Source organism: Bubalus bubalis, chromosome 7 (assembly GCF_019923935.1).
Source record: "Bubalus bubalis isolate 160015118507 breed Murrah chromosome 7, NDDB_SH_1, whole genome shotgun sequence".
Classification (NCBI taxonomy): Eukaryota; Metazoa; Chordata; class Mammalia; order Artiodactyla; family Bovidae; genus Bubalus; species Bubalus bubalis.
In genome coordinates this window covers 47,570,094-47,714,272 of record NC_059163.1, presented here as the reverse complement: position 1 = coordinate 47,714,272, position 144,179 = coordinate 47,570,094, and the positions used below count along the sequence as shown (strand labels likewise).

Genomic DNA, 144,179 nt, shown 5'->3' with positions numbered 1-144,179 from the left:
CAAACCCACTCAATATAGCTGGTTTCTTGGGTAAAAGAAGGAAAATCCTATCGTTGCCTCTAAGGAAAATAGTAAGCTTGAAAATCAGCCCCCTCTGGGACACCATCCCAGTGCATTAATGCTGTGCCTCCTGAAAGTCCTCACCTGTAAGTTCAATTAAATATGAGTCTGTTCATTTCTCCATCCACCCAGCAATCACTGTTGGAAGCCTATGTGAGGGGCTCTGGATAAACCACACAAAGGTGTTTACCTTTATGGTGCTAACAGTCCAGTGGAGGACACAGACAAAAGGAAATCACAAACAAAAAGACATTAGAAACTGTGATAAGTCCTACAAAAAAAGCACAGATGTCAGTGCTTTAAAAAAAGAAAATTTTTTTAAAAAGGACCCTCTGAGTTTGTTCAAAGAAGGGCCTTCCAAGGAGGTGACATTTAAGTTGCTAGAAAGACAAAACATTTAAGTTGATGGAGAGACTGAAGTTGATAGAAGATGGGAATCTTCCTTCAAGTAGAGGGAAGACTGTCCCAAGGAAGACAGAGCAGTGTGTGTGAGGGTCATCACAGAAGGAAGAGAACTCTATTTTCATCTGGAAAAAAAAAGATAGTGGGAAATATTTTTCAAATGTCTCAATACCCTAAATCCCTCAATAATTGATAAATATATTTTCCTTTGACAACTGTTTGCCTGTGAAGTGTTTTCATGTTTCAAATTTACTTGGGTTGTTCAGCTTATGCAATCCGGTTGGTTTAGTCACTAAGTCATGTCCGACTCTTTGTGATCCCAGAAGAGGATCACCACTACTAGATCACTGTAGCCGGCCGGGCTCCTCTGTCCATGGTGTTTCCCAGGCAAGAATACTGGAGCGGGTTGTCATTTCCTTCTCCAGAGGATCTTCCTGACCCAGGGATTGAACCCAGGTCTCCTGCATTGCAGGCGGAGTGTTTACCAACTGAGCTATGAGGGAATCCCTTTATGCAATCTACTGAAGAAGAAATTAACTTAGAAAATTCTTGTTAGGGTTAGATCTGTCAATAATCCATTAATCTAGGCCTCTTTAAGATGAGACTATTTCTTGCAATAAATGTTAATTCCTGTGAAAGTGAAGTCGCTCAGTCGTGTCCGACTTTTTGCGACCCCGTGGACTGTGTAGCCCGCCAGGCTCCTCCATCCATGGGATTCTCCAAGCAAGAATACTGGAGTGGGTTGCCATTTCCTTCTCCAGGGGAATCTTCCCGACCCAGGGATCGAACCCAGGTCTCCCAAATTGCGGGCAGACACTTTAACCTCTGAGCCACCAGGGAAGCCCCCTTAATTCCTGTAATGCTTGTCATATGAGGTCCTTGAGTTACCAGCAAATACGAGTGGTTTTACTCTCCCATGGACAAATGCAATAGTAATATGTTCTACCGTAGGCAGAGCTTCTTCTGGAAGGTCCAGTCAAGTTCAGTGTCAGCACTATGTAAGGCAGGGAGGGAAGTACACACATAGACCAAGAGACTTTCTATTTTGCTAGGGAAGAAATAAACACCAAGGGGAAATTCCCTGGTGGTTCAGTGGGTAGGACTTTGCACTTTCACTGCCAAGGGCCCAGATTTGATCGCTGGTCCGGGAACTAACACCCTGCAAGCCGCAGGGTGTGGTCAAAAGAAAAAGAACACCAAGAAGTAAGGTGATCTGAGATTTTTTAGAGGAACAAATGAAGCCACAGAGAACTCTGGAAAACCCCAGGTGTCCCTTCTGGAGATCATTAACTCTGTGGAATTAATGAAAGTGAAAGCTTGGTTTGCCCCATATTGCCAAGTTTTTTAACCCTTTACCTTACTTAGAATACTGACTACTCTCAAATAATAATACTAATACTGACTACTCTCAGTTTTATACTACTAGGGCAAATGTTTAGAGCAGTTTTCTTGGCATTTTCTGTCAAAATACGGAGAAATCAACATAGCAGAAGCAGTAGTCAGATAAGTTCGCTTGAGTCTGGCTCTGCGAACAACTAGCTGTGTGCCCTTGGGCATGATATTCACTGCTCCAGCCTCAGCTCCTAACCAGTGAGAAGAGGTAGAACAAATGGTCATGAAGCCATTGCTTAATTGTAATAGTCAACATCATGATTCTTCTCCTTTATTTCCTTAATGATGGGTTTACAAGAGACACCTCAAAAGAGAAGATGTGAACTCACGGTTGATACACATGGCTTCCTCCTTTCTGGTTTTGTTGGGCATCTAATGATTCTTTGGTTCTAAGAAAAATTTCTCTGCTTTTTATGTTTCCTCACAAAAATAAATAAATTTTTTAAAAAGCAGTTAACAAGCAGGCTGGGTCTCAATATTGTCCACCTTCCTCAGCAGAGGAAATCCTTTTGTGCAGCAGGGACAAAATTGCTGGCTGACAGGTAAAGGCACTGCAGGGGGTGCCTGGACATCACTGCCCATAGGACCAACTGCCTGGATGAGTGTATACCAGTGGGTAGCAAATAACCATTTGCTCTGCTTTGCTGTTAAATCATATGTACATGTAACAAGCAAGTTTGACCTTGGAGTACAAAATGAAGCAGGGCAAAGGTAAGCAGAGTTTTTGTCAAGAGAACACACTGGTCATAGCAAATACCCTTTTCCAACAACACAAGAGACTCTACACATGGACATCACCAAATGGTCAACAAAGAAATCAGATTGATTATATTCTTTGTAACCCAAGATGGAGAAGCTCTATACAATCAGAAAACACAAGACCTGGAGCTGACTGTTGCTCAGATCATCAGCTCCTTACTGCAAACTTCAGGCTTAAATTGAAGAAAATGGGGAAAACCATTAGGCCATTCAGGTATGACCTAAATCAAATACCTTACGCTTATACGTGGAGGTGATGAATAGATTCAAGGGATTAGATCTGGTAGACAGAGTGCCTGAAGAACTATGGACAGAGGTTCATAACATTATACAGGAGGCAGTGATCAAAACCATCCCCAGAAAAGGAAATTCAAGAAGGCAAAGTGCTTGTCTGAGGAGGCATTACAAATAGCTGAGGAAAGAAGTGAAAAGCAAGGAGAAAAGGGAAAGATATACCCAACTGAATGCAGAGTTCCAGAGAATAACAAGGAGAGATAAGAAGGCCTTATCAATGAATAATGCAAAGAAGTAGAAGAAAACAATAGACTGGGAAAGACTAGAGATCTCTTCGAGAAAATCCGAGGTATCAAAGGAACATTTCATGCAAGGATGGGCACAATAAAGGACAGAAACAGAAGAAATTAAGAAGAGGTGGCAAGAATACGCAGAAGAAGTATACGAAAACGTCTTAATGACCAGGATAATCATGATGGTGTGGTCCTTCACCTAGAGTCAGACATCCTGGAGTGTGAAGTCAAATGGGCCATAGGAAACATCACTACGAACAAAGCTAATGGAAGTGATGAAATTTCAACTGAGTTATTTCAAATCCTAAAAGATGATGCTGTGTAAGTGCTACACTCAGTATGTCAGCAAATTTGGAAAACTCAGCAGTGGCCTCAGGACTGGAAAAGGTCAATTTTCTTTCCAATCTAAAAGAAGGTCAATGTTAAAGAATCTTCAAACTACCACACAATGGCGCTTATTTTGCATGCTAATAATTTTTACCTGCGTGCTCAGTCATGTCCGATTCTTTGCAATACTATGGACTGTAGCCCACCAGGCTACACTGTTCATAGAATTTTTCAGGCAAGAATACTGGGATGGGTTGCCATTTCCTTCTCCAGGGAATCTTCCTGACCCAGGGATTGAGCCTGTGTCTCTTACATTGGAGGCAGATTCTTTACCACTGAGCCACCAGGGAAACCCATGCTAATAAGGTTATGCTCAAAATCCTTCAAGCTAGTCTTCAGCAGCATGTGAACCAAGAACTTCCAGATATACAAGTTGGGTTTAGAAAAGACAGAGGAACCAGAAATCAAAGTGCCAACATTTGTTGTATCATAGAGAAATTTCAAAGGAAATTCCAGAAAAACATATACTTCTGCCTCATTGACTGCAGTAATGCCTTTGATTGTGTGGATCACAACAAACTATGGAAAATTCTTAGCAGTGGGAATACTAGACCATATTATCTGCCTCCTGAGAAAGCAGTATGCGAGTCAAGAAGCAACAATTAGAACAGGACATGGAACAACAGACTGGTTCAAAATTGGGAAAGGAATATGACAAGGCTGTATATTGTCATCCTGTTTATTTAATTTCTATGCAGAGCACATCATGTGAAATGCCTGGCTGGATGAATCCCATGCTGGAATCAAGACTGCTGGGAGAAATATCAACAACCTCAGATAGGCAGATAATACCATTCTAATGGCAGAAAGTGAAGAGGAACTAAAGAGCCTCTTGATGAAGGTGAAACAGGAGAGTAAAAAAGCTGGCTTAAAACTCAACATTTCAAAAGCTAAGATCATGGCATCCAGTCCCGTCACTTCACGACAAATGGAAGAAGAAAAAGTAGAAGCAGTGACGGATCTGGGGCCCCCAAATCACCGTGGACAGTGACTACAGCATTGAAATTAAAACACTGGCTCATTGGAGGGGAAGCTATGACAAACCAAGACATATTAAAAAGCAGAGACATCACTTTGCTGACAAAGGTCCATATAGTCAAAGCTATGGTTTTTCCAGTAGTCATATACAGATGTGAGAGTTGGATCATAAAGAAAGCTGAGCACCCAAAAATTGATGCTTTCAAATTGTGGTACTGGAGAAGACTCTCGATAGTCCCTTAGACTGCAAGATCAAGCCAGTCAATCCTAAAGGAAATCAACCCTGACTATTCTTTGGGAGGACTGATGCTGAAGCTGAAGCTCCAATACTTTGGCCACCTGATGCGAAGAACCAACTCATTGGAAAAGACCCTGATGCTGGGCAAGATTGAGGACAAAAGGAGAAGAAGGTGGCAGAGGATAAGATGGTGGGATGGCATCATCTACTCAAAGAACATGAATTTGAGCAAATCCTGGGAGATACTGAGGGACAGTACAGGGGAGCCTGGTGTGCTGCAGTCCATGGGGTTGCAAAGACCTATACACAACTTAGCGACTGAAAAACAACAGCAACATATGTATGTGTTTGTGTACCAAACTTCTAGATAAAAATTTGTACTATATGGGGAATGTAGTGACGTCAAAGGCACTGTCCCTACCTTAACGAGATTTGGATAGCATAGAAAAATGTGCTCTTTCTCTTTGGGGTGTGCAGCCTGTCTTTCTCTCTCCCACTTTTTTTTTTTTTTCATTTGGACTCCCAGAAAACTCTAACTAAAATTGCCCTTAGCAAAATGAGGAACTCCATTGGTTTTTAACAATGACGGTTTCAGGCATAGCTGGGTTTCAGCTCCCAAATGCTATCACCAGAGCCAGTCCATCCCTTAGCTGGACTTTTCCCTACATTGACCTTGTTGTCAAACAGGATCTTGTTGGAAAGGTGAAGGTCAGCAGAGGGGCCAGCCTATCCTTCACAGCTTGCATTTAGCAGCCCAGAGTACCCATGGCCTAATCCCTTCAGCAGAAGTTGTGAGATTGGCTCAGAGTCAGGCTGATTCCTGAAGCAGTCACAGTGGTTGGGGAGCAAGGTTCCTTTGGGTGGCCAGGTCTTGGTTAAAGGTTAACTCCACCCATCTCAGTTACAGGGACCGAGAGTACGGCGGGGGGTAGGGGGGATGGCAGTATGTCCAGAGAGAAAGGAGGCACACTGTTATTCCAAGAAGAAGAAGTTAATGCTGGACAGGTTAAGAGAACCAATAGTCACATTATCCCATGATATAAGCCTCTTCATTCAGAATAATAGTGAAGGAGAACTATGCAAACAGAGAAGACCAGGAGATCAGTGGGATATGGGATGGATACCTGACTAATATAGGATTGTCCTGTTCTGAGGATTGACTGGACAAAGTACTAAATCTACTAAGTCTACTTCTCTCCTTATTGTTGTCATACCACAAGCTAGACTTCTTACAAATCCTTTGGAAAGCTGCTCCTTACAATGAGTATACAGAGTTTTAATACATTATTGTTTAAATGTTGAAAAGGGATTCTTGTTTTCTTCTTTCATTGCATTTTGGCTTTTCATAGTGTGCAATTTTGCTGCATTTATAATCATTATGTACTTTGTTTTGGAAGAATGCATTTTGTCATAAAAGCTTTTCATACAACTAGAGGAATGATCAGCTTCACTATCAGTATTCCAGCACAACCTGTTTTTTTTTTCTTCCCTGAGAATATTTAAAATAAGTTGAAAAACTCAGATGTATAGCAATTGAAAAAGAAAACTAAAACCAATTTGATTCTCTTAATTGAGAAATAATTAATTTGTGCATGACAATATTAGAAAAAAGACTCCATGGATTCCTCTCTCTTTTTCTTTCACAAAGTTATCATTTAAATCTAGCTTTGTTTGTGATATAATAATGTAGAGCTTGTGCACAAAGTGAGACTAAACTAGTGCAAAGCCTTCTCTTATGAATAGGAAAAAATGAATGTTGTTTTTTTTTAATTTAAAGCAAACTGTATTTAAAATGCAATTTTGGGGAAATATAATAAAGTCAAATATAAATATTGTGAACAGATGTTTCTTGAGAAGCTTCTGAAATGAATAGTCACCATCTGGAATCATTTACAATGACAAGAAGGTGAGCATGCACCTGTTCCTTTCTTTAAAAAGACATAATCTCTGTCCCAAATTATAAACAAGTATGGCAGTTTCCATAAAAATGCAATACTCAATTTGCCAAACTGTTTAGAAAAATATTGATAAGAATGTAGATGGTTTAGAAAAGTTTGCATCTAAAAAGCTTAGTCTGTTTTCAGATTTATTTGCTCACTCCTAATTCTTGAAAGAGAAAACTCGTGAGTGGACCCATGCTCTACGTTTTTAAAGACACGCCAAAAACCGGAGTGGACACCACAGCTGCCGCCCCCACCACCACTCAAGATATCCATTTGCCCCAGACAACGATGTAGATACTCCACAACATGAATTGAACCTATAATTCTTGCGGCCTTGAGGTACTGATTGCCTACGTGGTTTCCTTAATGGTTTCTGGTATCCACATCCTTTGCAACTGGCACCAAGAGGTGGGGTCTTTTTCCATATCCTTTGAAGTAGGGCTGAACTTGTGACTTGCTTTGGCCAACAAAAGGCAGAAGTGACAGCATACTAGCTCCTAGTATAGACTTCTCGAGCCTTTGGATACTTTGATCTTCCCCAGTGCCCTACCATAGACTGTGAATAAACCTGAGCTAGCCTGCTGCAGGACGAGAGACCACACAGAGGAGAGACCAGTTATCCCTGTGAAGGCCATCTTAGAACAGCTTATAGCCAACCAACATGTGAGAAAGCCAGCCAAGGTCAGCAAATTGCCTATGTCAAGGTCCCTACCCTTTTGTCTACACCAGGGTTTTGATTTTTCCATGACTAAAGAATGACCTGGGTGTGATGCAAGTTGCTAAAGGATGTTGAAACTCCTGGCTGCTAGTCTTTTATCTCCTTGAACTACAGAAAGGTAGGTACAGTTGCAGGGATCTAGTTCAAAAGAGAAGATGCCGAAACGTATAGGTAGATATTGATAAGCAGGTTGACGGCTGTAAACAAATGAAATAGGAAAAACACACTGAGTGAATCCAGGAATATGGTTAGCTTACTGAAGAGAATAATCTACTTAATAATTGCAGCACATTTTAAAATATAATTATAAATGAGTCTAATCTCTGTTGAAATGCATTCTTCCTACAAGTGAATTCTTGTTTCAGCAGATGGTTCCACACGCTGTACGTTCTTTTAAAATATTTAGTTAATTCACTTATAAATTAACTCTACTGATTTCCTAGCTAATTAATCTTAATTAGAGTAGTTTTACTGTAATTAACTGATGCTGGGAAAGCTTGAAGGTAAAAGGAGAAGGGGGCAGCAGAGATGAGATGGGTAGATAGCATAACTGACTCAAAGGACATGAGTTTGAGCAAACTCAGGGAGAGAGTGGAGGACAGAGGAGCCTGGTGTGCTGCAGTCGATGGGGTCGAAAAGAGTTGGACAAGACTTAGAAACTGAATAACAACAAACTCCATTATTGCACTGACCTGATAGCTACTGAAGATGACTTTCAAAGAATAAAGCAATACTTTTTGTATTTGTGATGATCATTTATTTGTTACTTCCCTGGTATTCATCTTCCACTTTCCCTCTATCCTTACTCCAAAATTTCTTTCCCTTAGTCATGTGATTTGGGTGGGAATAATCTTACTACAAATTCCAGAGACAGGCCTATGTCACATGGCTACTTGTGTTGGTTCTGGAATGTAGAACACAGTCTAAGCCAGTAAGAGGCAAGGAGATGCTTGTTAGATTTCTGATGTGGAGAAGCTTGCCTGGCTCCCTGCTTGGTGTGTGACCTGGAATTATGGAAGTTATTTGTCTGTAGGGAGAAAAATTCTAGAGATGCAGAGGGCCACAAAATGGAGCCTAAGAATGAAGTGACATCACAGAAGGGAGATAAGAGAGAGAGAAAAAAAAAAGGTCTTTAGAAACACTGTTTGAGGGTCTCAGTCAATTCAGTTCAGTTCGGTTCAGTTCAGTTCAGTTGCTCAGTCGTGTCCGACTCTTTGAGACCCCATGAATCACAGCATGCCAGGCCTCCCTGTCCATCACCAACTCCCAGAGTTTACTCAAACTCATGTCCATCGAGTCGGCGATGCCATCCAGCCATCTCATCCTCTGTCGTCCCCTTCTCCTCCTGCCCCCAATCCCTCCCAGCATCAGGGTCTTTTCCAATGAATCAACTCTTCTCATGAGGTGGCCAAAGTATTGGAGTTTCAGCTTTAGCATCATTCCTTCCAATGAATACCCAGGGCTGATCTCCTTAAGAATGGACTGGTTGGATCTCCTTGCAGTCCAAGGGACTCTCAAGAGTCTTCTCCAACACCACAGTTCAAAAGCATCAATTCTTCGGTGCTCAACTTTCTTCACAGTCCAACTCTCACATTCATACATGACCACTGGAAAAACTATAGCCTTGACTAGATGGACCTTTGCTGGCAAAGTAATGTCTCTGCTTTTTAATATGCTACCTAGGTTGGTCATAACTTTCCTTCCAAGGAGTAAGCGTCTTTTAATTTCATGGCTGCAGTCACCATCTGCAGTGATTTTGGAGCCCACAAAAATAAAGTCAGCCACTGTTTCCACTGTTTCCCCATCTATTTCCCATTAAGTGATGGGACAAGATGCCATGATCTTAGTTTTCTGAATGTTGAGCTTTAAGCCAACTTTTTCACTCTCCTCTTTCACTTTCATCAAGAGGCTTTTTAGTTCCTCTTCACTTTCTGCCTTAAGGGTGGTGTCATCTGCATATCTGAGGTTATTGATATTTCTCCCAGCAATCTTGATTCCAGCTTGTGCTTCATCCAGCCCAGAGTGTCTCATGATGTACTCTGCATATAAGTTAAATAAGCAGGGTGACAATATACAGCCTTGACGTACTCATTTTCCTATTTGGAAGCAGTCCGTTGTTCCATGTCCAGTTCTAACTGTTGCTTCCTGACCTGCATGCAGGTTTCTTAAAAGGCAGGTCAGGTGGTCTGGTATGCCCATCTCTTAAAGAATTTTCCAGAGTTTATTGTGATCCACACACTCAAAGGCTTTGGCATAGTCAATAAAGCAGAAATAGATGTTTTTCGGGAACTCTCTTGCTTTTTCAATGATCCAGCGGATGTTGGCAATTTGATCTCTGGTTCCTCTGCCTTTTCTAAAACCAGCTTGAACATTTGGAAGTTCACAGTTCACGTATTGTTGAAGCCTGGCTTGGAGAATTTTGAGCATTACTTCACTAGCGTGTGAGATGAGTGCAATTGTGCAGTAGTTTGAGCATTCTTTGGCATTGCCTTTCTTTGGGATTGGAATGAAAACTGACTTTTCCAGTCCTGTGGCCACTGCTGAGTTTTCCAAATTTGCTGGCATATTGAGTGCAGCACTTTCACAGCATCATCTTTCAGGATTTGAAATAGCTGAACTGGAATTCCATCACCTCCACTAGCTTTGTTTGTGGTGATGCTTTCTAAGGCCCACTTGACTTCACATTCCAGGATGTCTGGCTCTAGGTGAGTGATCACACCATCGTGATTATCTGGGTCGTGAAGATACAACTTTAGCCTGAAGTTAACGTTGCATCTGGACTTTTGTCCTTGGCAAAGCCCATTAATAATTTCCAGGGAATAAAAATGAAATGAAAATAGAATCTAGGTAATAAAATCTAGCCTTTTTTCCCCTTTGTACTTCTTCTAGTTTCACTTGCTGATAAAGGGGTGCACGCAGAGGCCTTGAACTCTGCACTTCAGACCAGAGTTCTTAGTGTGAAACAGCTGGGCCAGATACTTAGCTTGGGGTCCAAGTACAGAAGCATTGCAGGACATCTCAGTTCAAGATGGTGACTGGGGGCCCTGTGGAGGGATGCTGAACCCACACAGCAGTCTGGAGCCTAAGCAGCACAGCTGAGCCTGCTGTGAGAGAACTCTGCTCCCTTCCTTCCCTGCGGATGAGATCTTTTGGCTTCCCTGGTGGCTCAGATGGTAAAGAATGTGCCTGCCGTGTGGGAGACCTGGGTTTGATCCTTGGGTTGGGAAGACCCCCTGGAGGAGGGTATGGCAGCCCACTTGAGTATTCCTGCCTGGAGAATCCCCATGGACAGAGGAGCCTGGCTGGCTGCAGTCCATGGGGTCTCAAAGAGTCGGACACGACTGAGTGACTAACACACACATACCTAAGAGGTTGGTTCCATCTAATTACCCCCAGTCAATACAGAGGAAGAATTTGACAAAGCCCAGAAATGGGGCTTCAGTAGAGATATAGGAGGCCATGATGGCTAGCTACTGAACACAAGCAATACTTCTTTCTCCAAACCACAGCTTGTCAAGCCACCAGGGAGGCTGGCTCGGCAAGGAACTCACTGTGGTAGAGAAGCCCTCTATGATTGATTAGCTGAAGTCATGGTAACTCCTACCATGAAAAGTGTAATCAATTGGATAGTTAAAGCCTGTCCCATCTTCAATGAACAACCTCCAGAGGGGAATGCAGACCCCCCAGAGGCCCCCAGATAAGGCCCGTTCAGACCAGAGGGACATATCTTAAGGAAGATTCGCAAATTGATCTCACTGTCATGCTGAGCATACTGGGCAATTTCAGGTACGTTTTGGTGCTAGTGGAAACATTTTCAGGGTGGGTAGAAGCGTTCCCTGCTAGAGCTGAAATGGCATCTCTCCCCAGTTTTAGGCTGCCAGGATCCCTACAAAATCATAATACCCAGCACTTGTGTCTCAAGTGAACAAAAGGGATAACAATGCCCTAGGCATAGAACGGACCTTGCTTTCAGTCTGGATACTCCAATCCTTGAACAAAGTAGGGAGATCCAATCAGACCTTACTCAGGCTATGCCAGGAAACTCAAGAAAATTGGATTAGGTTACTCCCAATTGCCCTGCTTAACATGTGGTTAGCCCCAAGGCATAAGTTAAAGTTAAATGCCTTTGAACTTCTGTATGGTAGACCCATCATCCCCCAAGCCCAAAGGATACCTCATACACCTTGAAATGGAACAACTCAAGTATGCCCTCCAGACAGGAGAAACTATGAAACCTCTTACGGAGTTTGTAACCAGTACTGCCACTCTTTCTGGCCAGGAGATGGAACAAACCTAAAAACCTGGAAAGCCAGCAGCTGGCATGATCAGCCCACTCCTAAGTGGAACGAAGCTCATTTGGTGACTCTAACCACCCATTCTGCCCTGGAGTTGCCGGGGATCACTCCGTGGGCACATCATATTCAAGTGAGGAGGGACCATAAGCCCTAAACTCTGGAAGTACAACCTGGAGCAAAAGACCCCTTTGACTACTCCTGCAAACCCTTCTCCCACCTAAAGCTTCTCTTCTGAAACACAGCAAAACTTGGTCCCCAAAGAGCAGACTACTAACTGAAGGAATCATTGCAGTCATAGGGGTGCTAGTAACCTTGGCTGGAGGAACTCTGTCACCATAATAAAAAGGTAACAGGGCTTCCCTGGTGGCTCAGTGGTGAAGAATCTGCCTGCCAATGAAAGAGACACAGGTTTGATCCCTGATCCAGGAATATCTCACATGCTATGGAGCAACTAAGCCCCTGGGCCACAACTACTGAGGCTGTGCTCTAGAGCCTGGGAAGTACAACTGCTGAGCCCCTGAACCCAGCTACTGAAGGCCCCATGCCCCATGCCTGGGCTCCACAATAAGAGAAGCCACCACAATGAGAAGCCAACATATTGCAACCAGCAGCCAGTGCAGCAACAAAGCCCCAGGACAACCAAAACTAAATAAATAAAATTTTTTAAAAAATTAACAACGACCAGGGCAACAGTGGCCAATATGACAAGTCTTGACCTCAAGCTATAACGAAAGTCTGTTGATTCACTGACCAGTGTAGTCCTAGATAACTGAATTGCTCTAGATTATCTGTTAGCTGATCTGGGAGGAACCTGTGCACTGGTCAAAACTTTGTGTTGGCTTTATGTTGTGGAAGTGGCCTGATTGATGAAAGTGCAGACAGACTACTGGAAAAACCAACTTGGCTGCAGAAACCAGGCAGACTAATCTGGCTGAACAAATGTGGAGGGATAAAACAGGCCCTCCCCAGCATCATTCTGTTTCTACCTTTCTTGGGCCCCTTATGACCATTATTCTCTTGCTAGTATGTGGGCCATGCATCCTAAATTGTATAGTGTCTTTGTCTCCAAAGGTTAGACATATGGTGGCTCAGGGATACAGAAAACTCAGGGCTGAGCCCTGGTGACAACCAAACAATTCTAAAGGCAACTGCAGAGAAGTTCTGTTCCTCCTCTAGCCGGCATTATGGCATCACCTCAAATTAGCCAGGAAGACAGACCTGGCCCCTCAAGAATGAAGAGTGGGACAAGAGACAGAGGAAAGATTTCTCATTAGCAAAACCCATTAACAATTCCTAGGAAATAAAAACAGAATCATTATCATAAAATAAAGTCTAATTTTTTTTATCCTTTCTTATTCTTAGTCTAGATTCATTTTATCACAGAGTGCCATGTACAGAAGCCCAGCACCTGGTGCTTTAAACCAGAGTTCCTAGTGCTAAAGGGCAGCACCCACACTGCAGCTCTGTAGGCAACATACAGCCGCCCAGGACATCTCGATTCAAGATGGAGTGAGGTTGTGTGTAGAGACACTGCACCCGCCCCTCGAGAGTTCTGCCCCTCCCCTCCTGCTCATATGTGTGTGTGCTAAGTTGTCTCACTCGTGTCAGACTCTTTGCAGCCCTATGGACTGTAGCCCACCAGGCTCCTCAGTCTGTGGCAATCTCCAGGCAAGAATAGTGGAATGTTTGCCGTGACCTCCTTCAGGGGATCTTCCTGACCCAGGGATTGAACCTGCATCTCTTATGTCTCCTGCATTGGCAAGAGGGTTCTTTATCCCTAGCGCCACCTGGGAAGCCTACTGATGATGAGATCCCTATAAAGCAGCCCCACCCTCTACCTGTTGGAGGAGAGTGTGGACTGCTTGCATCTCTCCATTCTTTGATCCAAGAATAAAAGTTTCCATTGTTTCTGAACCAAACTTGGTCTCATTCTATTGGCACCAGTGAGACTAGATAGGAGGACACTTCTTGGGGATCAACTCCAGAGGGTCGATAACATTTTCACATTTATTTTTTTTCTGATTCTTTTTGGCGGGGGTCTGTTCTGGGTCTTTGTTGCTGCACTCAAGCTTCCTCTAGTTGCAGTGAGCAGAGGCTATTCTCTGGTTGTGGTTCGAGGGCTTCCCACTGTGTGGCTCCTCCAGTTGTGGAGCCTGGGCTCTAGAGCACATGAGCTCAGTGGTTGCAGCTCAGGGACTCTAAAGTGCAGGATCAGTAGTTGTGGCACATGGGCTTAGTTGCTATGCCGCATCTGGAATCTTCTCAGACCAGGGATTGAACCTGTGTCCCCTGTATTGACAGGCAGATTCCTAACCACCGGACCACTAGGGAAGTCCTCGTTTTTATTATTGAAGCCAACATAAGTTATTCTCTTCACTTGCAACTGAAAGATCTTGATTGATACAACCTTTAACTCTTATTTTCTAGGTTTACTTCAAGCTCCCTAATTCAGTTTTTCTTCTTGCTTAGACTATTGCAGTAGCCTCTTAACTCCCTCCCTACTTCCTGTCTGTGTCCTATGTATTTGTTACTGAATTAATACCTTTTAGGCATAGCTATTGGAGAAGGCAATGGCACCCCACTCCAGTACTCTTGCCTGGAGAATCCCATGGACGGAGGAGCCTGGTAGGCTGCAGTCCATGGGGTTGCGAAGAGTCAGACATGACTGAGCAACTTCACTTTCACTTTTCACTTTCATGAATTGGAGAAGGAAATGGCAACCCACTCCAGTGTTCTTGCCTGGAGAATCCCAGGGATGGGGGAGCCTGGTGGGCTGCCGTCTATGGGGTCTCACAGAGTTGGACATGACTGAGGTGACTTAGCAGCAGCAGCAGCAGCTGGCAGAGCTATAATCATACCCTCTTGCCCCAAAATTGATGTGGTTCCCCAGCGTCTACTGCATGAAAAACAAGCACCTTTTAAAATTCTAGGCCTACTCAGTGCGTGCAAACTTAAGGCTTCCTTAAGGCTTCCTGTGACCTTCATTCCATGTTGGTAAGTACAGAAGATATTTCTTATTTGACAGCTCAGTTGAGCTCAGCAAATTGTTGATTTGTCTCTACTTAGACATCTCTCTTCCCCTGTTTCTGTGATATAGCACTCCTTCTTCAGTCTTCTCTACCCACTCAGTCATTCAGTGTTAAAGTTTTTCCAGGTTGTATTGTAAGCCTGTTGCTCTTCTCAGTTCACATGCATTGGCTGGCCATCTCATCAACTACCATGACTTAAAATTCCTTTTAAAAACAATGACTCCTAAATTTAAGACTTCAACAAGACTGTACTATTTCAGATCCCAGCATCCACTTGCCCACTGGATATCTTCATTTCAGACTTGTCACCTTCTCTCCAAACCTGTACTTCCTCCAAGGTTCCTAACCTGCATGAATAGTCATCACCATCTATCTGGGGGCTCAAGTCAGAAATTTGGCAATTATAGTTGGCTCTTCATCTCCCTAATCCTTCAAATGTAATCAAACATGAGATCCTGTCCATTCTACCTGCTAACCATCTCTCTCTGTTCCCTACTGCCATCCTAGTACAAGCCAAAATCATCTGTTCACTGGACTGCTAAACCTTGCTTCTACTCTGGCTCCTTTCTTCTGTTTCTCCGTGTGAGTTTTCTTTTAAAACTGCAAAAAATGATCATGCCATTTCCTTGCATACAGCTTCTCAGTTGACTGCCCAGTGCTCTGAGAATCAAGTCCAAATTCACACCATGGTCCATAAGGCTCTGATGAGTCAGCCCCTGTCTACCTCTCCAACCTCCTCTTGGGGCCATTCTTCTTTTCTTTCCCTCTGCTCACCACACTTTTCTCTGTCCCTAGGCACCCCCAAGGATGTTTTCTGTACCAGTGATATCCTCATCCTCCTTTCTGCTGCCTCAGCCCAAGGGCCCAGCACAGGTATTCTTCTCTAATGACCCCAAATTGCTGGTAAACCCCCTTCTGTTCCCAATTGCCCTGCATGCCCTTTTTTCTAGGGGTTTCCCAGGTGGCACAGTGGTAAAAGAATCCGTCTGCCAATGTAGGAGACGCAAGAGATGCAGGTTGATCCCTGGGTTGGATTGATCCCCTGGAGAAGGAAATGGCAACTTGCTCCAATATTCTTACCTAAAGAATCCCATGGACAGAGGAACCTGGTGGGCTAGAGTCCATGGGGTCTCAAAGAGCTGTACACGACCAAGCACACCCACACACACAACTCCCTTTTTCTAAGGATCATCACAGTTGTGAGGACCTGTTCAATGTCTATCTACTCTCCTGGACCTTAAGCTCATTTAGGGTGGAGACTGTGTCCATTTTGTAACCTTTGCCTCTAAAACTTTCTTTTTCAGGAGAAAGACAATGAAGTAAAAAAATAAAGATTTAACATTCTCATATTTACATAAACAATTAGAAATAAGCTTAAAAGGAAAGTAAATATTTTGCATAAAATGAACTTCTTAAAATATATAGCTTGTAAAATAAAGAAGTGTATACAGATGCCCTTTTAAAAAGAATATTTAAAACCCATTATTTAACTAAATCTCTTATAAGGCAGTAAATTTGGGAAAGCAAAGAACTGGAAATGCTCAATCCTCTCAAACATATTTCTATTTTTATGCCTATTTGATACAGTGGAGGGAATTGCTGACAAAAAAAAAGTTAGGTGATGTAAATAGGCAATTGTTAACTACAATGATACAAGTTAAAAATTTGAATTATAAATGTTGACTAATTGTCATTATATGGGGTTTCTTTTGATATGATCTTTTAAAATATAGTCTAAATTTTAGTTTAATGCACTTAAAAATTAAATTTATGCCACTTATCAAAAGAAAATGTAGGCTGATTGTTAGCTCACCCTTTGTATTTGAGGTAAATGAATCAGAATCTTCCAGCTCCTAAGCTTTTCTTAGGTGATAAACTAAGATTCTTGAAAGTCTTGTTAACTCTTTTTAGCCACATGAGCATTGTTCAAAAAGCTATGGTTTGAAAGCTGTGCTGTAGAGACAGTGAGAGAGATAAGAACATGAACTGATTTCATTCTCCGGAAGATTCACTTGGTAAATAGTTTTTGCCCATGTCAGTTGGTTATCAGACCTTTATAGTCTGTATCAAATATAGATGATCATTTTAAAATTAGCATATTATAACTGCTCTTAAAGCCAAAAATATACTAAATATAATTTCAGGTATTTTGTTATCTTAATGATAATAATTGTGTCTGTTTATAATAATATTTGTAAGGCCTCCTCATGTAGCTGAGAAAAGAAGGGAAGTGAAAGGCAAAGGAGAAAAGGAAAGATATACCCATCTGTATGCAGAGTTTCAAAGAGTAGCAAGGAGAAATAAGAAAGCCTTCCTAAGTTACCAATGCAAAGAAATAGAGGAAAACAATAGAATAGCATAGACAAGAGATCCCTTCAAGAAAATTAGAGATACCAAGGGAACACTTCAAGCAAAGATGGGCGCAATAAAGGACAGACACAGTATGGACCTAACAAAGCAGAAGATATAAAGAAAAGGTGGCAAGAATACAAGAAGAACTCTGCAAAAAAGATCTTCACCACCCAGATAACCATGATGGTGTGATCATTCACCTAGAGCCAGACATCCTGGAGTGCAAAGTCAAGTGGACCTAAGGAAGGATCACTATGAACAAAGCTAGTGGAGGTGATGGAATTCCAGTTGAGCTATTTCAAATCCTCAAAGATGATGCTGTGAAAGTGCTGTACTCAATATGCCAGCAAATTTGGAAAACTCAGCAATGGCCACAGGACTGGAAAAGTTCAGTTTTTACTGCAATCCTGAAGAAAGGCAATGCCAAAGAATGTTCAAACTACCATACAATTGTACCCATCTCACATGCTAGCAAAGTAAAGCTCAAAATTCTCCAAGCTAGGCTTCAACAGTACATGAACTGAGAACTTCCAGGTGTTCAAGCTGGATTTAGAAAAGGCAGAGGAACCAGAGATCAAATTGCCAACATCCATTGGATCATAGAAAAAGCAAGAAAATTCAAGAAAAACATCTACTTCTGCTTTACTGACTATGCTAAAATCTTTGTGTGAATCACAAAAAAATTGTGGAAAATTCTTTAAGAGATGGGAATACCAGACCACCTTGTCTGCCTCCTGAGAAACCTGTATTTAGGTCAAGAAAAAATGGTTAGAACTGGACATGGAACAATGGACTGGTTCCAAATTGGGAAAGGAGTACATCAAGGCCATATATTGTCACCCTGCTTTTTTAACTTATATGCAGAGTACATCAAGCAAAATGTAGGGCCGGATGAAGTACAAGCTGGAATCAAGCTTGCTGGGAGAGATATCAATAAACTCAGATATGCAGATGACACTTTATGTCAGAAAGCAAAGAGGAACTAAATAGCCTCTTGATGAAGGTGAAAGAGGAGAGTGAAAAAGCTGGCTTAAAACAACATTCATAAAACTAAGATCATGGCATCTGGTCCCATTACTTTATGGCAAATAGATGGGAAAATAATGGAAACAGTGACAGATTGTATTTTCTTGGGCTCCAAAATCACTGCAAATGGTGACTGCAACCATGAAATTAAAAGATGCTTGCTTCTTGGAAGAAAAGCTATGACCAATCTAGACAGCATATTAAAAAACAGAGACATAATTTGCCAACAAAGTCTGTTTAGTCAAAGCTATGGTTTTTCCTGTAGTCATGTATGGGTGTGACATTTGGACCATAAAGAAAGCTGAACACTGAAGAATTGATGCTTTTGAATTGTTGAGTTGGAGAAGACTCTTGAGAGTCCCTTGGACTGCAAGAAAATTAAGCCAGTCCTTTCTAAAGGAAATTAGTCCTAAATAATCATTGGAATATTCATTGATGCTGAAGCTGAAACTCCAATACATTGGCCACTTGATGCAAAGAACTGACTCATTGGAAAAGACCCTGATGCTGGGAAAGACTGAAGGCTGGAGGAGAAGGGGAAACAGATGAGATGGTTGGATGACATCACCAACTCGATGGACATGAGTTTGAGCAAGCTCTGGGAGTTGGTGATGGACAGTGAAGCCTGGCATGCTGCTGTCCATGGGATCTCAAAGAGTCATTCAGACTGAATGACTGAACTGAGCTGAATTGATAACACTATGGTAAGTGCCCTGCGTACATTATATTGTTTAAGTCTCACAACAATCCTAGGTGATAGGTACCATTATTATTCACCATTCCCTTTATACAATGGAGACATTTGAGTTTCAGAGAGGTTAAACAACTTGCCCACAGCCGCACAGCTAGGGGGAGCTAGGATTACAAGAATGTTTTCTGACTTCAAATCCAGTAGATTGAGCAACAGTGTTGTATTGACACTGGTCAGATTATAAATTTCAGTGTTACTATTCTGAATGTTACTATTCTTTATTTTGGGGCTCCAAAATTACTGCAGATGGTTACTGTAGCCCTGAAATTAAAAGACACTTGCTCCTTGGAAGAAAAGCTATGACCAGCCTAGACAGCATATTAAAAAGCAGAGACATTACTTTGCCAGCAAAGGTCTGTCTAGTCAAGGCTTTGGTTTTTCAGTAGTCATGTATGGATGTGACAGTTGGCTATAATGAAAGCTGAGCACTGAAGAATTGATGCTTTTGAACTGTGGTGTTGGAGAAGACTCTTGAGAATCCCTTAGACGGCAAGAAGATCAAACCTGTCTATCCTAAAGGAAATCAACCCTGAATATTCATTAGAAGGACTGATGCTGAAGCTGAAACTCCAAAACTTTGGCCACCTGATGTGAAGAACTGACTCATCGGAAAATACCCTGATGCTGGGAAAGATAGAAGACAGAAGGAGAAGGGGATGATAGAGGATGAGATGGTTGAATGGCATCACTGACTCGATGGACATGAGTTTGAGCAAGCTCTGGGAGTTGGTTATGGACAGTGAAGCCTGGCATGCTGCAGTCCATGGGGTCGCAAATAGTTGGACACGACTGACCAACTGAACTGAACTTAATTCTGGTAAGGGGGTCTTTCCTGGTGGCTCAATGCTAAAGAATCTGCCTGCAATTCAGGAGACACAGGAGACACTGGTTCAATGCCTGGTTCGTGATGATTCCCTAGAGGAGGGCCTGGCAACACGATCCGGTATCCTTGCCTCGAGAATCCCAAGGAAAAAGAAGCCTGGCAGTCTACAGTCCAAAGGGTCACAAAGACCTTTCAGTGGGCCATGACTGAAGCGACTGAGCACGCATTCTGGTAAGGCATGGCAATGATAATAGCAATTTCTGATAATGCAATAATGAATAATGAAATGTTTAATTTGTTACTATAATTTTTTTAGTTTCCCACCATGTATAACTTTTTCTCATCAAGAGTTTTAGCAATCAAAAATGTTTCTTCCAGGAAAGGCAAAGGATTTCTCTTATCTCAAGATAGTTGATGCCTATCAGTTTGATTTCCAAACACTTCTGTTTTAAAATAATTTGAACTTGTGGCCTTGTGGCTCTGCTGGTAAGGAATCCACCTGCAGTGCGGGAGACCTGGGTTCAGTCCCTGGGTTGGAAAGATCCCCTGGAGAAGGGAAAGTCTACCCACTCCAGTATTCTTACCTGGAGAATTCCATGGACTGTAGGGTGTACATGGGGTCAAAAAGAGTGGGACACGACTGAGCACCTTTCATTTTCTTTCATGTAGATAAGGCCTGCCCTATCTCCCTATCAGTTATCTCCCCATCAGATATTCCATCCAGATATCCTGGAAGTCAGAGTGTCAGTCTGATGGGAAAACCTCCACAGAGCACAGCAGAGATCTGTCCTGGGGAGGATCAACTAAACAATTTAAGCATAGAATTGGGAAGCCAAGAGTTCAACTCACTGCAACAATAGTTCAGTATCCATCATGTGCCAGCTGCTGTGCTCCCTGCTTTTTATCTGGTTTTCCACCATCTTGCTGCCCTTCTCTGCACCCCAGGCCTCCTGTGCAAGACACAGTCTGGGGTTTTACTGAAACATATACAAATCTCACTTTTCTTCTGCCTGTATCCAAAAACATATCACTAGGCTCCTACTGGCAGTGGAAAGGGAAGCAGGCAGGCTAGTTTCTAAGCCCAGCTCTCAATAGCAGAGCCATGAAATGAGTTTTAATTACCCTACTTCACCTCTACACCTTGCCCCAGCCCTGTTATCGCCCTGGATTACACCTCAGGACAGAGGGCGATTTGGTGAGTGAGGGAAGAGGTATTCACAGGCTACAGATGTCCAGTGAGAAAATTCCTAAGCAGCAGCTAGGAGAAATAGTAGTAGTAGTCAGTGCTTGGGAATTTGCAACCTGCCATACTCTGCCTTTGTAACCACCCGACCAAGCAAGGTAATATTACTGAATTTCACAGAAAAGAAACTGAGACTCAGATGGGTTGTAATATCCATGGTCTCACAGTTCAGTTCAGTTCAGTTCAGTTGCTCAGTCATTTCTGACTCTTAGTGACCCCATGAATTGCAGCACACCAGACCTCCCTGTCCATCACCAACTCTCGGAGTTCACTCAAACTCACGCCCATCGAGTTGGTGATGCCATCCAGCCATTTCATCCTCTGTCATCCCCTTTTCCTCCTGCACCCAATCCCTCCCAGCATCAAAGCTTTTCTAATGAGTCAACTCTTCGCATCAGGTGGCCAAAGTACTGGAGTTTCAGCTTTACATCATTCCTTCCAAAGAATACCCAGGACTGATCTCCTTTAGAATGGACTGGTTAGATCTCCTTGCAGTCCAAGGGACTCTCAAGGGTCTTCTCCAACACCACAGTTCAAAAGCATCAATTCTTTGGTGCTCAGCTTTCTTCACAGTCCAACTCTCACATTCATACATGACTACTGGAAAAACCATAGCCTTGACTAGACAGACCTTTGTTGGCAAAGTAATGTCTCTGCTTTTCAATATGCCACCTAGGTTGGTCATAACTTTCCTTCCAAGGAGTAAGCGTCTTTTAATTTCATGTCTGCAGTCACCATCTGCAGTGATTTTGGAGCCCCCAAAAATAAAGTCTGATACTGTTTCCACTGTTTCCCCATCTATTTCCCATGAAGTGATGGGACCAGATGCCATGATCTTCATTTTCTGAATGTTGAGCTTTAAGCCAACTTTTTCACGCTCCTCTTTCACTTTCATCAAGAGGCTTTTTAGTTCCTCTTTACTGTCTGCCATAAAGGTGATGTCATCTGCATATCTGAGGTTATTGATATTTCTCCCAGCAATCTTGATTCCAGCTTGTGCTTCTACCAGCCCAGCGTTTCTCATGGTGTACTTGCATATAAGTTAAAGAAGGGTGACAATATACAGCCTTGACGTACTCCTTTTCCTATTTGGAACCAGTCTGTTGTTCCATGTCCAGTTCTAACTGTTGCTTCCTGACCTGCATATAGGTTTCTCAAGAGACAGGTCAGGTGGTCTGGTATGCCCATCTCTTTCAGAATTTTCCACAGTTTATTGTGATCCACACACTCAAAGGCTTTGGCATAGTCAAGAAAGCAGAAAGAGACGTTCTTCTGGAACTCTCTTGCTTTTTCAATGATCCAGCGTATGTTGGCAATTTGATCTCTGGTTCCTCTGCCTTTTCTAAAACCAGCTTGAACATCTGGAAGTTCACGGTTCATGTATTGTTGAAGCCTGGCTTGGAAAATTTTGAGCCTTACTTTACTAGTGTGTGAGATGAGTGCAATTGTTCAGTAGTTTGAGCATTCTTTGGCATTGCCTTTCTTTGGGATTGGAATGAAAACTGACCTTCTCCAGTCCTGTGGCCACTGCTGAGTTTTCCAAATGTGCTGGTATATTGAGTGCAGCACTTTCACAGCATCATCTTTGAGGATTTGAAATAGCTCAACTGGAATTCCATCACCTCCACTAGCTTTGTTTGTAGTCATGCTTTCTAAGGCCCACTGGACTTTACATTCCAGGATGTCTGGCTCTAGGTGAGTGATCACACCATAGTGATTATCTTGGTCATGAAGATCTTTTTTGTACAGTTCTGTGTATTCTTGCCACCTCTTCTTAATATCTTCTGCTTCTGTTAGGTCCATACCATTTCTGTCCTTTATCGAGCCCATCTTTGCATGAAATGTTCCCTTGGTGTCTCTAATTTTCTTGAAGAGATCTCTAGTCTTTCCCATTCTGTTGTTTTCCTCTATTTCTTTGCACTGATTGCTGAGGAAGGGTTTCTTATCTCTTCTTGCTATTCTTTGGAACTCTGCTTTCAGATGCTTATATTCAGATGATCTCACAAGTACTGCAAAACTGGGATTTAAGACCTTAAGTGTCTGACTTGGGTCCCATGCTGCACTGCAGATCCGTGAAGGTGCGTGAAGGCTGGGATCTAGAAACTTCTTGCTTGTTAGAGACTCAGGATTAGGTAGCTAGCTGCAAACCCAATCTGAAGGCCGGGGTAAACACAGCACAGGGTTCTCTGCCTTTCAAGACAATATAGTCTCCCTTCCCCTGGGACACTCTGGGTCCAACAATTTTTTCCTGCTCTTGGCTGCTTTTTTTCCCCTCCCTACATTTTAAAATCTCTTCTCTTATTCACAGGTTTGTTTATCTTGAAAAAAAAAAAAAAAAATCTGGGCTTCCCTGGTGGCTCAGGGGTAAAGAATCCACCAGCCAATGCAGGAGACAGGATCGGGTTCCTGATCCGAGAAGGTCCCGCGTGCCTCAGAGCAACTAAGCCTGTGTGCCACAACTATTGAGCCTGTGCTCTAGAGTCCGGGAGCCACAGCTTCTGAAGCCCACATGCCTAGAGCCTGTGCTTCCCAACAAGAGAAGCCACCACGATGAAAAGCCTGAGCATTGCACCTAAAGTAGCCCCCACTTGCCACAACTAGAGAAAAGTTGATGCAGCTATGAAGACCCAGCTATGAAGACCCAGCTCAGCCAAAAATAAAAAAATTAAATTAAAAAGACTCTTTCCTTGAACTTGCTTCTCTTTCAAGCACACACCTTATCTTTCTGTTCTTTGTTGCCCAACCTTTTCAAAGTGGTCTACAGCAGAGAAGGGGGAAGTGAGGGTTATTTTTTAATGGGCATAGAGTTTCAGGTTTAGAAGATGTAAAGGGTTATAAAGATGAATGATGGTGATAGCTGACATTTTTAATGTATTCAGTATCACTGAATTGTGCACTTAAGAATGGTTGAGATGATACATTTTATGTGATGTGTATTTTAACACACATACACACACACACATGAGAGCGCGTGGAAAAAAGTAGTCTGTACCACCTGCCACCTCTAGGATAAACAGCTGGGAGTTCCTGGCATAGAGGACTTTCAGGGCTAAAACTGGGAGAGTTCTAGGCAACCAGGAGAGTTAGTGATCCTGTGGTGGCACCATCCTCTGTTAAAGAAATTAAAATGAAGGAAGTCTTATTCAGGCTTCAGAGGCAGCAGAGCAGGCCTCTGTTCTTGTTTTGACCTGCCTGGACACTTCCTGGATTCTTTGCCTGCCCGCAAGCACAGCTAGTCAGATGGTGCTTTAGATAAGAAAAGGACTGGGTCTTGGAATTCTTGAGCCACTGGTCAACTGCTAAGGGTTTAAAGAAACCTACCACTCACAAGAGAAAACAAACAGCACTGTAAAAAGGTTAAAGTAAAACCAAACCTGCGTTTTTGCGGACAAACTGATGATGATATCAGTTTGCAGCCTGGGATTATAATCAGGAACCCCAGAAACTACAATTTGAAGTCTCACTCATAGAGTGGATGCACTGCCCCTGCCAGGGACCTTTTCCCAATTGGGACTTCAGATTGCTGTTGACAAGGGACTTCCCTGCAGGCTGTTTAAACCTTGATGTTTGTTGGTCCAATTCGGTGATGTATGTGCTGTTACTCTTCTCTATTGTTTCTATTTCTTTTTTTTTTTTCAAATGATTGTATGTTGAAATTAAGTTAAATAATCTTCTATTAAATATTAAAATTGTTTATTTGTGTGTAATGAGTGGTTTCTTTTGTTAACGAATACTTCAAACATGAAACGAAAGTAAAACTCTGAAAATAACCTCATTCATTCCTCACTCTGGGCTTGTTCAGATTTAACCTTGGGAACCTGCTCTTTTTCTTCTCCACCCACTGAAATGAACACTAACAGCTAAACCCAATGGTCATTATTTTTTTTTTTAAGTTCTGCTGGCATTTGACTGGTCAATTTCTCCTTGAAATTCCTTTTTTCTTTATCCTAAGTAGGCTATAGCTTACAATTATCTTTCTTTTAAAGGTTCTTCTCTGTCTCCTTCATTGACTTTTTCTTCTATGATCAAATTCAAGTCTCAGACTACATGAAGTCATGCAGGTCTGGGTTCAGGTTCTCGTTCTTTATCTGTGAGCTCTGTGAATACAAGTTGACTAATCCTCCTGAATTTCAGCTTTCTGGGCTTTAACACAGACCAGATCTGCTTACTGATTAGTTACAGGCTTCCGTCTATGGGGTCGCACAGAGTCAGACATGACTGAAGTGACTTAGCAGCAGCAGCAGCAGAGTACAGATGGAGAAAGAAATACATAGGATATTTAAGGTATAAGGTAGTTCTTAGCAGAAAGTAACCCCCAATGAAAAAGAGTATTGTTATTCATAGTCATTTGGAACTTCGACTTTTATTTCTACACAGATCTCTAAACCATAGACTAAGTTACCTTTTCTAGTTCCATGACCATATTCCAGTTGCCACCTTCACCAGTCTGTCTCTCAGCTGTATCAATTCAAAATATTTAAGACCAAAGCCATCATCTTTCCCTCAAATCAACTCTGAGGTACAGTGTCTCTTCCTGCTTTCAAGATTCCCAGGGATCCAGGTTCAAACACTCCAGCTATCTTTGACGCGATATTTTCTCTCTTCACCCATGCTTAGTGAGTTCCAAATCTGAGTAATTCTGAGAACATCTGACAAGTATCTCTTCTTTTTAAAAAAAAAAATAATTATTTATCTGGCTGTGTCGCATCTTAGTTGAGGTGTATGGACTCTCTAGTTGTGGTATGCTGACTCAGTATTTGTGGGGTGTGGGCTTAGTTGCTGCAAGGCGTGTGGGATCTTAGTTCCCCAAGCAGGGATGGAACCCATGTCCCCTGTATTGCAAGGCAATTCTTAACCACTGCTCCACCAGGGAAATCCCAAGTATCTCTCATTTTGATTCCTGGTGTCACTGATTGATTTTGGTCCCCCTACCTCCCATCTTAGTACCTCATTAGCTTGTAGCTAGAATATTTCAGCAGACTCTTCAACTCACTCAACTCATCAAGATATTTTGTGACAGTTTCTTTCTGAGTAATTTTCCTAATGCAAAACTCTGAAAGACCTTCAGAAAAAAAGAAAGTACAAATTCAAAGCTAAAGTTTCAAGCCTTTCTGAAAGGACTTCATAAACTGATTGTTGTTGTTCAGTCACTAAGTCATGTCCAACTCTTTGCGACTGCTTAGACTGAAACACTCCAGGCTTCACTATCCTTCACTATCTCCTGGAGTTTGCTCAAACTCATGTCCATTGAGTTGGTGATGCCATCCAACCATCTCATCCTCTGTCATCCTCTCCTCCTTCTGCCCTCAAGCTTTCCCAGCATCCAGGTCTTTTCCAATGAGTTCACTCTTTGCATCAGGTGGCCAAAGTACTGGAGCTTCAGCTTCAACATCGGTCCTTCCAATGAATATTCAGGACTGATTTCCTTTAGGATGGACTGGTTGGATCTCCTTGCAGTCCAAGGGAGTCTCAAGAATCTTCTCCAACACCACAGTTCAAAAACATCAATTCTTTGGTGCTCAGCTTTCTTTATTGTCCAACTCTCACATCCACAGATGACTCCTGGAAAAACCATAGCTTTGACTATACAGGCCTTTGTTGGCAAAGTAATGTCTCTGTTTTTTAATATGCTGTCTAGGTTGGTCATAACTTTTCTTCTAAGGAGCAAGCATCTTTTATTTCATAGTGGCAGTCACCATCTACAGTGCTTTTGGAGCCCAAGAAAATAAAGTCTGTCACTGTTTCTGTTGTTTCCCCATCTATTTGCTATGAAGTGTTGGGACCAGATGTTGTGATCTTAGCTTTTTGAATGTTGAGTTTTAAGCCAGCTTTTTCACTCTCCTCTTTCACTTTCATCAAGAGGCTCTTTAGTTTCCTTTAGTTTTCCTTTTCTGGCATAAGGGTGGTGTCATCTGTATATCTGAGGTTGTTGATATTTCTCCCCTTGTTATTTATTAGCTTGTGATTAGCCCACATCATTTGCTGAATTTGACTATTCACACTCCAGCAAATTGCAGGAGAAATACAACATTGTCCTCATGGTTTTATAATCAGGATTTTGTCCCCACTCTCCAAAATCATTGCTCTTTACAAGGTCACTGATGACCCCACATGAGGAAGTCCTTTTCCCTGCATTCCTTCTTTACACACTTACTCTCTTTGCCATAGGAAATGGTGACAAGGATGATTCCAAGGTTTTTGGCCTGAGGACCCAGAAGAATGAAGGTCTGAATATGTAAAGGAGCGAGCTAGAAATATAAGATGGTGACTGGAGACTGGGATGCTTTACTGAGACTATGGATGGGTGTGTAACAAAGAGTATGAAATGACAAAAATCTACAGATGGCCATGGGAATGAGTGACTGTAGCAGGATGGATTCAAAATCATTACAGATGAAGAGACTAAGAAAATGAGAGGTCAGGATATTGTAGATATTGAAACCAAACTGACACTACCACATGAAACCCTCAATATGTGTATAATCAATTGAATTGGGGAGGGAGCATTTTGCAGAAATACCCTGAAAGAAATGTTTAGATGAGAACATTACCCCTGGAATGTTTTCCCAAGCTGTATTGGCTAGATCAGAGGTCAGCAAACTTTTGATGTAAAGGACTGGGTTGTAAATACCTCAGCCTTTTGGTTCATGCAGACTCTGTTGCAACTGCTCAACTCTGCCACTGCAGCAAGAAACAGCTGTAGACAATACAGAAATGAATGAGTGTGGCTAATTTCCAATAAAACTTTATTTATAAAAACAAATGGGTGGGACACCTTCCAGGACTGCTACAGCCAATTCCTCTGTCCCTGTGGTGAGTCACTGCCCATGCACACTAGCAGGAGTAGATGAGCTCACGTCCTTCTACTCTGTCATCTTGAATCAATCCCTCCTTGACAAGAATTCTTCTCATTGAAGGGTACTGCTAGAAAATTTTAAAACACACGTGTGACTCATGTTTCTGGTTCCTACTGTCCTTCCAATGCAGAGTGCCTCCTGAGCAGAAAGGCACTTCCAGTCCCTGACTCACCACTCCGATTTCTTAGGAAGTAAGATAGAAAGAAATGGAAAATAAAGAAGATATAAAGACATTAAGGTGATGAAATTAAGAAATAAAGGTGATGTCTCACTCTCTCACTCCAAAAAAAAAAAAAGCAGAAGGCTGAATTTTGTCCACAGGCCATCTTTTCCTGGCCCCTGGTCTAGATCAGTGCTGCCCAATCACAGTATAATTCAAGCCACAAATGCAAACCACATATGTAATTTTCTGTAAGCTACACTAAAATTTTAAGAATCAATTTTTGTTGCTTTTCATGTCTAAGTCACGTCTGACTTGGCAACCCCATGGATTGCAGCACACCAGGCTTCCCTGCCCTTCACTATCTCCTGGAGTTTGGCAAATTCATGTCTGTGGTTTTATCTAGTACAATATATCCAAATATCATTATTTCTGCAATTAATGAACATTAAAAAGGCTTGAGTTATTTTACATTCTTGTTTTCAGATTGAGTCTTCTAAATCTCATGTTTTTGTGTAGCACATCTCTTCACATAAAGCATGTTTCAAGTGCTCAATAGTTACACATGACTAGTGGCTACTATATTGGACAATGCATATCTGGATTTTTTTCTAGCTTACCTAAAATCTCAAGCTAAATCGAAACTAGAGATACCTTTACTAAATTTGTATTAAACCATTTGCTTTCAGCCTCTAAATCCTGTTCTTTTTTGGTAGTAAGATATTATTTGTTTTTAGCAAAGTCGAGATGGTTTTAGTGGAGTATCAGTTAAGGTAGGCTATGTCATGCTATGGTAACAAGCAGCCCCAGTAGCTTAAAACAAGCCAACATGGTATATTATAATAACAACTTAACCAAGAATTTAAGCAAAATGTCCAGTCATGTCAGTCATCTCATGAATCAGTCTCATGGAGGTTATATCTTGACACAAGATTCAAGGACACAGGGGCAGGAAAGGAGCTTGATTTTACATTTATCTGTTTGGAGGTATAATGTTGCCTTTACTCACATTTCATTGGCCCAAGTAAATCTCATGACCACTTGTAACTCTAAGCTTGGCAGGAAAGTAAGATCTTTTTTTGTTTGTTTAAGATCTTTTTGTAATTTTATTTTTTATTTTGTATAGGTACAGTAACAAAAATATTCAAAACCTGTAATACTGGGGGGCTTTCCCAGCTCTATGCTTCTTCTCATGTGTAAGAGTTAGATCATAATTCTTTTAGGAGAGTGAAACCTTATCTTGTGCTTAAAGACTGAGAACTCCTGTGATTAGCTGTAATGTCTGTGATAGACATTGGCAACTGTCTACAAGTTGGCCTCCTGTAGACTTCCCCAAATGCCAAGAATTGAGAAATAATCATCATATAATAAGTGACTATTCTATACCAGGCACAGATGCTTCAGTATTTATGAATTTGGAAGTGGAGCAGGAGGTCATTTGACTAAACACCCATCATGAGTTGGAAGGAAATGTGAAAACTTGTGTCATATCGCCAGAATATTCAGTCGTGTTCCACTAGGATCAAACATTTTGAGATCGATTTCCTTTAAAGATGCAGCACTAGGAGGCAAATGGAATCCAAAACAGAAGGCAAAGTACCTTTCTTTCCAATACCTGATCCTTAAAACTCACATATTGGAAAACTAGGGTCAGCAACCCTTCAATAAATAATACTGGGATAATTTGTTATTCAGATGGATGGGGGAGGAGAAATAAATTCCTACATCACCCCATATGCAAATGTCAGTTCTGGCTAGATCAAAGACAAAAGCAAAACTCTAAACTTTTAGGAGGAAATATTAAAAAAAAATCTTTATGAGTCCAGGGTTTGGAAGGATGTATTAAGACACAAAATACACAAACCATTTATCCACTAATTAACTTATTTACTCATTTAACAAATATTATTGATACTCTACTAGATTTCCAAATAGGAAAAGGAGTACGTCAAGGCTGTATATTGTCATCCTGCTTATTTAACTTATATGCAAAGCACATCATGAGAAATGCTGGGCTGGATGAAGCACAAGTTGGAATCAAGATTGCCAGGAGAAATATCAATAACCTCAGATATGCAGATGATAGCACCCTTATGTCAGAAAGCGAAGAGGAACTAAAGAGCCTCTTGATGAAAGTGAAAGAGGAGAGTGAAAAAGTTGGCTTAAAGCTCAACAATTCAGAAAACTAAGATCATGGCATCTGGTCCCATTACTTCATGGCAAGTAGATTGGGTAACAGTGGAAACAGTGGCAGACTTTATTTTGGGGGGCTCCAAAATCACTGCAGATGGTGACTCTAGCCATGAAATTAAAAGACACTTGCTTCTTGGAAGAAAAGTTATGACCAACCTAGACAGCATATTAAAAAGCAGAGACATTACTTTGCCAACAAAGGTCTTTCTAGTCAAGACTATTGTTTTTCCAGTGGTCATGTGTGGATGTGAGAGTTGGACTATAAAGAAAGCTGAGCACTGAAGAATTGATGCTTTTGAACTGTGGTGTTGGAGAAGACTCTTGAGAGTTCCTTGGACAGCAAGGAGATCCAACCAGTCCATCCTAAAGGAAATCAGTCCTGAATATTCATTGGAAAGACTGATGCTGAAGCTGAAACTCCAGTACTTGGGCCACCTGGTGCAAAGAATTGACTCTTTGGATGCTGATGCTGGGAAAGATTGAAGGTGGGAGGAGAAGGGGATGATAGAGGATGAGATGGTTGTATGGCATCACCGACTCAATAGACATGAGTTTGAGTAAGCTCCAGGAGTTGGTGATGGACAGGGAGGCCTGGCATGCTGCGATTCATGGGGTCGCAAAGAGTCTGATACAATTGTGCGACTGAACTGAACTGAACTGAACTGGATGCCAGTCACTGATCTAGGCACTGAGAACAAGAAGAGGATATGATAGATACAATTCCTCATTCCAGAGAATGGAGGGCCTAGTGGGACCATAGAGGCAAAGAATAATACATTTAATTACATGAAAATGAAAATGCTTCTAAAGGACAAAGTATGTCACCAACAAAATGACAATGCAGGCCATAGGCTGGGAGAAGATACTTTGAATGCACATAACCACAAAGGATTAGTATCTGGAATATATAGGGACCCTTCCTAATCAATGGAGAAGGCAATGGCACCCCACTCCAGTACTCTTGCCTGGAAAATTCCATGGACGCAGGAGCCTGGTAGGCTGCAGTCCATGGGGTCGCTAAGAGTCGGACACGACTGAACAACTTCACTTTCACTTTTCACTTCTATGCATTGGAGAAGGAAATGCAACCCACTCCAGTGTTCTTGCCTGGAGAATGCCAGGGATGGTGGAGCCTGATGGGCTGCCGTCTATGGGGTCGCACAGAGTCGGACACGACTGAAGCGACTTAGCAGCAGCAGCTTCCTAATCAAGAGGAAGAAGACAGACAACCCAATAGAAAAAAGAACAAAAGTACTGAAAATATCAAAAAAGAGGGATTTCCCTGGCTGTCCAATGATTATGACTCTGTGCTTCCACTGCAAGGGGGCCAGGGTATAACTCAGTTTTGACCCCTGGTCAGGGGGCTAAGATTCCACATGCACCAAAAATAAATAAATAAATAAATAAAAAAGGTATAGAAAAAGAAAGCTGAATAGTCAATAAACGTGAAGAGATTCTCAACATAATTTATTACAAGAGAAATGCAAATTATACAATCACAAAATATTATTAATGCATAGAAGATGAACAAAAACCACAAGTCTGACAATACTACATACTAGCCCATTGTGGACCAGTAGGATTGCTTATGAAATGCTGTGCTGTGCTGTTTATTTGCTCAGTCATGTCTGACTCTTTGTGACCCCAGGTCTGTAGCCCACCAGGCTTCTCTGTCTATGGGGATACTCCAGGCAAATACTGGAGTGGGTAACCTATTCCTTCTCCAGGGGAACTTCCCAACCCAGGAATCAAAACCAGGGTCTCCTGCATTGCAGGTGGATTCTTTACCAGCTGAGCTACCAGGGAAGCCCCATGAAAGGCTGGGGAGAATGCAAATAAATATGACTATTTTGGAAAGCAATTTGGCAATATATATTACGGCTCAAAATGTTCCTGCCTTCCCACCCAGTAATTCTACTTCCAGGTATACTCCCTAGTGAATTTTTCATGTGGGCTCAAGAGGACCAACAATTTATTTCAGTACTGTTCGTGGTTGTGAAGAAACAAAGACAAGTGAAATATCCACTAATAGGAAATTAAATAAATAAATACACTGTGAGATGTTCACACCATGGAATAGCATTCAACAGTTAAAATGAATGACTATGAGCTGCCTGCATCAAAAGGGATACATTTCAAAAACACAGTTTTGAGTAAAAAACCAAAACTGAAAACAAAAACAAACACCATGATTTCAGATAATACAGTTCTAAAGTTTGTAGAATGGTACACTTTGTTTATGAATAAAAATTCAGACTATATATAGATAAAAACATACACATCCATGATTTAAAATATTAAATCTCAGTGTTGGGGGGGCAGTTAAAAGAAATGGGAGAGAAGAGGAATCTGTAGTTAATTATAGTTGTTTCAAAACAATCAGAATGTTACAGAAAAATATTGGAACATAATACAAGCATTTTTTAATTGGACTCATTTAAGAATAAGTGGTTGACCTTGACTCTACTTTCTATGATCCCAAATGAGGGAGCAGGGGCTGTCTGCAAATAGGCACAGGGGAATATTGTGGGGTGAGGGAAAAGTTCCAAGGCTCAGTTGTGGTGGTGGTTGCATAACTGTATAAATTTACTAAAAATTATTGGACTGTTCATTTATATGGATGACTTTTGTGGCAGGCATATTATATACCTCAAGAAAATTGTTTAAAACCTACATAGCTGAAAAGACTTTCCAACATGGTTCTAATCCTGACTTTCGTTGAAGACTTTTAATAACTTGTTTTTCTGGCTGTGTTTCATGTAGGTTTATGTTCAAGAACATTTTTGAACATTCATTTTACACAAATTACACAAATATGTGTATGTACATGTTACTAACATTTAACTGTAACTGATGTGTTTAGATTTCTATGCATGCTTTTGTAATAATTTCATAAAGTGAGAATTCATGGAGTACTGAGTTTCAGATCACATTGTTATCACATTCAGTGTAAAAATTAAGGAGAGAGATAAATAAACTTCATTGGAACTAGGACTATTAGATAACTAGCTTTTGAACTAATAAGATCTCCATATTAGTGGAAAAAAATTTATCCCTAATTGAAATTTACTAAAATCTTTAAGATTTGATAAACTAATAAAAATTCATTTGAAAATTTCTTTAAAAATATGTGACTGATGACTTATAACACATCAGACTCATATATTTCAGAGTGTACTTTCTATAAACAAGAACATTTCCCACATAGCCACAATACGATCATTAAAATGAAGAAATTGATATTGACATTGCTACTATCTCATCTTCAGACCCCTTTCGGGTTTTGCCACTTGTATCAAAAGGACTCGATTCAGAATCCAGCATTGCATTTAGTTTTTGTGCCTCTTTACTCCGAATTTCTCTGTCTTTTGTTAACTTTTGTAAATTACCACGTTACTTTTGAAGATTTCAGATCAATTATATTGCATTAATTATATTGTAATAAAATGTCCTTTAAATTTTTCTGATATTTTCAGGACTTCCTTTGCAGTCTAGTGGTTAGGACTCTGCTTCCACTGCGTGGAGCAAGAGTTCAGTCTCTGGTCAGGGAACTAAGATCCCACATGCTGCATGATGAAACAACAACACAAAACTCTGTTATTTCCTTGTGATTAGATTGTATGCCTTTGGCAGGAATATCAGAAAAGTGTGCTGTGTTCTTTTCATTGTATTCAGATGGTGACAATTTCAGTTTGTTCCATTACTAATGATGTTCATTATGATCACGTGGTTACAGTAGGGTCTGCCACGGTTTCTCCACCCTAAGGGTACTCTTTTCTTTGTAGTTAATAACTATATAAATCTCTCATTTCTCTTCAAACCCTTAAGTTATTTATTTACATTTACATGGGCTCACGATTCTGCTTTTAGTAAATAGATTATAAATTATTATATGTGCATGTGTGCTAAGTTGCTTCAGCTATGTCAACTGTTTGTGACCCTATGGGCCATAGCCCACCAGACTCCTCTGTTCCTGGGATTCTCCAGGCAAGAATACTGGAGTGGGTTGCCATGTCCTCCCTCAGGGCATCTTCCTGACCCAGGGATCAAATCCACATCTCTTATGTCTCTTGCATTAGCAGGCAGGTTCTTTACCACTAGTGCTACTTCAGAAGCCATATGTGTATATATATATATATAAAATTAATGGATACATGAATATATATTACTTAATTTTATGTTCAAAACCATTGGGAACTCATTCAAGATCACACCTGGTCCTTTAACACAGCCTCATCCCTGTTTAAATGCTTTCTTAGTTTCTGGCACAAGGTATTCCAGGCTCATCTTGTACTTTCTTGCTTAGTCCTAACTCTAAAATCAGGTAGTTCTCCAAGAGCCTCCATTCCTTTTAGTGGAGAACAGTATTTAGAAGATCTGGGCATAAGATGTGCTCATCGTTATGGGGGTGTCACTGCTCCCAGCAGAAAGAGTTAAGGAATATATATACATGTATATACACACAATTACATCTATATTTACTTTTGTTGTTGTTGATCTATGCATATGGAAAACCATATGCTCTCATCAACACAACTAATTCCAGGCCAAAGCCACAGAATTTATTCTAGTTTTCCCCTTTTCCATAGAAACCAGCTCCTGTTATGCTTATTATATTCCCTCAAATATAGCTCATCTCCATCTCTTCATCACCCTTCCCCCCATGTGGAAGTCTTCCTCTCTTGTTTGGGCTCTGATTTCCCTCGCTAGAGGCTGGCCCTCTGCATGAACACCCTCCTCACCCCTCCTGGTCCCTGACATTCCATACCCTTCCCTCCGTATGGGCATCCTGTGCATTGTGCTTGGGCTTTGCTTCTCCATGCTAGGTCACTGTGGCTCCCTTTCTCCCAGTTGTGGTCTGTAAACTGAAAAGAAGAGAAGAGGGAGGCAGGGATAAGGTAGGGAGGAGAGGGTGAGGAAGGAAGGGGGAGGGAAGAGAGAGATAAAGAGGGAAGGTAGAGGGGCAGGGCCAGAAGACAAGGAAAAGGAAGGATAAAGGAAGAGTGATATGCAATGTCTTATCTCTTTGAAAAGTCAAAGGCAAATGTGGTGAAATATTCAAATTTGACAAACCCTGGTTAATTAATGGATATGTGAGCATTTTCTACAGTGTTCTCTGTGGTTAACTTTATGTGGTAAAGTTTTTTTTTCCAATTTTGAAATCCATTACAGCCCAATGTCTTTGTAAATATAATAAAAATTAATATATAAAAAATTAAACAAAAAAAGACATATAAAATGTAGGCCCCCTAATTTTTAATAATAGATTCAATGGACATAAAGTGATTGTGAAACTGCTGCGAAAGTTTCTAAATTGTTCCATTGCTCAGTCGTGTCCGACTCTTTGTGACCTCATGGACTGCAGCATGCCAGACTATCTCCCGGAGTTTGCTCAAATTCATGTCCATTGAGTCAATGCTCTCAATTTCTGCATGCTTCTTACAGTTGACCAGACAATAGTTGTGTGAACCAGCAATTGTTATTGTTACCAAGTCCAAGTTTGCTCTTTTGGTCACACAACAGGCCAATAAATCAGAGACTAAATCAGAGACAAGATGTTGAGATAAGGAATACTTCTTTATTTGGAAAGCCTGCAAACTGAGAAGATGGCAGAGTAATGTCTCAAAAGAACCATCTTATCAGGGTTTGGATGCCAGGTTCTTTTATAGCCCCAGAGATAGAAGTGTCTAGGATAGAGAAGGAGAGCCAATGAGGCAGTAAAGTAAAAAGGGCCATCAGTCTTGTAAAACATTTCCCGGAATGGCCAGCATCAGGGAATAGATGTGTTAATCTCTTTTTCTTTTCTTTTTTCTTTCTTTCACAAGTGGGCAGGGTCAGATTACCTCTTTGTGAGCTGAACAAAGGCACTTTAGTTTAATAGTCAGGCAGAGGGGCTGGGTTTTCTGAAGCAGGACATTAGGTATGATTATAAAAACAATAGCAACTAAAAGCAAGTTGAAGAAACAGTTCCAACATGGAGTCAGAACTGGTTCTTCTCTGCAGCATTACTGCCCATAGTTTGAGTATCACCTCAGATCAGACTCTTCATGCTTGACATGAAACATTTAACAATAAAATTTTTAAAATATAATAAAGCTGAGGAGCCTGGCTTCTACTTTGAAGTCACAGGTGTGCTCTTGAACTTGTGGGTGTCTAACTGAGGGCTCCAGATTGCCTTTTGCAAGTATTCATTCCACGATCAAAACATCTTGCCAAAAAATAATGGTGTTCGGGGACTGGTAAGGCTGCCCTTACCTTGAGGTCCTGAAATCTAGGGAAGAAAAGAGGAAATGAAAGAGAAGGCCAGAATGAAATGGCAGAATGGTGGCAAATGGAGCTATTAGTGGTTCAGATGGTAAAGAATTTCTCTGCAATGCAGAGACACAGGTTCGATCCCTGGATCAGGAAGATCCTCTGGAGAAGCAAATGGCAACCCATTCCAGTATTCTTGCCTGGAGAATCCCATGGACAGAGGAGACTGGTGGGCTACAGTCTATTGGATCTCAAAGAGTTGGACATGACTGAGCAACCAACACAGAACAGGAGAACTTCTGTGTAGGGGGGAGCAGTGCAAGCGCTCGGCTTCCATTAGAGAAACTGTTTCTAGAGCTTTCTTAGACCAGGCTGGCTCCTTCCCAGTGCTGGTCACAGTTCCTGAGCCTGAGTGCCTGGTGGGGATGGGTGGCCGCTCTGAAAACCCCACCTTTGGCTCCTCAGGGTGCAGACCCTGCCAACTCCCTGGGAGTCTTGTCTTCTGTCATCTGTGTGGAGATTCCACAGTCCCTGTTGTTTCTGGAGCCCTAGTAAATAAAATCAGGGTGGAAGAGGAAAGATAAGGAACAGATGTGGTCAGGGCAGGCTGAAAAACAAAACGAAACAAAACAAACAGTTCTCTGCACTGGCCAATACGAATAGGGCTCAAGCCAGCTTTCTGTGGCGTTTGACTTCCTGGCACAGAGGCAATCAGTGCGCAGTGAGCATCCTAAGTACAGGGACCCAGGTTCTCATTGGTGTTTCTTCTGAAGGTATATGTTTTCAAAACAGTCGTTTTGATCTGAAAATGTGTCAGGTTAACACCCTCTGTCCAGGAGCCTCAATGTTTCTTTAAAGTATGAATTTCCCAGCAAAATATTTACCAGACTTTTTTAAAAGTACATTTGACTTTGACTTTTCCACAATAGTTGTGTTTCTTTTTTTTTTTTTTAATGAAACTTTTAGTGCCATGTGGAAAATATTCTTTATATTTCCTCTGCTAGAAGGCTTTAGATTGCATTTTCCTTCAGGCTAATAGTGTTGCTTGCCAGTGGTGGCTGAGAAGCCACCCTGAGTGGTGACCTTGAGACTTTCCTAAAAGCCAGGGTAAGGCCTGGACACCACTCCCAGGTGGTCTGAAAACAGGGTGTTCAGAAGCCAACTCTAAGCATGTGGGTCTGGAATGGTTTCTCAGAGCACTGCAGCTTGTTATAAGAGACTGTTTTCTTTTCAGTGCATGAAGTGGGATTTTTTGGCTGTATGTGTTCATTAAGAAAACCCATGTCACTTGTCACAAGTGTAAAAAGAATGTTTCAAATGTTCCTGGAAAACTTTCAGCTGGTTCATGTCCATGCCTATGTCTTCTCTGCAATTTCTCTACCACTCCCCTCCCAAGATATGGCGTGGAGCTATTTCTGATTCAGAATGATTGCAGTGTTTCAGCCAGGTAATGGATGAAGTCATTAATGTGGATGACTAGCTGACATTGTAAAGTTCTTCAGGTAGGGGTATAGGAGTGGGGGTAGGGGTTGTCCTGGGCTGGGTTTTTGTTAATGTGGCCAGGAAATAAGATTTATAACAACCCCTCAAAGACTTAATACCCCTTTGCGGACATGCTCCCTATGGAACTTATTATATACAAAGGCTTATTCTAAAGCAAAGAACTTGGTGGGTATAAAAGTACCCATGGAAGGTACTAGATTTTTGGGAGAAAGGGCAACTTAGTCTTTATTTCCAAACATTTATTCAGGGCAAGACTTTTCCTAATAAAATTCCATTCAAATGTAAGTTTTCTGATTCTGTTTGAGCCTATTCATGTTAATTTCTAATTACAACAGAAAATGTCTAATGTCCTGCATTTGTAGCCAACATGGCTAAGAATACCCCTAATTGAGGACTTTGAAACTGCTCTGAGTTCCTTAGGATATATTCATCTGTCTTTGTCTCTTCTATATTTATTTTGTGAAAGAAGCTAGCACTGGTACTACAATAATGCCACAGTGAAATACTGACCCTTGGAGATCAAGGACTATTAACTTGCATTCAACATAATATGACTCCTGAACTTCCCTAGTGGTCCAGTGGTTAAGAATCCACCTGCCAATGTAGGAGGCATGGGGTCGAGTCCTGGTCCAAGAAGATCCCACTTGCTGAGGAGCAACTGAGCCCATGTGCCACAACTATGGAAGCCTGGGCACCTGGAACCAGTGCTCTGCAACCAGAAAAGCCACTGCAATGAGAAGCCTGTGCACTGCAACAAGAGAAAACCCTTATGCAGCAGCGAAGACCCAGAGTAGCTAAAAATAAAAGTAAATAAATAATTTAAAAAATAATAATATAACTCTTAAGAGAGTGAAAAGACAAGCCACCGATTGGGAGAAATACTTTGCAAAACAGATATTGATAAAGGATTTCTATCCAAACTACACAAAGAAATTTTAAAACTCAGCAATAAAAAAAAAAAAAAAACTAAACTAAAAAACTGGCAAAAGATCTGGATATCCACCAAAGAAGATAAGCAGGTGGAATAAGCATACGAAAAGGTGCTTAACATCTATATCATTAGGAAACTGCAAATTGAAACAACAATGAGATATCACTAAATACTTCTTAGAATGGTGAAAATGCAAAACATTGACAAGAGCAAATACAAGCAACGGTGTGGAGCAATAGGAACTCTCATTTCTTGCTAGCGGGAATGTAAAATGGTACAGTCACTTTACAGACAGCTTGGCAGCCTCTTACAAAGCTAAACATGGTCTTATCATAAGATCCAGTAATCATGCTTCTAGTTGTTTACTCAAATGAGAACTTACGTCCACACAAAAACCTGCACACAAATGTTTATAGCAGCTTTATTCATAAGTGCTTAGAAAAAACCAAGGTAATCCTTTGATAGGAGAATGAATAAACAAACTGTGGTATATTACACAGTGAAGAATTTTTCAGTGATAAGAAGAATGATCAAATCCTAAAAAGACATGGAGAAAACTTAAATGTATATTTCTAAGTGAAAGTAGCCGGTCTATAAAGGCTACTGTATGATTTCAACTATATGGTATTCTGGAAGAGACAAAACTATAGAGACAATAAAAAAGATCAAGGGTTGCCATGGATTGGGGGCAGGGGAAGGGAGGAATGAATAGGTGAGGCACAGAGGATCTTTAGGCTGGCAAAATTATTCTGAATGATTCTGTAATGGTGAACACAGGACAGGGTACGTCTGTCCAAACCCCAAGAACTGCACAACACAGATAGTGGATTGTAACATAAACTGTGGCCTTTACTAACAATTGTGCATGTGTGTGTGCTCAATCACGTCTGACTTTTTGTGATCTCATGGGATGTAGGCCACCAGGCTCCTCTGTCCATGGAATTTTCTAGGCAAGAACAGTGGAGTGGCTTGCCATTTCCATGTGTGCCAGGCATTTTTCCACACCCTTAACATGTAGGAATTAATTTATTCCTCATAGCAACCCTATGAAATAGGTACTTGTTTAACAGATGAGGAAACTGAGCCTCAGAGACTTAAATAATTTGCAGCATTATGGTAACAATGGGCTTCCCTGGTGGCTCAGACAGTAAAGAATCTGCCTGCAATGCAGGAGACCCGAGTTCGATCCCTGGGTCAGAAAAATCTCCTGGAGAAAGGAATGGCAACCCACTCCATTCTTGCCTGGAGAATTCCACAGACAGGTGCGCCTAGAGGGCTACAGTCCCTGGGGCCGCAAAGAATCGGACATGACTGAGTGACTTCACATACACACACACACACACAGGACCAATAAGTGATAGAATAAGGATTTGAACCCAGAGAGTAGCTTTGGAGGTCACACACTTTTGACAACTGCTAAAGTAGAGGCTGGGCTTCCCTGGTGGCTCAGAGGATAAAGCGTCTGCCTACAATGTGGGAGACTCGGGTTCAATCCCTGGGTCGGGAAGATCCCCTGGAGAAGGAAATGGCACCCCACTCCAGTACTCTTGCCTGGAAAATCCCATGGACTGAGAAGCCTGGTAGGCCCCAGTCCATGGGGTCACAAAGAGTCAGACATGACTGACCGACTTCACTTTCACTTTCAAAGTAGAGGCTGGGGGAATAAAGAGATGTAGCAGCAAACGGTCTCCTTCCTTAAGATTTCAACCCATTAGGACAAGGCATGAAGACTGCAGACAATAACAGAGGACTGACCTTTTGCCTTTGGAATGCTCACTCAGGCCCATCCCTACTGGCACATCAGCTGATGGTTTCTTGATCCATGGCCTGGGCTCAGTTTTTTTTTTTTAATTTATTTTATTTTTAAACTTTACATAACTGTATTAGTTTTGCCAAATGTCAAAATGAATCCGCCACAGGTATATATGTGTTCCCCATCCTGAACCCTCCTCCCTCCTCCCTCCCCATTCCATCCCTCTGGGAGGGCTCAGTTTTCTTATTATGTATCATCATAGTCAACATTAACGAGCTATTGACATTATTTAGTAATTGTTTCCTCTGTGCTTGTCTCTCCTCAGTTAGACTCAAATTCCTTGAGTTCAGGGATAACTTCGGAGTAGGTAGCCTTTCCCTTCTCCAGGGATCTTCCCAACCCAGGTCTCCCGAATGGCAGGAGGATTCTTTACCAGCTGAGCCACAAGGGAAGCCCATATAAAGTTATAGTTGGCTCTCTACCTGCACAGTTCAGTTCAGTTCAGTCGCTCAGTTGTGTCCGACTCTGCGACCCCATGAATTGCAGCACTCCAGGCCTCCCTGTCCATCACCAACTCCCGGAGTTCACTCAAACTCACGTCCATGATGTCGTGATGCCGTGAGTCAGTGATGCCATCCAGCCATCTCATCCTCTGTCGTCCCCTTCTCCTCCTCCCAATCCCTCCCAGCATCAGAGTCTTTTCCAATGAGTCAACTCGTCTCATGAGGTGGCCAAAGTATTCAAGTTTCAGCTTTAGCATCAGTCCTTCCAAAGAACACCCGGGACTGATCTCCTTTAGAATGGACTGGTTAGATCTCCTTGCAGTCCATGGGACTCTCAAGAGTCTTCTCCAACACCACAGTTCACAAGCATCAATTCTTTGGTGCTCAACTTTCTTCACAGTCCAACTCTCACATCCATACATGACCACTGGAAAAACCACAGTCTTGACTAGATGGACCATTGCTGGCAAAATAATGTCTCTGCTTTTTAATATGCTATCTAGGTTGGTCATAACTTTCCTTCCAAGGAGTAAGCATCTTTAAATTTCATGGCTGCAATCACCATCTGCAGTGATTTTGGAGCCCCCAAAAATAAAGTCTGACACCTGCACAGGAGGTGATTAATAAGTTCTTTCAGATTGATTAAGTGTTGGGAGAACGCTCAATGAGGAAAGAAATTTTAAGTAAAAGTTTCAATGAAAATAGAACTGAAGGGATTTCCCTGGTGGTCCAGTGGTTAAGAATCTGCATTTCCATTGTAGGGGGTATGGGTTCTACCCCTGGTTTGGGACCTAAGATTTCACGTACCTCATGGTGTGGCCAAAAAAAAAAAAGAAAAAGAGAGAGAAAGCTCAAAAGTTACTGTGTGTGTGTTTGCTTGTTTCTTAGAACTTTTGGTGGCAAATTTCCACTTCATTTATAGTTCATTAACTGTGATAGTCATGGTGTGTGATATTAGCCATATCTTTGATAGCCCATTAGAGTACAAATGCTTGAGTAAACCATTAACATCAGATAGAAAGGAATTCACCTTTGGATCTTCAAGTTCAGAGGTCAAGGGTCAGAAATCACCAGACCTAGGGAAAGGAGTCAACCTCTGGGGAACTGGAGTTGTGAGTGTTTTAGCCTGATACTATCACAGACTGTGTGACTGGGGCAGACCATTGAACTTCTCTGAGCCTCAGTTTTCCATCCACTGCATGAAGCTAATTCTACCTACACTGCCTACTTGCCTACTTCTTAGGTTGTTTGTTTCAACTGAGGCTTTTGTGAATGAAAGAGCAGGATTCTATATAACTTGAAAGAGAGAAGGTGGTGGGAAAGGATAATGATAAACTATTTTGTAATTTGTAATTCATTTTATTATGGTCTGCATCAGAGACTTATTGTTTCTGATGGACAGCATAAAAAACATGTTCTTTTTGTGTTCGTGTAAGAACTTCCCAAAGAAGGTTTGAATCATCTGGGTCAAGCTGAAGGATACCAAGTAAATACCCTTTTCTCTCTCTTAATAAATTATCCTCTAATGGGACTGAAATATTCACCATTGTCCCAATAGTGTGGAATTGTACCATTACAGTGAGAACTCTGTGTATGTCTGCTACTTTCTTTTTCTTTTTTCTGGAGGAGTGGTGTGCAGGATCTTAGTTCCCTGACCAGGGATCTAACCCTTGCCACCTGAAGTGGGAGTTTGGAGTTTTTACCACTGGACTGCCAGCGAAGTCCAGTGTATGTTTGCTACTAATAGTCATAATTTTAATAGGATGTCTCCTACTAGGGGAAAATATTTAAACAAGAACTGAACTACCAGTTGGTCAGTGACCAAGTAAAGACCAATGGCAAACCAGTGTTGATCAGTCATTCACATTACATTTCATATATATTGAAGCCATCAGAGCACTTTACAGTCATAGGTAGGTGGCAGAAACAATTGTCAGGTTTCCCAGAAGTTTTTTCCAAGGAGTCTGAAAGAAACTCTTACAGCACTATAAAGATTCTCTAGGAGGGCATCCCAACTGCCCTTACCTTTGGAACCAGAAATCAGCATAGAACGCTGATTTGAAAAGGCTTTGAGAGCTACATGCAGGATAAATTAGGAGGTGTGGGAATGGTTGAAGAAAAGATGGCGCCCCCTTGGATCTCCTCCTATATCACCTCCCACAGATACAGCTTGGCGCTTATCTAAAGGAACGGAGGCATTGGCAGAGGGCTCATCCACTTATCCAACCATCATCGTTCCTTTTTTTCCATCCCCAGGGAATAGGAAGCAGAATAGCCGTGGCAGAATGCGTAGACAAAATCCACCAGCACATAGGCTGCCAAGAACAGCCAGGTTCGAGGGACACTTGGCCAGTCCCTTCCCTCTGCCTCTCCAGCAAGGAGAAGGAAGCCTCAAACTTAGGAGCTATTCTGATGTTTAAATATGCTGATTGTCATGAAGTACTGCAGAGCAAAGCCCAGGTTGGGGTTAGGGTGCATGTGTGTGTGTTCCTAGAGTAAGGAAAGAGGCTTCAAAAAAGCCCTTTGCAGTTTGGGAGAGATGGGTTGACCCTTGGGTGACAGTCTGGCAGACAGTGTAATTATCTGAGGGTGCAGACTCAAAGTGAGATATGGGAGGCAGGAGAGTAGGAGGTGAGAAGAAACGTGTTTGGGGAAGAATGTGTTTCTCTAAGCTTGCAACTGCCCGAAGCACACTGACACCAAGCTCTTTATTATTAATTTATTTGGCTGCACACAGTTTTTTTTGTTGTTGTTGTTTGTTTGTTTGTTTGTTTAGTTGCTGCATGTGGGATCTTCAGTTTTCATTGGGGCATGCAGGATCCTTGGTTGTGGCATCTGGGATCTAGTTACCTGACCAAGGATTGAACCCCGGGTCCCCTGCATTGGAAGCATGGAGTCTTACCACTGGACCAGGAAATTCCTCCCACACCCATCCATTTTTGAGCCTTTGGTTAGTTCCTTCAAGGCAGCCCAGATGCACCCCTGGACATTTACAGCCTCAGGAGATGTTTTTAGTGGTGAGGGGCAGGCGTTGGAGAAAGTGGGGGCTGTTGGAGACTAGGTTACTTCATCTTTCCAGCCTCATTTTCATTATTTGTGAAAAATGAATAATAATAATCATTTCTACCTAATAATCTGTTGGGGGGCTTAAATAAAATAACATGTGTAAAGCATATAGCATAGTGACTAACACCTACAAGAGTTCCATACTTGCCAGGTTTTTATTGTTTCACATGATACTTCTATTGGAGTAGTTTGCGTATACACCAGTCACTCCCGTTTGATTATACGTCCTTTGGGGGCAGCTTCTAAATGTATGCATCTTTGTCTTTCCTTAGGAACTAAGCACTCCTCGAAGGCAGGAACCTTTTCTTATTCTTGTAGATATTTGTTCCTTAGCAAAGGGCATGGCACGTGGTAAACAATGGAGCAACTATGTTTGCTGAATGAATGAATGACAGACTGAATGAGTGAGTGAATGAATGAAAGGGTGAATGAATGAATGCGTGAGTGAAAGAATGAATGAAGACCACAGTAAAGTGAAGAGAATGGAAATCTGAGAATGGGATGTGATTCCACGTGCCTGTTATTTTTGCTTGAAATTAATTCTCAGATCTTCTCTGCTGGGATCCTGGCTGACATACATTTGCAGGGGTTGACTGGATGATATAATTGCTGTTTTCTGTCTCTAACTACTGTGATTATGACTCAAGTAGTAGATACATTTATGGTGCTATGTAAATAATAATTATTTTAATTATGGTTTGACCTGTACAATATATTCTAACAACGTAGCTGACTGTGCATTTGTGTATGTGCACTCTTGAGAGTGATGGAAAAAAATCTCCTATTATGAAAGTACAAAGGAATCTCCCCTCTATACACATGGTAATTTTAGAATTATAACATAGAGAAGTACAATACCACTGTAATTATACCAAGTTTGCAGAAAGAAATGGCTTTGAAATAATATATAATCTGTGTTCTATTTAGATAATATAAAGTTTAATTTTATTGACAATATTTTATCTTTGATGCTAGTAAAAATTAGCAATGGTGATTTTCAAGTTCCCTATAAGAGTATGAAAGGGCCTTGCAGATTTAAGTAACATGATTTATGTATGATGCTTCATCAAGTGTCTGGGATGTACTAAGTGCTCAGTAAGTATTTGGTATTCATTTGGCAAAAGCATATATGTAAGTAAGCATTCAATATAAATGATGAGCTGTATGCTCTTTTTTTGCAGGGGGGTTGGTGGGATGTTCACCATGTGGCATGAGGGATCTTAGTTCTCTGACCAGGGATTGAACTCATGCCCCCTTGCAGTGGAAGTTGAGTCCTGACCACTGGACTGCAGGGAAGTCCTGTATGCATTTTTTAAAAGTCACCTCCACAAAGAACTCCAGTTTCATCCACGTGGCACCTGGGAGAACTTTATCAATTACAGCAACATTATTTTTTGCACTTGAAATGCACAAAGGACCATGTTAGACATGGGTTGACGTGGAGAATGGTTGACGCCCATGGATAGAACACAAAGATGAACAGCATAGTATGGGCTTCTGAGGAACTTACACTGAAATAAATGAAAGAGACATGACACTCACAGAACAATACTAGAACTCTTGCTGAGCACTTACTATGTGCCAGGAGCTGTTCTACATGCTCTGCACGTACAGCTCCAATCAATCTTTACACAGATGAGGAAACCGAGGCACAGGAAAGTTAAGCAAGGTGTCACAGATAGCAAGCAGCAGGCAAATCCAGTCTAAGCTGTCTGACCCCAGCATCCACTCCCAACATTAAATTGCCCCCTCTAAGAGCATGCAAATAGCAGTAATACAAGTATAACCTTCCAGGGAAGGGTAAGACAACCTACTGTGGGAATATTCCAGTCAAGATGTTGGGAAGCCTTCTCTGGGGACTGGCATTTGAGCTGAATTTTGGATGACTGAGGGAAAGGAATGTCAAGTAGGAAACAACAGCATCCTAGAGAATTTGATGGTGACCCCCATTCTGGGGTAAACTGCTGTAACCCTTATTACCTTTTATTGCAATTGTCCGTTTAGCTGTTTTGTCCCTTGTTAAATATAAGCTCTTTTCTGGACATCTTTTTATCCTGAGCACCTTGGATACCTTCAAGGGCTTACTAATATGATCTCCCACCACATTTTTTCCCCCCTGAAATTAGATATTTTACACAATAAAATGACTACATTTAATTTAAAATACCATATGCCCTACAGAAATGCATGTTTATATAGTGCTAAGATATGCTGAAGGGCTTCCCTGTGGCTCAGAGGTTAAAGCGTCTGCATATGCTGAACACACAGTTCATTATTTGAAACATACTTTTGTGGCTAAATCAGTAGGATTATTGGAGCCAAAGTAAACCTTTTAAATGTACACACTATGGAGGATGAATGCCTTCGAATTATCTGGCAAATTAATTTTAAGTGAAAATGACAATAAATCCTGCTCTTGTTCTCATTTGAATCCTCTGTACTTTCTATTCTGCTCACAACCCACAGGCTGTCTGGCTTCTCCTGTCCAGCAGGAAATCTAGAGCAGTGGTTGTCACATGGGTGCTATCTGATGGGAAAGACAACAGAGGGAAACTGCATCAGCACAAGAGTCAGTGAACACACTTGAGAAATGCACAAAATTACCAACTTCTAATAGTTCATATGTTTTCAAAATTCTTGCCAGCAACACTATTTTTCACATTATCAAATTCTGTCCCCATTGTTATTAAAATGTTTGAATCTTTGAAGCATATTCTTTCTTACAATAAAGCTACTGGCTTTAGGCTCTGAGCCAGCTGATCCCTAATGCCTGGTCCACTCCTTGGCAATAACCTAAGCCCTTAAGAAAAGGGTGTTCCCTTTTGGAAGACATTAGGGTGCTTCCTCGAGATATAGAGGGCTATTTACTGGAATAGCCACACCTTCCCTCAGAGTGAAGTGAAGAGAAAGCCCACTCAATTGTGTCCGACTCTTTGTAACAACTATACAGTCCATGGAATTCTCCAGGCCAGAACACTGGAGTGGGTAGCCTTTCCCTTCTCCAGGATTGCTAGGTCATATGGTAGTTTCATTTTTAGTTTGTAAGGAACCTCCATACTGCTCTCCACAGTGGCTGTATGTTTCCAAAATGGTACAGATGAACCTATTTACAGCGCAAGAACAGAGATGCAGATGTAGATGTCCATTCTCTACATCAGCATCTCTATTCTTGCGCTGACCCAGCAGTCCCACTCCTGAGAAAATCATAATTCAAAAGGACATAAGTACCCCCAATGTTCATTGCAGCACTATTTACAACAGCCAGGACACAGAAATAACCTAAATGTAAACATTGTAAAGCAATTATATTTAAAACACACACACACATTATTTTACTCATAGTCTAAAATAGACTGTAGTCATTCACTCTTTTTTTTTTTTTTTAAGTAAACATTTGGTGAGTGCCTGGTCAGCCAGGCACAGAGGCTAGAGTGGTTTACGAAGCAGACAGGCTTACAGTCTTTAAGGATTTTACAGTCTAATGGGAGAAACAACAAAAAGGGGTGAGGGAGAGATAAATATGTAACTACAAACTGCTTTAAGCACAATGTGATTAGTTCTGTGAAGGGAAGAACTGGAGGGAGGGGTTGAAGACCTCCTAAGGGCAGACTTTAAATCTGAGATAAGAAGGGTGGGAAGGAAAGCTTGTGAAGAGGGCAGGATGGAGTGTTTTTGCAGGCTGAGAGGGCAGTGTGCAGGTCTAGAGTGGGGAAAAGCTTTAATAGATTTTAAGAAGGAAAAGAATAGTATAGAAAAAAGAGAAAGGGAGTGGCATGCAGTGATATTGGAGTTGTACACTGAGCCACATTTAGCAGTCTGGGTTTTGTTTTAGATTCAGTGAGAAGCCAGGGACTTCCCTGGCCTTCCAGTGGTGAGGACTCTGAGCTTCCACTGCAGAGGACATGGGTTACATCCATGGTCGGCGAACTAAGATCCCACATGACCTGTGGCACGGCCAAAAAAAAAAAAAAAAAAGCAAATTCAATGAGAAGTCATCGAAGGCCATTAAGGAGGAAGTGACACTAGTCAGATTTATGAAAGAACACACTGCCCATGATAATGGCTAAAATTAAAAAGATCGATAAACAGCCAAGAGTTGGCAAGGCTACAAGGCAAGTAGAGTGCTTACATCTTGCGAGTGGGAGCATAAATTGGTACAACACTTGGAAAATTGTCAGTATCCACTAAAGTATGCCCACCCCACCAAAAATTCCATCCCTAGGTATATTCCAGACAGAAATGCTTACATAGGCTCACCAAGAGTCAGGCATGAGAATGTTTGCAGCAGTTTTCTTCTTGATAGCTAAAAACTGGAAACTATTCAAGTATCTATCAACAGCAGAATGGGTAAATAAATTGTGGTGAATTCATAAAATGGAATACTTCCCAGAAACGAGAATAAACAAACTACAACTACAAGCCACAACATAGATGAATTTCATTAACAAAATGTTGAGTGAAAGGAACCAGAAGAGAACACACAGCATGATTCTATTTCTATAAAATTTTAAAGCAGAGGCAAAACCAACCTATGATGTTGGCAGTTAGGACAGGTACATTTAGAAAGAGGGTGGTATGGAAGGTCATGAGGAATTTCTGAGATACCAATCATTAATATATTTGTTTCATGTAAAACATTGTCATACATTTTATGTGAAATCACTGAGTTGTACAGTATGGTTTGTGTTCTTTCTGTGTGTATGTTATATTTCAACAATATGTTTTTCATTTACATTTAAAAAGCATTTACATTTCAAAAGGAGCACCCCGATTAATGTGTAGGGAATCTATTTACAATAGGCAAGAGTAGGTTAAGAGGGGGCTTTCTCTGGTGGTCCAGAGGTTAAGACTCCAAGCTTCCACTGAAGGGGCTGTGGGTTTGATCCCTGGTTGGGGAACTAAGATCCCACATGTTGCGTGGCATGGCCAAAAAAAAACAAAAAAAAGAATAGATATAGAGAAGCAATTGGAAGGTGATTCCTAGTGAGAGGAGTTTCAATGGACCGGGTGGATACAGTGGAGACAGAGAGGAACGAACAAATTTGAGATACTCTTGGAAGGAAAAATCAGTAAAACCTGTTAATGGCCTGAACAAAGCGGGTAAGGGAGAAGAAAAAACAAAGCAAAGTTCTAGATTTTGGATTTGGACAACTGAATGGCTGGTGGTATCATTACCTGAGATGGGAAAGACTAGGGGAGAATCAAGTTTGGGCAGAAATCTATAGTTTGTGGATCAAGATCTCCCACTATCTCCATTGGTGCAAGGCTGATCCTCAGGGAAATTGTTGTCCAGTCACTAAGTCATGTCCGACTCTTTGCGACCACATGGACTGCAGCACACCAGGCTTCCCCGTCCTTTACTATCTCCCAGAGTTTGCCCAAACTGATGTCCACCAAGTCAGTGATGCCACCCAGCCATCTCATTCTCTGTCACCTGCTTTTCCTACTGCCTTCAATCTATCCCAGCATAAGGGTCTTTTCCAATCAATCTTTGAATCAGGTGGCCAACATATTAGAGCTTCAGCTTCAGCATCTTCACTGATTGCTAAAATGTCAATGTTCACTCTTGCTGTCTCCCGCTTGAACGGAGAAGGTCCAAATAACTCAGAACACCTAAAGCTTTGCCAATCCTGAACTCTCAGGAAAAATAAAGGAGGAATATTCCCATTCAGAATGAGATCCCCTGTTCTTAGGCCGTAGTCTCTCCAGTTTCTTCCCACCTCCATAGCAATGGATCAACAAGCAAACTCTCGCCACCAGGAAGGTAGCAACGGAATCCTTAACATTATTTTCTCTTGGTCAGAAAGTAGAAAATTCTTATCTCTTCCCCTCAGGTCATGTGTGTGCTCAGTTGCTCAGCCGTGTCTGACTCTTTGCAACCCCATGGACTATATCTCACCAGACTCCTCTGTCCATGGAATTTTCCAGGCAGGAATACTGGAGTGGGTCGCCATTTCCTATTCCAGGGCATCTTCCCAACCCAGGGATTGAACCTGTGTCCCTTTGCATTTCCTGCATTGGCGGCAGATTCTTTATCGCTGCACTACCTGGGAAGATAGCCTTAGGCTGTACATTACAGGTTGCAATTAAAGGAAAAACTTTTACTTGGGAAAAAAAAGAAAGGAACCCAATAACCAACCAGAGAACACAAGAGGGAAGAAAAAGTGAGTGTTTTCTGAGTTGTCCAGGTTTGACCACAGCTGGCCACAAGTAGGGTGTCCAGGGCAAGCCTGGGAAGTTGATTAGGGGCTCTGTGGTGGGCTTTGTAGGCAATGCCAAGGATGCTGGAACTTGATCTTATAATATCAGAGGATTATTGAAGAGCTTTGAGTGGCACAGTGAGATTTGCATTTTATATGACTATGAAGGGCATCAGACAAGCTAGTGTATTCAGAAACACATTTGGAAGGTATAAAATGGCATGGGAACATGGAATAATTTAAAATGGAGTAGAAGAACTGAAATTAAAGAAAAGTGACCTATATTTCCAATAGTTTGTTAGGATTTTGAAGCTCAGGATAATTGAATTTATTTATTTAAAAAAATCATTTATTTTGGGCTGTGCTGGGTCTTTGTTGCAGCAGATGGGCCCTTCCTTGCTACAAGGGGGCTTTCTGTAGTTTCGGCCAATGGGGGCTGCACTCTAATTTGGGTGTGAAGGTTTCTTCTTGCCGCGACTTGTTGCAGAGCAAGGGCTTTAGGATGCTTGGGCTTCACTAGTTGTGGCATGAGGGCTCAGTAGCAGTGGCCCATGGGCTTATTTGCCCCGAGGCATGTGGAATCTTAGCTCCCTGTAGATTACAGATCCTACCATAGATAGAATCTGTGTCCCCTGCATTGGTAGGCAGATTCTTAATGACTGGACCACCAGGGAAGTCCCTAATTGAATCTATTTTTATTCCAAACTTCAGCTATTAAGTAGATGTGGAGCATTCACCCTCTGAATGGTGTGTGTGATTGTAAGTTTGTGCTACTTGGCTACTTGGCACAGCTTTAAAATGAAACCTGTAATGGGCATGGAAAAGGCTGTGCTTTTTAACCAATCTTGGCAGGCCACTGTGCTCAAAGACCAAGGATTAAGCAGCACCTTCAGACAAGCTCTTTCTCTGTCATCCAGGTAGGGTGGGGGCCAATTCTACTTTCCCAAGTTTTATTGGTGGCTCAAGGGAAAGCAAACAGCACTCAGGCAGATAAGATAACCACTATTTGAAGTGTAAGCCTATAGTTTTAAATTGTCTTTTATTTGGAAATACATTTCAGTTCAATTCAGTTCAGCCGCTCAGTCGGGTCCAACTCTTTGCTACGCCATGGACTGCAGCACGCCAGGCCTCCCTGTCCATCGCCAACTCCTGGAGTTTACTCAAACTCATGTCCATTGAGTCAGTGATGCCATCTAACCATCTCATCCTCTGTCGTCCCCTTCTCCTCCCGCCTTCAATCTTTCCCAGCATCAGGGTCTTTTCTAATGAGTCAGTTCTTTGCATCAGGTGGCCAAAGTATTAGAGTTTCAGTTTCAGTATCAGTCCTTCCAATGAATATTCAGGACTGATCTCCTTTAGGATGGACTGGTTGGATCTCCTTGCAGTCCAAGTGACTCTCAAGAGTCTTCTCCAACACCACAGTTCAAAAGCATCAATTCTTCGGTGCTCAGCTTTCTTTATAGTCCAACTCTCACATCCATACATGACTACTGGAAAAATCATAGCTTTGGAAATACATTTAAATCTCATTTAAAGGCCAGAATAAAACTTTAATACTCAAGCACCTAGTTACAGACAACCTTCATTTTGTGCAGAGTAAAAAAATGTTTGATGTGCTTTCTACCTGCAATAATCGACTACTTTAGTCTATAGACTAATAATAGTATATAGACTAATAGTAGACTAGTTTAGCCTAACTAGGTGTTAGGCTAAAGCATATTAATTGCTGATGTTCAACCATTATTTGGACCTATAGAAACAGGAGTTACAAATGCTAGAGCTGTCAAATCTAATCCAGATTCTGTCACTGGCAAATTTAGGTGACCTACAAGAAAATTTGATGAAATTTATATTAGCCATTCCTTATTTTGTGTGTGTGTGTGGTGTATGAGATAGTCTGGTATGTCTCTGTCTCAAGAAGTGTTGAAATAATCTTAAAACAAATTTACTTTCATGTGTTTTTAACAAATAAAATCATGCCATTGCACTCTTATTTAGTAGAAGATGGATTAAGCAAAGTGTAACGTGTTAGTGTCTCAGTCACATCTGACTCTTTGTGACTCCATGGACTCCTCAGTCCATGGAATTCTCCAAGCAAGAATACTGGAGTGAGTTGCCATGTCCTTCTCCAGGGAATCTTTCCAACCCAGGGAATCAAACCCTGGTCTCCTGCATTGCAGACAGATTCTTTTACCATCTGAGCCACCAGGGAAGCCCGAAGATGGGTTAGTGGTAGAGAATTAAATTTGAAGATTGGAAGTCATCACAATCATGTTTGAATTCGACCAGAAAGCAAATTTGGAAAACTCAGCAGTGGCCACAGGACTGGAAAAGGTCAGTTTTCATTCCAATCCCAAAGAAAGGCAATGCCAAAAAATGCTCAAACTACTGCACAATTGCACTCATCTCACATGCTAGTAAAGTAATGCTCAAAATTCTCAAGCCAGGCTTCAGCAATACATGAACCATGAACTTCCAGATGTTCAAGTTGGTTTTAGAAAAGGCGGAGGAACCAGAGATCAAATTGCCAACATACGCTGGATCATCAAAAAAGCAAGAGAGTTCCCGAAAAACATCTCTTTCTGCTTTCTTGACTATGCCAAAGCCTTTGAGTGTGTGGATCACAATACACTATGGAAAATTCTGAAAGAGATGGGAATACCAGACCACCTGACCTGCCTCTTGAGAAACCTGTATGCAGGCCAGGAAGCAACAGTTAGAACTGGACATGGAACAACAGACTGCTTCCAAATAGGAAAATGAATACGTCAAGGCTGTATATTGTCACCCTGCTTATTTAACTTATATGCAGAGTACATCATGAGAAACGCTGGGCTGGATGAAGCACTGGAATCAAGATTGCCGGGAGAAATATTAAGAACCTCAGATATGCAGATGACACCACCCTTATGGCAGAAAGTGAAGAAGAACTAAAGAGCCTCTTAATGAAAGTGAAAGAGGAGAGTGAAAAAGTTGGCTTAAAGCTCAACATTCAGAAAACTAAGATCATGGCATCCAGTCCCATCACTTCATGGAAAATAGATGGGGAAACAGTGGAAACAGTGTCAGACTTTATTTTTGTGGGCTCCAAAATCACTGCAGATGGTGATTGCAGCCATGAAATTAAAAGATGCTTACTCCTTGGAAGGAAAGTTATGACCAACCTAGATAGCATATTCAAAAGCAGAGACATTACTTTGTTAACAATGGTCCGTCTAGTCAAGGCTATGGTTTTTCCAGTGGTCACGTATGGATGTGAGAGATGGACTATAAAGAAAGTTGAGCGCCAAAGAATTGATGCTTTTGAACTGTGGTGTTGGAGAAGACTCTTGAGAGTCCCTTGGACTGCAAGGATTTCCAACCAGTCCATCCTAAAGGAGATCAGTCCTGGGTGCTCACTGGAAGGACTGGTGTTGAAGCTGAAACTCCAATACTTTGGCCACCTGATGCGAAGAGCTGATTCATTTGAAAACACCCTGATGCTGGGAAAGATTGAAGGTGGGAGGAGAAGGGGATGACAGAGGATGAGATGGTTGGATGGCATCACCGACACAATGGACATGGGTTTGGGTGGACTCCGGGAGCTGGTAATGGACAGGGAGGCCTGGCATGCTGCGGTTCATAGGGTCACAAACAGTCGGACACGACTGAGCAACTGAACTGAACTGAGAATGGAAATAGGTATTGGATCTGAATCATTAAGATTCTTCTTAAAGATGTGTGCATGTGTCAGTCAAGTGTTATGTCTCTGGTAATATGACTTACCATAAAAACATGAGTCTCTTAGCTGGATATATCACTGTGGTTCAGCTGACCTTCATGCTGCCAAGTTACAAAATTCAGCTAACCCACAGTAATAATATCAGGTTTCTCACAGGGCTGCCATGGAAAATTATTTGATAAATATTTCCTGTGAAGCTGGCTGATTTTAGAGTACTATCTCTAAAGGAGAGTCTCAGAAAGTTAAATCTTTTAGCTCCACAATGCAGAAAATTCTGTCCAAATACTGTTTTTGTGGTGATAAATGCAGAAGTTATTACAACTTTCCTTGCCAGCAGCTAAGGGTTTGTTTCAGTGTTTGAGAACTCCAGCAATCCATGCAGACTCAACCTTATTGAGGCTGTGATATTTGCTAAAGGAGCCCATTTGGGACATTTTCATTCGAGGTGAACTGAAGTTCAGGTCCTGAGTTGGCTCTTTGAAGTCTCTGGGGCCTGTGGGAGTTCAGATCTGCTAGAGTTGCTCACATAGGAAGGGCTGCTAGTCCTTGCCTCTGATGGGGTGCACGGCCTCCACTCTCGCCCACTTCTCCGCCTGTGCTTCAGCTGTTCCCTCTGCAAGGAACACTTCTCTCACCTTTCTTCCCTGGCTATTTCTACTCACTCTGCAAGTCTTAGCTCAACCCCAGGAAGCCTTCTGCATTCTCTGAGGTTTGATAAATTGCCCCAATTTTGTGCTTTCATGGCTTTATATTTGTACCTCTATGTTATCATGACCCTGTTATAGAAATTACCTGTCTCCCTAGCATGGAGCCTGACACCTGGTTGGGGATGGAAACTGGCTATAGTTTTAATTGTATCATCCTCCTCTCCCCCTTCCCCTGTGGCTTAGACAGTAAAGAATCTGCCTGCAATGTGGGAAACCGGTTTGATTCCTGGATTGGAAAGATCCCTGGAGAAAGGAATGGCTCACCAGTCCAGTATTCTTGCCTGGAGAATTCCATGGACAGAGGGGCCTGGTAGGCTACAGTCCACGGGGTTGCAAAGAGTCAGGCAGGACTGAGCAACTAACAACCCCTCCCCCTTGTACTGACACACAAACCTTAGTGTTCCCAGGACAGCTCCAGACAGGGTCAGATCTTCCAGTGGAACCGCAGCTCATTGAGGGCTGGACTGAAATTGAGCCCTTTCTAGAGGTGACTGGGGAGTCTTGGGGAAGAGAGAGGTCCTGACTGGTTTCTTTCCAGAACATTTGAGAACACTTGGCTTAGTTTCAGGCACTAATTAAGAACTTACCCAGAATGGACTGAGATTCTGAGCTGGCCTCTTGCTCCCTCTGGTGGTTTCAAATCATAGCTGAGTAGACCTAGAATTCAACCGCCTGATTGGGTTTTCTCCAAGGAGTAATCAACATTAACCATGGAGATATCTACCAATCAAGTGAAGTCTTTTCATAAATACACTTAGGGAGCAATAAAATAATTAACCAAATTCACATACAATCGGAACTTGGAACCTCCTGTAGGATCCTTGAAGGGCCTTAGGTTTTTCATTTTGTAACACAAACTCTAACAGGCTGTATGTACCCAGTGGATAATCGAAATGTGCCTTAATCAAAGGCAATCGTTCTTTCATTGTCAGTCTGTGAAACATTAGCTCAGGGGGTTGGGTGACAGTATATGTGTCTGTATCTCCCTAAGACAACTCCACGCAAAGGATGACTGCAGAACCAGCTTTGGGACTGTCATGAGGGTTTCGATTACATTCAAATGTCATGATAACCAAGATAACCAATTCCAAGGGGACCAAATTGTCTTTCTCTCTCTCTTTTTATGGCCACACCACACAGCATGTTAAAAAAGCAGAGACATTACTTTGCCAACAAAGGTCTGTCTAGTCAAAGCTATGGTTTTTCCAGTGGTCATGTATGGATGTGAGAGTTGGACTATAAAGAAAGCTGAGCACTGAAGAATTGATGCTTTTGAACTGTGGTGTTGGAGAAGACTCTTGAGAGTCTCTTGGACTGCAAGGATATCCAACCAGTCAATCTTAAAGGAAATCGGTCCTGAATAGTCATTGGAAGGACTGATGTTGAAGCTGAAACTCCAATATTTTGGCCACCTGCTGCAAAGAACTGACTCTTTGGATGCTGATGCTGGGAAAGATTGAGGTGGGAGAAGGGGACAGCAGAGGATGAGATGATTGGATGGCATCACCAACTTGAGGGACATGAATTTGAGTAAGCTCCAGGAGTTGGTGATGGACAGGGAAGCCTGGCATGCTGCAGTCCGTAGGGTTACAAAGAATTGGACATGACTGAGCAACTGAACTGAACTGAACACAGAATGTGGGATCTTAGTTTCTGACTATGAGTGAAACCTGTGCCACATGAAGTGGAAGCGTGGACCCCTAACCACTGGACTGCTAGGGAAGTCCCCAGATTGTCTCTTTTGAACAAGGACAGTTCTTTAGTTGAGTGTGTTCAATCGTACTGTGATTCAGTTTCAGAAAATTACAGCTCCTTTGGGGCACTAAAAAGTGTCATTTCTAGAAACAAGAGAATGTGCTTTGCTGTCTTCTTAACTGCCCAAAACGTATACTTCTTGTGGGAACTGATTTTCTGAGTGACTTTAAAATAATAGCAGAATATAGCTACTTTCCCTAGAAGTGCACGCAGCTTTCTGAATCCCTTTGCTGTTCACCTGAAACTCTCACAACGTTGTTAATCAGCTATAACCCAATGCAAAATAAAAGGCTTTAAAAGGGGAAAAAAAAAAAAAAAGCATTGCATGCAGCTTTAAATGGCAGCTTCTCAGGGAGTGTCCTTTGAGGCGCTGGCCCAGCGGAGGCTTCCAGGATGGCCTCTCACAGCCCCAGATGACTGCAGAGCACTTTAATCAGGGCCTGGTTTCTTCCCGGTCTGTCTGCCCCTCAGCAGAAGCTAAGCCTTGCAAGCAGAGGTCTTGCTTGTGGCCCCCCACAGTCTAGCACAGTGCCTGGCAGAGGCAGGGCTGAATAAACATTCATCAGCTGACTGATACCATCCAGTGGGGCAAGTGCTGAGGAGACAGGCCATAAAGGAAAGCTGATTTTGATTCTTACTCTAAGTTGCTGAAGGACCCCTTCACTCAAATTATGAACAAAAAAGTATGTGATTCAAGACAGTAATAATTGGGTTGGAGGCTTGAGTGAGCACCCAGAGGCGGATGTATAGCTACATTAGGGAGAGAGGAGAAATTCAGTTGTCTCATTCAATTCCTGAGTTAATCAGGCTCAACATTTCCTTGCCTGGTGAGACTGTATTTCTCTGCCAAGAGCCTGGTCGAAGTTGGCCTAAACTCTGTGGATTGTTTACCTACAGGATTGTTGTATGACCCCAAATTGTGGGCATGAAGTTTACCTTTCTGAAAGCGTGTTTTTAAAACACTAAAAATCAAATGAGGATGTAAATATGTTGAGGATCTGAAAGCAGTAAGAAGAGAAGGCCAGAAGTGTGCAACCTGTAAGAATATAATGCAGGGTTAAGAAGCAGGATATAGTGAAAATGAAGTATGAAACCAGGAGAAAGGAGATGAAAAAGAGCTGATGTGTCCTTCCTTTTGTCTCTTCACATTTCCTTTCGTGTCACCAACTATCCAAAGACAAATTTAAACAAGCAGCATGTCTGAATGAGTGTTATAAAACACACACTTAGAATCTCACAGGAACATCGTAAATGCGAGCAGTTCGGCAGGGAGACATCCAGTCTCGGTAGGCTTAATGGGATGTCCCACAGCTGTGTGTGTGTGTTCAGCCTGTCTCGTTCCAGACAGCTTTCATTTTTGAGCAAGGGTAGTTGTATTTGTAGTTAGAATGAGCAAACTGTTTCTGACTTCATCAGTTAGAAGCAAGATTGGCTGCAAGTCACAGAAAAATTCAAAATAAGAGACTCAGCAAGACAGAATTTTATTTCTCCTACATTTTCCAGAAGACACTTGGTAGTTGATACAAGGGGCTGTTTGGAGCTTCATGGGTCAGGAACCTGTTGTTTTATTGCATTACAGTGTGTATTGCATTTTCAAGGCTGCCTCATAATCTAAGATGGCTGTTGAAGCTCCAGTCATCACCTGCTTTCTATCCGGCAAAAAGATCAGATTAAGAAGGATATGCCCTTTATTATTAAAGACACTTCATGGCAGTTGCACCCACAATTCTGCTTACATCCTATTGGCCAGAACTTTTCTTCATGACCACATCTAACTGCAAGAAAGGCTATGAAAAGAAGATTTTGTCCCAGGAAGAAAAACAAAACAAAAGACAAAATGACAGCAACCCAAAAGCTCAATCACTGAGTAGGAAGGACGAATGATCACTAAAGAACACTGGAATCATACACATTTTTTGGTCTCTGAAAGTGAAACCTGCCTTAATTTCTCCAGGGCTTGCCAAGGACTACAAGTTGGGGTGAGAAGATCCTTAGGAAAAGGATCTGGCTTCAACCTTCCTCAGGTCTTTGGGTGATCTGAAAGCCAAATCTGCATACAAATGTACATTTAAGAGTATGAATGAGAGAACATTTTATCTAGCATTAAGCTCTCCTGCTTTCAAAGAATGTTTGTGTGTGTGTGGTGTTTAGTTGCTCAGTTATGTCCAACTCTTTGCAACCCCATGGACTATAGCCTGCCAGGCTTCTCTGTCCATGGAATTTTCTAGGCAAGAATACTGGAGTGGGTTACCATTTCCTACTGCAGGGTATCTTCCCAACACAGAGAACAAATCTGTGTCTCTGGAGTCTTCTGCATTGGCAGGCAGATCTTTACCTCTGCACCACCTGGGAAGCCCAGAATCTTTATGTTATTGTTGTGCGGTTGCTAAATTGTGTCAAATTCTTTATGACCCCGTGGACTGCAGCCTGCCAGGCTTCCCTGTCCTATCTCTTGGAGTTGATTCAGATTTATATCAATTAAATCACTGATGTCATTCAACTATCTCACCCTCTGTTGCTCCCTTCTCCTGCCCTCAATCTTTCTCAGAATCAGGGCCTTTTCCAATGTGTTGGCTCTTTGCATCACGTGGCCAAAGTATTGGAGAATATTTATGTTGTCATTGTTCAGTCACTCAGTTGTGTCGAATTCTTTGTGACCCCATGAAACGCAGCACTCCAGGCTTCCCTGTTCTTCACCATCTCCCAGAGCTTGCTCAAACTCATGTCCATTGAGTCGGTGATGGCATCCAACCTCTGTCATCCCCTTCGCCTCCAGCCTTCAATCTTACCCAACATCAGGGTCTTTTCTAATGAGTAGGCTCTTCATATTAGGTAGCCAAAGTTTATTGGAGCTTCAGCTTCAGCATCAGTCCTTCCAGTGAATATTCAGGACTGATTTCCTTTAGGATGGACTGGTTGGATCTCCTTGCAGTCCGAGGGACTCTCCAGAGTCCTCTCCAACACCGCAGTTCAAAAGCATCAGTTCTTCAGTGCTTAGCCTTCTTTATGGTCCAACTCTCACATCCATACCTAACTACTGGAAAAACCATAGCTTTGACTAGATGGACCTCTGTCAGCAAAGTAATATCTGTTTTTTAATATACTGTTTAAGTTTGTCATAGCTTTTCTTCCAAGGAGTAAGTGTCTTTTAATTTCATGGCTGTAGTCACCATCTGCAGTGATTTTGGAGCCCAAGAAAATAAAGTCTGTTACTGTTTCCATTGTTTCCCCATCTATTTGCCATGAAGTGATGGGACCAGATGCCATGATCTTAGTTTTCTGAATGTTGACTTTTAAGCCAGCTTTTTCAATCTTCTCTTTCATCTTCATCAAGAGGCTCTCTAGTTCCTCTTCGCTTTCTGACATAAGGGTGATGTCATCTGCATATCTGAGGTTATTGATATTTCTCCTGGCAATCTTGATTCCAGCTTGTGCTTCATCCAGCCCAGAATTTTGCATGATGTACTCTGCATATAGGTTAAACAAACAGGGTGACAATATACAGCCTTGACGTATTCCTTTCCCAATTTGGAAGCAGTCCGTTGTTCCATGTTCGGTTCTAACTGTTTCTTCTTGACCTGCATACAGGTTTCTCAGGAGGCAGACAAGGTGGTCTCATATTCCCATCTCTTTAAGAATTCCCCACAGTGTGTTGTGATCCATACAGTCAAAGGCTTTAGCGTAGTCAATAAAGCAGATGTTTGTCTGGAATTCTCTTGCTTTTTCTATGATCCAACAGATGTTCACAATTTGATCTCTTGTTTTTCTGCCTTTTCTAAATCCAGCTTGTACATCTGGAAGTTCTAGGTTCTTATACTGCTAAAGCCGAACTTGGAGAATTTTGAGCATTACTTTGCTAGCACATGAGATGAGCGCACTTGTGTGGTAGTTTGAACACTCTTTGACATTGCCCTTCTTTAGGACCGGAATGAAAACTGACCTTTTCCAATCCTGTGGCCACAGGTGAGTTTTTCAATTTTGCTGGCATATTGAGTGCAGCACTTCCACAGCATCATCTTTTAGGATTTGAAATAGGAGAATATTTATAATCACTCATAAATATAAAATAACCTGATACGTCTGACCACAATTTATAATGTTGAACTTAGATGGTAAGCATAGATAGTTCTTTAAGATTCCTAACTGTTTCTCAGCATCTTCTCAGCACACCAGAGTTATCAAAGTTCTATTCTGGATTTTCTCCTCATTTTAATACTTGCCTGCCTGATTTTTTTCAAATGTGTCATTTTGAGGAGTGAACTCATAATTCTCCTTCCAAAATTTATGTTCCTTTTGTCCCCCAACTGAATCAATAGCAAGAGCCCAAGCCAAGGACTCCACTCTCCCTCACAGCTCACATTCTGCTTCTTGCTCTCTGATTCACTTCCCTAAACTCCCTGCCCTCAGGCCAAGGAAGCATCTACCCTTGCTAGGTTACCGTGGTAGCCTCCCTGCCTCTAGGCATCCTGCAGACTTATCTTGCTTAAAATTCAACTCCATTCCTGTTCCACTTATCCTTAAATCAATTCTAAAACCTCTGTAGCATTAAGTTCAGACTCAACATGGCCTTTTAATTTCATTTAATTTCATGAAATTCAAAGACACTTGCTCCTTGGAAGGAAAGGTATGACAAACATAGACAGCGTAATAAAAAGTAGAGACATCAGTTTGCTGACAAAGGCCTGTATAGTCAAAGCTATGGTTTTTCCAGTAGTTATGTATGAATGTGAGAGCTGGACCATAAAGAAGGCTGAGCACTGAAGAATCGATGCTTTCGAATTGTGGTGCTGGAGAAGACCCTTGAGAGTCCCTTGGACTGCAAGGAGATCCAACCAGTCCATCCTAAAGGAAATCAGTCCTGAATATTCATTCGAGGGACTGATACTGGAGTTGAAGCTCCAATACTTTGGCCACCTGATGCAAAGAACTGACTCATTGGAAAAGACGCCAGTGCTGGGAAAGATTGAAGGCAGGAGGAGAAGGGGATGACAGAGGATGAGATGGTTGGATGGCATCACCGACTCAATGGACATGAGTTTGAACAAGCTCTGGAAGTTGGTGAAGGACAAGGAAGACTGGCGTGCTGCAGTTCACGGGGTCACAAAGAGTCAGACACAACCGAGCAACTGAACAGCAACAACACAGCCTGGAAGGCCTCCAGGATCTGGCTTCTTTTTGCTCCTAGCCATACAAGTTCTAGTCATTCCAAACTTTTTTACTGCTGATGACTTCATGCTGTCTCTCATCTCTAAGCTCATGTCCAGGAGAGTCTTCCAGAATTAGATTATTCTTAGGTTCACAAAGGAGATGTTTCTTCCCTCTAAGAAGTCTTCTCCAAACTCTGAGCTGGGGTTAGGCTCCTCCTATGTGTTTTGACATCACTATGCACCCTAACATTCACTGACAGCACTATATTCCAACTTTCTGTTTAACCGATTGTTCAACTAGTCTATAAACTCTATGTGGGCAGGGCTGTATCCTCAGCCCTTGATACAGAGTCTTGGGCATTTTTGGCTCAGGACATATTTATTGTCTTGAATTGGATAAAGGGAAGTTCCTCTCTTCCCTGTTAGCTGAAATGGTAAAGAATCTGCCTGCAATGCAGGAGACCTGTGTTGCAGCCCTGGGTCAGGAAGATCCCCTGGAGAAGGAAACAACAACCGCACTCCAGTATTCTTGCCTGGAGAATCCCACGGACAGAGGAGCCTGGTGGGCTACAGTCCATGGGGTCTGAAAGAGTGGGACACGACAACTAAGCGACTATCACACACACACACACACACACACACACACATACACATACACAAGCTCCTCTCGGGCCAGGTTGGAGATCCCAGTTGTACACATTGTGGAGAGTTCGGGGGTGGGGTGGGGTGGGGTTCTGTGACCCATGACTCAAGAGGTCTGCCTTCTTTAACCTTCTTCGTAACAGTCTCATGAAAATAATGAGTGCTATACTAATGGGGCCCCTCTCAACACCCAGCAGTGAGGCTGTAGCGGTTGGGGTGGGGAGCACTGGTAGCTAGACAAGAGTATTGTAGCAAATTCCCTCATGGCAAAGACCATATCCATTCTGTTTGCTACTGTAACCCTAATGCCTAATAGAGAGCCAGACACAAGGCATATGTTCATTAAATGTTTTTTCAATCAATGAATCAACTCTTTCTCTCTCACTTTTTTTTTTTTTTGGCGGGGGAGGGGGGCGGGGTCACATGGCTTGGATCTTAGTTCCCTGACCAAGAACTGAAACTGGTCCCACAGCAGTGGAAGTGCTGAGTCCTAACCACTGGATCACCAGCGTGCGTGTCAAGTTGCTCAGTCATTTCCGACTCTTTGTGACCCTATGGAACTGCAGCCAGCCAGGCTTATCTGTCCATGGGGATTCTCCAGGCAAGAATACTAGAGTGGGTTTCCCTGCCCTCCTCCAGGGGATTGTCCCGACCCAGGGATCAAACCCATGTTTCCTGTCTCCTGCAATGGCAGGCAAGTTCTTTACCACTAGTCCCACCCAGGAAGGCAAACCAGGGAATTCCCTGAATCCTCTCTCTAAAGTGGAGAGCAAACTCTAACTGGCACATGCCATCGTTTTTATAACTTACTTAAATTTTTAAAAAATATATTATAGTTTATTTACAATGTTGTGTGAGTTTTAGATGTGCCATAAGGTTTAATGAATTGAAAAACTGGAAGAGAAACTTCCAAAATCAAGGTTGGAGGATGTCTGGTGGAGGAATGTGACCGTGTGTTAGATGCAGGCATGGCACACTTTGACCTACCAAGTGTATCCTCTCAAAGTCTGGGTGCCTGGTGCACAACCTTTCAAGACACTCCAGAGGCTCCCCCATGGATCCTCACTGCAGGTTCCCTGAGACTTGAGGCCTCAGCATCCCTTCTTCCTGACTTTCTTCCTGATCCTCTCTTGGAGGTGTCAGGCCTGTCTTCTCATTCTGGCTGCTTGTTCTGGTCCTTTCTGGCTCCCTGCTGCCTTCTGGCCTAGGACCCAGTTTTTGAGAGGGCCTGAGACATTGATGGGTAATAGCTAGGAATCAAGATGGCCCTGCCCCACCTTTAACTGAGACATGAACTAGAAAACTAGACTGGCATTCACCCAGTTCTTGAGGCCAATCCAGGGGAAGCAGGGACCTGGAGACGAGTATGTCAGTGACCCTGCCTGTGAAAAAGCCTGAGGAAAGGAGAGAAAGAGAAACTTTATCCAGTGCCTTCCTGGGCTTCTCCTGCCTCATATTGTTTAACCTTCTCAACAATCTGGGGACAAAGTGCAGACATGCCCATTCATACAGATGAGGAGATTGAGGCTCAGAGATGTGAACTGTCTTGACTAGATCACACTGGAACTGGAACCCAGGACATGGTTAGGCAGAAACTGGCACTGCTGTGCACAAACTGCTTAACCCCTCTGACTTTGTTTGCTCATCTGTTAATTGGGGGTAATCATGCTCAACCCACAGGGTTGTTCAGGGGATTAAATAAAGTAATACCCTGATTAAATAATGTGGCTCACACTCAAACTTCTGTACTATAATTAATGTAGTTGTGGATCCCAGGTTCCACTGGCTTTGCACCGCACAGTTTCTGCTGGAAGCCTTTGGCTTTTTTTTTTTTTTAAACATCATTAGCCCTTGCCTTACTCCTGGGACTTCCTGAGGACAAGGCCCTTTCTTCAGTCAAGCTGACCTAAACAGAGCCAGCCCTCCTGCCCCTCCCAAGCCACAGCTGTGAGTTGGAAAGCTGGATGCTGAGGCCCCTAATAAAGAGCAGACCTCCCAATCTCCTCCATCCCTCCCCCTCCCCTCACATGGCTTTCAAATTAAAAGTAACTAAAAGCTAAGGTCTAACAGAAGGAGGGGAATAGGTGGCACAAAAACCTTTCCATATTGGGAAAGCCAAGCTCTCTCCCTAGGAAGAGGGGATCCAAGAATCCAGACCCAGAGGGGTCTAGTCCCACCATGTCTTTCTCAGCTCTGAGGAGCTTAGTCCTTCCCTGGGCTTGTCAGGGTGGGAAACAGAGCTCACAGTCTATGGTCCTCGGGTCACCAAGCAGGCTGAAGTGTTAGGAACCCTAGCCCTAGCAGAGGCGCGTCTGGTCTCCAGCCACGGGGAACAGCTTTGGACTTCTCTTTGGAGACAAATCTTTGAAGAGAAAGCCTCTAGGAACCCAGAAGAGACGCTGCACCCTTAGTCAGCCACCAGCCAGAAGACGAGGTGTGTAGGGGGTCCCGGAGAGAACTGTCGCCCCAAGTTACATGAGCCTGTCTGGACCCTCTTTCTCCTCTTTTAATAAGACTTGGGCCTCTGTATTCTGAGCTGCAGAGACTAGACCAAGCTTCCAAACCTCAGCTGGGGCAGACCCGAGGCAAGGGCGGGGACCCCACCATCCGCAAGCCTCCTCGGAGCCTTCCTCACTAAGGTCCCTTAGCCGGCCCAGGGAGGCGTCTCTTACAGGCTCAGACAAGAATTGAAAGAGGGTGGGAAAAGGGACAGTTAGCGCCTCCCCCCGCCCCCCAGCCACCAAATGGCCATTTATTTTCAATCCAGAAAGCTAGGGAAAAGAAAAAAAAAAAAAAAGCTAGGAGTTCCCCCTCACCACACACCCCCAACTTCATTTGAAAAAACCAACTGCGACTTGGTTTAAAGGTGATTTTCGCTACTATCGGCTTTGATAACTGCTGTAATCAGAGGTCTTCCAAAGCCCAAGTACCTTCTGAATTCTCCGAGGAAAGCAGAATTGGGGGGTGGAGCTGGAGCGCCGGGAAGGAGAAGAGAAACAGAAAGCCAACTCAGCGGGGAAACGCCCACGAAACTCAAAGGTGTGACCCGGGGCTGCAGCCGGCCGCGGTCGCCCGGGAGTGGGGTGGGCAAGCCGGGGAGGCAGAGCAGGGAGAGATATGGGTTTTGTTTTCAGGGATCATTTGGATTTGGTTTTAAAAACTTTGGGTGGGGGGCTCTTTTTGATGGCTGGCTCTGCTCCATCTCTTGCTTCCAATTTCCTTGTCGCTTGAGGGCCTAGATGCACAAGGCCACGCCAGAACACCGCGCTCCCCTATCTTCCCCACGTGGCTCATCTCTCGAGTTGGGCCTCCTTCCCAGAGGGTCGCAGCCGCGCCGACTGCGGGTTTGGGGAAAAAACCCTCATTCGTAATTCCATGATGATCTCTCAAGGGAAAAACACAAGAGGTGAAAATCAAAATCCGGGTTGAGGCTGGGACATTCGCTCAACTACTCAAGCCGGCGAGGGTCACTCCTCCGGGAGCTCAGGGTGGTGGGTCCCCCGCAACGCCCCGGGCAGAAGCAGACAGAGAAGAGACCTCTCAGTTCGCCTCGGCCAGGAGGCATTTCTTGCCCGCTGCGGCTCCTGGACCACCCAGGACCCCGGGCATCGGGGGAGCAATCTGAAAGGATCTTAGAACAACACTGGGAGAGGGAAACGGCTCGCCCCACCTCTCCGTGACGCCCCTGTTGATAGACGCGCGCAGTCAATCCGCGGAACCTCGGCGGAGGGCGGACGGCAAGATTCAAACCCGCCTATGAGCAGTGGGAGGGGCGGGTGGGCAGAACTCGTTTTAAGGAACTAACCGCCTCTTTCCGTGGGCCTCCAGCCCCGAGGTTGCTCCCTACTAGTGGGTTTATTTTGCTTTTGCTGGGGAGGCAGATGTTGACCTCCCTCTATCTGCTCTGCCCAGGCTCGGGGAAATCTCCCAACCATTTGCTTCCCTTGCGCCACCCCCCACCGGTGTTCCATCCCCGGAGTCAGCTCCCCAAGCCTTTAAACCTTCTGGAATGTCACACATGGAAACCTTTAGCAAATGTTTGTTAATGATCATAACAAAGGCATCATTCAAATTAGGCAGGTAATTACTACCAGAAGGACAACTGAGTGCTTACTTGCTCATCCGTTCTCTCTGTTTTAAACTCGCGAGGAGTTATGGCCCGAAGACACCCCCGCCCAGTCCGCTTTTCGGGTCCCTTTAAGCGTCTCTGAAAGGAACTGTGAAGTTACCATTTGTGGGCGGGGAGAGTAGAGGCCTGCGTCCTGGAGATCCCGGCTTGACCAGGCTGGCAATATCGTAGCAGCAAAGCAGGCCTTACCGGGTAGGCCCTGCGCCCTGCCTCGCCTCCTACCCTCTCGAGTCCTTGGTATAAAAATTTGTATCTCAGCTGGATTTTATTATTAGCATGAAAGCCAGCACCCGCTTTCCCCCTATTATTCCGCACTCCGATTTTGGGGGGTTCTTTAGTCCCCGTTCGTTATCTACAAACATTACGGTATCCTGTTAGCATTCCGAACAAGGGGCTGTTCATATATTTGCCTTCAATGATTTCCTGAAGGAACATGTGGAAGTAATAGTGAGCAGTGCAGTCACCCGAACTGAAGATGCACAGGAGGCGGTTGCGCAGAAGGACTGGGGGAATGAGGCCCCTAGCCCAGCCTCAGGCGTCTTCACGAACCTGACACCCCAGGAGCCGGTCGCAGTTCCATACAGCACCCCTTCGAGTACTTCTCTGTGAGCATCCCCTGCAGGCTGCTCCGTGTCCACTCTCTAAGTAAGGGAGAAGGTGATGGCTGTCCCACATTCCAGCCTAAACCAGGCCGCCCTGGCCACTGTCAAGTGTGTGTTGGGGGGTGGGGGTGGGGGTGGGGGGGAGAGTCGGGGGTGGTGGTAAAGGTTGAGCCCTCCACCCAACGAGAGAATTCGAAATTAGAAAAGGTTGTGAAGGCAAACGCGCTCCCCTCCCCCCGCCCTCGCTGGGAAGCCCCACTCTGCCCAGGTCTGGTTCCTGGAGCGTCAGCGCCCCCTTTCCTTCGCGAGCAGGATCGTCCTCTCCCGGCTTAGTCTCCTGCCTGGCGCCCCAGGGCTAGGGTTGGGGGCTCCCCTCTTATCCCTAGTGTACCCGTACGGCCCGACCCACGCGGCGGGAGAGGGTGCGGGGAGAGTCAAATTGTACCCTCTCCCTGAACGCGGAGGTGGCAGGCTGGTTGTAGAAGATTCCCCAGACGATCAAGCCTGAGCCTTTTTGTGTGCGTGATAGAAGCCAGGACAACCTCGCCCAGATAACCATGAAAACAAAGGCAAGACAAGATAAGTGCTTTAAGAGAGTAAAGGTCGTTCTGTCGGAGAAAGTTCCAAACCTACGGCAGACCCTCGACTCTGTACCCTACTTCAATTCTGTCTTTAGACAAAATCAAACCAAACCAAAGCAAACCCCCTCCCCGCCCAAGAAAAAAACCACCCATCATCTTCATATTAGACTCAACAGCTTGCCTAATCCCATTAAAGGATTAGCAACTATACGGCACTTTCCTTAAAAGACCCCAGGTTCAAAACAACGCAACGGCTCGGAGACCTCTCCCGACGGCCCGGATTCTAGGTGGGTTACGAGTTTCTACCGAAAGGACACTTCTTGACTCCAGATTTATATTCTCTCTGGGCATTAACTGCAATTTTACGTGATCCTTTTCTACCTTTCAAAGAAAATACAAAGCAACGTAGCAGTGTAGGAAATTGTCTCCCGAAATCAAGAGGCAAACTCATTTTGGAAATGATGGGCAGTTTGTATTTTCACGAACCTCTTTCCCGGCAGAGCATCAACACCTCCCCCTCCCCCCCACCCCATCTGGTCGGCTTCTCTCCGCCCCCCAGTTGTTGTCGCAGTCTGGGGGTTGGGGCTGGACCCCCTGATTGCGTAAGAGCGAAAAGCGAAGGCGCAATCTGGAGGCTGGAAGATTCAGAGCGCACGGAGTTCGAGGGAAACTCTTATTTTGAAGAGGCCAAGGGGAGGGGGGGGCTTCATTTCCTGACAGCTATTTACTTAGAGCAAATGATTAGTTTTAGAAGGATGGACTATAACATTGAATCAATTACAAAACGCGGTTTTTGAGCCCATTACAGTTGGAGCTAGAGGGAGAGAAACAGAGGAGGGGACTGCAGGAGAGGGCTGCAGGCCGTGGACACACTTTTTCCTCCTCATGTAGGATTTTCATTGCGAATTGACATTGGAGGAGAAGGTAAGGGAGGAGAAAAAGGATTTTTTGTTTCTAAAAGAAATCCCTAATCAGGCTCTTTGGGCTAGAAGTGAAGTAACTTCAAACTTTGGGCGATGAAAAAAAAATTGGAGTCGAATTCTAGTTGTATGTCCAGAGAGTAATTTATTTTGAATAAACTTCACTTGGAGGGAAGATAACCATAGAGTTCGAAAGTCTAGGGGTTTAAAAAAACACATTTTCCAGACCTATTTTTAAAAGCAGTATTTTTCTAACAACTCTATGGCCTTCCAAAGAAATTGTTGAGGCTTACATTTTTGAGGTTTCTTTTGGGGGTTGGGGGTGATATTCCTGTATACTGGGACGAGCACCAAGCAGTGTTGGGAGTGGGGGCAGAGGTGTTTGCCCTCTTCTTGGCATGGAGTCCTGGAAGGCTACAGGTTTTTAATGAGTATTTTCATTCCTCGCCCGCGGTTTGGCGGGACAGCACTGTAGCCGGCGGTGTGGAGCGCGACTGGTGGACCTAGGGAGGTGGGGAGAGACAAGCGCGGAGTGGGGAGCGGAAGGGGTTGAGGGGAGGGGAGGCGTGAAGGGCTCGGCTGGAGAGGGCCGGACCTGGGGTGCCCACCGGGTGCACATGGCGCCGACCCAGGACGCGTAATTACTGGACGGTGCTGCGCCCGGTAAGGGCCAGACTCAGTACAACCGTGGCGGCTATGAGACGAGCGGAGGGGGCGCCGATTTGGGCGAAGGTTTGGTGATCAGTGGTTTGTGGGAATCAGTGAACTGCGAGGGAGAGAGGGCGCCAGCCCCGCAGCGCGCTCGGGTTGCGCGCTGTAGCGCGGGGGCGACGGCGGCGCGGGCTGGCGGGCAGGCAGGCGGTCTATGGAGTAATGACAAACACATTTGGCCCCGAGTGAAGAAGTCGTCGTCGCCTCGCATTCCAGCAACTGGGATTTGAGGAATTTCGAACTGCGCTCCAAGGGGCCCTCATTGTGCGCGGTGGTCTCCACCCCCAGCAATCTGCGCAGCCCCTTACTTGGTGGAACCGTTTTTGCAAGCCCGGAGCTCTGCTGCTCCCAGTCCCGGCCGCAGGAAGGAAAGAAGGAAGGTCGCCAAAGAAAAAAAGTTGAGAACTTATTGTGGGGGAAGTTAGGGACAACTCGGAACGGAGAAACTTGGTTCCCAGGTAAGACAGATATATGGGAGGCGAACCGCCCTCACTACTTGCCTCGGGGCCCTTTCCGCAAGGGGGTGCGGGGCACTCGCCTCCTGCACTGGCCCAGCGCTGCTTCACCCTCTCCAGTGTCCCTGTATCTATTTCACTCCCTGTGCCAGCCTCTGTTCGCCCCGGAGGGGTCTCCTCGCGCCCCACCTTCTTCCATCGTCTATCCCCATGGAAATAGGCTTTTATACCTGAGATGAACTTCTCCAGACAGCGCCAAGGGAGCGGGCAGCTTCCCCTTGGCTCGGAAACGACTGGGATCAGCGGTTCAGTTCGGAATGGGTCTCTGTCAGCTCAGAGCGAGAGGGAGTGTGGCTCGACCGCTGCCTAAAGGGACCAGGAACCTCGGCCTCCTGGCCAGGTGTGAAGTAGCCTGGCCAAGCGTCTCAGCCTTGTCTCTCCCGCAGCCAGAGAGCCCTCCCCACACTTTGTTCCCCCAAGCTCTGCTAGGACCCCAGGACGTGCAGAAAGAGTGCTTAGAACTTGCCACTTACTCCATCTCCAAGGGTGAGAGACAAACGGAGGATGGAGAGGGAGCGCGAATGACCCTTATCAGGTCCGGACTGCCCCGCGCCCGGCCCGGCCGCCTAGAAAAGCCCCGGGCTGCGCTGTGTGGGAAATGGCTTTTTGGCTCCTCAACCGAATTGCTCAACGTTTTGGACCGACTCGCCTCCGCACTGTCGCTCTCGAACAGAACTAGGCAGCTTTTTAGAGCTGGGAGAGACATCCGGGGCAAACGGGGCGCGACAATCAGCTGCCCAGCTCACCAGACTAACACCCCAGAGACCGGCGAGCCTGGGGACCCCTGGAGGGGAGGAAGGGGCTCCCCGGACGTGCGCACCTCATTCGGTGACGCGCTGGCTCTGGTTCTAACATTCCCTCCCACCCCCAGCCCCACCTCCATCTGACCCAACCGGGCCCTGATGCTGCTGCTTTGCTCTTTTCCTTCTCTCTTTTTTCCTTTCCTTTTTCTTCTCTGTTGGTTTTCTCCTCTTCACAATCCTCTCGGGAAAAGGGGCCCTTACTCCACTCCCCAACAGGCTCACTGACACCCTTGTGAGTCCCTGCTGCGGGCTCTTGAACAGTCTTACTTTGGGTTTGACCAAGTGTAGCTGGACTCCAAAGCGACGGGTCGTGGCGGGTGGAAGACAGAAAGACGAGGTGGAAGAAGGCACCGGGAAGCTCCAGTCTTTAGACCGAGAGGGGCTCGAAGCGGAGTCCCGGGTGCCGGCCCCAGGTCCGCTTTCCTCCCAGGGCGCGGACTGGGGAGGGGTGTAGGGGGAGGGGCATCGGGGCCAGGCTTTCCAGCTGCAAACGCGTCTGGCGCCGAGGCGGGCCGGTTTTGTGCCTCCTGGGGACCGGCCGTGGGCGGCGCGCAGTGCCGAGACGCGTCCTGGGGACGTGGTGGCCGGCGCCTTCCTGCAGACCCCGGTGGGTGGGACTCCCTCTGGCCTCCAGGGAGCCGCGACTGTTACATGTTGTTGGTGGAGAAGTGGCAATTCTAGGAGGAAAGCTAAAAGCCTGCTTAGTGGCCGAAAGGTGCGGCTCTCAATCTCCCTGGCCTCTAGTCTAATAGGGTCGGCGCGCAGCATCAGCCGTCGGGGTACGAGGGGCGAGGGGAAAGGTCTTGCGATCTTCCTTTCTGCAGGATGCAGAGCTGGGGCAGATTGCTTTTCCCCACAGTGCTCTAGGGCTCTGCTGGTGCTTGTATTTTGCTGAAATGGATCAGTGGCATTTTCCTTTTGTTTTCAGCTGAACAGTGAACCAGGGATCCGTTGGAAATATAGATTGAAAGGGATAGAGGACCTCGGAATTCCCCACCTATTGCAGTCTACCCCTTCCCCGCGAAAGAGAAGCGAGAGGCGCAGGCGGAGCGTGTGTGCACAGGGCAACCCGGGCAAAGCGAGCGTCGGGCGAGGGAGACGCAGTGGGTGAGGCTGGGTTCTCTACAGCGGAGGGAGCGCAGCCTCAGCTCCAAGCAGACTTCTCCGCGCAGCTGGCCGCGGCCGTGGCGCTTTCAGGCCCATAGGAGGCGCTGGCGTGCGACTGTAACCCTAAACCCCTCGATCCTTCTCCCTCCACCCCGTCCGGCCCCCGTCTCAGGTCTCAGTCGAAAACAATGCAAACGCCGAGCGTCGAGTCTAGGGCGCAGCGGCCGCCGCAGCTCTAAGCTAGGAGTGCGGCGGATGAGGACGCTAAACCCGGGAGCGGGCGGTCGTTGTCCCCAGCCTCAAGGTGACTGAGCAGCCGAGGGCGTGGACCGCAGCCAGCTCGGGGTTTGTGGGGGCGTGGTGGGGCCGGACCGTGCCAGCGCAGATCCTCCCCTGCGAAGGTGGGCGAGGCGCGGTCCCCGCTGCGCTGTCGGGGACCCGGAGCCAGAGCGACCGGCGGGAGCGAGGAGTGAGCCGGGTAAGATTCGCGCGGTTGCCGCGCCCTCTAGCGGGTGTCCGGCGCGCCGTCCGGCTCCCCGCCAGCTTCGGGAGGTCGGCGCCGCGGCGGGGTCGGAGCGCAGCGCTGGGACCCAGGACTCGACTAACCTCGGTCACCTTACCCACTCCTGGAGCCTCAAAGTGACGCCTTGCAGGCACTTTGTCTGCCCTGGAGGCGCTGGGTGTGCGAGAGGGGCGGAGGTTCCTGGGTTTGGTGATAAGGGTGGGGGTGTCATAGTAGTGAAATGTGGGCGAAGCGGAGGATATAGGGTCCTGGGCACTCCTTTGGAGGGATGGGGCGACTTTTGTTTTCTGGCCCTTCGAAAGTCCTTCTGCCGCGCAGGCGGCCTGTTGCTGTTTGTTTTATGACCCCGCGTTATTATGCAACGGGAACAGTCGTTTCCAATCAGCCCGCAATTCCCAGGCTGCGTGGCCGTCGCGGCCCCCGCCACGGGGTTTACGAGGCGGTGACAGTGGCTTGCGAACAGACCCGACAGCTTGCGCCCGGCCGCGGCGTCGGGGACCCCACCCAGCGCGCGGCCCAGGTGGTCTGTCTCTCCTCAACGGGTGGAGACTGCGAGATGGGGAGAACATTGGCTAAACAAAACCCTGAACCACTCGAGCTACTCCCGAGTGGCTTTTCCTGCTGAACCTTCCAAACTTTTGCGACCTGGAATGGCAGCGCCATTTTCCTGGCTCCCGAAGCTCAGTCGCCCCGGACGACCCGCGGGCAAGGATGATGCTGACGGTGCTGGTGATGATGTCTGGCGAATTCTCTTGGGGCCTAGCGGAATGTTAAACCTTTTCACCGGCAATTGCCCTGCTTCTATTCTACGGGCTTTGAACAGAGGACACCACGAAACCTAAACGTGCAACCTAGTAAAGTAGGAGATTGGAAGATTTGAGATATGTTAACACAGGACTTATAGCAGCATCTACGTCCCCGCGAAACCCGAGGACTGCCTTCTCTTGGACCAATACTGCCACCTGCTGGTTTTATTTGAGAACTGCAACGATCCTTTGCTGGCATCGGCTTCGCGGAGATTTTAAGCAAGTCGTGGCATCTGCAAGACGCATTTTTCTGTCCAGTAGGACCAAGTTTTCGTTTTCTGTGAAGCTACAAGAATCACTGGACTGACAACCCTTGTTTTATGGACTTTTGGGGGTAGTCTTTCGCCATAGTTGTTAATCCTTTGTATTTACCTAATAAGCCCACCACATCGGGTTATCAGAGCAGACCTGCGAAGAAGATAGGCCAGTTTTTGCGTTTCCTTTTACAGTGAAGCCCTAATGTTGGGGATTTGGTGAGCCTCAAGTGTAGTACAAGCTGCTGCACCTAAGGTTGTCCCATTGGGTGTCACACCAGCTTGGTGACAATCAACAGGAAGTGACATTTTAGACTCCCCTGGTTAAATATCTGGTACAGGGGAGCAGAAAAGTTTATGAGCTCAGATTGTCCCATAAAATGTTCCCATGTAAAAATACTCCAGCTCCCACCCAGCACTGGAATGTCTAATGGAACTCAAGAAGATAAAAACAACAAAACAGGTTCTGGTGAGGTGCAGATCCCAGTAAACACTCCCTCGCTCAAGTTGCCACCAGGGTGAACCAGCATTTGGACTGCCTGGACTGAAGTCACAGGAGTGTTTGTCACAGGGAAGAAAAACAGCACATGTAATTTTCACAGTTAGAATTAACTAAGGAGAGCTGAAATTAACTGAACCTCGGAAATCTGAATCTTGAAGTCGTCAGTGGCTTTTGGGACTGTGAGAGAGTCTTCAGTGGCCTCTAATCATGCCAGGGTGGGGTGAAATTCAATATTCAGCGGCTCTGCAGCGGGCTGCATTGAGCAGTTGGTGATCTGGAAGCCAGCCCTCTGGGTTTGTGAGAAGAATGCCATGCTCTCTCTTCTGGAAATAGTGCCCTTGCGTTGCTTGCCGTCTGTTTACTCTCTAGCTTAGCATGTTGGTTTTGATTGTAGAGTCATAGTTAATGGCTCTTCACTTCTGTTTGCAGGGATGGGCATGGCAGTGTGTTAAAGAGAAAGAATAGTGGCTGCAAACAGATTTTTTTTCTCTGTTTACATGACTGTATATGTATATTGGTTCAGCTAGGAACAGTCTTGATAGCTACATCAGGCTTCCCTGTATCAGAGTTCAGACCCAGTTCTCCGCTAACATTGGTGGTTCAGGGCCAGTCAAGTGGCCTCTGGCTCCTGACTCTCAGTAAGTAGATGTTGAAGTAGCCACTCTGATGTCCCTCTTGGCTAAGACATCTTTGGAACCTACAGAAAAAGAGGCAGCATGAAAACCAACAGCTGCAGTTTCTGTAGCCCTTTTAATTAAACTGTGTGGAATTTAGTCTTTATAATAATGCATTAAGGCAAGCCAGCAAATGAGGTATTCTTAGTGCTGATTTACAGAGAGAGACTGAGGTTCAGAGAAGTTAGACTGGGTGTCAGATGTGGGGTCAGAGCCTAGTCCAATGCCATTTCTATCATATCAGCATCTATTGAGAGAAGAAACAAATGAGAATGAGGGGTAGAAGGTGAGGCCACAGTTACTTGCCTCAGAGTGAACACAGCAGAGACCTTTTTTTCTCCGATTGTTTCTCTAACCAGTGGCAATGAGCTGTGATTATAGAGGATTGTGACAGAAGTCCAACATACAGTTGGCATGAGAGAAATGATTATGATTAAATTTTTTTGGAGGAAATCCATCATTCCACCTTGCAAAGTGATTTATTCTTGCTGACTCATAGCATGCCATGTTTCTCTGAATCTGCAACCTCAATTATATTTGCACGTCTGACTTTTGGATGAGCGCTGGGATAGGGGTTATTGATTCTGGAGGAGCATTTATTCCCAGAGTAGAAAAGCAGTGGAAATAGCAATACCACTCCTAGAGATTCTCATTCCAGGGCCAAGAGGCAGGGAAAGCTCCGTTCTTTCCAGTTGTTTTCCATCACCTCCCTGTAGGGCTCACAGTCTGCAGTTATTCACGAGTAAATTGTCTGAGTCACAGATGAGTAATGACATGAAACTTCACAACTACGCCTGGGTTTCTAGCCGGGGAACCACTCTTATCAGAGATGGGAGTTTGAAATGGTGAGCAAACACATGTTGATTTTCAGTATTTGCACCATTATCGCTTGCTCGGAGGTCCTGTTTTCATTGCCCACTTGGTATGTCAGTAAGTAATCCTCTCTGGCATTGGGTCCCCCATATCTGGATGCACAGAAGGAAGTCTGGTGGGGCCTGGCCAGGGCAAAATGCCCTTCAGAGCTTGCCCTGTAAAAGCAGCGAGCCCCTCTGTCAAGCTTGGGAATGCTTTAAAAGTGCATCATTGGCAAGCCTCACTAGAGAAATGCAGCATATAAATGTGATAAAACCCAAGCTGGCTGTGGAGGGCTCCTTTGAAGTTCGTTAAGTGGATTATCAGTGGGAGGCTGATATTTATATGTACAAACACACAGGCCATGTGGTAAATCAGGTTGGCCAGCCTGGCTCTGGGGACCCTGTGCCCGTCATTGCAGCAGTGAGGAAACCCTGAACCTCCAGCACATGCCAGGATCCTTGGAGACTGTCATCCAGCCAGCATTGTGCAGATTGCTCTCGGGTTCAGAGCGCCTTGTGCTTCTCTCGCTGTGGCAGTGAGCAGAGGAGGAAAGCAGGGCCCCAATTTGCATGAGGAAATAGTTGAGGGTGGGGGAAGCCCACAAGGCTGAAATACTGACCTTTCCTTGAGAGAGACCATATGGTGGCTTGGAGAGAGCGTGGTTTTTGCATTACACAGACTTGGTATTAGAATCCTGGCTTTACTACCAGCTGTGTGATATTGGGTCATTTGCTAAGCCTCTCTGAGCCTCAAGTGGCACTTTAAAACATCAGATATTTCAAAGGGTTATTGTTAACAAGCATGGCATACACATGACCACTTTGAGCAAATATTGGTTTCTTGTTCTGCTTTGGAGAAATCAGAATTATCATCATTTTTTTCCTGTCTAACTTCTCCCTCCCCATTATCAGCATTCCATCTTTCCCCTTTCTTCCTCCTCCATTTAACTGGTAGACTTGAATGAGGCAGAAATCTGATGTCTGTAGGTAGGCCAGTTCCCAGATTCAAGCGAAAATAAATGATCAGGCTCTACCCAAAACTACTAGGCTGTTATCTACTGGATCCTCTGCAACCGAAAAAAAAAAAAAGGAGGAGGAAACAAGGGCTAAACACAGGCATACATTGACTGTATTCTTCTGTTTTTTAGACAGTTTACTCAGGAATCACACACACACATCTTAGTTTCCAAAGTCGGTTATGGAACAAATTAAGTGCCATGAACTCGCTCCATTGCGTGAATTGGGGTTTTGAGCAACTCAGGGACCCAGGGTATCCCAAGCCCAGGCCTGGGTGATCTTTTTAAGGATCATCTTGTAGCTTGTGCCACTGCCCATGACTCTCAGTGGAGCTTCTTTATTTGAAACTTGGGTGCTCAATGGCCCCAACCCCTGCAGGCTCCTTCGGGTGGACCTCAGGAAGATCATTTTCTCAGTTACTTCGTGTGGGAAGTGAAGGGGGAGATGATAAAATGTGTGAGGTGTACGTGGAAAGAAAAGGATAAAGGGACCTTCTCAGAAGGTGGACCAGAATAGACTTCCATGGTTTTACTTCAGGACAGCATGGGTCCCTCTTCATTTTTCCCTCCCTTACTTTTCCTTATCCTCTCTTTCTTGCCCACTGCTTTTCCCTGTTTGTGTCTTAGGGACATTTGGTTTCAATCTCTCTCTCCACTGCTCTTCTGTTCCCCAGAATTTGCTGCAGGAGATCAGAGTGGAGAACTTGCTTTCTGAAGGTACAAGGACCTGTGTGATGAATCGTCCAAATTTTATCCTGTGCTTTACTGTATCCCTGAAACAGGAATTTAGCCACACTTTTCTCTCTCATTTCCTCTCACTTCTTCACTTCCTTTACTGCTTCACCTTCCATGCCTGTGTCCTAGGCTTTCTGTGCCTCGTTTAGCCTGACTCTAAGTGTAGCAGGTCCTGGGAGAGCTTGGACTGGGGCCCCAGGCCTGAGCCTACAGATTGGCGTATGATATCCTCTAAGTGACACTGGGTGAGTGCAGCTTCTGGTACCCTCTGTACAGAATGGCTCTTAAGTATTAAGACATTCGTTGGCAGTCCAAGCATCTTTTCCAAAGGTTGCTGAGGATGCGACCGCGTACTTTCTGTTAGCAAAGCACAAAGCAAATGACAACCCATTTTGAGTGAAAACAGCTCAAGTTTAGAAGTTGAGTAAATACACATGTTTATTTGTTTTTCGCAATCAATTTAAATGGTTTAAGAGGAACCGTTCTTCTGTACTTTTGGACATATTCCAAGACAATAAAGCGAGACGTTTTGGAATTTGAAAGCTGCAGGCAATCAAAAAGGGTTTCGACTTCAGCTGGCTCCTGTCATGGTCTTGGGCCCACACAAGGCTATCTAACTCCTGCTTCTTAGGCATTTTACTGTTTTAACTGTGAATCTTACTTTAACCAGGATGTTGTTGACTGAAATGATGTCGTTAACATTTTCCATAGCACAAAGCACAAAGAGAACTAGGCTCATGACTAGTTGTTTTATTAACTAACATTGTTTCTGTTTGACTTTTTCAGTTTTCCAGAACTATGGGGACTTCCCATTGGGCACTCCTGGTCTTAGGCTGTCTCTTCACAGGTATGGATCTCAAGCCTCTCTGAGTTTGTTGTCGTAGGGGCAATCCCCACCCCCCCCCCCCCCCCCCCCACTAAGTTCTGTGCTCTGGGGGTGTATTGCCTATATTCCTGCAAACAGTCCAAAAGAGTAAAGAGAAACAAGATGTTATCTAGAAGGACTACACACATTCAGTTCCCCTTGCTGTGTTGCGCTAATGCCAAAAAGAATGTTCTCTGGTGGCAATTTCAGTCTGTGTCATCATGGCATTGACACGCTGTTAGGAATAATAGTTTAAATTTGCCTGCCACCCTCTTCCGTTTCCTGGGTCATGGGTTTCCAGGAGAGGTGGGTCAGAGAAATAAATTCAAGAATGCTCAAAGGAAACAAAGAGAGGAAATTTTCATCCAGGAAATCATACCTGTCTTAAGTTACACCTGCCTTAAATGGAAGATGCTTTAATTGCTGCAAAATCTTTGAGTCACCTTTGGCCTTGAAACTGAATTACTCACTATCTCACGCTTGGGGAAGCTTACTAACTTTTCCACCAGGAGGATGCCAGCGGGGCCATGATGTGTTGAAATATTTATTGGACTTTCTTAGTTTTCATCCAGATAATCATGAATTGCAGATGTTCACCATGACACCAGTGTTTTTCTAGTCTGAGGAGTTAACTTAAGCCTATTAGTCTCTTTAGGTCTCACCTGGATGGATATGGCAACATTGAGCATGATCAGTGATTTAGGAGTTCTGAAGTCCGCTCTGTATTCCTCACCTGCAGGACAATAGGGACTCAGGTGCACTTTCCACATCCCTCTTAACAAGCTGACCAACAAGTCAGAGTGGACACATACTTAAGTTAGGTGAATTCCCGCACCAGGCTTAGAAGGGGATTAGCGATCTTGAGTGCATAATTTAGCCATAATATCTCTTCTACCAGTTTTATAGACAGGGGAAGCTAAACTGACATTTTAGGTTCTAAGATGAACTCAAGAGTTTTCACTCTTGGGCTTGACTTATTCTTTTTGAATTGAAATCCACATCCTCCTACTTTGGTTTCTGGAAGTCATTAGAGAGGAGGCATGCCAGAGTATTGTGAGAAATGGAAGATGCATGCTTCTTGAGCACAAAGCTGCCTTGTGCTTTGTTCAGCCCGTTCCTCTGTCCATAGGGAAGGCAGACAGTAAAGAGCCCATATGAGCTTGAGCTTATGCCATCTTGTGGTATTTCGTGGTCCCACATAAGAGTCTAAGATACGGAACTGGAGTGAGAAGTCCTCTGTCCATTGGAGTGTTTGGAGGGGTGAGCCCAGCAGGGCTGGACAGGGCTATTGAGGCTTTTGGAGCGTTTGCTGCTCTCAGCAGATGCGGTGCTGTTCATAATGGGGGGCCTTTCATGGGTATCCAGGCTAACGAATTTTTGCGTAGAAATGGTCATTGTTCACAGAAGCTGCTCTGGGTGAGACCGTCCTTTCGGGCTGCATCCTGTTCAGAGCGTGTTTCCTTTTACAGGGCCGAGCCTAATCCTCTGCCAGCTTTCATTACCCTCCATCCTGCCCAATGAGAATGAGAGGGTTGTGCAGCTGAATTCATCCTTTTCTCTGAGATGCCTTGGGGAGAGTGAAGTGAGCTGGCAGTACCCCATGTCTGAAGAAGAGTACCCCGACGTGGAAATCAGAAACGAGGAGAACAACAGTGGCCTTTTTGTGACAGTACTGGAAGTGGTCAGCGCCTCGGCGGCCCACACTGGGCTGTACACTTGCTATTACAACCACACGCAGATGGACGAGAACGAGATCGAGGGCAGACACATTTACATCTACGTGCCAGGTGAGTTGCCTGGGTCCCCCCGGACCAGGCTTGTCCTGTCTTGCCTGTTAATTGTATGAAAGTTTTTAGAAGTATAAAAATAATAAATATTTATCAGAGAAAATTTGAAAACTACAAACACACAAGCTTAAATCAAGATCATTTGTCCTGTGATCATCCAGAAATATTCATTGTTAACATTTTAGAACTGTATTAAGTTTTGAAAACCATTTCATTGTGGCATCTTTTATTGGCATTGTGAGGAAAATCTGAAATGGACTCATTTCTATTCATTTTTATCTCTTATTTGCATGTACTGGGTATCAGGCACTGCTAAGTGTTGGGGACACAAAAACTAGTTAGATAGGCCTTATCTTGGAGTGGCTTAGAGTTCATTATAATGGCTTCCAAATAACCATGATATTTTTCAAATTAAAGAAAACATATACAGGCACGCCTCGGAGAGACTGTGGGTTTCGTTCTCGACTCCCAACATAAAGTGAATATTGCAATAAATTGAGTCATACAAATTTTTATTTTTATTTTTGGTTTTCTAGTGCATTGGATGTTTACACTTCTGTAGCCTTTTTTTTTTTTTTTGGCCATGTCATGTGGCATGCAGGATCTTAGTTCCCTGACCAAGGGATCAAACCTGTGCCTCCTGGATTGGGAACATAGAGACTTAACCACTGGGCCACCAGAGAAGTCCCACATTGTAGCCTGTTAAGTGTGCAATAGCATTATGTCTTAAAAAGCAATGTACATACCTTAATTTTAAAATATTTTATTGCTGAAAATACTAACCGTCATCTGAGCCTTCAGTGAGTTGTAATCTTTTTACAGTAGTAGCATCAGAGACAGGGAAGGCAATGGCACCCCACTCCAGTACTCTTGCCTGGAAAATCCCATGGATGGAGGAGCCTGGTAGGCTGCAGTCCATGGGGTCGCTACGAGTCGGACACGACTGAGCGACTTCCCTTTCACTTTTCACTTTCCTGCATGGGAGAAGGAAATGGCAACCCACTCCAGTGTTCTTGCCTGGAGAATCCCAGGGATGGGGGAGCCTGGTGGGCTTCCGTCTATGGGGTCACACAGAGTCGAACACGACTGAAGCGACTTAGCAGCAGCAGCAGCATCAGAGATCACCAATCACAGATCACTGTAACAAATGTAATGATAATGAAAACATTTGCAGTATTACAAGATTTACCCATATTTGACACAGAGTGAGCAAATGCTGTTGGGAAAATGGCACCTATAGATTTTCTTGATGCAGCATTCACAAACTTTGAATTTGTGAAAAATCCAGTATCCGTGAAGCACAATATAGCAAAGTGTAGTAAACCAAGGTGTGCCTGTATTTAACCTTGATGAGTTGGAATGGATTTTTTTTCTTTCTAATAAAAATTTTGGTCAGTGTTGTGTTTTGTCCTCCAAGAAGCAAATACCAGCATAGGAGTAAGGTGGAGTTAAATATGCAAGGGATATATTAAAGGAGAGGCTTATGAGAGAAGGGCTTCCCTGGTGGCTCAAATGGTAAAGCATGGGAGACCTGGGTTCGATCCCTGAGTTGGGAAGATCCCCTGGAGAAGGAAATGGCAACCCACTCCAGTACTCTGGCCTGGAAAATTCCATGGATGGAGGAGCCTGGAAGGCTACTGTCCATGAGGTTGCAAAGAGTTGGACACGACTGAGCAACTTCACTGGTTCACTGGTTATGAGAGAAAATGAGGAGGGATCCGGCAGAGGCTGGGAGAGTTCTCTGCCTGCGGTGCAAGCGTGACCCTGAGTGAAGGAGAGAAGGAAGGAAGGTGGGGTAGATGAGTCCTAGACCTCTGTGTAAAGAAGGTCTGGGAGTCCTTCAGTCTAGGGAGACCCGGTTCCACACAGTCTTTGTCTGGAAACATCTCTGGAGGGCACGGCTTAAGGTTGGGATGGATTTCAGAGTCAGGCAGAATGTGTGGTGCTTTCTGGCAGCAGCCACCCTAATCAACTAGACTTAGCCATGAGCTTGAGATGCAAGCTCATGCATCTCATTTGCTTTACCACCCACCTAGCATTCTCTGGGCATTCCTTTGTAATGATCTATGTTTATCTCTGTACCTGTGTCTGTATCTGTGAAAAGTGAAAGTCGCTCAGTTGTGTCCGACTCTTTGCGACCCCATGGACTGTAGCCTGTCAGCCTCCTCTGTCCATGGAATTCTCCAGGCAAGAATACTGGAGTGGGTTGCCATTCCCTTCTCCACAGGATCTTCCCAACCCAGGGACAGAACCTGGATCTTGCATTGCATAAGTAGTACTTGATGGTAGGGAAGACTTGAACTTTAAAGGAAACTCTGGCTGATGTGTTACAGATCAAACTGTATATTTTAACCTGAAGTTATTTTGTGGCTTTGTTTCTTGGAATCTTTGCTAATAGAGTTCAGGAATTTGGAACTCTAAAAACAAATTCAAGTCATGGCAATTTTAGTATACAGATAGTTGAATCAAAGGGGAATACAATTAGAATTTTGGTCTTGTCTTATTTAATCGCTAAGTTGTATCTCTTTTGCGGCCCTATGGACAGTAGCCCACCAGGCTCTGTCCATGGGATTTTCCAGGAAAGAATACTGGAGTGCGTTGCCATTTCCTTCTCCAGGGGAATCTTCCCGACCCAGGGATCGAACCCACATCTCCTGCATTGGCAGGCAGATTCTTTACTGCTGAGTCACATGGGAAGCCCCCAAACTAGAGTACTTGGCTTCAATAAACAAGCATGCAAACCATTTATAGCTTTTGCCATCTGTGTTGTTTTAGCGGACATTGAGTAAGGGAGTTTCAGAAGTATATCTTCCTACCTTTCTGCTTTTTCAAGTTTTGAAAATTGGCTCCTTGGGACTTTCCTGGAGGTCTCTTGGTTAATACTGGGAGCTTCGACTTCTGGGAGCCTGGGTTTGATCCTTGGTCAGGGAACTAAATCCCTTACCTGCGTGGAACAGCCAAAAAAAAAAAGTTTAAAATTGGCACCTTTCCCTGTCTTCTGTAACTATGGATCTAAACCCTCTTCACTTCTATTCTGCCATTCTCATCTGTATCAACTTTCTTTCCTAACAAGTGAAAAAAAATTGTTTCAAAAGGGATAGATATTTAGTATGTCACCCATTGTCATTCTCACATAAATGCTCCCCTGCTTTAAAGACAGTGGTAGGAAGGTGGGTTTGTTAAACTGAGTCTTGATCTGCCTAAGATTGTCCAGAGATTTTTCCTATTTCTCCCTTGCCCCAGCACAAACATCATCTGGCCAGGCTCTGCATTGCTAGAGATTTTGTTTGCAATTGTCTAGAGTTGTGTATCCTTTGTGAAACTGATGCTGGAAACTCTCAGTACTTATTACCAAGTAGTTTAAATAGCCGGTTTTCTTTTGAAAAGAAAATTCTCAGGCTATTATACATTTGTGGAATTATACATTTTATTTATTATTTGAGAGGTTATTTTTTTAGTAGATTTCTGTACTACTGTTCAAGTAATACAGCTATAGGTCATAGGCATTGTAAAAAGCATTTCATAATTCAAAAATTATGAGTATTTTCTCATGTTTTGAGCAGACTTGATTTTTTTTCAGACTTGATTATTTTAATATCCATTTTGTTTTGTGTTTTGTAGTTTAAATTTTGACCTCCATTTCTGACAATATTTATATTTGTTTTCAGTATTTTTTAAGAAGGCACGGGCAATTTGGTATTGTTCATACTTTAAAAAATCACCTTCTAGCTGTTAGGATGACAAATGTCAGTGGGGTGACACTTCTGGATTTATGAGTAAAGGTAAAATTCATACCTAATATGACTAATGCCAAAGAAGTTGTTTTTCTGCATATATATGTGAAGGTGAAATTAATCCTTAATGTGTTTTTCATTTTTTTCCCCAAATGTCAGATCCAGATGTAGCCTTCGTACCTCTAGGAATGACAGATTCCTTGGTCATCGTGGAGGACGAAGATTCGGTCATCATCCCATGCCGCACGACTGATCCTGAGACTCCAGTGACCTTACTTAGCAGTGAGGGGGTAGTGCCTGCCTCCTATGACAGCAGACAAGGCTTTAAAGGAACCTTCAGTGTCGGGCTCTATATCTGTGAGGCCACGGTCAGAGGGAAGAAGTTCCAGACCATTCCATTCAATGTTTATGCTTACACAGGTACTTGTGCTCTGTCTTACCCTCTCTAAATAAGAGGTACAGGCAAAGTCATCTAATACATGTAGAGTTTTCTTTTAAAATCCTAGTCCCTAGTGATGGAACCCCCAAATTCTGATATGGGGACTTGGCATTAACCTCCTAAAGGTAGATTAACCCCTCTTTGAACCTACAATGTTAAGCTGATCTCTGTGGCTGTAATAATATGAAGCTTGGCATTACTAAAGGCAAAATCTTTCCTATCCATGTACGATCTCGTGTTTCATCTTCATCTTCGAGTTTCAACTTCAGTATACTGTAAGGAATTTTTTTTTCTTGCATAAGCCTCTTACTGTTTTAGTCACATTCCTGACTACAAAGGCCGTAACTACAAACACACACCTGTGGGGGTTGGACTTCTCGGTTAATTTTAATAACTTCAGAAAAGTGATTTTGAGAAAAGCTGTTAGCTGCCGACTTCATCCCTTTGATGTGAGTGGTTAATGCAAATGGGAATGTATAAACCACGCTTGGGCCAACACATTTATAGAGCACTTACATGCAGTATGGTGTTAGCGAGAGTATACCGTTTAACTCTTGTGAAGGGCTTATTTTATGCCAGACTCCATGCTAGGTTGAGAAATGCTGAGAATAACTGGGAAGCAGAATGGGAGAGAAGAGGAGAATAAATAAATGATGGGATAGGAGCTAGTGGCTAGGAAAGTGAAGTCAGTAAAGCCTTGATCTGTCAATAAAAGTGATTGCAGTCATAATGCACCCAAATGCTTGAGGATTCTAATGTGGTCTTCTGGCGAATTGGAATTTATTATTACTATTGTTATTGTTTTGCATGTGTGTATATGTATATATGTGAATGTGTTTTCAGTTCAGTTCAGTTCAGCCACTCAGTCGTGTCCGACTCTTTGCCACCCCATGAACTGCAGCATGCCAGGCCTCCCTGTCCATCACCAACTCCCGGAGTTTACCCAAACTCATGTCCATCGAGTCGGTGATGCCATCCAGCCATCTCATCCTCTGTCATCCCCTTCTCCTCCTGCCCCCAATCCTTCCCAGCATCAGGGTCTTTTCCAATGAGTCAACTCTTCGAGTCGGGTAGCCAAAGTACTGGAGTTTCAGCTTCAACATCAGTCCTTCCAATGAACACCCAGGAGTGATCTCCTTTAGGATGGAGTACTTTATACCAAATTATGTATGTCAACGCAGATCAGGGCTTCTGAGATTTTCAAAATTTTATCTTGATCAAAGTTGTTTGCAAATTATTTTTCATAATCTTCTTTAAAAATTCAAACCTTGTAAGATCCTGACTATACTTTGGATATTTAGGTTCTTGTATTTGTTCTTTTTTTAAATAGCAACATCAAAACTTGATCTGGAAATGGAATCTCCTAAGACTGTATATAAGGCAGGCGAATCGATTGTGGTCACCTGCACCGTCTTTAACAATGAGGTGGTTGACTTTCAGTGGACTTACCCTGGACAAATGGTAGGTACCCTCAAGGCCCCTGGTGGCAGGGAGTGGATCACAGTAGGGCTTCAAAGACCTATCGCTCATGGGGCAAGACACTGACCTCTTGACCTTAGCTTTCCATCTCTGATACACACTCTGACAAGAGGACATTGTGGTTCTTAGAGCAGTGGGAGAGTCTGAGATGATGATAGCTGAACCAGGTCCTTCAGAATGCATAGAGATTTCACACTGAGTGCTCTTTTTTCATCAGATAGGCAGGTTATATGGCTACAAGATAATGACCAAAAAATTAGCAAAGCAAAACACAAATGAATTTTAAAAGTTTCTGATTGCTGAAAGTCATGAATTCTCCTTTTCTTGCCTCCCATGCCTTTGAATTTTAAGGCATTGGGTAACGTTATTTGCCTGCTTCCCTGCCTGGTGGACGCCCATGATACTCTGTTTCTTGCCTGCCTGGTCTTGCCTTTGTTTTAATATGAGCCAGAGTCGGACACGACTGAAGCGACTTAGCAGCAGCAGCAGCAGCAGGTCTTAATCTTTTAGTTGTGGCATGCAAACTGTTATTTGAAGCATGTGGTATCTAGCTGGGCCCCCTGCATTGGGAGCACAGAGTCTTAGCCACTGGACCACCAGGGAAACTCCTTTATAAAAAAATTCATTTGTTTGTTATTTTGACTGTACCTCGCAGCTGCACTAGGGATCAAACCCAGGCCCCTGGCAGTAGAAGCACAGATTCCTAACCACTGGACTGCCTGGGAATTCCCTGCCTGGTTTTTCTATGCATAACTTTCCTTCAGTGAACTGGCATAACTTGAATCATTCAGTAAAGATTTAGTGATGTTTGCTGAATCCCAAGCACTCTGGTGGAAGCTGGCCCATCCACAGAAAGAAGAAGAAGGGAGGAGTGGAGATGGGGAAGGGGAGCCACTGTGTCATCTCTGGTCCCTGGGAATTTACACATAGGGTCTCATTCATTCTTTTTTTATATTATTGATGTATATTTAATTTACAAAGTTGTGTTAGTTTCAGGTGTACAGCAAAGTAATTCAGTTATACAAATATATATAAAATATATATATTCTTTTTCAGATTCTTTTTATTATAGATTATCACAAAATATTGAGTATAGTTCCCTGTGCTATATAGTAGGTCCTTGTTGTTTTCCTATTTTATATGTATTGGTGTGTGTATGTTAAGTCCAGTTCTCATTCATTCTAACCTATCATGGTAAGTGTGTATGAACTGTGTGTAAAAGGCTGTGATGGTCCCACGCAGAAACCATTTAACAGTGTTTAATGCAGTGCTCTTATGGAGAGCAAAAACCATCTATGTATAAGTAAATAAATAAATATATATATACACACACAAGCACACACATATAAACATATGTGTATATATATATATGGTCTTTCCCCCTTCACTCCTAGTTTGCAAATTTCTGCTCCTTGCTCTTTTTTTGGCATCTGATAGTATCTCTCCTTTTTTCCATTTCTCTCCCCCATGCATGTGGGATCTAGTTCCCTGACCAAGGATTGAACCCAGGCCCCTGCATTGGATGCATGGAGTCTTAGCCACTGGACCACCTGGGAAGTCCCTTTAGAGCAGCTTTAAATTCATAGCAAAACTGAGTAAAAAGTACAAAGATTTCCTGCATTACCCCTTGGGCTCAACACAGGAGCAGCCTCCCCCATCTATATCCCCACAGGGCGGTACACTTGTTACAATCCAGGAAGCCACATTGGTGTATCATTATCACTGAGTCCATAACTTACGCAGGGGTTCCCTCTTAGGAAGCATCTTATTAGAGTCAGTTTTCCTCCCCTTCTGCTGTAGAAAGGCAAAGGCATCACGAGGCTGGAGGAAACCAAGTTCCCATCCATCAAGTTGGTGTACACTCTGAGGGTTCCCGAGGCCACGGTGAAAGACAGTGGAGATTACGAATGTGCTGCCCACCAGGCCACCAAGGAGGTCAAAAAGATGAGGAACGTCACCATTTCTGTTCACGGTACACTCTGCTTCCTAAAATGCCCGTCGGCTATGCTGCTCGGGATCCACCATGAGGTGATCATTGTTTAATGGAAACTCTTCCCTATACAGAGAAAGGATTTATTGAAATCAAACCCAACTTTAACCTGTTGGAAGCTGTCAACCTGCATGAAGTCAAGCATTTTGTGGTGGACGTGCAGGCCTATCCCCCTCCAAAGATAACCTGGCTAAAGGACAACCTGACTCTGATTGAGAATCTCACGGAGATCACCACTGACATAGAAAAGATTCAGGAAATAAGGTAAAGAAACACCCTTCTCAGGTTTGCCTTTTCTTTGTATTGTATATTCTTAGATAGACTGAGGTTTGTGTGTGTCTTATGACCCCAAACAAGAGTCAGTATAGAAAATTTAGCAATCAGAAGTAGAAGACACTGGAAATCAGGTGCATTTCATGATAATGTTGCAATGCAATAATAGTATGTTGGTAAGTATGTAACAATGAAATTAGAAGAAAGAACTGAAAAATCTCTGCTCCCAATGAAAAACAGGTTCCTGGATTCAGAAAGGGGTGGAGGAAAGAAAGTAAAATTGGACCCACTTGGGTTTCATATATATTCCTTGATATCCATCACCCATATTGCAAGTAGACATGTATGGTGATTCCAGTTCCAGGGCAGTTATCACATAAGCCTACATGAAACACAACATCATTGGCTTAATTTGAAACACATTTGCCCCAGTGAGACTTTCATGGGAAATAAGAGCAGGGTCTGAGTAAATTCGGTCAGGAGAGAACGTACAATGGATAGTTTGGATCCTTGCTCTCTGAGGAGCTGTAGACTGTTGTCATCTCTTAACTAGTGGTGGAGTTGTGTGTAAGTCACCATTCAGCCTCAGTTTCCTCATCTATAATGTAGGGTTAAGAATACCTTATGTCCTTCAAGATGAGGAACTGGATGATATTTTGAGGTCTCTTGCAGCTTTAAGCCCTGATTAGAATCCAAGAGCAGAAGATCCCTCTTGAAGGGCCCAGCTAATCCAGCCCTGCATCTTTGTCAGAAACCTTTCAAAGGAGACAAAATCCTCTATTTCAAGCCTTCAGGAAACAGGAGAAGATAGAACCTCTGCCATTAGTTCACTTAATTTCAGGATTTGCTTTCCTTCTTTCTGAACTGAATTCCATGTGTAACTGAGAAGCCACATCTGGGAAAATGGAATGTGACTACCTCTGTGGAACAGTGATAGAGATGGAAGTGGGATACTGAATCTGGAAGGCTTTCTAAGACACAAAATGTAGGAACACAGAGAAGTGGACAGGGTCTAACTTTCTACTAGGCTGTGAGGCCAGAGAGAAATAGGGTGATCCCAGCGCAGCCAACACTTGAGACACCCAGGGTTGTCTGCAAGCTACCATCAGTAGCGATGGTGGTTGTCCGCGGAGCAGTCCAGGAGAGCTGTCTCTTAAGGTGTTTTTTGATTTCCTCCAGCACATCTTCTTCTGGTCCCCATGACAGGCCAGGGAATGTAAGGATGCACACGGTGGAGGGGGGTCTGGTTTCCCTAAGACTCGTGGATTCACAGCTTCCTTGGCTGGACACGTGCAAAAAGTGAATGATGGCAGACTGTCTGGTCACTGGCAGCCAGGGGTGCTTAGGGGGCTCTAAAGAAATCCATTCCAGAGGTGTTCAGTTTGGTGCGGCAGAGGGAAGGCCAGCCCAGTGTGCTCATCACATCTCCCCGCATCAGGTGTCTTGGCTAGAAGACTTGACGTTTACCGGCTATTTTGGAGCCTCTGAAATGCTTTCATATAGATGATTTCATGTAATTAATTCTCAAAATGACACTATGCCTGGCATACAGTTATCCCATGGTGTACCCATAAGGGACCTGAGGCTTGGAGAGTTTCAGCAATGCCCCAGGTCTCTCCTTCCATGACCAGCACTCTTCCTCTCACTCCACTTGCTCTTCCACACTGTTGTAAAGGACAGTCAGATGGGCAATTACTTTATTGATGCACACACACACACACACACACACACGATGAAATGTCATTTATTATACGTGTAAGCAGTCTTGGAGAAACTTCCCTTTAATGAGGTATGAAAGCATATGTTTCTCTCTTCTTTTTTTTTTAAGATGCATGTTGCACTTTAAAAACATTCACACCTAAAGACAGTGCATTGTAAGAAGCCTCACTGCTCTTCTGTCCTCGTATGCATTGGTACCCCCTCCTCCCTACCCACAAGGAATACTTTTATTAGTTTTGTTAGGAAGGTTTCTTATGAAACCTTCCAGAGTTTTTTAAGCAAATACAAGCAAGCAGGAGTTTTATACCCCAGTGACCTCTCTGTATTAATACAGAGACAGTGTCTTTATTATTTCTTCCAAGGTTGTTCCAGTATTTGGCTAAATCACTCATATGATGGATGTTAACAGGAATCAAGTATTTATTTTTATTTTGTATTGGAGTATAGTGTTGGCAAGTATTTTTTTCTTAAATATAAAAATCCAGGATTCAAATAAAAGGAAAGCTGGTAAAATTTGTTTTTTCCCATTTAGAAGTCAGGCCTTAGCAGAGCTGACTGCTCTTGTAGCCGCATAGCCATTGCTCATCTCTGGTCTTCTGTTTAAGAATAAAATGTCTACAACTCAGACCTTCAGTGCATAAACAGTATAAGGGAAATCCCAGGAAGGTGATCATATGGACAAGATATTTTTTAACAACATTTGAATTGAAAATGGTAATTGATTAATGATTGGCATTTATTGGGCTACTCCTTGCTGAAACACAGTCCTTTTCTTTTAAGTTATCGAAGCAAATTAAAGCTGATTCGAGCAAAGGAAGAAGACAGCGGCCATTATACTATTGTAGTTCAAAATGAAGATGATGTGAAGAGCTATACTTTTGAACTCTTGACTCAAGGTTTGTAAGAGCCAGATAAAGATAACTCCAGCTCAGTGGGTGGGTGACTGAGAGTCTCCCGAGGAGAGCCTAGCCCTGTCCCCACAGGTCATGGAGGGAAAAGCAATCCTTTCAGGGAGAAGCAGGGGGTGTGGGTGTCAGGTGTAGCTCTGTTGGACTTATGAATTTACATAATTCTGGAAAGTTCCAGGCTAGTCTGGAACTGTCTGACTTGGAATTCCTAGGCTTCAGTCGCTTCCGTACCACCTATTTCTCAATTAGGTACCTCCAGTTCTGCAAAGGGTGAAATGATATGTTTTGGCCCAGCTGACATTAGGTTGTTCCAGAGTGTTTTGGCTTTTTGTGCCTAGCTTTCTTTATAGACCTCTGTCGAAGCCCCTCCCAGAACAGAGTGCCCAAGTCTGTTTATATTCCAGTTAAGCACCTATTCACTGAGTACCTACCATGGGCCATGTTAGGCTCTTTTGACCCTCAGAGTCAATCTGTGATACAAGTATTAGCATATTTCTAACATTTGATCACTGGTTACAAAAAAGAGTCTTTAAAATGCAATACTGTTGCACTTTGGTAAATGCTGCTTTAGGCCCTACCATTTAGATGAATCTATAGGCTGATTCCCAAGCTATAATTCTAAGAGCCTCTTTGTCTTTCAAGTCAAATCAACACAGGGGCTTTTTGCTTTCTTTACACCAGATTTAAAACACCACAGGGCACAAATGCCTTAAGCATGCTCTTAACCAGTTGGATCTGTGCAAACTGGAGTGTTATTATGCACATGACTGGTCTCAGCTCCCTGCTGGGTGGTTGGTTGATTTATAGGTTCAAATGTTATGTGGACAAGTTTTGAACTCATATTCCACTTGGTAGTTCCCCAAAGTTCTGGTATGCCAACCATCCAGTTCTGATTTCTTTTCACTTCCTGCAGTTCCGTCCTCCATACTGGACTTGGTTGACGACCACCATGGCTCTAATGGGGGCCAGACTGTGAGATGCACAGCCGAAGGGACCCCTCTTCCTGATATCGAGTGGATGGTTTGCAAGGATATTAAGAAGTATGGAAAACATTCCTTTCTCTTTTGTGGTCAGGATGTTTCTCCCTTAGCACAAAGACCCTCAGATGCATTTTATTTCTTTGGCTGGCTCTGTTTTTGGAATATGTGATTCTTATTTGGCCTAGGTCTCATAAACTACAAGATAGGGTTCTAAACATGGACCTTGTGTGTGTGTGTGCATGTGTAGGTATGTGCGTGTGCTTTTGTGTTCGTGAATAGCTGTAAGAAGAAGGTCTATAGCCTTCAGCATATTCTCAAAGGGTCTGCAATCTGAAAAGAGCATGAATTTAAAGACCTGCTCTAAGAGGCTCTTTCCTACCCTGGCTCACATTTTCATCTCACATTTTGTCTTTGATGAACTTTATTTGGTGGCTAGACTGGAGTGTGAACATGCATGAAGGTACTGCCCAGGGGGCTTCTCTCTACCTGCTGTGTGGTGGGAGGTAACTCTCCAGATCCTCCTTCACTGCTCATTCCTTGACCTTCTCCGTGGGTGTCTCCAGAGTGCAGTGTTCTTGCACTTCTTCCCGGGGTGCCTGCTGTGCTCTGAAGCCCCTGAGCTTTTCTTGGAAGCTGAGACTCCTCCCACTGGCACCCGAGACCAAAAGGCACTGGACTTGGATCTAGACTGGGGCTGGATTCTAGGTCCAGTCCTAGTTACACCTGAGGGGGTCCCACAGCGTGGGTGGAGAAAAGGGAGGGGACCAGGCCTTTTTTGGAGGGGTGGGACGTTGGGATACTTAAAACATTCTTGAAGTCCAGTTTGCTCAGGCTTGTGATGGGTAGTTCTGTTGAACTTGTTTATCTCCGCCTTGCCTTCATAAACAGTTAACTTAAACAATTTTTTAAATTTATTTGGCTGTTCTGGGTCATGTGCATGCGGCATTAGTTGGGGCATGTAGGATCTAGTTCCCTAACCAGGGATCAAACCCAGGCCTCTTGCATTGGGAACTCAGAGTCTTAGCCACTGGACCCACAGGCAGGTCCCAACAGTTAACTTTTAATTACCCACATGTAGTTTATTCTCTCTAGGAGAACAAGTTTTAAGGCTAATTTGCATCTAAAATATCAATCTGTAGCCTTGCAAATGCAGACAGGGTCAGCACTGCTTGCCGTCTCAAATGATTCTCACTGCTCCACCCCCATGACTTCCCACAATGGGCTCTATATCTATGCCTTTTACTCTCTCCAGATGTAACAATGAAACTTCATGGACAGTTTTGGCCAACAACGTTTCAAACATCATCACAGGGGTTCACCCCCGAGACAGGAGCACAGTGGAAGGCCAGGTGACGTTTGCCAAAGTGGAGGAGACCATTGCAGTCCGGTGTCTGGCCAAGAACCTCCTCGGGGTGGAAAGCCGAGAGCTGAAGCTGGTGGCTCCCAGTGAGTAGCTCGTGGGTCGGGACAACTAAGTCTTCACCTGAGCCCTTCCTCCCTTCGATGGGACTTTGAATCCCAGATGGGATCCTATAGGACTGAAGGTCCAGATGCTTTTAAAGGGTCTTCTCTGGGCATCCGTGTAGGAGCCTTGTCTTTTAGTTTCAGATCTCAAACTGCATCTTTCTGAGGCCCCTTGGTATTTTGTTTGTCTATAAGCATATGGCTACCTAGTCTCTTTGGTCTGACGTGGTGATGGAGGATGGGGAAGGGGGATCTTCTGCCTTGTTGGTCCTTGTAACAGTTGAGACAGGTTGACTTCTTAAAAAAGAGAAAAATTAGTGAAGCCAAAAGCAATATAAGTATACAGTAACCTTTCAAAATACACTGCACTTAAGTTTCTGAACTAACGGCCTCGCTCAGCCTCATTTATCAGTCTTTATATTCCAGTTCATACCTTTGCAGAAAGGATTGTGTTCTCAGCCAAATTTTGTCCCTTGCCCGTCCAAGGGAAGAGTTGGAGTAGTTTCATGCATGTAGATAATTGAGAGGTGATCTTGTCCATTCCCCAAATGAGCCAGGCAGCCCTTATGCTTCTCCACCAGTAGAGAGAGATTTCCAGCCCAGAAATGGCCACCCTGCCTTCCTGCCCTCCTGCGAATTTGTGCGAATTCTCCACCATGCCCCATCTCTTGTCCTCTAGCTCTGCGCTCTGAGCTCACTGTGGCGGCTGCCGTCCTGGTGTTGTTGGTGATTGTGATCATCTCACTCATTGTCCTGGTCGTCATTTGGAAACAGGTAGATATTTTTTAAAGAACTAAAAATCCTTACTGATAAGAACAAGAAGAGCAACCTAGCTCAGTGCTTGGCACAGAGAAGGAGCTCAGTAACTAGATGATGAGGGGATGTTGCTGAATCCTTCCGTGTCAGTCACTTTGCTTCTGTGGTTAAGCTTTGGTATCTTTGGACGTTGATAATTTACCAGTTACCTGTCCTCATCATTTATAGAAACCAAGGTATGAAATCCGTTGGAGGGTCATTGAATCAATCAGCCCTGATGGACATGAATACATTTATGTGGACCCCATGCAGCTGCCTTATGACTCGAGATGGGAGTTTCCAAGAGATGGACTCGTGCTTGGTAAGCTCCTGCCCTGCTGGGTGATCTCCCAGGACTCCTTTTGCTTTGTCCACAACTTTACTCTTTAAAGGAGGAAGAAAGGATCTGAACCTGTGCTTAGTAAGAGTGAGACGTTAGAAATTGGCTTTTTTTGAAATATTTTTCTGCCTTTGAAAGTGAGTCAATCGGATCACTGCAATGATTTTTTTTTTTTAAACCTCCTTCCATAGCAAATTACGCAAATTAAAGGTTAAGAAAATTTTACAAAGGAAGAAGCGACTATAGGGAGACACCCATCAGGGTGGCTTTGTTTTGGAAATGATACCCATTGGAAACGAGATGAATTTCTGTGATGAAAAAGGAGCAGATGAAAAATGAATGAAGACAATCCAAAAATATGTTTTGACGCAGTACCTTCTGAGGATGTAGTAGATACTTCTTTAAAAATAGAATGTAAAAATATGTTTTTACATTTTAATGCAAAACATGAAAAACTTTTCAAATATTTCAGTCTTGGGTTGAGACCAAGTACAGGAAACTTTAGTCAAGAGATTTTTTTTTTTTTAATTACATTCTAAATGAATGAAAACAGGACAAAGACAAATGAAGGTGAGAGCTAGAGGTTGTGCCATCATGAATATTCTAACAGTAGGTACTTTGGAGGACGCCGAAGGCATTTTTAAATTATCTACTTGTCTAATTCCAGAAAGCAGCCAAATTAGGTCTTCCTAGAAAGTTACTTAAACTGAGATCAAACAAGACACCCTAGCCTCTCTCATTCAAATACCTATGTCTGAGAACTAAGCTTGCTTTATTATATTTTCTCCCTTGGTTTACAAAAGGTGAGGAGCTTAGGGAAGTTAAAAAGTAATAAAATAAGGAGAAAAAGGAGCAGCATTCATTGCTAAGAGGTGTTCCTGTGTCTCTCTGCTTCTGTGTACTGTCGAGCTGCTGGGGAAGTGGTACCTTTGCAGGAATAAGTTCCAGTCAAGCAGACGTGCAGTCAGCGGCACTATGGGCTCTCAGTGCCCGTTAGGAGCCAAGGCTTCCCCTGGTTTGACGGAAACGTCTGTTTTAGACTGCAGACTCTTTAAGAGTGGGCAACACACGGGAAGAAATACTTAGGGAGTTTGGGATGGACATGTGCACACTGATATTTTAAAATGGATAACCAACAAGCACCTACTGTAGAGCACAGGGAACTCTGCTCAATGTTATGTGGCAGCCTGGATGGGAGGAGAGTTTGGGGGAAAACGGATACATGTATAGGTATGCCTGAGTCAGTCCCTTCTCTCTTCTCCTGAAACCTTCACAACATTGTTAATTGGCTGTACCCCAATACAAAATAAAAAGTTAAAAAAAAAATAGTGGGCACAAGAGCCTCCATTTCCTTTTGTATCTCCCAACACGTGGCAAAGTGTTGTGCTCCTGGGCATGTTTAGCCTTCTCTCTTCCTGGTCTTCCTAACAGACAGACAACAAGAGGGCCAGCCTGAAGTTTGCTTCATTACTGCTTGGAATCAATAATGTCCTGAATAGGGAAGTATTTCCAGTGGAGAATGGTTCGATCCCTGGGTCGGGAAGATCCCCTGGAGAAGGAAATGGCAACCCACTCCAGTACCCTAGCCTGGAAAATCCCATGGACGGAGGAGCCTGGTAGGCTGTAGTCCATGGGGCTGCAAAGGGTCGGACAAGACTGAGCAACTTCACATTCACTTTCACTTCCAGTGGAGAAAGGCTTTTTGATGCAAAAGGTGCCCCTGTTTACATGGGGAAAACAGAAGGGTAGAGAGCCAGGAGGTTTGGGCCAGAGCCACAGAGAACACGTGCCATAGAGCCCAGGCTTTGGCTCAGCTCTCCAGCCGGTAAATGAGTGCTCACACTAGGGAGGGCTGCACCTCCTTTCTTCCCGTCTGTGTTTTCCCTTTCCTTTGCAAATGTTATGTGACAAAAGCAATTATACTAATTTCCTTCCCTGTGGGCTCAATTCTGGTTTTGACATGATGACTTGGAGGAGTTATTATGCTTTCTCCATATGGGAAAAACACCACCCAGCTGTGCACCCATGATCGCTGGCCATGGTATATGAATTGGATGAGATGCCTGATTCTGTGTGTGTTGATGGTTCTGGTTGCCCACAGGTCGGATCCTGGGGTCTGGTGCATTTGGGAAAGTGGTTGAAGGAACTGCCTATGGATTAAGTCGGTCTCAACCTGTCATGAAAGTAGCAGTGAAGATGCTAAAACGTAAGTGCCCCTTTTCTGGAGATTTCTTGAACATGGAGATATTAAACTCAAAAATCACACAGCCAGTAAATGTCAAATTTAGGACTAGATCTTAGTTCTAACTCTAGGTTTTTTGTGTATTTAGACTCTTGTCAGTGAGGTTTATTTAAAGCATTCTTGTCACTTATATGTTGGAAAATCAAGAGTCATTTTTAGTAGCTTCTTTTTACCCTGCAGACTTGGGATAAGTTATTAGTGTGTAGACTGAGTTACTAGCCATTTCCCCTTGAGACTTGGTAAATAAAATGATACCTAGTTGTAGGGTTAGCCATGCTTTTGGCTTTTTCTGGGAAATAAATAGTTCAGTTGAATTGATGTATGATTTATTTCTTCAACAGCCACAGCCAGATCCAGTGAAAAACAAGCTCTCATGTCTGAACTGAAGATAATGACCCACCTGGGGCCGCATTTAAACATCGTGAACTTGCTGGGTGCCTGCACCAAGTCAGGTAGGCTCCCTCACCTGAGAGTGAGGATTTTCCTAGAACACCTACCATTGCAAAGACTGTCCAAGCTTTTTAATCCCCCACGCTGTACCTCCAGACACGCCAGCAAATGTCAGTCTGTTGAATGGGGTTGTGGACTGAGTTCCACTGAGGGAAGCTCCCTGTTCTTGAGCAGTGTCTTTTACCACTGTAGATACAGTAGGTTCATGGCTTCTCTGTTCTTCATGCTCATTTCCAACTGGTTTTGGACCCCACAGGCCCCATTTACATCATCACTGAGTACTGCTTCTATGGGGATTTGGTCAACTATTTGCATAAGAATAGGGACAGCTTCCTGAGCCACCATCCAGAGAAGCCAAAGAAAGAGCTGGACATTTTTGGATTGAACCCGGCTGACGAAAGCACAAGAAGGTAGGTGCAGAGACAGGCGCTGCTGTGAATCACTGTCTTATACGTGTGCATGTGCGTGCTCGGTTGCTTCAGTTATGTCCAACTCTTGTGGACCCCAGGGACTGTAGTCTTCCAGGCTCCTCTGTTCATGGGATTTTCCAGGCAAAGATACTGGAGTGGGTTGCCATGTCCTCCTCCAGGGAGGAAATGTCTTATGAGCCTCACCAATAGAGACAACCCGTGTCCTGATGGAGGTCATTGTCTACAGATTCAGGGCCAGGAGGTAGCAAGACTTGAAGTCAACCGCCCTGCTCCATCACCCCGTGACATGGTGCTGAGAGATACACCATGTCTGTAGGTGTTTTAGACAGGATATCATGTTGGGGAAAGCTTTGCTGATAGGTTTGAATGAGAGGAAGAGTCGAAATCATCCTGGGAGCCAGTTGCTATTTATGTGTGGTCCACTTCAGACTTCCAGATGTATCTCTGGCCAGGGAAGCCTCGGTGCTCTTATCTTTTGAGAAACTATCTGAGGATTTACAAGTTTCAGACACTGGTCTTGCTGAACCTGAGCATATCAGTCAGGCCAATGAAGTGACGATTGCCACTATAGATATCTAAAGTGACTGAAAAGATCGCTGTAGATATGACGTTCTGCAAGATCAGAATGTATGTGAATTCACTTCATATTAAATTACTCAATGGATACCAAATTGGTGTTAAATTTATTGGGTAGAAGGAATCGTCTGTTCAAGCCACTTGGTCACGTGGTGAAGCTTTTTGGCCTGTGACTGAAAAACAGAATAAAGAGAGTTGAGCTGAGATGGTTTGTGTGTGTGATCCTTGATTAACACTCATCTACCCGACTACACCACCCCCGAGAAGGATGCAGGTGGTTGTGCTTTTGTTTCCCCTGCCACCCCTGTGCCCACCACTTCCTCACACATGGGGGGTACCTGGTCCTCGTCTACTGAGTTACGGGTGATCGCTCCAGAGGGACACCCTGGATAAGGTTTCTTTTTCTGTTTTTACAGTTATGTTATCTTATCTTTTGAAAACAATGGTGACTACATGGACATGAAGCAAGCTGACACAACACAATATGTCCCCATGCTGGAGAGAAAAGAGGTTTCTAAATACTCGGACATCCAGAGAGCGCTGTATGATCGCCCAGCCTCGTATAAGAAGAAATCCATGTTAGGTAAAGGTGTCTTTGCTTGTGCTTGGGGTGTTGAGATCTCCCAGTGGTTTAATATGATACTTAGAATACTCAGAAGGTGGTGAGCAGGCCTGGTAAGCTGGACTGTCAGGCCACATGTCCCTAACTGCAGATCTGCACAACTGGGTCTGTGACATGTTTTTGCAGGTCTGGCCTGTAATTTTTTTTAACTAAAACTCATACTAGTTAACTCTTTTTATTTATTTATTTATCTGTGTTTGGCTGTGCTGGGTCTTCATTGCTGTGTGTGGGCTTTCTCTAGTTGTGGCGACTGAGGGCTACTCTGCCGCGGTATGCAGGTTTCTCGTTGTGGTGGCTTCTCTTGTTACGGAGTACAGTCTCTAGATGCGCAGGGTTCTGTAGTTGGGCACATGGGCTTAGTTGCTCCGAGGCATGTGGAATTTTCCCAGACCTATGTCCTCTGCATTTGCAGGCAGATTCTTAATCGCTGTAACACCAGGGAAGTCCTGGCTTGTGAGTTGAAAAAAGGAAAATAATAAAGACAGAACTAATATAATGAATTTATCAGATTTTAAGTGTAATTTTATCTTATTAATTTTATTTTATCTGACTTTATTGAGATATTGAGATATGATTGACATACAGGGCTATATACATTTAAGGTGTACAGTATAATGATTCGACTTACAAACATCGTGAATGATTACCATGATAAATTTAGTGAACATCCATTTTCTCACATAGATACAAGATAAAAGAAAAAGAAAAATTTTTTCCCTTGCAATGAGACCTTTTAGGTTTAGCCTCTTAAATTTCATATATAAAATGTAGCAGTATTAATTATATTAATAATGTTGTACATTGCATCCCTGAATTGTACATTTTAAAATGTAATCATTTTAAAGAATTATTTATTCTGACATAATAGTATTCATTTTTTGGTTTAACATACCTTTTTTGCTTTAAATGAAGGTATGGTGGTAATTATTTTTTCTCAGTGCCCTTACTTGGTAACATTAAAATCTGGCAATCTTTTATTGATTCCTAATATTATTTTAAAAAATTCAATTATATAAATCTCTGATATCTGTGTTTAATTGCCCTAGCTGTTAGCTTAGCTAATGTCCAATTTGTGATAGAAACTGAAAAGTGGACAGTTTGAGGTTATTTTATCTGACAAGGGTGTTCGGTGTTTCTACTCAATGTTGTTTGAAGGAAGATCCGTTTGTTTTCAAAGCAGATGAGCATGTGGCAGGGTTGATTGATTTATAAACTCCAGGGAGCCTAGCTGATGCCCATACCAGATGGACCACCCCACATCTGGTGGGGGGTGGCCTCTGCAGGGTTCTAGTCTAATCACAGGCTTGGAGCTGGGAGGAGGCTTCGGGAGAGATCTGACCATGCTTTGTCGCATAATTTTGTATTCCTGGGTCTGAGACCTCCCCTAGGTCCCGCCTGAAAGGTGTTATGCTGCCATGGAAATTGTTTTGAAAATCACTGATGTACTCTGGATGCTTTCAGGGTTCTTGAATGAAAGGTACAATCATTAAAAAAAAAAAAAAAGAATGTGCTTGTTTTGCAAAGCGTAGTACATAATAATATTTTCCACTGCTGCAGCTCCAAGTTCCATTCACCTCTCAGTGCCAACTGGGTAAACTTCCAAGCCCTTTTAAAAGGTTGGCCAACGAGACTTGTCGGAACCAACACTTCCGTTCCCCTCCTGTATTGTTAAAAATAGTTTCCATTGCTTCCCAGGCTGGACCTGGCTCCAGATGTCAGGAGAACCTGATTCATGCTCAGCCTGGGCCCAGTTGGCAGGCAGACCATTGCTTTCTGGCTGGAAAAATGTGAATGGCTGCAGCTACTCTGTACTTGCCTGAGCTTTTTGAAAAAGTGCTGAGAGCTGCTGGCCTAGATTGCCTCCTTCCTCGAAAACCCTGGGACCCTTCCAGGCGGGACCAACTGGGGAAAGTGGGCAAGTTACAGAGAAAGGAACTACACGCAAAGTCTTTGGCACTGAGCTTCAAGATTGCTACTCTAGCCTGATTGGTGGCTAATTTCATTCATAAAGTAAGCCAAGTACTATGAAGGTGGCTTTAAAAAGAAAAAAAAAAAGCAATTCCTAGAAGCTGCTTTTTCATAGAGGCTTCATGTACATTCATCATAGAAGATGTGTGGGTGTGGTTGTGGATATGGGTGGGTGTGGGTATGTGTTTTAAAGGCGGCTGAGGTGATTTGCTAAAGGAAAATTTGGGAGCCAAACAAGAACAAAAATATGTGTGAGAACCTATTAGACTAGTCATTATGGAGATATATATTTAAACCAAGTGTATGTATTTATGGATATATTTCTTTTTATTTATTTTTTAAATTAAAAAAATTATTTATCTATGGCTGCACTGGCTTTCTCAACTTGCAGCGAGTGGGGCTACTCTTCTTCGTGGTGCTCGGGCTTCTCATTGCGGTGGCTTCTCTCTTGTTGTGGAGCATGGGCTGTAGAGCACATGGGCTTCAGTAGTTGTGGATCTAGGGCTCTAGAGCAAGAACTCAGTAGTTGTGGCTCACGGGCTTAGTTGTTCCATGGCACATGGAATCTTTCTGGACCAGAGATGGAACCTGTGTCTCCTGCATTGGCAGGTGGATTCTTTACCACGGAGCCACCAGGGAAGTCCGTATTTCTTTTTAAAGAGGACATTTCTGCATAGTGTATACTCATCTGTGAGGTCTAGACACTACGAGAACATGATCGTAGGTATGTTCACTGGACAAGCCTCTGCAGCCTAATGAGTGGCCCAGCCTTGAGAGAGTGTCAAGGTGGCTGATGTTTCATGCTGTCCACTAGCGCCAACACATTTAATTTTTTTCCTGCAGACTCAGAAGTCAAAAACCTCCTTTCAGATGATAACTCAGAAGGCCTGACTTTGTTGGATTTGTTGAGCTTTACCTATCAAGTTGCCCGAGGAATGGAGTTTTTGGCTTCAAAAAATGTAAGTGTGTTTAGACAACAGAGACCTCTTTAGACCCAGGCCTTGCTCTGGGTGAGGTGAGCGTGGAAGGAGAGTTGTGGAGGAGCCAGTTGCCACATTGCTTCTCGATACCCCTTCCCGGAAGGTGAGTGGGCCCTCCGGCAGGATCAGGTGTCCACTTTTCTCCAGAGCTTTCTCCCTCTTGGGAGGCACTGAGTTGAAAGCCTGGGCGGGGTGAGCTCTGTGGGCCAGGACAGCCTTCCTGAGGTGTCCGGGCACCTCCAAGTGTCCTTGTTAAGTGGTGAGTCTTGCAGGGGGCGTGCTATCCAGTAGCAGGTGGATTGACCGCCATCCTGTCTTCCCTTTCTGGGCAGTGTGTCCATCGGGACCTGGCGGCTCGCAACGTCCTCCTGGCGCAAGGGAAAATCGTGAAGATCTGTGACTTTGGCCTGGCCAGAGACATCATGCATGATTCGAACTACGTGTCCAAAGGCAGTGTACGTGCTCCTACCTCATTTGGCATGCTTGCCCTCCCTTACTTGAATCTCTGAAAGCAGATGTTGCTTCTAGCCATTCACAGCCTGGACTTTTAACATGGAGTCCATGACATTCATGAATGGGGTCCAGGGGTCAGTAGGCAAACCACAAGCTCTGCAGACAGACTGCCTGGGTGTGAGCACCGGCTCAGCATCTACTAGTGTAGGGACTCAGGGCAAGTGACTTGGCTGTTCTGTACCTTGGTTTCCCTAACTGTATTGGGGGAGTGTTGTCAGTACCTATCTTCTGAGTTGCCGTGGAGCATTAGATCAGTGGATTTGTGTAAAATGCTGAGGACAGTGCCTGGCACTTACAAAGCAGCAAAGTGTTAGCTATTAATATGTAAATTGTGCATTCATTTCCAAGGAGCGCACCCTTGGAGATTATCAAATTTTCAGATGGTGTCTGTGACCCTGAAATGTTAAAGCCATTTGAGTTAATACATCTTAGAGGCACAATTTCCTTAAAGATAGTCATTCTGTTCTACATTTGAACCTTCTTCCCGTTGTTTCTTATAATTCAAAAATGTAAATGGCTCTCAGTTCACTGGGTCTGTTCTTAATATTGTTCCTACGAACACCTGAAAATAGAGGACAGGTCCACTTAAGGGTCATACCTTTGGGATAAAAATTCAGCATTAAATATCCTTGGATGTTACTCCTTGGAAGGGCATAAGAGACAAGAGGGAGCACCCATCATTCATAAGATATGTATATAGAGCACCCAGTGCTCTAGAAGGTGCCAGGCACTATTCTAGGGCTGGGAGTACAGATGCTCATGCAGAGTGAAGTTCCTGGTACAAGTTATTATTAGCTCCAAGAGAAGCCCTTTCTATTTTTGCTGCTGTAGATTATTGCTGCACATACTGGGTTTAATGTCCTTCCCCTTCCCTGCAGACCTTTCTCCCCGTGAAGTGGATGGCTCCTGAGAGCATCTTTGACAACCTCTACACCACGCTGAGTGACGTCTGGTCCTATGGCATCCTGCTCTGGGAGATCTTTTCCCTTGGTACGGGCCTAATAGCTCCACTTGTTTGGGTTGTTCTGGAACAACACTGGAAGGGAGATGCTGTGTTTTTCAAGCTTTGGGATGTAAATAATGTTAAAATACCTGGTGTTAGTCAAGTGAATGTAGCTGATTAACACGTTGTGCACTTAGATGGCTAGTGTGTGTCCAAGCGGTCTGAGAAGGGGTCCTGGGGGGCTGAGCCCTTGCTCCTGGCCTTTGCCTCCCTCTTTCCTTTGGGTTACATCAGAGGAACTTTCTCCTACTGGAGATGCACCTGATGACATCCACTCAGCAGTCGCTTCTTCACCTTGGACTTTGGGTTAAGTGGGTTCACCAGGGGAGAGTCCCCCTCCCTGACTCCCATCACTCATGGTGATGGATATGCAGAAAAGTAGTGCAGTGAGGGAAAGGGGATGGGGACTCCCTTCCTGGTCATCATTCTGGAGGGGAGAAACCTCCCAGTCAGTCAGGCACCAGGTACTGAACAACACAGGTGTCCCGTGCTACCAGTTAAGGGCCTTATAAGGGGATGACTGATGACCCTGACCTTGGACAGTTCAGCTGGGGAGATAAAACTTACGCATTTAGTGATAATCTATGTGGTCCTGATTTTAAGTTGAAATAGAAGCTCAGGGAAAAGAGAAAGGAGTCCTGGAGTAGTTTTAGAAGGAGATTAAACTTGACTTGGGCTTGGCCGGTAAAGTGTGAAATGTTTCATGAACCCACTATTGTCCTGATGTGATAGTAAAGGACTTTTCCTGCTTGTTGCCTTTTTCTATTTTGGTTCATCCCTCCATGGATGTCACTGTGGATCATCCCAGTGTGTGGCTTAACTGAGAGTCTCATATTCTGTTAAAAGCAGAGAATTAGCTAGACGTCCCAAGACTTCTGCCTTAATTATTTGGACATTTCTGATGAAAATGACTTTTTTGGCCTTAGTGATTCAGAATTTCTCTGGATTTTCTATTTTGCTTTATATTCATAGACCCAGTACTCAGAAACATTGAAGAACACTTCGGTGCTTTTTCTAGATGTGTAGAATTTTTGCTAGGGTTCTGGATTTGATCAACCTAGAAGTCTTGGTTAAATTTTTTTTTAATGATTTATAGGTTACATTTAATTTAGAAATAGGATTATAAATGAAATACATAAGCAATAACTTAAAGAGTTGTTAAATGAATCCATGAATATATGAATGCTTGTCTCTCATCACAGCAAAGTTGAAAGTAGGCATTCTCTTTCAGTTCCTGCTAACTTTTAAAAACATTTTGCATAGAATTCCTTTGAGTAATAGCAGTTCATTTTGGCTCCACTAGATAGACCTGAATTGCTTACAACATTTCCATAAAGTAGCTCAACCTTGTAGTTTGTTTTGAAGGGTGGACTATTAAGTCGTGTGATGCAAGCAAGGCTTTGGTGTGTCCCTCTATGTCTGTTTGGACTTTCCCTTTTGGTTAAATTTAAGATTTGGGCAGGGCTGTGAAATCAAGCAGATGGTAACACTTGATTTCCTTGAAAGAACCCATACTTCAAAGTGGGGAACCGATACTTCAAAGTGGGGATCCCCAAACGTTTTCTAAAGGTGCTGTATCACCCCAGGTGCTTCAACAGTGTACCACATACTTGTCAACCCTGCTTGTCTTCTTCTTGGCCTCTCAGGTGGCACACCCTACCCTGGCATGATGGTGGATTCTACATTCTACAATAAGATCAAGAGTGGATACCGGATGGCCAAGCCTGACCATGCCACCAGTGAAGTGTGAGCCTTTCCCCATCCTGTGGGCCTCTGTTCATGCCCGATGGGTCTGTGGGGGTGGGGGTGCCCTGATCATCCCCTCCGTGCCCACTCTGAGTCCTGTGCTTCCCCAGCTATGAGATCATGGTGAAGTGCTGGAACAGTGAGCCGGAGAAGAGACCCTCCTTTTACCACCTGAGTGAAATTGTGGAGAATCTGCTGCCTGGACAATATAAAAAGGTTTGTCTGGGCCTCTTAAGATGGGTGGGTGGCAAGGGATGGGCATGGGGAGGAGACAACAGCTGGTTATGTGAGCGAGCAGTATTGTTTTAATGGAACACTTTCAATGGAGGAAAAAGATTGTGTGATCCAGTGGCTGTGGCTTCATGCAGTGCTCCCCAGGCCCTTGGTAGCAGTGATGAATGAAAACCCTCCCCTTCCTGCACGGCTCCCATTCATCCTAAATGTGCAACACCTGTAAGCACTTTATTCTCCAGATGTTTTAGTATCTGAAGCTACTGTGCAGTTAGAAGTCTCAGGGCATCCACAGCCATTAAATCGCTAATTTGAATGCACTTAAATCCATGCAAAACTGGCTTTTGCCAGCTGACTGGAAGCAACAACCTCAGCTGTTATCTGTGGTTCCAGCTGGTTTTTTGTGGAATAGGAAGCATTGTTCAAAGGAACAAATGTAATTTCATGGAACCAAGCAGGATATGGTAATAAATGAAGCAACTTTCTGCTGAGATGCTGAGAAGGAAACCCAGGCACAATTTCTTAGATTCAGATTAGTTGCCATGTACTCCTGCCTGGAAAATCCCATGGATGGAGGGGCCTGGTGGGCTACAGTCCGTGGGGTCGCTAGGAGTCGGACACGACTGAGCAACTTCACTTTCACTTTTCACTTTCATGCATTGGAGAAGGAAATGGCAACCCATTCCAGTGTTCTTGCCTGGAGAATCCCAGGGACGGGGGAGCCTGGTGGGCTGCCGTCTATGGGGTCACACAGAGTCGGACACGACTAAAGTGACTTAGCAGTAGCTGTAGACTTTCCATACTTACTGCTTCTCTTCCTTCTTCTCAAGGAAGAGCCATGTTAGCTAAACTGGAAGTTAATACTTTTGTTTATTGATTATCTCACTGCCCATTACAATTGCCATAAGTGAGGCAGCAGGAACGCAGAAGGAAGGAAGGAGATTAACCATAGGAAAGTCAAAGACACTCTGGTTGGTGAAGATGCATTGATGCGAACAGACTGGAGCTCTTGTTTATGGAGCCTTTTTAGATCAATGGTCCCTAAGTTTTTAATTATTTTTCTTCAGTGTATAGGGATCAAGAAAGTTTCAGGTATGTTGCTCCCAGGGGAAGCCCTAGTCAACTCTTATGGGAACCCATCAAAGCCCCAGAGAGACTATCTGATGGGGACCAGAAGGCTCGATGCTAATTCCAGAGAAGGGAATGTGTATGGGGACACAGTAGTAGCTCCTGACTTGCAGAATGGGTTCTTGGTATCTCAAGACCTACCAGCAGAAGATATCTGCCAGTGGTGGCCCTTTCTTCATGTTCCACATCTCGGGGACAGTTGACATCTGATTCTCCTTCAGTAGTCCAAACCCCACATCTGTGAGGTTGTTTGGAAACACAGACAGTTAAACAATAGTAAGTTCTGAGCGTCTGCATTCTTTTTTGCAGTTCTGTCAATAACCCTTGAGTAACTGTGAAATCAATGTTTGCAGAGTTATGAAAAAATCCACCTGGACTTTCTGAAGAGTGACCATCCCGCTGTGGCACGCATGCGCGTGGACTCCGACAACGCCTATATTGGCGTCACCTACAAAAATGAAGAAGACAAGCTGAAGGACTGGGAGGGTGGCCTTGACGAGCAGAGGCTGAGTGCAGATAGCGGCTACATCATCCCTCTGCCCGATATTGACCCTGTTCCTGAGGAGGAAGACCTGGGCAAGAGGAACAGACACAGGTAGGAGCTCCCAATGCCAGCTTCCGCCGACACCCAAAGGGAAGGAGCCATTGCCCCCATGAAGCCCTCCCAATGGTCTGGTCAGTCTGTTTTGGGGGAGCCAGTGGCAGAACCCCCATTCACAGGGGTCTGTGAATTTTGAAAATGCTTCCCAGATGATTTTTGAAAAATTTTTTGTTCTTTTAAATTTACTCAAGTGTAGTTGACTTACAATATTTATTAGTGTCAGGTGTACAGCATAGTGATTCAATATTTTTATAGATTACATGCTATATGAAGTTATTATAAATATTGACTGTATTCCCTGTGCTGTACATTGTATCCCTGTGACTTATTTATTTTATAACTGGTAGTTTGTACCTCCTAATCCTATTCACCTACTTTGCCCCTCCCTCCACCCCTCTCTCCTCTGGTAACCCCCAGTTTGTTCTCTGTATGTGTGAGTCTATTTCTGTTTCATTTGTTCTGTTTTTTAGATTCTGTGTACAAGTGAAAATATATGGTATTTGTCTCTATCTGATTTATTTCACTAAGCAAAATACCTTCCAGGTCTATCTGTTTTGCTGCATATGGGAAGATTTCACTCTTATGGTTGAGTCGTGTTTCATTGTGTGTATATATATGTACTGTATCTTCTTTATCCGTTCATCTGTTGATGGGCATTTAGCTTACTTTCATATCATGACTATCATAAATAATGTTCTTAGGAACATTGAGGTGCATGTCTTTTTGAATTAGTGTTTTCATTTTCTTTGGATAAATACCCAGAAGTGGAATTGCTGGACTATATGATAGTTTTGGGGGGCTTCCCTGGTGGCGCTAGTGGTAAAGAATCCATCTGCCAGTGCAGGAGACCTAAGAGACATGCGTTTGATCCCTGGGTCAGGAAGATCCCCTGAAGGAGGGCATGGCAACCCACTCCAGTATTCTTGCCTGGAGAATCCCAGGGACAGAGGAGTCTGGTGGGCTACAGTCTATAGCGTTGCAGAGTCAGACACAACTGGAGTGACTTAGCACACACATGATAGTTCTATTTTTAATTTTTTGAGGAACCTCCATAATGTTTTCCATAGTGGCTGCATTAATTTACATTCCCACCAACAATATACTAGGGTTCTCTTTTTCCCGTATCCTTGCCACACTTATTATTTTTTGTCTTTTTGATGATATTCTGACAGGCATGAGGCAAGAGCTTGTGGTTTTGATGTGCATTTCTCTGATGATTAGAGATGTGGACCATCTTTTCATGTGCTTGTTGGCCATGTGTATGCCTTTGAAAAGATCCCTATTCAGGTCCTGTGTCTATTTTTTAATTGTACTGTGTTTTTGATGATGAGTTGTATGAGTTCTTTATTTATTTTGGTTGTTAATTCCTCATCAGACGTATTTTTTGCAAATATCTTCTTTCATTCAGTAGGTTGCCTTTTTATTTTATTGATGGTTTCCTTTGCTATGCAAAAGGTTTTGTTTGATCAAGTCCCATTTTTAAAAAAATAAATTTATTTATTTTAATTGGAGGCTAATTACTTTACAGTATTGTGTTGGTTTGGCCATACATCAACATGAATCCGCCATGGGTATACACGTGTTCCCCATCCTGAACCCCCCTCCCACCTCCCTCCCTGTACCATCCCTCTGGGTCATCCCAGTGCACCAGCCCCAAGCATCCTGTATCATGCATTGAACCTGGTCAAGTCCCATTTTTTAATTTTTGTTTTTGTTGCTCTTGGCTGAGGAGACAGATCCAAAAAAATATTGCTAAGACCAATGTCAGCCTATATTTGCCCCCTTAAGCTGGTGGAGGTGTTGGACAGGGAGGAACATGCTTCCCTGATGGAGAACCTTTGACCTAAATTCTCAGGTAATTTGATCAAACTGACACAGCAGTTGTGATTAATGAAGTAATATAAGCCTGTCTTGCTGGTTTCTTTATTAGTCACTGGAACTGAGGAACAAGTGGAGAGACTGGTTGTTCTGGGCTATCTGATGCTATGTCAGTGGTTCTTAATCCTAGTTGCACACTGGGACCACCTGGGGAGATTTGAAAACTACTGCTATACAAGCCTCGCCTGGACCAACATATTGTAATCTCAGTGAGGCCCAAGTACTCTCTGGCTGATTTGTGGTTTTTTTCCTGTCTAACTTTGTATTATGGAAGATTTCTAACATGCATGATTCAAGTAAAATCGTGAATGTGAGCTGCCCATCACTCAACTTCAACATTTTTGAACTCATGACCAGTCTGCTTATATAACTTGCGTAGCCGTACCTACTCCATCACTTCCCTCTAGATTGTTTTAAAGCAGATCGTAGACATCATATCATTCCATCCATAATATTTCAGCATATATTTAAAAAAAAATAAGGGCTCTGTTTTTTAAAATAACTATAGTTATTAGAGACAGCTCCAGTACCATCATATCACCCCTCCAAATTGACAGTAAATAGTGACGAGCATCAGATATTCAGTCTGTGTTCAAATTCCCTTGATTCTCACAAATATTCTTTTACATTTGGTTCGTCCTATTCAAGACCCAAATAAGAGTCACACAACACATTGCCATTGGTTGATAGAGCTATATACATTTGTCCTGCCTCTTTTTGCCCCCTTGAATATTATTTGTGTAAAAACCGGAGCATTTGCCTGTAGAGTTCCCACCCCCACATTCAGAATTTTTCTGCTTGCTTTACTGTGTGTGTTTTATCATATGCTTCTGTCTCTTATATTTGTTGTAATTTGGTAGTAGTCTAGAGGCTTGCTCTGACTCAGTAGATTTTTGCCAAGTGTCCTGCAAAGGTGATGCTGTGTACAGGAGGTACATACTGTATGGCTGTCTCTCTCTTTGTGACAATAGCAGCCATTGGTGATTGTACCTAGACCTATTAATTCATTACCAAAGTGATACTAATGTACAGCCACGACCAGAACCATTGGTTCACATGGCCCAGATGCAGGGGCCATGCTCTAATTCCTTTCTCTCTTTCCATAACCCTTGGACAGAGGCAGGAGAAGGTGGGGATAGTGGCCCTTGGATCAAGGTCCAAGGTGCTTATGAGTTTCTCTCTTTCTCTCTATTCCCTTCTTCATTCAGGATATTTCTGTCTCTTCCACATTCCGTTGACTACATATAAATATTTAGGCAGAAGCATATAGCATTATTATTTTGGAAGCTTATAATTGTGAGTTATTAACCAATTTAGATGTAAGATATAGACAACCTTATTTGTATGTACCAGGTAATTTTAAAAGTATAAAATTATTTTTGTTTTTGACACATGAGATTTGGAGATGGGGGAAAAGTGGCCTGTTGGACTTACCTTTCTATTTATCCTCTGCTTAGAACAATTTTTAAATGTGTTTGTATTCCTTTAGCAAGCAGTGCTTCTCCAAATTTTGGGTAGTTTTTGTAGAATTTCATGGGGATAGAAAGGGGTCTTGGAGCACTTTACCCTAGATCTGTCATCTATTTGGTTACACTGAGTTTGAGGGATCTGAATAGGTCAGCTATAAAAAAGGGTTCTGCTTCTAAACAAAGTTAGGAAATTGCATTGGAATAAATAACATTAGAAAGATGCCAGGAACTGTCCTGGGGCGGGGAGTACACAAAGCTGGACTTAAGAATTTAGCACCTATTCCTGTTGGGCTTCTTTGAATCACACAAAGTATGTCCCAAATGACTGCACTGGGTCAGTGAGACCAGTCCTGACAGGGTGGGCTGAGATGGTGAATATCTTAGTTTGGGCTGCCATAACACAGTACCACAGACGAAGGGGCTTGAACAACAGGAATTTATTTCTCCCACTCTTGGAGGCTAGAATTTCAAAATCAAGATGTTGGCAAGTTTGGTTTCTCCTGAAGCCTCTCTCCTCGGCTTGCACATGGCCACCTTATCACTGTCTTCACACGGGCTTTTCCTGTGTGTGCATCTCTGGTGTCTCTTCCTCTTCTTAAGACACCAATCCTACCGGGCTAGAGTCCCATCCTTATGACTTCATTTAACTTTAAGTATCTCCATAAAGGCTTTGTCTCCACATATGGTCACATTTGAGGGTTGGGACTTCAACATAGGAATTTGGCAGGATACAATTCAACCCGTGAAAGCTGGGATGCTCTCTGTGTAGGCAGGCAGGAGTGAGCATGGTGGTCTTGTGGAAGTCCTTCCCCAGGCACAGGAGGCTTGGCCTTGGATGGTGACTGAGCCTGAGGAAGATAGGGCCTTGCTTCAGAGGACTTGGGGGTGCTAGGTCAGAGCCTATCAGGAGCCAGGCCCTACAAGGTGGATATTGTGACTCAGGAATCAGAAATAAACACAGTCATCAGCATCAGGACCACCTTGAAGCCCAGTGAGCAGCAAGGATGATGTGGTGCTCAGTCTCAGTAGAAGAATGTGCCCACACTCCAGCCACTGGCTAAGGTCCCAGGAACTGGGTCTGGCTTCCTGGGGAGAGAGGCTGCCAGGACTGGATAGTTATTAAGACCAGCCAGGTGGACTGGGGTTCACAGTGAGGTTCTAGAACCAAGGTGGGAGTGGGGGTGGGGAGGATGAAATACAGACTGGAAACTGAGCTAAAGCTCAGTCTTGAGGAAGGGCTCGTTTTGGGGTTTGTGAAGGGGAGCCTCAGTCCAGTAGCACTGTCGGTTCTAACAACTCTCTGGGCCACAGGGGCCCGGGGGTAGAGGGCAGCAGGCCGTTTCCTGTGGGCTTCTATTGGCCAGTCTTAGTTCTCTGCTTGGAAACTGATGTGAAAAGGAGGGGAGAGAGAATGAGGGTCCAGCCTGGCCTGTCGGGCAGGAAACAGTGGAAAGGGTCGAGAGCCCCGGTTTGGTGTGCGTGTGGGAGACTCCATCCTGTGGTGTGGCTGCCCAGCCAGTGGTAGGGCTTTTGTAACGTGTGGAGTGCGGTGCTATATAGCCCCACCACGAGGAGGGGAAGCCACAGTCCTGCCTGTCAGCAGACGAAAGTCTGCTAGAGCTAAATGAACCTGTTAGTTGCTCAGTTGTGTCTGACTCTTTGTGACCCCATGGACTGCAGCCCACCAGGTTCCTCTGTTCATGGGATTTTCCAGGCAAGAATACTGGAGTGAGTTGCCATTCCCTTCTCTAGGGTATCTTTCTGACCCAGGGATTGAACCCAGGTCTCCTGAATTGCAGGCAGATTCTTTACCTCCCGAGCCACCAGGAAAGCCCACTTGAAGCTAAAAGAGATACATAAAAATTTAGCAATACAAGGCAGGATACTGATAAGATAGTAAGAGTTCAGAGAAGGCAAGGTGCCAGGTCACAGGGACAGTCTGGAGGCCCTAAAGAATATTTTCTAAAAGTGTTTGTGAAAAATTTTAAATATCCAGGAAAACTGAAAGATTACATCTACCACTTAGATTTAGCTGTTGTTAACATTTTATCACATTTGCTTTACATATATATGATATGTATACATACATGTGGGCTTCCTCAGAGGCTCAGTGGTAAAGAGTCCACCTGCAGTGCAGGAGACACAAGAAATGCGGGTTCAATTTTTAAAAAAATATTTATTTATTTATTTACGGCTGTGCTGAGTCTTCACTGCTGCATGCAGGCTTCTCCAGTTGCTAGGAGCGGGGGCCACTCTGTAGTTGAGGAGCATAGGCTTCTCACTGCAGTGGCCTCTCCTTGTGGCGGAGCACAGGCTCTAGGGTGCTCGGGCTTTGGTAGTTGAGGCACACGGGCTCAGCTGCCCCACAGCATATGGGATCCTCCTGGACCAGGGATCGAACCAGTGTCTCCTGCCTTGCAAGGCAAGCTCTCAACCACTGGACCACCAGGGAAGCCCCCAGGTTCAGTTCTTGAGTTGGGAAGATCTCCTGGAGAAAGAAATGGCAATCTGCTGTAGTGTTCTTGGCTGGGGTATCCCATAGACAGAGGAACCTGGTGGGCTGCAGTCCATGGGGTTGCATATGTGTGTGTGTGTGTGTGTGCATTCAGTCACTAAGTCGTGTCCGACTCATGCTTTCTAACTCCCCTCTCAGATGCTCCTCTAGTAAGTAAAGAGCCTTCACCTGGACTTCCAGGACTCAAGGGGATTGGATGTATGAGGAGGACATTCCTGGGTCATGGGGTGAGATCCTGAGATCACAGTTTGGACATTCAGGAGGTTGCAGGGCTAGTAAGTGACTAACTCAGCTGAACTTTGCCCCTGATTTCATCCCTCTGCTTTTTCTTCCCCAGGCCTTTTGATCAGGCACTGCTTGTTTTCTCTTCCACTGGAGTTGAGTAGGGAGAGTAGAAATGGTCACAGCTTGTTAGCAACTCTGGAAGATTTGGCAGAAGAGAAGGGAAGTTGAAATGACCATGTGGCCCACTGCAGTGGTAGGGGCTGCTTCTGGCTTGGTGGAGGAATCATGCCTGGCTGAGCAGCCTGGATTTGAAAGCCAAAGGATGGCACAGGAAGAGCTCCTTGGCCTTTGGGAGGCCACCTTGGAACCACCACTGTATTCTAGTTGGTCTGATCGTGATTTTTCCTATTCTTTCCCTCTTCCAGCTCACAGACCTCTGAAGAGAGTGCCATTGAGACAGGTTCCAGCAGTTCTACGTTCATCAAGAGAGAGGATGAGACCATCGAGGACATCGACATGATGGACGACATTGGCATAGACTCCTCGGATCTGGTGGAGGACAGCTTCCTGTAACTGGCAGATTCGGGGAGGGGGCGGGACTTCCACTCCTGGACCCACCTTGGATCCTTTTAAGAAAACCACTTTATTGCAATGCAAAGTTTGAGAGGAGGACTTGGATGGTGTATAAAGAGAAGTTCCCAGCCAATGGCCTCTGGGAGCCTTCTAAAGATGAATGATTGGGATATTTTGAAATGAACTTTTTTGGCGTTGCCTCTGGCAGTGTTTCAGTAGCATCTCATTGGTGTGTGAAATTTGGAGGTAGATGGACAAGGAAATCATGGGCCGTGGAAGATGGACTTTGTGTTTCAAGGGCATTGGTGAGATTCCAACGGACACAACTTTTACTGCAACAAAACTCCAGCATTGTAATTATGTAAATAACTCTAACCAAGGATGTGTTTTGATTTGTATTAACTTCTCTGGACTTCTGGAGAGACCACTCAGTCCATCCATGTACTTCCTGCTTGAAACCTGGTATCAGCTGCTGTTGAACTTTCTTGTGAAGTACATGCAAAACCACTTTTGAACCTTAAAAGGTACTGGTACTATAGCATTTTGCCTTTTTTTTTTTTTTTTAGTGTTGAGGAGATAAAGAATAATTAACCAACTTTGTTTATTAGATTTGGGTCATTTATAAGCCCAACAACTCATATTGTAATCTACTTTTATAATAATACTACTGTTATCAGTAATTCTAAATGTGTAATATGTAACATGTTTTCCCTACAGAAAAAGCACAATTTTAAAAAAATCCTTACTAAATAGGTGACAAGTCTGACAGTTTTTGACATTCTATTAAATAACATGTTTCTCTATAAAATATGGTTATAGCTTTAGTGGAGGAAATTTAGTTGAATATAGACAACAAAATAAGAGTAGCGTCTTCCAGGAAGTCAGAGTTTTTAACTGTACTGAGTAGGTTCCCTAATCCATTGTACTAAAAACAATTAACTGCCCTTTAAAGTAATGAGATTTGAAATAAATAAATAAAACCCCTAGATCCTAAGGTCCTCAATATTAAGGCAGGAGTCTGTGCCTAACATGACTTCTCATGTTTTGTCCAGTGGAAAAGGTATTTATCAGCAAAAAGACTGGATTTGCAGAGGTTTGTTCATGCCTTGTGATAATTCTGGTGCATCTCAACACATGTATATATTTTTCATTTTGTGAATTTTTCAGGAAAAATTCAGAAGGATGCCCTGAACTGGAGCTCCCTTCCTTTGTCTCTTACCCTCAGGAGAAACAGTTTGAAAGTCTGAGACAATAAAGGCATTGTTCGGTGAAGGTGCTGTGTGCCTTAGCCCGGACCCTTGGTCACCATTTGTAACTGGCAACCAGCATTACCAGATTCTACATCCCCATCCCAGAGATTCTGAATTATCAGTTCTAGGGGAGCAGAGACTGTGTTTTTATAAACATCCTGGCTGTTCTGCTCAGCCAGATCTGGGGAACACTGGCATAGATGACAGGAAGTTGCCATGGGAAGAAATAATTTGAAATTAGGAACTGGGCTAGAGATCAACCATGTAAGAAGCCTACTATTTAAATCTTTGCCTTTGGGTCAGTGACATTTAATGCCATATATCTAGTAATTGCTACCCTTAATTTTACTTTCCAATTCTTGCTGAGACTGAGCAAGCCAAATCTTGGTTTGGCAGATCTTCTCCCTGCTTAGGGGGAACTGAACTCTCTTCCCACTAACTTCCCCTCAAAAGGCATGTACAAAAATGATGCAATTCAGTGTACCAAGTCTCTGTATGATCAAGTCAATATTTTGGTGAAATTTTTTTTTTTAAGTTTTACTGATATTTCGGGGTTAGATGGGAGGACAAATTGTCACATCCATCCAAACTGTCAAACTGGTCATCATGGGTTCATCAGCATTCTTTGCGATACCACTTAATTGCTGACACCCTATGAATGAAACATGGACTGTGATTACCGCAATCACTGTGTGTGCTCCTGGCAGGTGATGCTTTGGGAGATGTAGAAGCGATAACAAGGTACTTGACTACCTACTGGTGTAATCTCAATGCAAGCCCCACCTTTTTCACGGTAAGCGTGAAGACTGAGCCAGATTGGCCGATTAAAAAACAAAACCTGATGAGGTTCTGTAGAGCCACTTAGACTTGAAATACATTTGTGTTTCTAGAATCACAGCTCAAGCACTCCGCTGATCACTCCCTTCCCCTCTTCCTCATACAGCCTCCTTTTATTGGTGCTTTGCATTTTGATGTCCTCTGAATCTTGCATGATATCATGGGGCTGGATGAAAATTCTAAGACCAGCAGGTTCTAGTCCTAATGAATGCTCTCACCTTAGTTTTTATATGGCAGCATTTTTTTTTCTTAAGTAATGTTTTCAGTGTATCACAGATTTGTTTCCTTTTTGGCCTCCTGCAAAGACCCCAGATGAAAATTTGTCAATCCTTCCTGCTTTCTATTTTTATGAAGACAATCAAAGTTGGCCTGAGAAACACAATTTGTGATTTTTAAAAAAAATGATTGATGATGTCCTTAAAATGTGGTCTGCCAATCTGTACAAAATGGTCCTATTTTTGTGAAGAGGGACGTGAGATAAAGTGATGTTATACATCAATATGTATATATGTATTTCTATATAGACTTGGAGAATACTGCCAAAACATTTATGACAAGCTGTATCACTGCCTTTGTTTATATTTTTTTAACTGTGATATTCCCCACAGGCACATTAACTGTTGCACTTTTGAATGTCCAAAATTTATATTTTAGAAATAATAAAGAGAAAAATACCTAAACGTTCCCAAAACAGTGGTGTGGTGAATGTTCAAGAACTAACTCGGTAGGAAGGGTCTACCAATACAATTGTATTACAAATGCCCCTGTTCATTGTTTTTGTTTTAAAACATGTAAATGAAGATCTTTATATTTCAATAAATGAGATATATATAATTTAAAGTTATGCTAAGGTTTTAGCATTTTTGTCTTTAGTTTAACAGTATAAATGAAAGCAATCCTGTTTAATTTACTTTCTCAGTGACATCGCAATAGGACTCTGTATTATGGTTTTAGTGAAATTAGTAGAAAAATGTAAACATTATTTGAGTTAGCTCTCAGACCCAGCGTTTAACTTAAAGTTGACTGGCCCTTGGCTCATCTTTGACCTTGTCTTTTGTTTGTTATAGAAGCATTGTAGCATTTTGTGCATTTTTGCCTGTACATGGGATACAGGACTGCATTGACTCTGGACATCATTCAAACACTGTAGACGTGCATAAAATAAAAGATTAAAGTCTTTTTTGACCATATCTACTTCCCTGTCCCTTCCCCATTTCTCAGAGGCAGAACTGTAGTTTTGTGTGTCTTCTTTTATCCTTTCAGTTCCCTTTTTGTGCATCTGCTTATATACATACACATGTACCCATCTGCTTTATATTACCTAAATGGGATTGTACTTTACATAATGCTTTGTAATGTGTTTTATTCTTTTTCCTTCTTTTTTTTCTTTAATACCTTTCATTTTTTAAAACAGCATTTTAAAATTCACAGCAAAATTGAGCAGGAGTACAGATTTCCTTCATACTCCCTCCCCCCACACATGCTTAACTTAGCTTCCACCACGGTTATCCTCCCCCACAGAGTGGCACCTTTGTTATAATTGATGAACCTACACTGACACATCTTTATCAGAGTCCATGGTGTGTTTTTATTTTTTTAATATTTATTTATTTTGGCTACACTGGATCTTAGCTGTGGCATGTGAACTTCCTAGTTGCAAGTATGGGATCTAGTTCCCTGACTAGGGATCAAACCCGGGGCCCCCTGCATTGGGAGCTCAGAGTCTTACCCACTGGACCACCAGGGAAGTCCCAGTGTTTTTTCTTTAAGTGCCATCTTTTAGAGAGCTCTGTCAGAAGTATATATAGATAGGCATCCCTCATTCTTTATCAACTGCATAGTATCCCATGGTGTACATGTACCATAATTTATGCAATCATTTTCTGTAGATAGATTTATAGTTTCTAATCCTTTGCTATTTAAATGACTTCACAGACATCCTTGCACATACATCCTTGTGGACATATAGTAGTGTTTCGTAGACTAGATTCCTGAAAACAAATGGCTTTGCTAAAGAGTGCAGAAATTTTATGTTGAGCCCAAGCCTTCATATGATTGGCACAGTAAATGCTTGAACTTCTGCATGTGAATCACCTGCTTTACTGATTACCTGCAGTTTGCTCGGGTTTCCTCTGCCTCACACGGCTCGCTGTGATGTGATATGTGTGGGAAGATGTGGGTTTTGTATTCTGAAGCACATGGAAACAAAAGACTTTAGGGATTAAAAAAAGGTACAACTCACTGTATTTTCAACTCATGGATACTGGAAATTGATTATGTTGTTAATAATTGGAATATACTTCTTATGCCAACATAAGTCCTTATTGCCTGCAGACTAAAGCCCCCCCTCCTTGGAGTTAAAGCTGAACGGAGCTTGGCTGCAGGTCAGGTGTTGGCTCCGCCTCTGGTTTCAGCCCCAGGAGGGAAACAGATCTTCAGGAACAATAATTCCGCTGATTAAACAATAGCTGGCTAATCTAGCATCAAATCAGTGCTCCAAGCCTGCCCAGAGATCTTTTTGTTCTCCTTTTCAGTGTATAATTCTATCTCTTAATTTAATGCAGGCAATTCTGTCTACTTTATACAGTCATGATAATAAAAGTGACTTTTACTGTTGGAAGGTTTTAAAACTTTTCAGAGATCCTTGTCACCTTTACTTATGCTGAATCTTACAGTCGTGCTTTGAAGCAGGAAAGGCTTATAGCCGAGGAAACCACGTGATTTCTAAAAATCACACAGCTCAGTAATGAGAACACTGGGATTAGGAATTCCAAATATACTAATTCCAGTGTTGTTTGCAATGAACCGTGGAAAAGAAACAGTTACCGAGAAATGTCCGTATTCAGAAGTAGGTTGCTTTGCTTCTTGAAATGTTTCAAAGGACAAGTGGTGAACTAAGCTGGCCTATAGAATTCTTCTGCGCATTTATATAAAAGTTTCTTTCAGGCTGTACTACAGTTCTGATAATGGACATTATGATTTTAATAGCTATGTGCTTCATAAAATACAGCTCAGGAAAATGGCTTAGACTATCCGAAGCCATCATAAACTAGGCAATTTCCCTGGGATAACAAGGCGATAGAAATGCTTCATTATCTCTGACTCCAAATACATATAAGGATTAAGTCCAACCACCGTTACAGCAAAATTAATGTACTGTGTTTATAACAATTTTTTGCCCTCATCATTAAAATATATGTGAAAATATGTATGTGGCTTTAATTAGCAGATTACAACATTCTGTTCCACCCAGTTACATAAATAGCATCCGTGCCGTAAAGAATAATGCACATATCCTTCAAAATGTATTCATATATGGGTAATGTTTCCATCACTCACATTCTTGTCTACATATAAAGCGATGGAGACGTCAAGGACACATGATCTCACACGGCCAGGGGAGCATATTTGTACCCTGTTTCTGGTTTATAGGCTAATTGGAATTTTAAAAAGATTTGCTACATTATCCTGGCAGATGGTATTTTGCTTTATCATTATTCATGGGTATTAATGACTTCCCTCTGGAGCATGTGTATCCTGTCTATTTTGAATTTCATTACATTTCATGCTGACTGCTCCAAACAGAATCAGATCCAGTATTTTCTGTGTGGTGCTTAAGCTGCCAATTGTTCGGATGGTCAAAGTTTTAGACTTGATTAGGAATTAAGTAACTCTTTGAAATGAAGCAAAAGCTTTTCCTTCTCTGTCCTGAATGTTGCATCACATTTCTTATTTTGTTGAGCTTGCTCTCCTACTGGATGGTGTGTGATATCTGGTGTATATGAAGACAGTGCCAGAGTGGATGCATCTTTCATTAGCCTGAGATAATTAGACATCCTTTCTTTGCAGAAAGGTTGGGGTTTGGTTTCCTAGGTGGAGAAAATACATGAGAACATGATGCAAATGATCCGTTTCCAGAAAGTCACTTTTTGATTAATTCCTTCAACAAATATATATTAGAGGACAGCCTTTTCTGTGTTTTGTTGATCTCTAGAATCAGTTCAGTTCAGTTTATTTCATTCACTCAGTTGTGTCTGACTATTTGTGACCCCATGGAGTATAGCACACCAGGCTTCCCTGTGCATCACCAACTCCCAGAGCTTGCTCAAACTCATGTCCATCGAGTTGGTAATGCCATCCAACCATCTCATCCTCTGTTGTCCCCTTCTCCTCCTGCCTTCAATCTTTCCCAGCATGAGGGTCTTTTCCAATGAATCAGTTCTTCACATCAGATGGCCAAAGTATTGGAGCTTCAGCTTCAGCATCAATCCTTCCAATGAATATTCAGGACTAATCTCCTTTAGGATTGACTGGTTTGATCTTCTTGCTGTCCAAGAGATCTCTAGAATGCTTACACCTAAATGAGGCAGCTGGCAGACTTGATTCCAACCAGCTAATTTACTCAAGGGGGACGTTGTGTGATGGTAGAGCAGCACAGAGCAGAAAACTGGTAGGTGGAGGCCACAGTCCTTACCTGGGAGTAACAAAAGCCAGAGGAGTAGGATATAGATGGAGCCGTCTGACAAAACAAAAGCTTTTCTGCAATCAGAGGACACAGGTGTTTTTGGAACATTTAAAAATGGAAGCTGGGGCAGGGTTAGCCAGACCTGGGGGCATTGCTTCCTGCAATTCTTGTCTTTGCCTGATTCCAGACACCATGGCCACCTTTGCACCCATCCTTCCAAACTCCATCCTTCTATTCTTTGATGCTGTTGAGCTAGACTCTGTTTTAAGCCCTGAAATTCAAAAACTGATACAAGTGATGAGATCTCTGTATCATGGAAGACAGAGTATAGCTGATTTACAATGTTGTGTTAGTAAAAATACAATCATTCTTGCTAGGAGTAGGAAATTGCCATTATTTTCTTACTGTTTTCTATACAGTTAAGGTGCAATGGTTGGGTTGAACATGTATAAGAATAGAGAATAATCCTAATTTATTAATATCCCATAACTCCATTAGAGAAGAGGGCAGATTTTTGGATGGCCAGTACTATGTCTCTTTCTGACAAAGGTTGGTCAGATTTGCTTGCAGTCCATTATAAGAGACTGGTATTACCTAAACTTAGGTTTCTTCAGCTGTGACACAAACCTGTTGCCCATGTACCACCCATCCAGGCCACTTTGCATTGCCCCTGTAGGGCTTGGGGGACAGGGAGAGCTGACATAAATACAAGGTTCACGCTGTTTACTGTATTATGACTAGGAAAGCCTTTTTTTTTTTTTTTTTGGCTGCACCATGAAGCTTACAGGATCTCAGTTCCCTGTCCAGGGATTAAACTCAGGCCATGGTAATAAAAGCCCAGAATCCTAACCACTGGGCCACCAGGAAACTCCCACAAAGTCCTTTGTTTCTGACACAAGAGTCTTGTGTCTTCGGCAGCATCCATGAAACTATGGGGGGCTGACTCGTTACCTTGCAAATAGGATAAACTGTCAGACCCTTTATAGTCTTGACACTAACTCAGCATAGTACCAGTCATGTTAAGATCTCTCTCATCTTCTTTATTTCTTCCCCAGATGATACCCTTCATCCAAACCTGGAGAGTCCAGAGGCAAGTGAGTAGAGGAGGAATAAAAAAGCTCTAGTTGAGGAAAATAGAGAAGACATTGATCATGTTCATCTCTTTACTACTACAGCCTTTACTTCTTCAGGAGGTTGAAGGTGGAGAAGTAGAAATTAAAGCTGCACATGAAGTTCAGAGTTTATGGTTACTGTACTGTGGAAGTAGAGAATATTTTATTACCTAAACATGACAAGGAGTATCAATGATTTGACTAAATCTAAAGGGACAGAAAGAAGGAACTCTACAGAATAGGTATTTAGGGGGAGTTATGGGACATTAATAAATTAAGGTTATTTTCTGTTCTTATACATATTCAACCCAACCATCATACCTCAACTCTATAGAAAACAAAGAAACTAATGACAATTTCCCACTCCTAGCAAGAACAATTGTATTCTAGTGCCGGAGAAGGCAATGGCACCCCACTCCAGTACTCTTGCCTGGAAAATCCCATGGACGGAGGAGCCTGGTAGGCTGCAGTCCATGGGGTTGCTGAGTCGGGCACGACTGAGCGACTTCACTTTCACGCATTGGAGAAGGAAATGGCAACCCACTCCAGTGTTCTTGCCTGGAGAATCCCAGGGATGGGGGAGCCTGGTGGGCTGCCGTCTCTGGGGTTGCACAGAGTCGGACACGACTGAAGCGACTTAGCAGCAGCAGCAGCAGTCATTCAGCTGCTGCTGTGACTCCTTTTGCAACCAGAGTGAGACTATAGCGATGGTAGAGTTTAAGAGATGTGGATGAAGTAGTGTCATCCCTGTCTGGTGAGGTTATGACTCTAGTTACGATTCTGGAAAAGCAGAGCCTTTCAAGCTGAAACATAAAGCATAAAAGGACATTATTTAGTGATCATTCAAAAGCCATTTTCCATGTATTATATTAAGTCCTAAGGATACTAATATCACTAATGTTCAGTGAACACTGTGGTAAATCAAATTATACTTTGGAACTATATTCCTCCCCGTCATCCTCATAGGAGTAGATATTCTCACTTCATTGATGTTGGCCTTGAGACCATCTTAGACTAACAGGATGTTAACAGACATCATACAGTAGATACCTGAAGTCTGCTTGTGTCGAGGAACTTTGTTCTTGATATCTCAACGCTATTAGTCTTCCAATCTGTTATCATGCTCTATCTCTGCATTTACTTAGGCTTTCTTTATTTTATCTCAGTTATATTTTGTAGTTTCTGTGTACTTATATATATTTTATTAAGTTATTTCTAAATATTTCATTTTTGATGCTATTATAAATGGCAGTTTTTCTATTGCTATCTATAGCTATTATGTAGAAATGTAATTGACTTCATATTATGCAACCTGGTAGAGTCCTAAGGATTCTTTTTTTTAACATAGACAGTGATGTTATCTGTAAGTAAAGATGATTTTACCTCTTACTTTCCGGTTTGGATAACTAATAACTATTCATAATTAAGAGACTTAGTACAAAGTTGAATGGAAATGGTGAGAGCTGATCGTTTTTCTGCATTTGTTGAGATTATCATATTTTTATTATCATTCTTTTTACATTTGTTGATATCAAATTGACTGATTACCAAAAGCCAAACAACGTTGCATCTCTGGGTTAAAAGTATCCGAATTTGTTCATGATAATGATGATCTGTGTGTTCTCTTTTTATTGATGATGTTGACTAGAAGTTTATCAATTTTAGTGATAGTTTCAAAGCTTCCCTGGTGGCTCAGATTGCAAAGACTCTGCCTACAATGCAGGAGACATGGGTTTAATCTCTGGGTCAGAAAGGTTCCCTGAAGAAGGGAATGGCTACCCACTCCAGTACTCTTGCCTGGAGAATTCCAAGGACAGAGGAGCCTGGCGGGCTACAGTCCAGGGGGTCACAAGAGTCGGACATGACTGAGTGAGTAACACACTTTTTCAAAGAGTTCGCTTTTGTTTTCATTGTTTGTCTCTTCTCTACTGTTTGTCCTATTTCTACATTTCTGTTCCATTGATTTTATTTTCACTCATCTTTATTGCTTTTTCCTTCTGTTTACTTTAGGTTTAATTTGTTCTTTTCTCATTTCTTAAGGTAGAAGCTTATATAATTTATTTGAGATCTTAATATTTACTAATGTAAAAAATTTAATGCTATAGCATTATTTTAGATGCATTCTGCAAATTTTGATAAAATGCAGTATGATATATAATTCAAAGTATTATCAGAGTACAGAGAAAAGATCCTTTAATCAAACTAGGGAATGCTGCAGAGAAAGAAGCATTTGAGTTAGATTTTTTTTTTCCCCACCAGGCAGAGAAGGTAGGAGCATTCAAGCCAAAATAACAGTCCACCAGGATTCATGAATTGATCTTTCCTTTTTTTGTTTTTTTGGCCTCACTGGCATGAAGGATCTTAGTTCCCTGATCAGAGGTCAAGCCTGTGCCCCCTACATTGGAAGCATGGAGTCTTAACCACTGGACTGCCAGGGAAGTCCTGACCTTTCCTTTATGAAGTGTGCTCATGAATATTTAATAACTGTAGTCTACAGATAGAACATGTCTTTGAGGGAGGGACAGATCCTGGCATTTCCATAAACTAAAAGTGATCAAGGGACTGAATGTTTGGCTCTTGAAGTCATCTTAGTTGATACCATTTTAAATGAGAATGGTATTGGTCCAATACAGGGTCAAGAAAAGGGCTGTCATGTGTGAAATTCTTTGGCAGTGCTGAGAATAAAGGTAAAAAGAGATACAAATGGAAGCAATAGAGCAGTCTGTTTGCAACACTTTAGATATGAATACAGAGTCATTAAGATGCATTTATTTATCAGAGAGACATTATTTTGGAAGCTCCAACTTCTACAGCTATGAGATCTTTATCTCTGTACAATTTCTTACCCTGTGCAGCAGGTACAAACTGTTCACTCAATCTTTTTTTCTATATATTGTTTTTATTGCTTTTTTCTAATACAAAGGAAAGCAAAAATACTCAAATTCTTTTTGCAGCTAGGATTTGGCCATGTGACAAGATTCTGGTCCATAAGATGTAGGTGTCATTTCTGAGGAGGTCTTCCATATTGCATTAAAAAAGGAAAGACTTAAGAAAAAAAACTTTTCATCTTTCTCACTTAGTCCTTCCCATATCTTCCTGCTTGGAACTTGAGGACACTGACTGGAGTTGCAGCAGCCATTTTTTGGACCATGAAATTAAAAGCCACACAGTAAAACACGGCAGTCCACGAGACAAAGCCAGGCTCCTCGATAACATTCTTGTTCTGGTACATTAACTCTGACCTACTTACTTCCAGATTCCTTTTGTGCATGAGAAAAACACACGTTTAAATGACCAATTTCATGTTTTCCATCACTTGCAACAAATGCTTTCCTAAGTCATGCAACCTCTTTGCAACAAATGAAAATGTTGTATAGACATGTTTGTAATTCCAATCTTTGATACGCTTTCTTCACTGAGCTTCTAAGCCATCAGTGTCTCTTGGTTTTCCTCCTGTACTACTGGTGGCTTTTTGTCAGTCTCTCTGCTGATTCTTCTCTTCTCCTGGCCTCTATTTATGGTGGAGTGGCCTCAGGCTAAATCCTTGAGTTCATTTTTTTGGTCTCATCTATCCTCCTGGCTTCAAATAGGATCTATATGCTTAGCAACTCCTAAATGTATGTTTCCAACCAAGTCCTCTCTTCCAAATTACAGATTCATATGTCCAACTACCTGCTCAACATCATCCTTTGTATATTAGAGTTGACCTCTGTGGATGAAACTGGAGCCTATTATACAGAGTGAAGTAAGCCAGAAAGAAAAACACCAATACAGTATACTAACGCATATATATGGAATTTAGAAAGATGGTAGCAATAACCCTGTGTACGAGACAGCAAAAGAGACACTGATGTATAGAACAGTCTTACGGACTCTGAGAGAGAGGGAGAGGGTGGGAAGATTTGGGAGAATGGCATTGAAACATGTAAAATATCATGTATGAAACGAGTTGCCAGTCCGGGTTCGATGCACGATACTGGATGCTTGGGGCTGGTGCACTGGGACGACCCAGAGGGATGGAATGGGGAGGGAGGAGGGAGGAGGGTTCAGGATGGGGAACACATGTATACCTGTGGCGGATTCATTTGGATATTTGGCAAAACTAATACAATTATGTAAAGTTTAAAAATAAAATAAAATAAAATAAAAAAAAAAGAGTTGACCTCTGAATTTCAGAACTTGACTCCTACTTCTTCCCTCTAGCTAATCCACCTGCAAGCTCCCTCATTTCTGTTGATGGCAACTTGATAATCTCCCAGTGGCTTAGACCCTTAAATCTCAGAGTCATCTTTGACAATTCTTTTTCTTTCTCACACTCTGCCTCTAATCTGTCAAGACTTTGTTTCTAGCTTAAGAATATTCAAGATACATTTAGGATCTGACCACTTCTTCCTACCTTCATGGCTACCACCCTGGGCCAAACCACCATCACTTTTCACCCAGACTGCTGCAGTAACTTCCTAAAATGTGTACCTTGCTTTGCTCTCTCCTCTCTACAACAGACATTTTTTTAATGTTTTTTTTTTTTTAAGTCTTCTAAAAATTTTGCTTATTTATTTTTGGCTGTTCTGGGTCTTTGTGGCTCTGTGTGGGCTTTCTCTAGTTGCAGTGAGTAGGAGGTGGGGGGTGGCTGGGGTGGCTGTATTTGCGGTGTGCAGGCTTTTCATTGTGGTGGTTTCTCTTCTTGTGGAGCACGGGCTCTTGCTGGGCTTAGTAGTTCTGTTGTACAGGCTTAGTTGCCCCAGGGCTTGTAGAATCTTCCTGGATCAGGGATCGAACCTATATCCCCTTACATTGGAAGGAGGATTCATTTTATATTTTTTTAACTTTTTATTTTATATAGTAGTATAGCTGATTAATGGGGCTTCCCTGGTGGCTCAGACAGTAAAGAGTCTTCCTGCAGTGTGGGAGGCTTGGATTCAATCCCTGGGTTGGGAAGATCCCCTGGAGAAGGAAATGGCAATCCACTCCAGTATTCTTGCCTGGAAAATCCCATGGATGGAGGAACCTGGAAGGCACAGCCCAGGGGGTCACAAAGAATCGGACACAACTGAGCGACTTCACTTTTTACTTTATAGCTGGTTAATAGTGCTGTGATAATTTCAGGTGGACAGCAAAGGGATTCAGCCATACATATACATGTACCCTTTCTCCCCCATACTCTCCTACCATCCAGACTGGCAGGCAGATTCTTAACCACTGGAAAGTCCCAGACTGTTCAATACAGCATCCACATTGAACCTTTGAAATGAAGTAGGATCATGGTCACCCCTTTGCTCAAAATCCTGCAGTGACTTCCCATTTTACTTGAAGTAAAACATAAAGTGTTTAAGTTCAGTTCAGTTCAGTCACTCAGTCATGTCTGACTCTTTAAGACCCTATGGACTGCAGCACGCCAGGTTTCCCTGTCCATCACCAACTTCTGGAACTTCCCTGTGCATCACTAACTCCTGAAGCTTACTCAAACTCACGTCCATCGAGTCGGTGATGCCATCCAACCTTCTCATCCTCTGTCATCCCCTTCAATCTTTCCCAGCATCAGGGTCTTTTCCAATGAGTCAGTTCTTCACATCAGGTGGCCAAACTATTGGAGTTTCAGCTTCAGCATCAATCCTTCTAATGAATGTTCAGGACTGGTTTCCTTTAGGATGGACTGGTTGGATCTCCTGCTGTCCAAGGGACTCTTAAGAATCTTCTCCAACACCATAGCTCAAAAGCATCAGTTCTTCGGTACTCAGCTTTCTTTATAGTCCAACTCTCACATCCATACATGACCACTGGAAAAATCATAGTGTTTAAAATAACTGTCAAAGCCTTTTAAGATCTAGCCTCTGCTGTCCCTCTAACTTCTCCCATTCTCTCATTTGCTTACTCCCTTCCAACTTCACTGGCCTCATTGTTGTTTCAAGAACACAGCAACGGTACACCCTTGTTATGGCCTTTGGCTGACCTGCCCATGTACATCAATCCAAAATGCGTGTGACATAAGGACTGTGTTCTTCTCTAGTGAAAAAGGGACAACAAACATGATAGTGAAAGTACGGGAGGTTTTTAGGGGCGACATATCTGAAAAGTCCTGGAAAAGTGTTTCAATAGAGCTTCTCTTGAGTCTGGAAGATGTAAACCCTCCATTGAGAGCCATTTACCATCATGATATCCTATTTAGACTAAGGGGAAGAATTATATTCGTATTTTAAATAAAACCCAGAGTTTTGCTGATAACCTGTTCAAGCCTGGAGTGAAGCAAAAGCAAGAAGAGCCAGAGACAGAAGAATTTCTGATCCCAAGCACTATAGGAATTAGGTATATAGGTGGTCTTGGGTGGTGGCTATTTTAATAAGAAATACACTCATGTATTTGTAGAACTTGAGGTGAGTTTGTCAGAAACACTGACTTTTACCTCATGAAGACTGAGAATTTGTTCCACTTCAGGTATGAATAAGCAAACATTGTTCGCTCTCAATTCCTCTTCAAGTTCAGGACTCTGGTTAGGTTTCAATGGGGGCTACTTGGCAAGGAACCCAGACCATCCGCAGAGGCAGGCTTCAGCATGGAGTACGACACACAATAGTCTACATTATGATTATGCTACACGAGGGCTAGCCACTTGATGGAACTCCTCTGTGTGAATGCCACTACAGTGGAAATGCTTTTTCCTGAAGGGTGAGTGAGGGCCAGGGGGCTCTCACAGAGCTGAGAATTCCAAGTGCCTCCTTAAAGTGTGCACCCTGAGCATCTTGCCTGCTTGCCCTTGTCATCAGAAGCCTACTGTAATCAATTCTTATTCCAAAGCTATTGAAATCGAAATAAAATGCTCCAGGAAATCTAGAATTTCCTCAAGCTGAGGAAATTTTCTTTAAATAGTGCCACCATTCTCGACTCTGATTGTCTCTGGTCTGGGACAAGCGTTTCCTTGTTAGCATCTTGAAACTGTGGAGAGCTCTCTGTGGAAACTGCTGTTTCTTGGAATAATAGTAATACTATTTTCTGTTGGAAAAGGGCATTTTCCTCCTATTTCCCTCTTTTCCCCCCAAACAGATTGTCTTTCCTTTCCCCCCAAAACATCATTTATTCCATTTCTGTTGCCAAATAATTGTGTTTATAACAACATTAATTAAGAATCTGATGGAAAGTTTTTTGTTTTTTTTTTTTAATAAACTAGCAATTGGGTTTAGAAAAAGGCTTAAGGGTCAAGTTCTGTTAAGATGGACTCCTGAAAAAGTTCTAACTAGAATGATGATAAATCCAGTTTTTAAAAATATATACATTAAGGGAGTCATTTACTGATTTTGTCTTTTTTAATGCAGACTTCTGATATGATATAGCATTAAGAAAGACCAATCAATTCATCCCCATGAAGCTCTATATCTGTTGCTTTGGTCAGATCACATGAAATTACTCAGGTTATGATAAGAAACTCTGTACCTGCACAGGGATGATGCTCCTCAAATACGATTCATTGATCTACTCTATTGTCAGAAAAAACTCAGAAGTTAGTTTTGCTGGGGAAAGTTTCTAGCAGATCAGAGTCTTGAAGGCTAATGATAACAGTTATTTGCATGTAATATGGAAAGGTTGCTATCACATATCTTAAATCAGCTTCACAATAATCCCATGAACTAACTCATTAGGATTATTTTTGTATGGTTGGGCCTTCAAACAATTCAAGGGTTGGGGTGTGGACCCTTCACGCAGCTGAAAATCTGCACATAACTTATATGTGTGTGTGTGTGTGTGTATGTGTGTGTGTGTGTGTGTGTGTGTATATATATACATACACATATATATACACATATATATGGGCTTCCCTGGTGGCTCAGATAGTAGAAAATCTGCCTACAATGCTGGAGACCTGGGTTTGATCCCTGGAGAAGGAAGATCCCTGGAGAAGGAAATGACAACCCATTCTAGTATTCTTGTCTGGAGAATTCCATGGACAGAGGAGCCTGGTAGGCTACAGTCCATGGAGTTGCAAAGAGTCGGACACGAGTTGATCACCTATACCTGAGGTTCCTCTAAATTCACAGTTCCACATCCACAGACTCAATCGACTTTGGATTGTGTTGTGTTGTAGTATTTACTACTGGTAAAGGTCTGCGTATAAGTGGACACCTGAAGTTCAAACCCATGTTGTTCCAGGGTCAACATTATTTTAGTTGAGTAAAAGCAAATTCAAAAAATGTAGTAATGTCTAGAATAACAAAGGAAGAGGTGGCCAGGTGAGACCCAGGTTCAATCCCTGGAAGGGGAAAATTCTCTGGAGAAGGAAATGGCAATCCACTCCAGTATTCTTGCCTGGAAAAATCTCAGAGACAGAGGAGCCTGGTGGGCTACAGCCCATGGGGTCACAAAGAGTCGGACATGACTTCGCGACTAAACCACTGCCTTACTTTATAAAAGGGACAGAGAAGTTAATGCCATTGAAAAAAGATTTTTATTACTTACATTTCCTGAGAGGAGAGAAACACCATGCCATGTAGGACTGTATGGGAAAGTACCAGAGTTGATCAATAGGCAGGAGGAAAAGGGAAATGCATAGGTACAATCTTATTGAGGTTTCTGCCAGAAAGGCAAGACAAGCAGGTTAAGTACTTTGGGATTGGCTAGTTTATTTATTTAATTTTGGGTTGTGCCGGGTCTTTGCTGCTGCACAGCTTTTCCTCTAGTTGCGATGGGTGGAAGTGACTCACTAGCTGTGGAGCACAGGCTTCTCACTGTGATGGCTTCGCTCGTTGCAGAGCACACAGGCTCAGGACTCAGCAGTTGCAGCTCCTGGGCTCTAGAGCACAGGCTCAGTAGTTGTGAACCACATGCTTAGTTGCTCCGCTGCATGTGGGATCTTCCCAGACCAGGGATCAAACCTGATCTCCTGCATTGGCAGGCAGATTCTTCACCACTGAGCCATCAGGGAAGCCCTGGGATTGGCTAGTTTAAATAATTTCAGCAAGTTGTGGGGCTTAGGGGCTGTCTCGAGATGTCTGACCCTGGGTTGATTTATGACAGGGGGACTTGATGTGTGTGAATGAGATAAAGGAGGTGGTTAGAGTCTGGGCTTGAGATTTGTTGGAGAGTTTGTAATGTAATTTTTGTGCATCTGATAAAACTGGATTGCAGGGGAGTTGTAAACAAATTTGGTCATTAGTTTGGCCCTGTGATGAATGAATGACAAATACAGTCCAAGAAAATACAATTAGAACAAAATGCATTAGAGCAGGAGTTTGACTCCAGATGTAAAGTTCTTCCCATAAAGCCATCTAAACTCATCAAATTCTCCCCCTTCTAGTCTCTGCATCTCTTGTTGTTGGTGTTCAGTTGCTTAGTCATGACTGACTCTTTGCAGCCCCATGAACTGCAGCACTCCAGTCTTCCCTGTCCTTCACCATCTCCTGAAATTTGCTCAAACTCATATCCATTGAGTCGGTGATGCCATCCAACCATCTCATCCTCTATTGTCCCCTTATCCTGCCTTCAATCTTTCCCAGCATCAGGCTCCACTTCAAACCTCCAAGTTTGCAATATTAGTTCATCAGCCACTTGGTTGCTTTAGTTAGAAATCTAACCCCTCTGCTACATCCTTCAGTTCTACTCCCCAGTATCTCTTCAGTTTGTCCTCTTCTTTCTTTCTGCCTTTTGGGTCAGTCTGCCTGATTTCTCAGTCTCATCATCCTATGCTCACACCCAACTCAGCTTTCATCCTGTTTCCAGAATGACCTTTTGCAGATGACACATTTGATTGCATCACTTCCTTGCTTACATTCTACATATATTCCTATCTCCTTCAAATTTCTCAGCAGAATATAAAGAGTGATGATTCACTCATCTGCTACTTATCTGTCCTACAAAAGTATGATATTGTGTCCATCTACTGACCTGAGCCACCAGCGTAGGGCTGATGTATAATGGGACCATCTTAAATGTTTGAAGAATGAAGATAGATAGATGATAGAGAGAGAGATAGGGAGAGAAAGAGAGAGTTTGAAATTCTTAACCGAATTGGTTTTCTTAAAGAATTGAGTTTTATTAGTGTACAGGAATGGACTCGGGCTTCACAGGTGGCTCAGTGGTAGAGAATCCGTGTGCCAATTCAAGAAATGCAGGTTTGATCCCTGGTTCAGGAAGATTTCCTGGAGAAAGAAATGGCACTCCACTCCAGTATGCTTGCCTGGGAAATCCCATGAGGAAATCCCAGAGGAGCCTGGTGGGCTACAGTCCATGGGGTCACGAAAGTCAGACAGGATTTAGTAACTAAATAATAGCACAACAACAGGAATGAACTCTTCGCTAATTTTATTTTGGTTACTGTTAACTTCATCTCATGAGGTCTTTAAGATCCTTGTGCCTAGGATAGGAGTATAATGCATTCAAGGTCTCAGTTTCTTATAGTTCAAATATCTTGCAGCTAACAACTGGAGGTGGAATAGAGGCAGTGGGCTGCAGATTGTTTCTAGTACCACAAGAGGTTGCTAGAGAGCAACAGAAATTTTAAGAAACTTATTCAAAATTTCTCCTTTTGGCCACATCCTCATTTCTTTTGTCTTGGTAGGAATTAAGCTATTTTCTTCTGTTTGGGGTTACATTTATTCAGTGGATACAGCTCTTCTGTGGATTACCCATATTTTTCTGCATGTAATGAGTTTCTTTGTGCCAATCCCTCAAAGAATTTTTTGTCTTCTCTGCTGCGTGGAGAGACTCCTAATGTGCTTTCCTAGTCTTCAACTTCTTGAATGCAATCTAAATTGACTTGGTTTTCAGAAGAAAGGAAAGGAATGAGGTTGGCCCATGCATCTACCAGGAAACCAGCTAGCACAACAAACATCGTTGTATCAGTTGCTAAAAGATACCTCCTCTGGATAACAAATTATGAAGAGCGCGACGGCTTCCAGGGTGCCAGGCATGACGACGCCATGATAGATTTTTGGGAGTTAAGTTCAGGCTGAATTTCAACCCTCACTCACTCCTTTGGCCAGGCAATCTGGAGACAGAAGTCTAGAAGAATTAGTGGGACAGAGGGAACCAAGAATAACATAAGTTTTATATAAGTATTTTTAAAAATTTTGTGCAGAATGAATGTACACCCCCTGCACTTTCCAAATTGTCTGAAATATTCTAAACATTGCAATTATTCAGTTAGGTCTTAGTCACAATGAGCACTATTTCTGTATTTCTTTCCCATACATGGAATTAACATTCCCTTATGATTCAAAGTTGCTCAATAGCTAATAAAGTCCCAAGGGGAGAAATTTAGGATGAGCTACTTTGGCTGTTCCACTGCCAGTTCAAGACATTGTAGGAAACATGGAAATTTTCTCTGATGATATATGAAAGAGCATTTTATTCCTTCATGCACCAGCCTAACCTGATTTATTCTTTCCTGTGCTTTCCTACACAGTCTCCTTCTTGAATTCACTCTCTTGTCTGATTATCACAAGAACGATCTATCAGTTAAACTACATTTGACTGCATAAATCACAAAATCCAAATACCAGTAGTTTATACAGCATAGAGATTCATTTTTGTTTTTTAGTCATTCAGCTGTGTCTGACTCTTTGTGACCTCATAGACTGCAGAACACCAGGGTTCCCTGTCCTTCACTGTCTCATGGAGTTTGTTCAAACTCTTGTCCATTGAGTTGGTGATGCCATCCAACCGTCTCATCCTCTGTCGTCCCCTTCTCCTCCTGCCCTCAGTCTTTCCCAGCATCAGGGGTTCATTTTTAGTTTCAATTCAGAGCAACCTGGAAGTCACCCAGACTGAGGTAGTAGCTCCACAGTCATCAGAGACCCAGAAACAATTTTTCTGTCCATTCTTTCACCTTTTGTGTGTGGCTTTTATCTTTAAAGTTACCTCATGATCCAAGACGGCCCCTGGAGCCTCAGCCATCAGGCCCAAGTTCCAGGGAGAAAATAAAAGAAGTTAGAAGAGCAAAAGGTATAAGCCTCTTTGTTGAGTCAGCCCTCTTAGGAGTCTTATTCCACAACTTTCATATGTAACACATTAGTCATTGCTGTAAGGAGATCAAATAAGTCAATCTTAAATGAAATCAACCACGACTATTCACTGGAGGGACTGATCCTGAGGCTGAAGCTCCAGTATTTGGCCACTTGATGCAAAGAGCCAACTCATTGGAAAAGACCCTGATGCTGGGAAAGATTGAAGGTAGGAGAAGAATTGGGTGACAGAGGATGGGATGGTTAGATTAGCATCACCAAACACAACAGACATGAATTGAAGCAAACTCCAGGAGATAGCGAAGGACAGGGAAGCCTGGTGTGCTGCAGTCCATGGGGTCTCAGAGACAGACAGGACTTAGCAACTGAACAAAACAGCAACGTCATTCCTGTCTGCAGAGGATGCTGGGAAATGTAGTTTTCTAGCTGGGCACACTGAGATTCTTTACAATAATAGAGTCTGTTATATAGAGAAAATGGGTATGGGGTAGGCAGCCTCTACCGTGTATGAGAATTCAATTGTCTGTTGCCCAGGAGAATACAGAGATTAGAAAACAAAATGCAAGGAGTTACGCAAAGGAGTGTTAGTTGCTAAAGTCGTGTCTGACTCTTGAGATTCCATGGATTGTAGCCCACCAGGCTCCTTCCTCTATCCATGGAATTTTCTAGCCAAGAATACTGGAATGGGTAGCCATTTCCTTCTCTAGGGGATCTTCCCCACCCAGGGACTGAACCCAGGTCTCCTTCATTGTGGGCCAATTCTTCACCCTCTGAGCCACCAGGGAAGCCCCAAAGTGAAAGTGTTAGTAGCTCAGTCGTGTCTGACTCTTCGTGATCCCAAACTGTAGCCCACTAGGCTCCTCTGTCCATGGACTTCTCCAGGCAAAAATACCAGGATGGGTAGCCATTCCCAACTCCAGGGGATCTTCCTGACCCAGGGCTTGAACTTGGGTCTCCTGCATTGCAGGCAGATTTGTTTTTACCATCTGAGCTACCAGGAAGCCACACAAAGGAAAGTTGCTGCCAAATGTCCCTCTACTCAGTGGCTGCTGGGTGGAGTCAGTCCCTCCACCTTTCTTATCTTGAACTTATGTAGCTTCCCTTACCATCAGTATATTCTCTATTTCCAGTGCTGCCATCTCTTCAGGGCTCCAGATGCACATAGACAATTACCCTGGGAGACAGGACCTTCAAGTTCAAAAGGTTCCCAAATGAGCCTGGAGCCCTGCTCCTCCTCCAAGTATTGACTGCTCAAGTCCCAGACCTGAAAGTCACCTGGACTCCTTCTGAATCTCCTAGTTCTCCTCGTAAGTGACTCCTGAATCCTCTGCCTACTCCATCTCCATCTCCAAGGTCAAGCCTGCATCACTTGTCACCTGCATAGCCTCCACAGCCTCTTGACTGGTCTAGCTTTGTCCACTCTTCCTCCATTCAATCCACACTCCACACAGCAGCCAGATAAATTATTATTTTTTAAAAACCCACAAACCCAATTATGTCACTCCTTCAGTTCAATTCAGTTCAGTCACTCAGTCATGTCCGACTCCTTGTGACCCCATGAATTGCAGCACGCCAGGCCTCCCTGTCCATCACTAACTCCCAAAGTTCACCCAAACTGATGTCCATCGAATCAGTGATGCCATCCAGCCATCTCATCCTCTGTCGTCCCCTTCTCCTCCTGCCCCCAATCCCTCCCAGCATCAGGGTCTTTTCCAATGAGTCAACTCTTCACATGAGGTGGCCAAAGTACTGGAGTTTCAGCTTTAGCATCAGTCCTTCCAATGAAGACCCAGGACTGATCTCCGTTAGACTGGTTGGATCTCCTTGCAGTCGAAGGGACTCTTAAGAGTCTTCTCCAACACCACAGTTCAAGAGCATCAATTCTTTGGCGCTCAGCCTTCTTCTCAGTCCAACTCTCACATCCATACATGACCACTGGAAAAACCATAGCCTTGACTAGACGGACCTTTGTTGGCAAAGTAATGTCTCTCCTTTTGAATATGCTATCTAGGTTGGTCATAACTTTCCTTCCAAGGAGTAAGCGTCTTTTAATTTCTTGGCTGCAATCACCATCTGCAGTGATTTTGGAGCCCCAAAAAATAAAGTCTGACACTGTTTCTAGTGTTTCCCCATCTATTTCCCATGAAGTGATGGGACCGGATGCCATGATCTTCGTTTTCTGAATGTTGAGTTTTAAGCCAACTTTTTCACTCTCCTCTTTCACTTTCATCAAGAGGCTTTTTAGTTCCTCTTCACTTTCTGCTATAAGGGTGGTATCATCTGCATATCTGAGGTTGTTGGTATTTCTCCCAGCAATCTTGATTCCAGCTTGTGCTTCTTCCAGCCCAGCGTTTCTCATAGCTTCCTGCCAATCAGTGGCTTCTAGTTGCACTTAGGGAGAACTCTAGGTCAAAACCAGGACTAAAAGGCACTGAGTGATCGCATCACTTTGCATAATTCTCCCTTTCACTCTGGCCCAGCCTTGTTAGTCCCTGTCTCAGGCCTTGGCATAAAAGTTCTCACTGGTTGGAATCTTCTTTCCTGTCCTCATTTACAGTTTTTGGTGGTGGGGAAACACTTAGTAAAATAAGTAGTCAAATAGTTACTTCATAAGAGTTTTGATTAGCACCGTAAGTAGAAAGATAGGGCATTATGAAGGTAGATAAAAGGGGCCTCTGGTCTTAGAGGGACAAGGAGAAGAAGGAAAAGTGAATTTTCGTCAAACACATAAATGGGAATGTTTTTGCCATCTCAACTTTAACTCTCCTCTGCATTCCTATCCCTAGCCTTACTTTGGACCAACAGATGAAAACCCAGAGTGAGACAAGTTCAGTTGAAACCTTTTTTAACCCATCAGTTACCATAATGCTATCTTCTCAAAGCTTCTGATTTCAGAAAAACAACACAGGAATTTGATGCTAATCTCTCTGCCTCTACCTCCACCATTTTCCTGCCCATGTTTCTATGCTCAGACTCTCTCTGCCATCTTAGGCTGGTTCTACTCTTGTCGGAAACTGTGTAGAGATAGGCTCTATATACCAAGCTAAACATGCCCCTGTATTTCCCATCCCCTAGGTTCCTGGACTGGGTCACCATGGATAAGTGAGATTGTGGTGGCCCTTATGAGTTTTCAGTCCGTTGTGGCCTGCAGATAATGAACAGTCTGTCAATCAGTTCAGTTGCTCAGTCGTGTCCGACTCTTTGAAACCCTGTGAACTGCAGCACGCCAGGCCTCCCTGTCCATCACCAACTCCCGGGGTTTACTCAAACTCATGTCCATTGAATCGATGATGAACAAGAGGGTCTTAAAGATGGCAAGGGAGATAGCAGGGGGTCCTAAGGAACTGACCTTAGAGCTATCTTTATAGAAATAAAAATAAGTTTCCCAAGATACTTTTATTGAAGTTTATATAAAATTGGAGGAATATATACATAATTAAAGAATAAGAACATCAAGGAGGGTTTGAGGGCAGCTCTGATGAAGGTTATAGAATAGTTAATTGCCAATTAGTTCCCCTCAAGGCTATATATTGTCACTTTGCTTATTCAACTTATATGCAGAGTACATTATGCGAAATGCCAGGCTGGATGACTCATAAGCTGGAATCAAGATTGCCGGGGGAAATATCAACAATCTCAGATATGCGTATAATACTACCCTAATGCAGAAAGCAAAGAGGAACTAAAGAGCCTCTTGATGAGGGTGAAAGAGGAAAGTGAAAAAGCTGCCTTAAAACAACATTCAAAAAACAAAGATCATGGTATCTGGTCCCATCAATTCATGGCAAATAGATGGAGAAAAAGTGGAAACAGTGACAGATTTTCTTTTCTTGGGCTCCAAAATCACTGCAGACGGTGACTGCAGCCACGAAATTAAAAGACACTTGCTCCTTGGAAGAAAAGCTATGATAAACCTAGACAGCATACTAAAAAGCAGAGACATCACTTTGCCCAAAAAGTCCCTATGAAAGTAAAAGTGTAGTCGCTCAGTCATGTCTGATTCTTTGTGACCCCATGGACTGTAGCCCGCCAGACCCTTCTGTCCATGAATTTTCTAGGCAAGAACACTGGAGTAGATTGCCATTTCCTTCTCCAAGGGATCTTACTGACCCAGGGATTGAACCTGGGTCCTCTGCATTGCAGGCAGATTCTTTACCTAAAGGTCCATATAGTCAAAGCTATGGTTTTTCCAGTAGTCATGTACAGATGTGAGAGTTGGACCATAAAGAAGACTGAGTGCCAAAGAATTGATGCTTTTGAATTATAATGCTGGAGAATCTTGAGAGTCCCTTGGTGAGCAAGGAGATCAAACCAGTTTATCCTAAAGGAAACCAATCTTGAGTATTCATTGGAAGGACTGATGCTGAAGCTGAAGCTCCAATACTTTGACCACCTGATGCGAAGAACTGACTCATTGGATAAGACCCTGAAGCTGGGAAAGATTGAGGGCAAGAGGAGAAGAGGGTGGCAGAGGATGAGATGGTTGGATGGCATCACCGATTCAATGGAAATGAGTTTGAGTAAACTCCAGGAGATAGTCAAGGGAAGCCTGGCCTGCTGCCATCATGGGGTCATAAAGAGTTGAACACGACTTAGCGACTGAACAATAATTCTGCTCTACACAAGCCATCCTTTGACATCAGCTGTTGTTTATAATCTACTGACAGCCTTGAGATGTGATGTGCCTTTGTTGGCAGCCAAGTGCTGCTGTGTCTTAGAAGTCAGCTCAGGAACAAGGATAAAATTTGTAGATAGGATTTGTGGGTCAGTTTGAAGGTCAGAGCTTTCACTTTGTGCATGTTAATCTTTGGACATCCAGATTTCTCGTGTGCAAGACTCCACCTCCCTTATTCACAGGGTAGGAATTTCATGTGAAATCTTTGGGCATGGGTCCGGAGGAGTCCATGGCACTTACCTTCAGAAAGAGCCCAGGCTTCTTACCTGAGTGGTAAGCAATCCCCAGGTATGGAAGATCTTTGGAGAATTCTTTACTTCCTGTCCAAAGCAGCGACTTGGCCACAAGGGGGAAGCATCACACAGAGAGAGCACTCAGGCTGGACCTGCTCTTTGTTCTGGCTTTCTCATTGTCATCCACAAAAGGAAGGCAGGTGAGGGCCACTGCAGGCGGCTGCTGTTCAGCCATGACCGTGCCCGCCTGTGGTCTTATCTTGGCCATACAGTGAATGGACATTCAATTCACACCCATGAATATGCAGGATTTAATTTATTAATGAAATTAAGCAAATCACTGAAAAAGATAAATATAGGTGGCAAATTCATACATTCCAAAGATTCATCATGTGCTGAAAACAATCAGACACTCTGATCCCGTAGTACACTCACTGGTCCTGTGCTTTCAGGCACATCTCTCAACCTCATCTTTCATATGGTCCATCTTTCTGTCTGTATTATGGGGCTGACTTGAGGATGGAGCAAGAAAGCATGGGTGAAAGTGCTTAGAAAAATGGTAAAGCAGGATTGGAAACCTACTAGCACTACTTTGCTTACTTTAGGTAAGCAAAGAAAATGTAGCTGGTTATTTCTCTCTACTGATGAGGTGAATAGTGCTTGTGTTTGTGTGTGTGTGACAAGTTGGTGCAACAAAGTTGAAATCTTTAGCTCAGTTTAATCTTTGAGACCATCTTCAGACTTGGGTGCCAATCATTCTGGTTCACCAGGATTTTGCCAGTTTTAAAACTCAAAGTCCTCTGCGTGGGACTCCCCGACAGTCTCAGGAAAAGCAGAACTCAGTCTCTTTGGGACTACTGCTCAGGCTTTCCAATTTCCCTGCTCCCCTCTCTTCTCCAGGAATGCTCTGGCATGATGGGGAAGTGGTTCACCTGACTCAGAGCAGCTAAGAGAAGCCTGGGTCTTTGGATCCCTGTGGAATTCTCTGGATCCTGTTTTGACGGACCAGGCAGCTTCAGAGACTGTTTATGTTCCCATCATGGCTCTCTTTGGGCCCTTTGGTCCTCAATTTTTCATCTACTCCTTTCCCCAAGCTTTGTCCTCAGGCCAGGTCCCCAGCTCTCCATGACCCAGCAGGCATCGCTCTAGACTTGGGTACTTCTGGTCACCTTCTCGCTATGGGGAAGGACTTGGAGAAACCGACCGAAGTGCTGCCTCAGGTTCATTCGATTATTGCCCTCTGCCGCAATGTCCTTCACTGTCTTTATCATATTAGAAGTGACAGAGTGCCAGGGGAATTGCTCAGCAGCTCAGATATTTTCAGTCTTCCTGGTTCCTCAATCTTCAGTCAGTCAATCAGTTCAGTCACTCAGTCATGTCCGACTCTTTGTGACCCCATGGACTGCAGCATGCCAGGCTTCCCTGTCCTCACCAACTCCCAGAGCTTGCTCAAACTCATGTCCATCGAGTTGGTGATGCCATCCAACCATCTCATCCTCTTGTTGTCCCCTTTTCCTCCTGCCTTCAATCTTTCCCAGCATCAGGGTCTTTTCAAATGAGTCAGCTCTTTGCATCAGGTGGCCAAAGTATCAGAGTTTCACCTTCAGCATCAGTCCTTCCAATGAATATTCAGGACTGATTTCCTTTAGAATGGACTGGTTGGATCTCTTTGCAGTCCAAGGGACTCTCAAGAGTCTTCTCCAATACCACAGTTCAAAAGCATCAATTCTTTGGTGCTCATCTTTCTTTCCTATTTCCTATCTGGGTCTTTATGACTGCCTGGGGTAGGCAGAACTCTAAGATCACCCCACGACTCCCAGCCCTTGATGTAGTCACATCTGCAGCTAGTATTCAATAAAACACTAATTTAGGTGCTGCTGAGGAGGGATTTTGCACATCTATTAATCTTAAGAGAGGGAGATTACCCAGGTGAACCAGAGCCTTTAACTACATGAGTCCTTTAACCAGCTCTGGTGGTCAGAGACAGAGGACTCAGAGAGATTGGAAAAGTGATATACATGTCAAGGAGCTGAGGTCAGCCTTTAGTTGCTGAGAATCATCCCTGGGTGACAGCTAGCAAGACAACAGGACCTCAGTCCTACAACTGCAAGGAAATGAATCCTGTTAATTACTAGAATGATCTTTGAGGCAGATCGTTCCCTAGTTGATTTTCCAGGTAGAAGTACAGCCAGCCAACACCTTGACTTCCACCCTGTGAGACCCTGTGCTGAGGATAAGGCTAAAACATGCTGGACTCCTGACTCATGGAAACTAAGATAATCAATTGTGTTGTTTTATGCCACTATGTGTATGGTAATTTGTTACCCAGCACAGAAAATAAATACAATTCCCCTCTTAGGGAGAGGGCTCGGAGATGGGGAGTGGAAGCATCCTTTTATCTTCCTTCTCAACCCCTTTCTCCCCTTTTCTCCCTAAAGTTCTTCCAATAGGGAGGGATATGCTGTACCTCTCCAAGAACAGCCAGCCCTGTGGCCCTACTACCACACGGGAAGACTTTCTTCTGTACCATTCCAAGGAACTCTATGATCTGAAAACTCTAGATGTGAAATGACTTCTGCTCTGGATCTTCTAGAATGATGTGGAACTGAAGACAATCAAAGTTTAAAATGGTGGTTTGTGCATGTGTGCTTCTCAGTCTTGTCTGACTCTTTGCAACCCTAGGGATTGTAGCATACCAGGATGCTCCATCCATGGGGATTCTCTGGGCAAGAATACTGTAATGGGTTGCCATGCCCTCCTCTAGGGGATCTTCCTGACCCAGGGATAGAACCCATGTCTCTTAAGTCTCCTGCGTTGGCAGGCAGTTTCTATACTACTAGGGCCACCTGGGAAGCCCAATAGGGTGGTTTACTAACCCCCAAATATTGTCCCATTATATGCTACAAAGATGCAGATATTATATATGCCTGCAGTCAATGCTGAAAAGCTAGTGTTGATTCCGAACAACCAGCAAAACCATTTTTACTCCTTGCCATTTTCTGAATAGGTCTTAAGCCCTGCTCATAGTGGTTCTTTATTTTCTCTTCTAAATTAATTCATTTCACAGATGTTGTTTCAACTCCCTGATATGCTCAGTGCTACTGTGGCTTGAAATACAGGGTGGCACTACAGATTTAGTATTGACAAATCATCTCCCCATTTTCGAAATTTGTGTCCATCACTGGGGGCCCTCAGCAATGTATCAGGTCTATCAGAAAGTCACAGAATCAAAGCAGTGCTTTATACTGGGGGGTCAATGTCATTTGAAGATTAAGAGGAGAAGATAAGTGTTTTAATATGTCATTTAAAATTTATTAGTAATAATTAAAATAAGTAGTAATCAGTTTTGGAGGAGAATGGAGTATATGCATGAATCTTCAAGACAAAAACAAGTGATTTCAAAGCATTTCTAGACTTGTTTTTTGTGTATGGGCTTCCCTGGTGGCTCAGCTGGTAAAGAATCTACCAGCAATGCAGGAGACCTGGGTTGGATCCCTGGGTTGGGAGGATCCCCTGGAGAGGGGAAAGGCTACCCATTCCAGTTTTCTAGCCTGGAGAATTCCATGGACTAGCCATAGGGTCACAAAGAGTCAGACACAACTGAGCGACTTTCAAATAGACTTGTTTTAGACTATGATGTGGGGCTCTGGGGCCACATGACCATCCTTTGACAACCCAATGAGAGATGGTTTTAGAAGACCATCAACCTTCCATATGGAGAAAAAGAAAGGGGAGGGAGGGAGGAGGAGGAGGTGCCACCAAGAATTTATGGGAAGACTGAGGAACTGATGCTAGTGAGGTCAGTCCGCTGCCATGGAAGGAGCACTGAAGACCAAGGCCTGGGTTAAAGTCATAGAACATTGGAGTAAAAAAATTAATTATGAGCTATTTTTCATTTGTTTTTAAATATTTACCTTATTCAAGTATAGTTGACTTACAATGCTCTGTTAATTTCTGCTATATAGCAAAGTGATTCAGTTATACATACATATATATATATTCTGTGGGTTGTTTTTAGATGTATAAACGATATTATGCTTTCTTTGTGGGGGGGTACATTTTTAGGTACTTTTTTTGGATACATCTGGTACATTTCCAGATATTCAACCAGAGGCACATTCCCTCAGGGAGGGTCAGGATTTTATAGTTGGAAAGCACAGAGAAATAAGGAGACAAAGTTGAGGATTTGATGGCCAAAACAGACTCTTAATGCCTGTTGCAACAATTGTACTTGGGCAAGTCATGCACTGAATTGCAAGAGCCAGGCCCTTGAGAGAAAAAATAACATATTTTCCCAAATTCCAAAGGCCTTTCTTTAAATATTCAGTACCAGAGCTTGGAGGACTGAGCATTTTTTTTTTTTTCCTATAAACTACAGAACTAGGAGAATGTAGGCTATGACAAATTCAATTTCCTGCCACATAGGAAGGCAATTTCAAACTTCCTAAACTAGGAGGAGGCTTTTAGGGGGAGAGGAGAGAAGAGAGTAAGACAAAGCAAAGGACTCTGGGAGAAGGTGGACAGTGAACATTCTGTGGGCAGCTTTAGGGGTGAGAAGATGGAGGAAGTTTCTACTCCACATCTTGTGGGGAGGGAGTTGATCAAATTGCCTATACAATGAAAGGGTTGAATTAAACCTTGAATTCTATGAGAACTTCCAGGTCTGAAATTCTATGATTCTAAATCTTTTTATGTACACTGGGTAGATATTTCAAAAATCCAGATTAGATTATCAGCTTTGCTGGAATTTTCTGAGTCTCTTCTGATTGTGAATTATCTGTCATTAGGGTTACGGGCTTCCTTGTGGCTCAGCTAGTAAAGAATCTGCCTGCAATGCAGGAGACCTGGGTTCGATCCCTGGGTTGGGAAGATCCCCTGGAGAAGGGAAAGGCTACCCACTCAGTATTCTGGCCTAGAGAATTCCATGGACCGTATAGTCCATGGGATTGCAAAGAGTCAGACAGGACTGAGTGACTTTCACTCGCTCACTCAGGGTTATGGGAACTGCAGAGAGGTATGAGGTAGGGATCAGAATTTCTCTGTTCACAACTCCTTTTTCTATCATGAACTGAGTTGTGAGTTGTCAGATCTGTGAACCTCTTCCTTTGGGTTTTCTTTCTAGTACCTAGAAGAGTAATTTCAGGAAGCAAAGCAGTGACCAGTGGGGGAAAAAAATCAAGAACTGTTGATCAACATGTTCTTCTTTTTTTAAAGAGTTGAGGTACAGTGTAGGTACCATACTCATTCACCCGTTTAAAGTGTACAACTCAATGGTTGTCAGTATATTTACAGATACGTGCAGCCACCACCACGGTCAATTTTAGAACATTCTTGTCACCCCAACACAAAGACCCATATGCCTTAGCTGCCATCCCCCTTTCTCACCAGAGTCTTCCTCTCTCAGTCCTGGCAACCACTGATGCTGTTTCTCACTGTATATTTCCATTCTGGATATTTCATACTGTGTAAATTATATTACATATACATATTTTTGGTAACTGGTTTCTTTCACGTATGATGTTTTTAAGGTTAATCCATATTATAGCATATATCAGAACTTTGTTCCCTTTGATGACCAAATAATGTGTTGTATTTTTCAGTTGAAGTAGAGTTGATTTGGGCTTCCCAGTAGCTTAGATGGTAAAGAATCCCCCTGCAATGCGGGAGACCTGGGATCAGTCTCTGGGTTGGGAAGGTCCCCTGGAGGATCCCACTCCAGTATTCTTGCTTGGAGAATCCCCATGGACAGAGGAGCCTGGTGGGCTGCAGTCCAGGGGTTGCAAAGGGTCAGACATGACTGAGAGACTAAGCACACAGCATATAGTTGATTTATAATATTGTATTAGCTTCAGGTGTACAACAAAGTGATTCAGTTATCAGATCAGATCAGATCAGATCAGTCACTCAGTCGTGTCCGACTCTTTGCGACCCCATGAATCGCAGCACGCCAGGCCTCCCTGTCCATCACCAAACCCCGGAGTTCACTCAGACTCACGTCCGTCGAGTCAGTGATGCCATCCAGCCATCTCATCCTCTGTCGTCCCCTTCTCCTCTTGCCCCCAATCCCTCCCAGCATCAGAGTCTTTTCCAATGAGTCAACTCTCCGCATGAGGTGGCCAAAGTACTGGAGTTTCAGCTTTAGCATCATTCCTTCCAAAGAACATATACATATATATATATTTCTGATTCTTTTTCATTATAGGTAATTACAAGATATTGAATAAGTTCTCTAGGCTATACAGTAAATATTTATTGTTTATCAATTTTATATGTGGTGGTGTTGTTTTAGTTGCTAAGTTGTGTCTGACTCTTGTGACCCCATGGACTGTAGACTGCCAGTCTCCTCTGTCCATGGGATTTCCCAGGAAGGACCACTGGCTGCTGCTGCTGCTGCTGCTAAGTCACTTCAGTCGTGTCCGACTCTGTGCGACGCCATAGACGGCAGCCCACCAGGCTCCCCCGTCCCTGGGATTCTCCAGGCAAGAATACTGGAGTGGGTTGCCATTTCCTTCTCCAATGCATGAAAGTGAGAAGTGAAAGTGAACTCGCTCAGTCGTATCCGACTCTTCGTGACCCCATGGGCTGCAGCCTACCAGGCTCCTCCGTCCATGGGATTTTCCAGGCGAGAGTACTGGGAGGGGGGTGCCATCGCCTTCTCCGCTGGAGTGGGTTACTATTTCCTTCTTCATG

General features: G+C 43.4%; 2 protein-coding genes across 4 annotated transcripts; both read left to right on the top strand.

Annotated features, from left to right (window-relative positions):
- The first annotated feature begins 68,354 nt into the window (after positions 1 to 68,354).
- PDGFRA (platelet derived growth factor receptor alpha) lies at positions 68,355 to 115,900 on the top strand. 3 transcript variants are annotated; one of them, XM_006058308.4, is made up of 23 exons: positions 68,355 to 68,549; positions 77,832 to 77,892; positions 79,380 to 79,697; positions 83,591 to 83,851; positions 85,201 to 85,331; positions 87,150 to 87,321; positions 87,414 to 87,603; positions 90,112 to 90,227; positions 91,153 to 91,279; positions 92,472 to 92,665; positions 93,363 to 93,457; positions 93,668 to 93,800; positions 95,920 to 96,024; positions 96,402 to 96,512; positions 96,767 to 96,920; positions 97,934 to 98,100; positions 100,951 to 101,066; positions 101,420 to 101,542; positions 102,479 to 102,590; positions 104,250 to 104,349; positions 104,460 to 104,565; positions 106,062 to 106,303; positions 112,822 to 115,900. In XM_006058308.4, exons 2-23 carry the CDS (start codon positions 77,844 to 77,846, stop codon positions 112,967 to 112,969), a joined length of 3,270 nt encoding a protein of 1,089 aa, XP_006058370.1. In that variant the 5' UTR covers positions 68,355 to 68,549; positions 77,832 to 77,843; the 3' UTR covers positions 112,970 to 115,900. The 3 variants fall into 3 exon arrangements, with proteins under 3 accessions (XP_006058370.1, XP_006058372.1, XP_006058371.1); XM_006058310.4 differs by lacking the exon at positions 68,355 to 68,549 and adding an exon at positions 69,134 to 69,714; XM_006058309.4 differs by lacking the exon at positions 68,355 to 68,549 and adding an exon at positions 71,955 to 72,159.
- LOC123466005 lies at positions 69,765 to 71,802 on the top strand. The gene is made up of 2 exons (XM_045166333.1): positions 69,765 to 71,289; positions 71,503 to 71,802. The coding sequence occupies exon 1, from the start codon at positions 70,029 to 70,031 to the stop codon at positions 70,656 to 70,658; it is 630 nt and encodes a 209-aa protein (XP_045022268.1). The 5' UTR covers positions 69,765 to 70,028; the 3' UTR covers positions 70,659 to 71,289; positions 71,503 to 71,802.
- Positions 115,901 to 144,179: the final 28,279 nt, after the last annotated feature.

What these genes read in the sequence shown, in the direction of transcription:
- PDGFRA (XM_006058308.4), top strand. Translation starts at nt 77,844, where the DNA reads ATGGGGACTTCCCATTGGGCACTCCTGGTCTTAGGCTGTCTCTTCACA. An exon ending in AGCAGTGAAGATGCTAAAAC is followed by an intron (nt 96,025 to 96,401) that starts GTAAGTGCCCCT and finishes TTTCTTCAACAG; the next exon opens with CCACAGCCAGATCCAGTGAA. An exon ending in GCTGACGAAAGCACAAGAAG is followed by an intron (nt 96,921 to 97,933) that starts GTAGGTGCAGAG and finishes CTGTTTTTACAG; the next exon opens with TTATGTTATCTTATCTTTTG.
- LOC123466005 (XM_045166333.1), top strand. Translation starts at nt 70,029, where the DNA reads ATGGGTCTCTGTCAGCTCAGAGCGAGAGGGAGTGTGGCTCGACCGCTG.